The 121,896-nt window shown below is 45.8% G+C and overlaps 1 protein-coding gene across 6 annotated transcripts; it reads right to left on the reverse strand.

Moving 5' to 3' along the window:
- Positions 1 to 10,296: 10,296 nt before the first annotated feature.
- Positions 10,297 to 119,691, reverse strand: SLC36A4 (solute carrier family 36 member 4). Of its 6 annotated transcripts, none has more exons than XR_014218754.1 (12): positions 119,593 to 119,691; positions 105,537 to 105,654; positions 104,441 to 104,531; positions 102,817 to 102,905; positions 102,365 to 102,460; positions 101,101 to 101,185; positions 92,267 to 92,491; positions 89,724 to 89,822; positions 81,463 to 81,629; positions 76,506 to 76,675; positions 50,492 to 50,661; positions 22,357 to 22,452 (listed from the first exon to the last, which is right to left on the reverse strand). XR_014218754.1 is itself a non-coding variant. In XM_082219401.1 (11 exons), exons 1-11 carry the CDS (start codon positions 119,618 to 119,620, stop codon positions 10,347 to 10,349), a joined length of 1,245 nt encoding a protein of 414 aa, XP_082075527.1. In that variant the 5' UTR covers positions 119,621 to 119,691; the 3' UTR covers positions 10,297 to 10,346. The 6 variants fall into 6 exon arrangements, 4 of the variants coding, with proteins under 4 accessions (XP_082075527.1, XP_082075525.1, XP_082075526.1 ...); XR_014218755.1 differs by lacking the exon at positions 22,357 to 22,452 and adding an exon at positions 49,581 to 49,747; XM_082219401.1 differs by lacking the exons at positions 22,357 to 22,452; positions 50,492 to 50,661 and adding an exon at positions 10,297 to 10,423.
- Positions 119,692 to 121,896: the final 2,205 nt, after the last annotated feature.

Below are 121,896 nucleotides of genomic sequence, written 5' to 3' on the forward strand. Positions count from 1 at the left end.
CCAGAGAATATTGAGAAGCAAAGCAGCTAGTAAGCCTGATCTTTATTGATCTGTTGCAACAGGGTGCTCCCCTCACACGCAGAAAAGGAGGTGGAACCCAGAACCAAGGTGTGCCTGCCCTTATATAGACATTTTAAATTTCCTGCCCTGGAGCTCAAGACCACCCCTCCATACATCATACATACATCACAGAAGGGGTGTAACCTAAGACCATCCTCCAGAGACATCATACCTACATCACAGAAAAGGCAATCTACAGCAGAAATCTGAGTGCGTTTTTTATCTCATCTGACAGGTTACCTGTTAATGCTCACTTGATTGGATACCCTGGGGAGCCTGGCCAGTCTTTTGCAATGATAAATACTTAATTCCTGGGCCAGGTCACAGGCTCACCCTATTCAAACACAGACATACCCTTAAGACAGGATTTGTGAAGGAAAAGACAATGGGGAGGCTTTTCCATTTTCCTTTGACCTTGCAGAGAAAACATTTGGTCAGTTTGGGAATCAAAAAGGGTTTCAGGTCGGTCTTCCTGTGCTGATCTATGTGCGTGCTTGGTTGGTACATTTATGAACATTTAATATATATCTAAGACTTTAAATTTTTTATCACAATACTAAGGCTTGCAGTCCTATATCCACATACCTGGCAGACAGCCTCACTGAACTCAGTGGGACTTACTGCCAAGTAGGCATACACAGGGTTGCACTATAAGCCACTTGACCTTAACTCCCATTGAAATTAATGGGATAACCTAATCATGCCTTGGTTTCCATGGGCACTCAATTCAAGCAGCCTATTCTGAAGCCCAAGCTGAAGGCTGTGTCATGGAGGATGGAGCAAGCTTGTTTTCTCCTGCTCTGGAGGGTAGGACTCAAACCAGTGGCTTCAAGTTACAAGGAAGGAGATTCTGACTGAACACCAGGAAGATCTTTCTGACAGTCAGAGCTGTTTGACAGTGGAACAGTCTCCCACTGGAGGTTGTGGGCTTTCCTTCCTTGGAGGTACCCTTTAAGCAGAGGTTGGGTGGCCATCTGCCATGGATGCTTGAGCTGAGATTCCTGCATCGCAATGACCTCTGGGGTTTCCTTTCAACTCTAGGATTCTAAGCCAACAAATCATATAGTAGAACCTACTGTAGGCATTCTCAGTGCAGACTTCTTTTTTTGCTGATGGAGTATACACATCACTACAGGAATGTTATTTAAATGTCTATTACCTCCTTGTGGAAAAGTAGCATACAATGGTACCTCAGTTTATGCACTTTTTTAATATATATATAAAAAAAATTATTAGTTTTTTAACATATCATTTTCAACAATAATTAAACATACTTTTCCATCTTATTCAATTTTTTTGACTTCCATCAGTCCTGCCTGAAAATTTTCCAATCTAATCTCTTAGTATGCATTTCTTATTTTCCCTATTACATTTCAAACTCATAGCCAATATCTCTATCTTTTTCTACTTTGTAACGCTTCGTATATTTCTCCTTATGAAATTTCTTGTAGTCCTACTAGTGTAATTTGTTGATTACAATTGCTTTTCAAATAATTCATATACTTCTTCCAATCTTCTGTAAATCTCTGGTTTACGAACTTAATCTGTTCCGGAAGTCCATTCTTAAACCGAAACCATTCCCAAACTGAGGCATGTTTTCCCTAATGAGGGGTCCCGCCGCCAGTGCCCTTCCACTGTTCGACTTCCGTTCTTAGTCTGAGGTAAAGTTCGCAAACCGGAGTTCGTAAACTGAATAGTTCATAAACAGGGCTGTTCTTAAACCGAGGTACCACTGTATAAGTAAACACAACCAATCAATCAATCATCAGGCTGAGGTGGGGGGGTTTTCTCCCGTGACTTTTACATTAGGGATGGGGAAATTACAGCCCTTCAAATGTTGCTGAGCATGGCCATTCCTAACTACTGGTCATGCTGACTGGGGATGATGGAAGCTGGGAGCCCGACAACAACTGGAGGTTGTTGTTTAGTTGTTTAGTCGTGTCCAACTCTTTGTGACCCCATGGACCAGAGCACGCCAGGCACTCCTGTCTTCCACTGCCTCCCGCAGTTTGGCCAAACTCATGCTGGTAGCTTCGCGAACACTATCCAGCCATCTCGTCCTCTGTTGTCCCCTTCTCCTTGTGCCCTCCATCTTTCCCAACATCAGGGTCTTTTCCAGGGAGTCTTCTCTTCTCATGAGGTGGCCAAAGTATTGGAGCTTCAGCTTCAGGATCTGTCCTTCCAGTGAACAACTGGAGGTTATTGGTCCTTCAATCTTGTTTCGAGCTGTGCGCCAATTAGTTGGGTGCCCTGCCGCAAGTTCCTTATTCAGCTTCTTCTTGCAGCTCACTTCTCTTCCCCCACAGCTCCTTGAGGATGAAAACCATCTTGAAAAAACGCAGGCGACTTAAAATGCCTTGAAGCAACCCAGAGGAGAGACTTCAAGAAAAACAGGCATCCTCTGGATATGTGGGTTTCTAACTGCCTTGTCTCATTTGCAGCAAATATCAATTCCTCCAGGAAGGCCCTTCAGATAAGTATTTGCATAAGTAGCTTGATAAAACATTTTCAGTCAATACAAATTTGCCTGGAGGGGAGGGGAAGGGGGGGAGGAGAGAACCAGCTACTCAGTCCCTTTAATCCTTCTCGAAGAACTTTTCAGAGCTGCTAGTAAGAGAACCACTAAAAGCAACAATGGCAAAAATCCACCCAGCCCCAATGCTTTTGTGAATCACACCGCTCCAAGAACAATGAGAATGCATCGCTACATATGGCTGGCGTTTGTATAAAAATTTAATAATAGTGTCATTAGCTTCACTTAGAGGGAAAACCAATCTCATTTAACATCGAACCATGGCACTGCAAAAATATTTTGCGTTTCCAACAGTTCATAGCGCCTTTGAAGAGTAACCTGGGTTTCAAAAATTAAACCAATCATGGGCTGCTCTCAGAACACACTGTCTGGAACCTCCCCAACGCCACATCCCAAAAAGAGACTTTCTTTTTTGTGACAAACAAGCCAATGGGGGGGGGGAGGGAGACTGCTGTCATTTGTTTCCCCGTTTTTTGCCTCGTCTCACTAAGCAAGTATTGAAAGTCGATCATCACCGACAACGTCGGTGAAATTGAGCAGAAGAGGACAGAAGCCTTTGCACTACAATCTGAAACACTCCCATCTCAGAAACTAGTTTGGATTTATAGATAGTTTTTGTACCAGAGGTCTGTTTTGAAAGCAAGATCGAAAGGGGAAAAGCAGGGCATGGTGTCCAGTTAGTTTCCGTACCGCCCCTCAAGGTATTTTCAAACACAGATCCCTTTGGGAAAGCCTGCGAGCGCTCCAACTGGAGTACAGCCTTTACCAAAGGTGTCATGGACTGTGAAGACGCTCGAAGTCAGGACAAAAAGGGAAAACATGCCAAAAGGAAGGCACACTTGGCAAACCCTCACCATGATCAACTCCCACCTGGAAACCTCTGCCCCCACTGTAGAAGGACGTTTGGATCCAGAATTGGCCTCCATAGTCACTTACAGACTCCCTGTTAAGACTATGGAAGACAATTTTACTCAGCTACGAGTGATCGCCAAAGAAGCAGCAGCAGCAGCAGCAGCGCTGGAGTCAAAGGCATCTCTCCCAGCCAGCCTTCAGCCAGCCTGCCCAAGATGGATCTGTCCTTGTTCTCCTATCTCAAGCCTCCTATAAAGAAGGCCCTAAACTCTTCCTGTGACAACACACCTTTTACCCTGGCAGCCTTCCACATGTCCACCTCAGAACAGCAAGAAAGGACAGTTCTCTTGCATTGCCAATGCCCCTCGCTGGCCCTGTATTGTTTCTTAAGGGTTCCACCCCACAAAACCTATAGCAATGACTCCTGCTTCCCCACCAGTTTACCCCATAATCTGATATACAGTGGTACCTCAGGTTACATACACTTTAGGTTACATACGCTTCAGGTTACAGACTCTGCTAACCCAGAAATAGTACCTCGGGTTAAGAACTTTGCTTCAGGATGAGAACAGAAATCGCGTGGCGGCAGCGTGGCGGCAGCGGGAGGCCCCATTAGCTAAAGTGGTGCTTCAGGTTAAGAACAGTTTCAGGTTAAGAATGGACCTCCGGAACAAATTAAGTACGTAACCAGAGGTACCACTGTAGTTTCCTGATCAAGGCTAGCTGTCATGAAACTCAGGTCCCCCTCTTCACCTTAATATATATATATATATATCTGTAGCCATGGCCCCCGGGGCGGAGGGAAATAAGAAATAACAAGACAACTCTGATCAGTGTTGTAGGTAACTTTTCCAATTCAGATAACGCAAAGAGGAATGAGATTATATTCCCCACAGTACAATGTCACTGAGGGGTTCTGACATGGGCCATTCCTTTCTTTCCCCTGTTCAGTCATGTTGCGTATCTTTTACCGATCTAAAATTTCATTTGAAACTTTTGGATTAATTCAGCCCAGAATTAATCATTACAGACTGCTGGGAGAAAACACACAAAAAACGTATTCTGTAACCAAGACTGCAGCTTTCCTTGCCAGCATGGTGTCATCTAAGAAGCTTCGCGACAAGAGAAAATTGTGGGATGTTGGAGAGAATGCCTGCTTTGGAATAGATTTAGGACAACGCCGTGTAATTCAGAATATATTCCGAGGTTTAGCTGTTTGCAGATCACCCCTCCAGGAGCTCAAAAAAGCACCAGAAGGGAGATACGGAAATGCTGAGCTGAAATACTTGTGGAGCAGGATTAAGAATCCCCTTTTAAAATTATTTATCACGAGGCACTATTGCAACTCTTTGGGCAGAAATGGATTTATAAATAAATAAATAAAACATGGAATGCTCACAGGTAAACAAAAAGCCAGGTGGGAACTTTCCATTTCTTCAAAACTTGGTAAGGGAACAAAACAGATCTCGCAGCAGTTTTAATGTGTGTCTAGGGCAGTGTTTCCCAACCACTGTTCCGCGGCACACTAGTGTGCCGCGAGATGTTGCCTGGTGTGCCGCGGGAAAAATTAAAAAATTTGAAAGTTTTTTTTTTAAAGTCAAATTTTCGATTGGGGCGCCGTCACTAGATGACCCCTGGGGTTCCCTCCCTCCCTCCCGCTCTGCGCCTCCCTCCTCCTCCTCCGGGGAGGCCCTTCCTGGCTCTCGGCCAAGGCTTGGCGGCTGCCACTCACTCACTCGCTCGGCCACCCGTCCCTCCATCCCTGCACCCGGCCTCTCCCCCTCTGTCCCCGGCGCGGGGGCTGCCGGGATCCGTAGTCCCCTCGCCCTTGGGCTCCGCGCCCGCGCGGGGTGCGCGAACCACGTTTCCCAGCGTGGCCTGGCGGGCCGGGCGTTTTGTTTGAAGCGCTCTTCTCCCGGCCATGGAATGAGCGCGGCGGCGGCGGCCGGGCGGGCAGGGGCTCTTCCGCGCAGACCCCGCACAGCCTGCCTGCGCCCCCACGGAGATCGGGCGGCAGGATGGAGCCTGGGGATCCCCGCGGAGGCGGAGTGGCGGAGGCTGCCCCCCAGGTAGGGCTGCGTCGGGGGGGGTGTTCTTTTTGCAATGCTGCATCCGTGCCGGAGGGGACGCATCGGACCACGGGGAGACCCCTTGGCGGGCGTGCAAGGCAATGCATGCGTGCAGGCGTTGCATGGAGTGCAGTGCAATGCAATGGCAACGTGGCGCACTGCATGCATGCGTGCAACTTCCACCGGCGCTCCGGACTTGGCAGGTGAGGGGGGTCCCCAGTGGGCGGCAGAGAGAGCCGGGAGGGCGAAGGGGAGGCGGGGGGGAGCAGCGCTGCTCCCCGAGCCGAGCCCGGGGGGAAACTTCGGCGTCGTTGCGCCGGGTGTTGGAAGCGGAGGCTGGCGGGGGCCCCTCACCTGCAAAACCTGGTCGCCTCTCATATATTTCGTGCATTGCATTCATCGCCCGCTTTCTCCTCCAAGGAGCTCCCGGGGGCGCGTGTGGTTCTCCCCGTGTTATCCTCGCAAAAACAGCCCTGCGAGGTGGGTCAGGCGAGTGGCCCAAGGGAGCACCCAGGGATTGTCCTGGCCAGGTGGGGTGATTTGAACCCTGCTCTCTGCCCGGTCTTCGTCCTCATTTAGCCCCCACATGTGCATGACTGTGCATGACTGAGGTTTTCCCCCCTCGTCTTGGCTATGGTGTGAGTCTGTGCTGTTAATTAATGGGGTTCTGCCTTCGGAGAAGATGAGCCAGCCCTCAAGGAGGTGATTATGTAATTTGCTAGCAATTCATGTCCCTCCCGGCATGACGCTGCGCACTGACGTCACGGGGCTGTAATGGTGGTGTGCCTCGAGATTTTTTTCATGAAACAAGTGTGCCTTTGCCCAAAAAAGGTTGGGAAACACTGGTCTAGGGGAGGGAGGCAGCTTAAAGTGTTTACAGACCAATATTTTTCGCGGCTGCAAAAGATGTATTCGTGGTTCCTTTCCCAACCGTGACTTGGAGGCTGCCAGACACGGCTGAGATTGTGTCATTTGCCAGCAGAGAAAATTGCCCCTTCTCCTTTGGCTTCATGGGCCAAATCACACCTTCTGAAATAGGAGCATTAATACAAACAATGATGGGGAAGGGATGTAGCTTGGAGGGCAGAGCATGTGGTTTAGGTGCAGAAGGTCACAGGTTCAATCCCCCACATCTCCAGGTGAGGCTGGAAAAGACTCCTAGCCCCATAGCCTGGAAAGCTGCTACAGGTGGGCAGGAAGCTGATGCACCTCAGGTCCAGCTGGCAGGCCCTCCGCAGGCATCTGATGGGCCACTGTGAGAACAGGGTGTTGGGCTAGATAGGCAGCAGACCTTGATCCCAGCAGGATGTAACAGTGCCACTTGGTCTCCATATTAAGCCAAGACCTTTCGGTTGCAGGAGATAAGGCTATTGATCAGAAGCTGCTAGTCACAATGGCTATTACTATATTTTTCGCTCTATTAGATGCACCAGACCATAAGACGCACCTAGTTTTTAGAGGAGGAAAACAAGAAATAAGAAAGCAACGCAAAGCTTTGCGGGGCTACCCCTGAAGCCAGGAGAGCAAGTGGGGTCGGTGTGCACCAATCCCTCTTGGCTTCAGCAAAAGTAGGCCTACTGGCTTTCCCCCCACCTCCCGCAAGAGCCGTGCGCTCTTTAAAAGGAGTGTGGCTCTTGGGGGCTTTTCTGGGAGGTGGGGGAAGGCACAGAGACCCCGCTGCCCTGAGAAGGCTTCCCGTGGCTAAGCCAGAAGCTACAAAAGCTAGAGGGAGCACTGTGCAGCACTGCCTCTAGCTATTCTGGCTTTTGGATAGCCCCGCAAAGCCTCCGCAGGGCACAGGGATGAAGGCTCCCCAGCTAAGCCAGAAGCTAGAACAGCCAGCAGGATCACAGCACTGCGATCCCCCTCGCTGTCCTGGCTTCTTGCTTGGCTGCACGAAGCCTCTCCCGGGCAAGGGGAGCCTTCATCCTCTGCCCGGGAGAGGCTGCACGCGGCCAAGGCTCCCCCCCCCCCGTGAGCTGTGCTCCCTTTAAAGAGCACGCAAAGTATGTGTGCAGCTCTTGGGGGCTTTTCCCGAGGAGGGAAAAGGGCAGCTCTTCTCCCTCCTTGGTGAAAAGCCCCAAAGAGCCACACACACGCTCCACGCGGCTCTTTAAAGGGAGCACTGAGCAGAGCCTCCCACCTGCATTCGCTCCATAAGACGCACACACGCTTCCCCTTACTTTTTAGGAGGGGAAAAGTGTGTCTTATACAGCGAAAAATACGGTAAGTACTTCCAGGAGAAGAGGCAGCATGGTTCTGAATGCCAGTTCCTTGGGAACAGCAGCAAGGCAAGGCTATTCCCTTCATGCCCCACTTGCTGTGGTCTAATCCACTGAGCCTCTTGGGCTTGCCGATCAGAAGTCTGGTGGTTCAAATCCCCACGACGGGGTGAGCTCCCGTTGCTGTGTCCCAGCCAACCTAGTTTGAAAGCACACCAGTGCAAGTAGATAAATAGGTACTGCTATGGCGGGAAGATAAACAGTGTTTCCATGCAGCTCTGGCTTCCGTCACGGTGTTCTGTTGCGCCGGAAGCAGTTTAGTCATGCTGGCCACGTGACCTGGAAAGCTGTATGTGGACAAACACGGGCTCCCTTGGTCTGAAAGCGAGATGAGTGCCGCACCCCATAGTCACCTTTGACTGGACTTAACAGTCCAGGGGTCCTTTACCCTTTACCTTACCATACCACTCTCAGCACCATTCCTCCATGAACCGTTCCTCCATGTGGGGCTGGGACTGGTGAAGCCACCACTCTGACTGCAGTGTAATTCGAGTGGGGAGAAGGAGTTAGACTGGGCCCAGTGGAAGACACCTGGAATGGACAGATAATGGTGATTTCAAGGTCTGTGCTTGCCGCCATCACCACCACCATCCTGACCATGATGGGCAAAGCAGATGGAGTCTGTGTTGGGAAATAACTGAGGTCAGTCCTGAAGTCTCATGTGTTTGAGGAACTACAAAAGAAAAAAATGGCTGACTGCCTGAATTCAAAAAGCACACAGGGCTTGGCTCACTCTTTAGCCAGAACAGCCCTCAGCAGAATTTAAACACAAATCTATGCAGCATTTGCAAAGCGTGGGAAATATAGGTTGCTAGACCTTTAAATGTCCCAGTATTAAGTGCTTACAGTTCTCTACCCCTCTCAGAGTGAATAGACCACAAACCCGAGTGAGTTTAAATGCTTTGCTTACAGTAATCACAGGTCTCACTCATGCATCGTTCAGCACTACAGCAGAAACAGCACAGGTAAAAGCTTCTTTAGTATAAAGTACAAAAGTATCTTCAAGCATGGAGTATGGACCTGGGAGCTCCAGCCACATGAGTGGTCAGTTACATAGTTCAAAACAGAGAGGGAGGGAGGGAGAGGAACGGTAAACAAACAATACTTTCTTCCCAGCTGTGCCTTCTCTAGGAATTTACAGCTCTGTAGTCCTTAACCCTTTCATTTGCTAACTAGCATAGATATGCATTGTTAGGTTTGACTGCAAAAGCTCCCACATTCTGGAAAACTGTTGCCCCACTAACACAGCCACCTGCAGGGAGGGCCTGTTGCTGACTTCTGCTGGGTTTTTGCTGCTTCTGCTGGAGCAGGGCGAGTTCCCTGCCACTGGCCAGTATCCAACAGTTGGGGGAAAGGATAAGTGAGTGGTAAAACACAACCAGGTTCTTCTTTGCTGCTGTTCACAGGGGGAATGGGAGAGATGGGAAGCGGGGCTCCCTCCAGCAGCTCTGCTGTGACAGACCAGCTCTATCAGGGTTCCTCTCCCTCAGCTGTCACCTGGGGCAGATGTTCCCTAAGGCTGCCTTAGTAGGAGAGATGGGAAGCAGAGCTCACATTGTACTTCATTATGAAGCTCCCTCCCAATGGGAGCCCATCTGACACCAACATCATGAACAAGCAAGAGACCACCACTCTTGTGTCCTGAGAGCAAAAGGTCAGATTCAGGAAGGCCTTTCCTTACATCTAGCAAAAAAATCCCTGACTATGTGCCAGAAGTCTCCTTCTGAGCTCATACAAAACAAAAAACAAATGCCGCCCTCAGGAACATAATGAATGCATTTCTAGAGCTTAAAACTGCAAAATAAATCAAAATTTGAAAAATCTCATCTCCAGGTAATAAGTGTACCCTTTGCAAAACGATTAGTTTAAGCTCCTAATAATTTAAATATTTATGCCTGCAAGGGAAGATGGAAGATGAAGATAGGGTAATTTCTGACACGATGTTTATTCTTCACTAATATAAAAACCAGGAAGAAAAAAAGCAAACCACTTACAACTAACAGGCAATAGACTTACTTGTTTTCATCCACTAATTCCTTGTTGCCCTGAAGCTCTTGAGATCCATTTTGCATTTAGTTGATAATGCACGCCTTACATAAATGGGCAACAAGCGACGTGAGGTAATCTTGTGTGGAAACCTGCCCCCCTCCCCCCCCCCCATTTCTCAAACGTTTTCTTCCCCGTGAAAGAGGCTCCTGTTTTTCTGCCTCCTTAGCAAGGTGTCTTATAATGTCTTTATAACACGGGTGGGAAGCTTCAGGTCTGGGGGCCAATTGCATCTCTGTCTGGCCCTTGGGACACTCTAGAGCAGCCTTTTCTCAACCTGCGGGTCCCCAGATGTTGTTGAACTACAACTCCCATCACCCCTAGCTAGCAAGGCCAGAGCTCAGGGATGATAGGAGTTGTAGTCCAACAACATCTGGGGACTCACAGGTTGAGAACCGCTGCTCTAGAGGCTACATCTCCTTCCTCTCTCCTCAGGTTCCACTCCTCACCAGTCGTCCTGCGTCTCTGTGTGTCCTGTTGCCTGGCTGGAGTGAGTCCTCAAACTCAGATGATGACTCCTTCTCGCCTAGATGGAGGATGGAGATGGGTGTGTGAGCGTGGGTGGAAACTCCTCTTCTGTGCTGCAGAGGACGACAGCAGAATGTTCCGGAAACAATCCAGTTAACTCAGGAGCAAAGTGACAACAATTGGGGGAGCCATACCAGCATCCAATTCTTTCCTGCTCTTTTCACGCGGGAATTGTGAGGTAATAGAAGCTTTGGAAAGGTTTGGGGAGCAGCAATGTTGTTCAGCGACGTCCGATGTTGTGCCGCACCTCACAACACCGGTGTGGACAAAATGTGGCATGGCATGGCAGTGCATCGGTCAAATAGCCAGTATTTTCTAATGCAACAAGTTGTTGCAGTGCAAAAGAAATGTTAGGAAATGGGACAGAAGCTAACGAAATTCTCTGCATGTCTGAACTAAGTCTCTTCTCCTACAGAAAGCAAGGAGAGGGTTGCCATGGACCGAGTGAGGGAAAGGGGCCATGTACCAGTTGTCCAGTTTATAGTTTGATAACCTAAAACAAGTTTGTTTCTCTCCCCACTCCAATAAAAAATATGACAAAATGGATGGAACGTAACAGTGTGGTTGGAGGAGGCTGGCATCAAAACATCTCTCTTGCAAAAAGGAACAAAGAACCTTTGGAAGGGAAAAGACAAGACCATGTCACTGGGGAAACCAAGAGGCTCCAGAGGCGTTAGTAATAGCAGCAGCTTGTTCTATCTGCATGTTTCTGCTGTGCTCACACAGTGTTACTTCCCCAGAGCAGCCAATAACCACCAGGGAGTATCAGAAGCCAGGCAGCACTATGTCCTGAGGATTCCTTCCCTCCTGTGTACACAATTTCCAGAGAAAGGCAGCTTTTTGGCAGTTGTTATTTGCCATGTTGTTTCAGTGTCAGAAGCTGCTCGTCTCTACCTCAGAACAGTGAGGAGTGTTGTCTTAAGGTGAAAAAACAGGGATGCTATTAGTGGGCCCGAACCACTTCCCTCTGACAGTTTCCTCCACCCGGGTGACCTCCTTTAGCTCAAGACAACAAGCAGATACACACCACACATTGAAAGCACACCAAACAGGTATGTAAAGGACATGGCTTCAAAGAATTCTGGGAGTTGTAGTCCCCCCTCCTCACAGAGCAGCAATTTCCAGCATCTTTCACAAACCAGAGTTCCATAGCTGGGGAAGGCTGGCCTGACTTAAGCTGTAACTTTTGCATGTTGTACAGCGGACGCTCGGGTTGCAAACGTGATCCGTGCGGGAGGCACATTCGCAACCCACAGTGCCGCTTCTGCGCATGCGCAAGCACCGAAACCCGGAAGTAACCCGTTCCGGTACTTCCAGGTTCAGCGCAGTGCACAACCCGGAAATATGCAACCTGAAGTGTCTGTAACCCGAGGTATGATTGTATTCATTTAATTCTTCTAGAGCCCCTCAGGTATTATTTTAAGAGCAAAAGAGTTGCCATTGTGTGTGTGTGTGTGTGTGTGTGTGTGTGTGTGTGTGTGTGTGTTTTAAAGGCATTTTATAATAGAGTTTTGACATCGGAGTGGATGTGGTTGAGATTACAGAATGTTTGCTGCTCACTTTCCAGCAATATTTACCATCTGGCAAGGCGATTATGGACAGGATGGAAGAGAAATTGTGCAAGGGCTATAGACAGAACAGACCACTATTTGAAGGCTCTGAATGGATTCAGGTTACCAGAAAGGACATTCCGACTAAACATCAGGAAGAACTTTCTGGTGGCAAAAGCTGTTCTGACAGTGGAGCAGACTCTCTCAGATGGTGAGAGGCTTTGAAGCAGAGGCTGGGTGTCCATCTGTCATGGATGCTTTAGTTGAGATTCCTGCATTGCAGGCGGTTGGACTAGATGACCCAACTCGGCTCTGGATCCATTCCAGTCCGGCTTCCGTGCTGGTCATGGGACCGAGACGGCTCTGGTCGCCCTAACAGATGATCTTCGTAGACAGCTGGATCGAGGCGGGTCGGGGCTGCTGATTCTTCTAGATCTGTCAGCAGCCTTTGACATGGTCGATCACGAACTCCTGGACCACCGCCTTGCCGACGTGGGGATCCAGGGCACAGTCCTTCAATGGCTGCGCTCGTTTCTCTCTGGTCGGGGACAGAGGGTGGCGCTTGGGGGGGAACTGTCATCCCGCCACTCCTTGGTGTGTGGAGTGCCTCAGGGTGCGATTCTCTCCCCGATGCTTTTTAACATCTTCATGCGCCCCCTCGCCCAGCTTGTCCGGAGTTTTGGGCTGGGCTGCCATCAGTATGCCGATGACACCCAACTCTATCTGTTGATGGATGGCCATCCTGACTCGGCCCCAGACACACTGACCAGATGTCTGGAAGCTGCGGCTGGATGGTTACGTGGGAGCCGGTTGAAGTTAAATCCTTCGAAGACAGAGGTCCTCTGGCTGGGACGGGACGATATGGGATTGAGGGGGCAACTCCCATCTCTTGCGGGGGTGCAATTAGCGCCAGCACCGTCCGTTAAGAGTCTGGGTGTAATCTTCGATACCTCCCTCTCCATGGAGGCGCAGATTGCAGCTATAACAAAGGCGGCATTTTTTCATCTCTGCAAAGCTAAGCAGTTGGCTCCTTACCTCTCTCGCCCTGACCTAGCCACTGTGATCCACGCGACGGTCACCTCCAGACTGGATTATTGTAACTCACTCTACGTGGGGCTGCCCTTGAGACTGACCCAGAAACTCCAGCGGGTGCAGAATGCCGCAGCGAGACTCCTTACGGGGTCTTCGCTGTGGGATCACATTCATCCGGTGCTATACCAGCTGCACTGGCTCCCAGTGGAGTACAGGATCAGGTTTAAGGTGCTGGTTTTAACCTTCAAAGCCCTACACGGCCTAGGACCCTCGTATCTACGGGACCGCCTCTCCTGGTATACCCCACAGAGGAACTTACGGTCCTCAAATAAAAACATCTTGAAGGTCCCAGGCCACAGAGAGGTTAGGCTGGCCTCAACTAGAGCCAGGGCTTTTTCGGCCGCGGCTCCAACCTGGTGGAACGCTCTGTCACAAGAGACAAGGGCCCTGCAGGATTTGACATCTTTCCGCAGGGCCTGTAAGACAGAGCTGTTCCACCAGGCCTTTGGTTAGGGCACAGCCTGACTCCCTCCTTTGGCAATCTTTACAATACTTTAGTTTATGGTTGCCATCAATTTTGATTTTAATTAATTCTTATGATGTTTTTATAATGTTGCACTATTTTAGTGTTGTTAGCCGCCCTGAGCCTGGCTTCGGCTGGGGAGGGCGGGATATAAATAAAATTTATTATTATTATTATTATTAACTCTACAATTCTATGGTTCTAAGGTGTCTGCAAATGGCAACTTTTTTTGCCTCAAAATATTGGTCGTCAAATGACGGGCCAGTCCTACAGCTGAAAAGCTACCCTAAAATATACTTGTTGCTTACTTTGAAGGCCTATACTGTCTTCCAATCAAATGACTCCAAAGGCAGCTTACAACCAATAGGTAATCTCTCTCTCTCTCTCATTCACTCACAAATAGTCCTTAGTCCTCTGAATGACGGAGGAACCCAGAACATGTCACCCTTTGGGTCTGGAGCTGTGTGTCCTTTCAGGCAGGGAAGAAGGAAGCGAACTCCCAGCGGCTGCTTCTCTTCTTCGGCCAATGGATGTTGCCTTACCACAATAGTCTTCCTGGGGAGACAGGGGTGCAACCGCACAGGAAGCTAACTTCACACAGTGAGTCAGACCACTGGCCGTTCTGTTGGGAAAAAGCACCAAGGCAAAAGCCAGCTCCAGATGGCTGGAATGCAAAACAGGATGTTGTGGTTTGCAGATGTACTGTTGGGGAAAAGGTGGAGCCTATTCTCTGTACTGAGCACCGGATGTTAGCTCAGAGTGTCATGTGACCTGTGCTGGAAGTACAGGGGAGGAGTTGTGTGTCTCTTCTGATGGAGTCTGAAGGGAACGGTCGCATTTCTATGTACTGCTGAGTGACAGGAATAAAACATGTAAAAAGGACTCCTGTCTGTCTCATTTCCCCTCCCTGGGAAAATGCAGGGAGGGAGAGAGAAGCAGAGAAGCAGAGGGTGTGTTCTTTCTCACGACTAATGAGAAGAATCGCCGGGTTTGTTTACCTAGCCTGCCGGGGTCGCAGACGGAAGGTAAACACAGTATCTCGCTCAATTGCCTCGGGGGAGGCCAGGTACCTCTGACATACTAACATACGGTAGCAGAGGATGGTTGTGATTCATCGGACATCTGCATGAGAGGCTGGTGGATTGTCCTCCTCTGCTCCAAGGGAGAAAGCAAGCGTCTGAGAGAAGCCAGAGGCTCAACAGACGGCTGGTGGAAAGAGGAAGTGTTTTCCAAGCAACGGAGATCAAGGTATGCTGCTGCATTTCGGGCTAAAAGTGTGAACGCAGGTTGATAAATTCCCTGGTTCACGGGAGCTGCGTTTTGGAAAAACAAAAGCTCCGGAAGGAAAGGCCTGCAGCTCAGAGGCTGAAGCCTGCATTCCACAAATTCCTGTGGTTAAGATAAGAAGTCCTGAATGCACTCTTGCTAAGTAACGAGCGTGGAAAGTTACTGGCTACGCAGATGGATTGTGAGGCTGGGAAAGCGAAACAAAGCCATGGAATGTTTTGGCTACAAGTTTACGTGCTCTTGGAGGGACTTTCCATAGCAGCCAGAGTTTAGCTGCCAGGTGCAAAGAGCGTAAACAACTTGCAGTTTGCTTGCCTGAGAAAGGAAAAAAAAAACAACTGTTGGATTTTACAGCTTGTTTGAGAGTGTGAGCTAGAGGCTTGGCTTCAAGATGGATGCCAAGAAGGGAGCTCTTCCTTACCCACCTCCCTTAACCAATGACAATTATTCATCTTGGTCTGTTAAGATGAAGGCCCTGCTGCAGAATCAGAGGCTTTTTGATGTAATTGAAAACCCCATCCCTGCAGCACCAACCGGAGGTTGGGAGTCACGGAACGTGAGGGCCAGGACTGCAATAATTCTGTGTGTCTCACATCAGCAGCTTGTGCATATCCAGCATTTAGAAAATGCGAAAGAAGTTTGGGACACGCTGCGTACAACGCATCAGAGAGATGCTGGTTCTTCAGCATTGCTGTATTTTGAGAAGTTAACCAATCTGAGATTTGCGCCTGATGGAGATGTTCAAGTGCACCTGACAGAAATGAAGTTTCTGCGTCAACAGATGGTGGAACGCAATTTCCATCTACAGGAGGAAGTGTTTTGCTTCATGATGATAAACAGCCTTAATCGCACCTACAAGGTTGTTGCCAGTCAGCTTGGTTCCCTACCGGCCGCGCAGCTAACCACGGAAAGGGTGTGTGCCGTGGTCCTGAATCAACACGACAGACTTGCTGCACTGGAAGTGAAGGACAGGGGGAGGGTAGAACAGAGTTCTAATTCCCCCACTGCTGAATCTACTAGGGAGCATGGAGTAGCATTGAGTGCTGTCCGATGCTACAATTGTGGACAGACTGGGCATCTACAGCGAAACTGTAAGAAGCCGCGACAGTCAAGAGGAGCAAAGAGCAGCTCTACAAAGCCTGAGGCGTCAGGCAAAAGCCGTACCAAGTGCCAGGTGAAACCTGCAAAGGCTATGGTGGCGAAAGGAACCACACCAGATGTTGGGAGCGCCTTCATAATCGACACTGGATGTACAAAACATTTATGCCCGCACAGACAACTGTTTTCGACGTTGAAGAAGCAGAGCTTCACTGTGAAACAGGCCAACGGTCAAGAGTTGGAAGCAACTGGAATTGGGACTGTGTATCTTGAGAGTCTGAACTTGACTATAAGTAATGTTTACTTGGTTCCGGAACTGAGATTTAATCTGCTGAGCGTGTCGCAGATTGCAAAGAAAGGACTGAAACTATCCTATGATGCTAAAAGCTGCAAGATCTACAAAGATGGAGAACTGTTTCTTACTGCCAGAGAGAAAGATGGACTGTATTTGTTGACTTTTGATCAAAGTGATTACATGAAATGTAATTCTTCTGATTCTAACGTAATCTCTCTTGCAGGTGTGACCAAGAGCGCCCGGAAGGTGCCGAAGGTCGACAGAGCGTTTCAGCGGGTGTATGCTGATGTGATTGGTCCTCTAGAACCATCTAGGGGCAGTGCAAAATATTACCTTTTGTGTGTTGATTGTTTCACTAATTATTCTTGGGTTTATTTGATGGAGAAACCGCAAGAAACTTTAGAAAAGTTTCAGGAGTTTTGTGACAAGGTTAAAAATATGCATGATGCTAACATTGATTGTCTTTTCACAGATGAGAAGCAAATTTTTCTGTTACAGAAGTTTCAGAAGTTCCTGGATGGAAAAGGGATAGACCACAAAGTTGCTGTTTCGACCGAAGCGTGGAACAGGGGGGTCTGTGTTAGGGTGAACAAAGAATTGCAAAAGGGGATGAATGCGCAATTGCTGAGTTCACATTTGCCACATGAATATTGGGCCGAATCGCTAGCGTTCTATCTTCATGTGTGGTTGAGAAAAGTCTCAACAGAGTTGGGATGTTCTCCTTTTGAGAAGCTGTTCAACAGAAAACCTTCTGTTGCCTATTTTAAGGTTTCCGGTCTCATGTGAGAACAGAAGCTCCAGGTGGAGTAAAGAATGCCAGAGGCATTTTTGTGGGATATGAAAAGGGTCTCTACAGAGTAATTTTGTCTGAATCTGGTCAGGTGATTCTCACAAAGTTCCTAGAGAGTGCTCCGGAACAAGAGCGGGTTGTAGAACACGCATTTACCACAGGAAACAATTCAGATGATGATGATGGTGGTGATTTTTCTGATGTCACAGATTTCAGTGGTACTGATGATGACAGTGATAGCTCAGAGAGTTCAGTTGTAACAGTCATTGCAGGAGATCTCACACAATGGATAGACCTTCACAGGTGAAGGAAGAACCACTGATTGCTACTGGTTCTCAACAAAGTCCAGAGGTTGAACCAGTGAGCACAGAGGATCAGAACCTCATACGCAGGTCTGAGAGAGTCACAAAGGGTGTACCACCAAAGAGGTACTCAAAAGAGTTTGCTAACTTAGCTGTTGCATGTGTTGCTATTGTTAACAACTCAAAGCAGGTTAAAGCAGTGTCCAAGTCAGAGACAAAGACACAACAGAGAGTAGCAAGCCAAGGTAATGCAGAAGCACTCATTCCTTGGAAACCAAACAACCAGAGAGGTACACTGGTGAAACCAGTGGTGGGGAGTTCCAAGGGTGGAACTGAAACAACAGGGGACTGTTATATGTATAACAACTGTTTGTTCTCTTCTCTGGATGTTTTGCCTATTGATGCTTTTGGGGGAGGATGTCAGGAAAAAGCAGCAAGGCAAAAGCCAGCTCCAGATGGCTGGAATGCAAAACAGGATGTTGTGGTTTGCAGATGTACTGTTGGGGAAAAGGTGGAGCCTATTCTCTGTACTGAGCACCGGATGTTAGCTCAGAGTGTCATATGACCTGTACTGGAAGTACAGGGGAGGAGTTGTGTCTCTTCTGATGGAGTCTGAAGGGTGCAGACACGTTCCTATGTACTGCTGAGTGACAGGAATAAAACATGTAAAAAGGACTCCTGTCTGTCTCATTTCCCCTCCCTGGGAAAATGCAGGGAGGGAGAGAGAAGCAGAGGGTGTGTTCTTTCTCACGACTAATGAGAAGAATCGCCGGGTTTGTTTACCTAGCCTGCCGGGGTCGCAGACGGAAGGTAAACACAGTATCTCGCTCAATTGCCTCGGGGGAGGCCAGGTACCTCTGACTGTGAGCCAAGATACTAACACGTTCTACATCAAAATGATGTCCACTCTTGATGGCCAACAGTTCTCCCAAGATTTCAGAAAAGGGATTTCCCAGTCCTGTAGTTGGGAGATGGTGGGGACTGAGCCTACGACCATCAGCCCAAGCCTCTGCCATCAGCCAGACTGCCTCTCCCAGTAGACCTTTGTCCCTTGACTGGCGGTGGAGGCCAGAGCATGCATCCCTTCCCCATTGCACCCTGAAGGTCCATCATGAAAGAAAAGGAAAGCAGATAATTGTGTTTCCATTTTTATTTGATACAGGCAAAGTAGGGCTACTGAACACATAAACTCACAGCCCTCTGGCCCAACATCTGTGAATAAGCTACATTAAAACTGCTCAGAATATAGCCCACTTAAATATAAATTCCCATACGGCATATAAACATAATTCAATTGTATTCAATGCTTTGTGAACATAAAAAAACACACACCATTTATCTTACTTACGGATGATTATTTCTGTTCCCATCTTTAAATACATGTCAGAGTCAAGTTCTACAGTCATTCATTAGTGCCATCTGCCTTCATCTAAGCATCTCAACTCGTTTGCAACATCTTTTTTAAAAAATTACTACGTCGCTATCTTATTTTAAAAAGATTTTTGCTACATTTAAAGATCTTTGGCAAGTATTCCCCGGAACTTTTATTTTGTACATGCCAGCTGCTCTGGTTTCAATGTCTTTAGACCAGCTGAAGCCCAAGACACAACACTAGAATACAAGAGTAGTGCCATCGACACAAGAGGCAATACACCTGTGCAAAATCTGCTGTGAATCAGCAAACACCAGAAGTAGCCAGGTCCTACACAGTAGGAAAATACACTGAAAAATACACAGTGCGAACGCTTTAAATATTCACACATACAGAACGAACTCCCAGGCGCCGCGCGGTTTCCAGTTAAGCCGCATCTGTCGGCATGTTCAAATACGCTAGGCGGAAATTAAGGAGTCCTTCACACTCAGGTGGTGCCCAGGAAAGCAAGCCTGACCAGCTGGCCAAGTGAGGGGAACAACCAGATGAGAAAGCATTTAAGCTTTGCTGGTAGAGCGGAGAGTCTGCCACACGCTTTTGCCAAGGTTGTCGGCATGGAATCCTTGCAAGAGACAGGAACTAAATGCTCCCGATGCCCTGGATTTTGGAAGAGGGAGTCTATTTTACAGCGGCAGGTGCTGGGGATTGCTCAGAGCTTGAGGATTCTGCCCCCAGCCCTGTTTGCAAAAGGCACTTGTGGACTTACCAAACATGACTTTGGACGGAACGGCCTCTCAGCCTCGCCATCCAGGTTGTGTGGGCCAAAGACTCCTGCCAGCCAAGCATTAAGGGTTCAGTTCTTTCAGTGCATTTGGAGCAGGCTTTGCGCAGTCGTCTCCAAGTGGGATTTATGGGGCAGGGAACAGATAAGCCAAGTGGATCTGGCAGCTTTATATCCCCTGAAGGCACACAGAGGATTGCCAGAACCACGGGAGCAGGGGAGAGAGAGAGAGAAATTAAACTTCGCTAGAGTTCTCAATCTGTTTTTAAAGTCTCTGCACAGCAGGGGTAGCCAACAGATGTTACATCCCACCCCACATCTCCCCTGGCCATTGGCCACTCAGGCTGGGCCTGATGGGAGTTATAGTCCGACAATATCAAGAATGCACCGTGTGAACAGATGCAGAGTAGTCAAACCGAGGGCTGAAGTGAAGGAAATGGCAGCCAAGGTTCTGAACATTAATCTGCTGTGTTCGGGGTGGAAAAGAGAAAAGGTCGGATTTCGGGATCAAAGCAGGGGGGAGCGTGGATCTCTCCCCATATGCAGCTTAGCTGCCAGCAGCAGCCCTAGACGCAGAGCACCTGAGAGCAAAGTGATGCTTTTGCTCATGGCGGACATTCTACCAGCTCCGTAGGCTTTTTTCCGGGACTGCCGATCTAGGATTAAAGAAGCACACAGATCTAGTGGCAACATGCATTTTCACCAACTCAGTCCAAAGCGGTTGCTTTGCAAAGCAGGGTTTTTGAACCATCATGCGTGGTGACGTGTAGCCTCCAGGTATCTTTTGCAAACAGCCCGGGGGAAGAGGCAGGGAAGAAGAGTCGAAAGCGTTGATGCTTTATGTTTTTATCATGCAGTGCAGGGTTTCTCAAAATTGGGTCTCCAGGTGTTTTCAGACTACCCTGACCACTGGTCCCTGCTAGCTAGGGATGATGGGAGTTGTAGTCAAAAAAACAGCTAGAGACCCAAGTTTGGGAAACTCTGGTGTAGTGGTATCCATGGAAAGAACAACATTAGTGCTGCTGTTAACTGTTGCATAGGCTTTTTTCATTAAAAGAGTGCAGGACACGACTACAGTTTTAAATGCAATTCAACACACACACACACACACACACAGAGAGAGAGAGAGAGAGAGAGAGGCAGAGATCCTGGACAGGAGTTGAAGCAGAATGACTTCAGAAGCCCCACTCTGTGGCATGTAGTGTTAGCACTCAATTCATACACACAGAATTCACACTCTCCCCCAGTTTTAGGAGGGGAAAGGATCGCATGAATCAGGCCTACATTCAGGTGGGAGAAGGTGGCACAGATCCTGGGGGCCAGGATAAGAGCCCTAGCTGGATTTAGGTGTGATCTGGCTTTTTATGAAGTAAGGGGTTCCATCTCAGCTGCTGATGAAGAGAAGTTAAAGGGGCCTGTAATACAGAACACACACACCCCCAACGTCATTTGAACAGGGCAAAAATCTAGCCTGTGTCCTCCTGGGCAAGCTTCACTGAAATTAAAAGGGATCTGCACACCGTCATTTCCATGGGAGCTTACACAAAAGGAACTTCCTAAAGTATGGAGAAGAACACCATACTGGCTGCACTCTTTAAGAAGATTACAACAAAGGAGAGATATTAGGAAGAACGAGTGCAGCCCCAAGTTAAGAGCCCTTTGACACCTGAAGTCCAAGTAGTTTCAACATGGTTCAAAACTCTAGACTCCTTTCAATTACGCCCAAGGCATTTACATACAATCAAAATTTGATTCCTAAAAGCAGAAGTGGGTGGGAACCTCATGAACTCCACGCAGCATGTTACGTTACTGTTGTTTTTTGCTTAAAGTAGAATCCTGGAGAAATATCTCCTTCGCAATGTACACCGCTCAAGTACAAAATAGAGGAATTGCTCTATAGTGTTAGGAATAAAATAGCAAAATATACAGGAGCTTGCAAGTTTGTAGAGTCAAAATCAAGTTACGGCGGAGAGAGAGAGAGAAAACCATTTAAAACAAGCTTGCATGGGTACTCATAATCGTGGTTCTGCTCCACAAAAAATAACTAAGCAGACATTGCACGTGCAAAATCTCATCGCAGCAGAGGTTATTTTTGTTGTTTTGCGTAAACAGGTTTTAATATCCTCATCGCTGCAATCGAAGACACAATTTTGACACATTTGGTCTCTCTTTGCCCCGTGCTATGGAACCTGTTCATTTAGTTACACTTCATTTCATGGGCAGTGACCCGCAAGGGGAAGGAAACTGCAGCAAAGGAGCCAGCTCAAAACCTGGCCCCTGGTGGAGCAGGATCTACTGAGTGGTGCCTGTGGCTAAGCCCCATAACCAACCTAACACAATTCACATTTTAAAAGCACATCTGTATTCTCTCAACTGCTGTGGGGCTTGCGACGGAGGAGATCTTAGACAGGCAGATTGTGGCCAAACAAGACATGAACAGGAAAGTCGTTGGTTTGCATCGGCCAAACATGGTGTCAGAATAGTGTTTTGCTCTCTGGTCCCATTTGCAAATAAATATGTGGAAAGCCATAATGCTTTGAAACAGTACTCTTCACGAGGTCATATGGGAAAGGAAGGAATGCAAAGACCTTGGGCCCGAACAACTTGAATGTTGGAACAGGAGTGGCTTTAGGTTCTCAGAAATGCACCCGACAGGCTCCTACCTCTAAACCTTCCCATTCAGAATTTTTGGTTCTCAAAGAAGTCCAGAACAAGGAGCTCTGGAAAGTTCATACTTTTCCAAGGTTAACCGGCGTTCCGGCCAAGTGCGAAACATTGAAAGAGCCCGGAGACGGCTCTGTAGTGTTGAGAGACAAGAAAGAAGCTGGATAAACTATCTCTTTCATGGCCACGTACGTTCCGGTTACGAAGCCAATCACGCCCATGGAGGCAATGCAGACGTCTTTCAAAAGCATCCACAGACTTTGCTTCTCCTTGTAAAACGTGAGGATTTCGACCACCGGTGGCAGGATCAAGGCTAGTGTGCTGCTGCTGATGGCTCCGACGAGAGAGATGACGATGTCCAGGCGAGGGACTGAAACAGCCAGAATGCCTAAGAAGAGAGGAATGGGAGAGAGAGGCATGTTATTTTCAACTTTAAGGTATCTGGCGCAAGGAAGGAAGAATGAGGAAATCCCGACGAAAGAGAAATTGACGAACTACGCAGAAATGGCTAAATTGACATACAAGCTGAGAGATAAGGACAACTGTGACTTTAAAGAAAAATGGGAACTTTTCACATATTACTTAAAAAGACAACAACATGAATTGGACTCCTTGGCAGGTTTTGAATAAGCATACACAAATCTATTGATTGTTAATGTAGTAGATAGATAATATAAGGAGTTATACAATTTTACAGTGTGCAGAGAACAATATGAGTTGAGAAATCAGAGAGAGGAGCTGAGGGGGGAGGGTTTGATGGGAAATGGGGGGGGAATGATGAATATGAGATGTTTTGATATGTTATTATGTTGAAATTGTTAATATTTTTTGAATAAAATAAAATAAGGTATCTACATGAAACAGAAGTGAACAAGTTGAAGCTCTCAGAGCTGAAGGATTCTGGGGGGTCTGAGAAAGCAGAGCTAATTCACTGCCAATAGCCTTAGGATGGATGAACCTGTCAATTTTGCTTTCTTTCTGTTTCTTGTTTTCTCATTGTAGGGTTCCATTGACCATATTTCCACATCAGTTTGCAAAATAAAAATAAAAATCCTCACGAGAATTCGCCAACACTTCTGCAACGGATTTTGCCTGCTGCATGCATCTTTTCTACTAAATCTTCTCTAGCAAAATGCACATTGTATCTTGGTTACATCAATGCATGTATTTTTGTGCATATTCTTGGGCTGCGGAACTGCACCGCAAAATTTAGAGAACCACGAATTCTGAAGGACACCTAAAGTTTTGGTTCTCCTCGCATTGTTTCCAGCAGTATGAATTAGGTCAACTTTGCATTAAAATGCCAACTAAATTTAATTACTTCGTCATCCCTACCACCGGACGGCCAGCAGACAGCTGCTTTCCACAGAAGGATACAGGTCAAATGGGACCATTCCACAGAAATGTGCGAGACTTGATGTTAGAAGGAAAAGTCTCCTGACTCGGTTGTTGTGGGGAAACAGATCTGGGCATTATCGGCGTATTGTAAGTGCCTCCGCTATGGAGGTGAGAGGAGATCACAGAAATGTTTATTTCTCTCTGCTTTGTGGAAGAGACAGACAAACAGACTAAATGGCCTTTTGGTGGTTCGATGGAGGGTGGAATTATGTTGCTTCAGTTCAAAAGAAACACCAGTCCAAGTGTGTTAAGCCTGAAGCCGTATTTAAGTCTACAAATTATACCCCACAGGAATGTGGTAAACACACCAATATATTATGTACTTAAATTTTAGATAAATTCCACTTTATCCCAGATGTTTGATGTGCGGAGTGTAGAGATGCAAAACCAAGACAGAATCCCACCAACAATAGCAAATCCAGGGCATTCCATGTATCCCAGGTGCACAACATTTAAAATCCCAGCTATATCATCCCCACCTCTGGGTAACAAATTTGACAAGCAATATTTGATAAACTGTTCCCAAGTCTCTTACCCTTCTCTGCTGGGAGGGGAAAAAAAGATTATCAGCATCAGCATTTTTTGTACTCTCATAATTCAGATGTCTGTATAGCATGAAAATTATACAAATTGCCCCAGCAGGTGAACATCAGTTATAAAGTAATCTCAGCCTCTTTTAATTGGGCGTGAAATCCAGGTTGTTCTATAAAATGAGAAAATTCATCACAAAGTGCACTTTGCTAGCACATTTTTAATTCCGTTATCCCTTCACGGAGTTTAGGGGCAATGTGCAGGGATCTCTCCAGCAACTCATTTCTCATGACAACCCTATGGGGTATAGCAGCAACTGGAGCAAGGTCACCTAGCAAGCTTAAATGGGGGGTGGGGGTTGAAACTGAACCCAGACCTTCCCTGTTCCAGACCTTCAGATACACCGGTTCGCACCTTTCGGTGCAATGTGACTTGCAAAGCAAACCGATTTTTGTGCAGCAGAATCAGTGCAGCTGGTTTGTAATCTGCAGCAACGGGTGCAAGCTCTGCATAATGACCCATCTGTCGGAATCTCCGTTCGACCGAGCTGATAAAACTCATCTTCTAGAATCGCCCTTCGTGATTAACGACCTGAGCCTCTGATAAGGCTCCAGGAACATTCCCCATTCAGCAGAGTTTCCAGCACAGGGAAGAGACAAGAAGCTATGAGCTGCATGCTAGGTTTTATTACTAAGCTACGCATACAGAAAGAAATGCATCCTCTCTCTGTGAGAGCAGAGAGCAACTGAAACAAAGGAAAAGGAAACCAGTACGTCACATCCGTCTCCAGTCTCCCGCGAGACTTCCAACAGCCTGTAATGTCTCTGGAATGTAAACAGAGTCTTGTGACTCCAAAACACTGCACAGTGGCAAACAGAAACTAACACCATCTGCAGCCAATATTACTATGCAGAAGCCTTGAGACTCAATACATATATTTGGGGAGGGAGAAGGGAAAGAATGGACGCCAGTCAAACAGAGGGCAAGCACTAGGAATTTATGAATTTATTAGTGAAACCGTTATACACAGCGTCTTCCGAGCCCAATAGCCCCTCCAGGGCAACTTAACAATTATAACTGTTGCAATAAATTTAATTAAATCTGAGAGCACCAAACAATTTTTACAAACTACGGAGTTGTCTTTTTCGCCACAACAGACTAACAGTGCTAGAATCCCCTCTAAAAATTTATCAAGAGAACACACTGCAGTTTTCCTAAATACACCATCAGAATCAGAAGGCTGTTGCCAAATAATTTCCTGGGTTCATCTGAATAAATGTGGCCTCCCTGCTCAGGACCTGCTCAATCTCACAGGTCCCTTAGTTTTATCAGGAGCAAAGGCAGCAATGATGGGAAAAATCTGGCGGCCTTTGGACTTCTAAACCCTTCTTAAGGAGATGTCTCAGGTTCTAGACCTGGCAGTGCTATGTTCTAGATCTGTGTTTCTCAACTTTGGGTCCCCAGCTGTTGTTGGACTACAACTCCCATCATCCCTAGCTAGCAGGACCAGTGGTCGGAGACGATGGGAGTTGTAGTCCAACAGTATATGGGGACCCAAGGTTGGGAAACGCTGCTCTAGATAGCTTTCCCTCAGACATCTCTCTCTCCCTGACCTCAGACTCAAGACACACTTGAAAACACAGGGGGTTTGGAAACACAGGGGCAGTAAGGCTTCACTTCTGTGGGAAAAACAGGAGCAGCCATCAAGCAAGCGCTGAACCAGCATTATTACAAGCCACTTTTAAAAAGGAAGGACTTAATTAACTGCAGAAGTAATTACATAAACAAGTTTAATATAATTAATGAGAGTAGGGACCTGCTAATCCCAGTAGGACTGCAGAATGAGGCCAGAGATGACTCCTCTGCCGTTACACTGCTAACTGGAAATGGCGCGTTCCTGTTTCACAATTCGGAGACGCCATGTTTGCGGGCAACAGGACCAGAAATCTGCAACAGGGAGCCCTCCCATCTGCCATAGATATTTTCTTCTGTGGTCTCTGCCCAGCTGGAAAGAGGTGCACCATTAACTGCCCTCAGACCCTCTGGACTAAGAGCTTGACTTCCCGAACTGGCTGCCTTTTCAGAGTGCTGGCAGCAGCTGTGAGAAACCTATTTCTCTCATTTCTCTCATGCCCTGACCTCAATTGGGGCCTGGGGCAAGCCCAGTGGAAGCCCAGTGGATATGGGAGGGGGGGAGACATAACAACTTTACCCACCCTAGATCTCTCCAGGCATTGGACTGCAACTCCCAGAAGCCCCAGTCGGAACAGTCAACAGTCAAGGATGATGGGAGTTGGAGTCCAACAATGTTGGGAGGGTACCACACTGGGGAAGACTGAAATCAAGCGGTCCTGTCCCCATTAACTGCCCTTCCCCTCCTCAGCAGTAGCATTTCCCAGCCTTCTCTGCTTGCTCAGAGACAATATCGCTGCTCTTCTCAGTCAGCTGCCTGAGGCGGTGCAGTTTCAGTCTGTTGTGTGAAGGCAAGTGTGTGAAATTTGGGCGACGAGAGCCACCTTGAGTCTGGCCTGGCCTGGCGCCACCTTGAGACCAGACTTTTCTGCTGCCAAGAGCTGCCAAGCGTTATGGCTGACACATGATTCAGGAGTGTCACCCTGATCAGGGCGCACAGGAAAGATCAAGCAAAGAATAGAAGCAGTAAGACGATAGCGTTAGGAGGGCAGCCACCCTTAATAAGATTTGCATTAAGGCTCTCTTGCTGGCAACACTATTTTAAAGGGCCTCTGTGACAGTCTGTTTCTGCACAACAGATGTCATCCAAGACTAAAATTCTGTTAAGATGTCATCTGTATGAATAGGTGTTCTGCAGCTAAGGCACAGAGCATCTGTGAAGAGAACTGAAGGACAGGACAAAATTATGTTGAATCTTCTCACCCACCCTTGCCTCCTGCCAACATCAGATGCTGCTCCAATGCAGAGCGCAATTACTTTGCCTCACTAGTATTCACAAAATGAAGGCCAGAATTAATGCAACGACTCCAGCAAACATGAAAGACATGTCCGAGAGCTCACCGTCCCCTTTCTTCCATCATATCCTAAGACCAAACCAGCATACGCATTTTAAGTAAGTTCCCATTCTTTAGAGACTCCTGCTTTGACCATGGCAAATGTTAAGACCTCGTCTCTTAACCATGGTTAAGAGATTGGGGGTTGGTCATGCGACAGAATAGACTATGACTCCCATCCTCAGCCCCTTCCATTTTATCTGCACATTCCTCCCTCACTTTCCTCGATGGTTTCAACCAGGGTTCAGCATTACACCTGCACGGAACTAACCATGGTTAAGCCCTCACTAGGTCCCATGACCCACATCAGGGTATGGCGGTCCTATCATTTGTGAACTGGTCTGATCACCTCCTCTGGCAAGCCATGGCACTTTGAGAATCTAGGAAGGTTCAAAGCACTTTGAGAATCTAGGAAGGTTCAGAATTTCTGTATCAACCTCTCTCTCATCACCTCCCTTCTCTCTCAACAGATGCCCAAGTGACAATGCAACCTTTGTGATGAGCCAGTGGAAAGGCTAAGTTAAGAAAGAGTCACATGGCTAAGCTCATCCAGTGTACTTCATAGCTGAGCAGGGATTTGGGTATCAGTTTTCCACATCCAAACCTGAGCTACCAATTTGGCTCTCCAACATTTTGTTGTTTAGTTGTGTCCGATTCTTCGTGACCCCATGGACCAGAGCATGCCAGGCACTCCTGTCTTCCACTGCCTCCTGCAGTTTGGTCAAACTCATGCTGGTCGCTTCGAGAAGACTGTGCAACCATCTCATCCTCTGTTGTCCCCTTCTCCTTGTGCCCCCCATCTTTCCCAACATCAGGGCCTTTTCCAGGGAGTCTTCTCTTCTCAGGAGGTGGCCAAAGTATTGGAGCCTTATCAGTTTTCCACACCCAAACGTGAGCTACCAATTTGGCTCTCCAACATAACACACTGGATATAAATGAAATAAACGCCACACTTTGGAGGAGAAATTGGTTTACAAACACTTCAGAATCCCTGCTTAAAAGAAAGCAAGGTTTTTAAAATGAACCAGGGACTTGTTAGCCTCAAGGATGCAGTAAGAATATGGCTAGGTTTGCTAATCGCTCCCATCTTCTGAACACCCCTGTTCTGTGTTTTTGTGCCTTCACTTGCAGAGATCCCTTTAGTGAAGAGGAGTCCCCCCACACTTCTTGAAATTCCCAGATGTTATTTAAACAGCCGAAGGCAGAGGCAATCTGGCCTGCAGTTCCACTTGCTCATAAAGCATGATTGCAAATGAACGAAGCAAGAAGAAACTCTGCAATTCGGGTTTTAACAAGTTCACGATCTGGTGGTTGGATAAAGAAACACAGCTGCAATATGGAGCAGTAGCAACTTAAACAAAGATTTTCTGAGAACGCATTGAATCAATACAGAATTTAGGATAGTGTGGGGATTTTGTGTCGTGTTTTCATTTTGTTATTTGTTTTTTAACTGACAATACACATGGAGAGGGGACGTGGGTGGCGCTGTGGGTTAAACCACAGAGCCTAGGACTTGCTGATCAGAAGGTCAGCGGTTCGAATCCCCGTGACAGGGTGAGCTCCCGTCGCTCGGTCCCTTCTCCTGCCAACCTAGCAGTTCGAAAGCACGTCAAAGTGCAAGTAGATAAATAGGTACCGCTCCGGCGGGATGGTAAACGGCGTTTTCGTGCGCTGCTCTGGTTCGCCAGAAGCAGCTTGGTCATGCTGGCCACATGACCCGGAAGCTGTACGCCAACTCCCTCGGCCAATAAAGCGAGATGAGCGCCGCAACCCCAGAGTCGGCCACGACTGGACCTAGTGGTTAGGGGTCCCTTTACCTTTCCTTTACACACGGAGACAGATACACACATCTGAAACCGGTTAGTTCATTTATTTATAATAAAATTTAACTCCCATTTTTCCTGCAACAAGGTCAAGGTGGCCTGCATTGCTCTCCCCATCTCCATATCATCCTCACAGCAAACTCAAGAGGTGGGTCAGTTTGAAAGTGGGTGACTGGGTTAGGGTCATCCAGTGAGCTTAGCTTCATGGCTGAATGGAGATGAGTGGAGATTGGAACCCTGTTCTTCCAGGGTTCTGATCCAACACTATTACACCGCATGGGGGTGGGGCTGCATTTTTTTCTTAAAGTGAGCAATCTGGCACAGAGGGGAACAGATGGCCTGACAGGCACCTTGGCATACCTAGAGAGTTTATCCACGCAGCCTGACTGTACAGTCTTAATTCATGTACCGTTCAGAATCTTCAGTGTTTATTTTTGTCTTCATACTCATGCTCAATTTAAAACAGGGGACGCGGCACCATTCATGTACCGTGTTCATACAGACAATCTGAGTGAGAAACGACTCATTCAGGCTTGGAAATAGCTGCTTGCCTGCTCAGCAAGAAATAATTGCATCCAAGGTAACATATAGCATCTTAAAAAACAGAGACACCACCTTGCCGACAAAGGCCCGTATAGTTAAAGCTATGGTTTTCCCAGTAATGATGTATGGAAGTGAGAGCTGGACCATAAAGAAGGCTGATCGCCGAAGAATTGATGCTTTTGAATTATGGTGCTGGAGGAGACTCTTGAGAGTCCTATGGACTGCAAGAAGATCAAACCTCTCCATTCTGAAGGAAATCAGCCCTGAGTGCTCACTGGAAGGACAGATCCTGAAGCTGAGGCTCCAATACTTTGGCCACCTCATGAGAAGAGAAGACTCCCTGGAAAAGACCCTGATGTTGGGAAAGATGGAGGGCACAAGGAGAAGGGGACAGCAGAGGACAAGATGGTTGGACAGTGTTCTTGAAGCTACCAGCATGAGTTTGACCAAACTGCGGGAGGCAGTAGAAGACAGGAGTGCCTGGCGTGCTCTGGTCCGTGGGGTCACAAAGAGTCGGACACGACTAAACGACTAAACAACAACAACATATAGCCAGGGAAATAAGCATCCATTGTAAGGCTGGTGCCCTGCCTCCTCACTTTCAGGTTGTCAATGTGTCATCAACGAGAAACATAGGAATGTGTAAGCAGGTGGGCTAGTCAGTTTGGTGGGTTTGCAAAACTAATTAGCTTCTGTTCTCTCTCAGACCTGTGATGAATAATTTGAGGAGTGGAGTTCTGAGAGATTAGCTACATGAGGCAAGCCCTGTTTTTATATTCAAGTTAAAAACAAACAAAAAGCAACTGTCTTTTCTGGGTTTTGTTCCCAGAAATAAGACCTTTCCCCAACATTATCATCAAGTGATAAAGGGAAGGCACAGTTCGCCATAACAGTACCTCTAAGACTTCTTTCCTAGTGTTCACAAATGTGCTCTTTTACGTTGACAAAGCAAGCAAAAGGGTCAAGCAAAGGAAAATGATTTAAAAACGCAGTACTTATCTTCCCAGTTATGTGGAAGTCGTCGCCAAGAGCGTGCAAGGCTCATAACCAATTGCTTTAGATACAACCCATTCCCCATGCATCACCAAAACATTAACTTTTCCTTTTTATTTATTTGCATCTGTCCTCAAAAGATTCAGGGCAAATACCGTATTTTTCGCCCCATAAGACGCACCGGCCCATAAGACGCACCTAGATTTTAGGGGGGGAAATAAAGAAAAAAAAATTATTTCCCCCCCAGGTGCGCTGCGCTACACCAGGAGCTTGGGGCGTGCGGAGCTCAGCGCGCCCCAAGCTTCTGCGTGCAGGCAAGGTCTCCGCTTGCGTGGGAGAGCCGGGCGCCTCTCCCAGGGCTAGCGGACCCCTGCGCTAATCCAGAAGCTTGGGGCAAGCTGAGGTCAGCGCGCCCCAAGCTTCTAGGTGCGCGCAAGCAGTCCGCTGCCGCCCCAAGCCTCGCGCACCCGGCGGGACCTCCTGCCGGGTGCGCGAGGCTTGCAGACACTCGCACGAAGCAGGGGGAGCCCTCCAGAGGGCTCCCCGTGCTTCGGGCGACAGGCTGCCGCCCCAAGCCTCGCGCACCCGGTGGGACCTCCTGCCGGGCGCGCGAGGCTTGCAGGCATTCGCCCCATAAGACGCACCCCGATTTCCCCTTCATTTTTGGAGGGGAAAAAGTGCGTCTTATGGGGCGAAAAATACGGTAACATACCGTATTTTTTGCTCTATAAGACACACTTTTCCCATCCTAAAAAGTAAGGGGAAATGTTTTTTTTCTTATTTTCCTCTTCCAAAACCTAGGTGCATCTTATGGTCTGGTGCATCTTATAGAGCGAAAAATACGGTAATTCATGTAGAAACTTTTGTGGCAGTTTTCAGTGGTTCCCAGTCTGCTTCCAGGCCCGGTTCAAAGTCTTGTGCCTACCTTAAAGCCCTGCAGGCTTGGGACCCAGGTGTCACTAGGCAGGCTCTCTCCCTAAACCCACCAATGAATTGTGAACACAATACATGAACTCTTAAAATCCTGACGAGGCTTCCCAATAGCCAAGGGATGAGCCTAGCCCCACGTACAGCAATGGAATACACAAAAAAGATTGTTATTATTTATTAAATGTGTATACCTCCCTATACCCATGGGTCTCAGGGTGGTTCACAACGTAAAATCACAATATAAAAAGACAAAATACATATTAAAAAATAAAAACAAGAACAACCTAATAATCCCCTCCTCCCCAACACATTTTAAAAGGGCACTGGATGTCAAAATCAAAAATAGATGCCCGCTTAATATATACCGGTCACAGAACAGCTTTTCCTGGGGCCAAATTTGCATGTAATGGCTGGGATGTAATTGGGCACCAAGGGAAGGCACAGGGAAGTCTGTTGTTGCCTTGGCGAAGTTCCAACCTCACCTGGAAGCTTTTATTGTTCTTCCAGGTCAAGGGGAGCCAATGGCTGGCCCGGGCAGGCAGAGACATTCCAGAACCTAGGGACACTTAAGCCCCTAGGAAACCATTCATTGTGTAGCCCCGGTAGCTCACCATGTTAGGTACTAGGCTATGAATCAGATGGTTGCTGGTTCTACTCCCGGGAGATCCTGACACTGAACTTCCGGATGGCAGGCTTTTGAAATTTGAATTTTCTTTTAAGAGCAGCATTCATATAGCTAGCTGTTCTTTCAGAAAGCCTTGAATGCAGAATTAACCTGAACTTCCATGGACATAGAAGTATGGGTGCAGCCTCTCCCAGGCAGGGGGTGAAGGCTCCCCTTGCCTGGGAGAGGCTGCAGGCGGCTATCCCATAAGCCAGGACAGCCAGCGGGATCGCTGCGCTGCGATCCCAATAGCTGTCCTGGCTTCTGGGATTCAGAATATTTTTTTTCTTGTTTTCCTCTTCCAAAACCTGGGTGCGTCTTATGGTCTGGTGCATCTTATAGAGCGAAAAATATGGTATTTCTTATCTGTTGCTTAAAGCAAATTACCACAATTCATTACAAAACGTTACCACTGGGCATTGAAACTAGAACCAAGGCTGGAATAAATAATCAAGCCAACTGTGGCCAAAATGAAAATCAAACACAACCTTAGCTAAATAAAATGGGAGCAGATTTCAAAAAGTTTCATTGACCTGATTTTTGTTACCCCAAAATGTGCAAAGTAACTAATAACAAAGGGTGTTTATCTCCTGATAAGACCAAACTCTCAAGAAAGGACAAATCAGAAGTCCCTTACCTTGCACATCGAACTACCTTGAACTACCTTGCACAGAACTACAGCGTTAAGTACAGAACTACTTTGCTGGATGATATCAGTGCTCAAGCATCTAGTCCAGCATTTAGTTTCCCAACAACCAAGCAGGGCATGCAGTCAACAGCTCTGCCTACACTACAATATCTACTCCTCTGAAGAAAAAGATTCCATTTAGACAGAAGAGGATGCGAGTTCTGCACAGGTGCAGCTGTTTACGTTGCAAAGGAAAGGCATTCTTCCCATCCTTCAAATGTACCGCCTTTACTTCAGGCAGAGCCCCAACACTGAAAATATGTCAGGGGCAGGAACTGGATCCAGCCGGGGGGACAATTCCTTATCTCCCCCATCTCTGTGGGAAAATCTGGCATATGGTCAATCGCTTGACATGACAATGGTCCATTTTTGCACTGAGTTTTACAACAGGAGAAAGCAAACATGTTCCATTCTCAGTGGCACGGCTTTTTAGATACAATGGTACCTCGGGTTACAGACACTTCAGGTTACGTATGCTTCAGGTTACAGACGCTTCAAGGTTACATATGCTTCAGGTTACAGACGCTTCAGGTTACAGACTCCGCTAACCCAGAAATAGTACCTCAGGTTAAGAACTTTGCTTCAGGATGAGAACAGAAATCGTGCGGCAGGAGGCCCCATTAGCTAAAGTGGTACCTCAGGTTAAGAACAGTTTCAGCTTAAGAAAGGACCTCCAGAACGAATTAGGTTCTTAACCTGAGGTACCTGAAGATGGCTATGAGATTTTCCTCTCCTCTTATCCAGGCCAAACATACCCAACTCCCTCAACTGTTCCTCATCAGGCTTGGTTTCCAGACCCATGATCACCTTGGTCACCCTCCTCTGCACACGTTCCAGCTCGCCAACATCCTTCATAAACTGTGGTGCCCAGAACTGGACACAGTATTCCAGGTGTGGTCTGAGCAAGGTGTCAGGTATAGAGCAGGTGTGTGTGGCTTGGTCAAAATGGCCTCATAGGCCGAGTTCTTGGTAAGCTAGTTGAGCATTATTAGGCCTGTGGGGCCAGAGCACAGCTGTCAACTTTTCCCTTTTCTTGCGAGGAATCCTATTCGGAATAAGGGAATTTCCCTTAAAAAAAGGAAAACGTTGACAGCTGTGGGCCAGAGGCTCCCCCACCCAGGAAGCCGAGTTTCATAACTTGTCTTCAGAACAACATTCAGCATCCAAGCCCAGGATGAAAAAAGGAGGAGGAGGAGGAGAAGCCACCCACGTAATCTATATTCTCTTTCAAGATTACAGCATCTTTGTTAGATGTCCTTCAAAGGGAGTAAATGAATTCAATCTGCTCAACTTTTAAATATTCAGTACTATACATTTATTCCATAAGTACTGTTCGTGTGGGGGCAGAGTGACGGTGAAAAACACCTCCAGCAGGAGTTATAATTACCATCATTTATCCCTTAGGCTTCTTACATTATCATTTCATAACCAAAAATTTTACATCTCTTCCTATTAGGGGTAATTAAAAAGAAGCCAATAACAGGAGAACAGGAGATTAATTTTTTTAAAAAAAGTCTTCTACCCAGTTCTCTCACTAGCAGAAGATTATTATAAGAGTAGCCAGAAAAGTGATGTTGATAGTTGTGGATAATTTATTTTCTCTAATTGCCACCTTAGGAGTAATGTGTATTTAATAAGATAAGAAGATTTTTTTTTAAGAGTTCCGAAACATGAAGGACTTCTCTGGGAGCCTCTGGCAAGAAACGCCCCCCCCAACTCATTAATACTCAATTAACCTTCAACTCTCTTCGCTGTCACTCGGAGGAGTCCATTAAAAAGTGGGGAACACAACTACGCCAGCATGCGGCCTCTTGGGGCATTCTGTCGGAAAACCAGCACGCCGTGATTTACGACGGATTGAAACACTGCTTCCTTACACCTGTTTGAGAACAAACAGGCAAATGGATATGTATTTGTTCTTAAGGGTCGGTGCCAGTTCCACGTGTGCCCCAAATTATGACGCAAATGGGTGAACTGGAGAAGGTTCTATATCCAATTATGGCATCCCACTTGCACAACAAACTCCAGAGGGTTGACGGATCCCTACAGAGCTGCAGGGCATTATGACAGGAGGAGTGGAAAAGGAAAATCCACTGGCCCAACACTGGATCTTGCCCACACAGTTCAAACCTAGGCATGTTTACTCAGAAAGAAGATCCTTGGCATTCAGATGGACATATTCTCAGGTAAGCGTGCCTGTGATTGCAGCAGATTTCTGCAGATCAGTTGAATAACACCCTAATCCAGAAAATACCAAATGGTGGCCCAGAGGTTAGAACCAGCCTCCAAAGGACACCCACCCCGCATCCCCCCCCACCCTTTAAACTCCCATCCACATACTGACCAGACCAAGACTAGAAACTGGGTTTCAGTTGCCTCATTTCATCAATGCAATGCGAGAATTCACGGAAACTACCAACGAAAGCAGAAGTTTATGGTTCCAAGGAGAGACATGAATTCAATACCAGTGTGCCCCATTTTCAGTCTCTGGATACAAACTTTGTGAAGCCAAAAGGGGAATCTCACGTGTACAAAAACAAGAGACTGGTACACCCACACAAAGAGCAAACCTTTAAAAGAATTTCTAACAGTTACCTTGCAGTTAAAAACATTTAAGCTTCAAATCCCTTCTTTAAAAGGAATTTTTCCCCCTTTTTCTTTTTTAAAGCACCACACAACATCAGAAGGCCCCGAAGAGGCAGGTTTTCAGATAAAATCTTTAATTAAAGTTTAATTTAAATCTAGTATTATATATTTACTTTTCCTGAATAATTAATCAATGAACAGACAGTTAAAGGTAATAGGATTTTGCGCTCTCTCTCACTTTTTTTGCTGATATAAACGACTCTGAAGTTCAATGTCAACATAAAAGGACATCTTAAAAGGAGACAATTACGCCAGTGTTTGGTTTCAGCATGGCCGTTTGAATACTGGGGAAGTATCGGCTAAAAAAAAAGGTCTCAAGAGTGGCTGGAGATTATCAGCTCTGGAAACCCTGCTATTACCAAAAAGAAAAAAAGAGTGGAGATGACTCATCAAGACAGAGAGTACCAGTCCCTCAATATGGCCTCACAGGTACTCAATGCATAGGGAAAAAGAAACAACAGGAAATCCATCCAGCTCCTAGGGTGTCACACCCACAACCAGTAGGCTGCATTCACCTTGGTGAGTCATAAAATTGTGCAGGGCTATGATAACTCAGGATCCAGGTAGATGTAGAGTGCTCTGTTGTTGTCAGCATCCATCTGTCTCAGGAGACAACGGAGGAGTGCACCTTTGGGGTGAAGTCAAACTGCCAGGAGGTTACAGCGCCTGCTGTGGCTGTAGAGACGGATATAGGAGAGACATGTAGGGTTGCAAGGATAATAAAATAAGACAGGGTTGGGGAACCTGTGACCCTCTAGGTCAGTGCTTCTCAACCTGTGGGTCCCCAGATGTTGCCGGACTACAACTCCCATCATTCCTTACCAGCATGACCAGTGGTCGGGGTGATGGGAGTTGTAGTCCAACAAATATCTGGGGACCCATAGGTTGAGAACCGCTGCGCTAGGTGTTGTGGGACTCCAACTCTCGTAAGCCCAGCTAATTCACTAAGAAGAAAAAGGCCGCTGGAGAGGACTTGTGGGAAAGCCAGCCTCTTGCAAAATAGCCTTTTCTAACTTTTTTTTAAAGGGAGAAAATGCATTATCTAAGAGGATTCGGATTTCAGATACTTTTGCAAGGATCTTAAGGACACATGCAATATTATTTCTAGCGCCCTCATGCATAGCTTGGGGATGTTGTGGTACAGAGGGAGACAACAGAAGATGAGAAGAATAGCAAATGTGACTTCAGGCATGTTAGGAGAAAGCAAAAGCAATAAAGCAAGCTGTTTCCACCACACCCCATTAAAAAGAAAACAAATGAACAGAGGTTCTGAAAATCAGTCTTAGCAGCCTGGTAACTAAAATTCTCACAGCTCTTACAAGGCTTATATGCAAGTACTGAACAAGTATCAGAGATATGCCTAGAGACAAATGTTGGTTAAAATATTTAATGTTTCTGCACCTAACTGAATCTTCTTAAAAATGCAGAAAGAATGAACTGTTTTCATTTAAGATGCAGCTGGTCAACAGTGTGCAAAAAACAACAACAACTCTTCAGAATATGAACTCTCCTTCCAGTGACTGAGTCATTAGCATGACTGAGTTGTACACAGATGCAGAATCAGCGCCTCCCTTCATCTACATGCGGCCGCTGGGAGAGATCATCAGGAGGTTTGGGCTGGGTGTTCATCAGTATGCAGATGATACCCAGCTCTACCTCTCTTTTAAATCAGAACCAGTGAAGGCGGTGAAGGTCCTCACACTCCTGTGTGAGTGTCTGGAGGCGGTTGGAGGATGGATGGCGGCTAACAGATTGAGGTTGAATCCTGACAAGACAGAAGTACTGTTTTGGGGGGACAGGAGGCGGGCAGGTGTGGAGGATTCCCTGGTCCTGAATGGGGTAACTGTGCCCCTGAACGACCAGGTGCGCAGCCTGGGAGTCATTTTGGACTCACAGCTGTCCATGGAGGCACAGGTCAAATCTGTGTCCAGGGCAGCTGTCTACCAGCTCCATCTGGTACGTAGGCTGAGACCCTATCTGCCTGCGGACTGTCTCGCCAGAGTGGTGCATGCTCTGGTTATCTCCCGCTTGGACTACTGCAATGCACTCTACGTGGGGCTACCTTTGAAGGTGACTCGGAAACTACAACTAATCCAGAATGCGGCAGCTAGACTGGTGACTGGGAGCGGCCGCCGAGACCATATAACACCGGTCTTGAAAGACCTGCATTGGCTCCCAGTATGTTTCCGAGCACAATTCAAAGTGTTGGTGCTGACCTTTAAAGCCCTAAACGGCCTCGGTCCAGTATACCTGAAGGAGCGTCTCCACCCCCATCATTCTGCCCGGACGCTGAGGTCCAGCGCCGAGGGCCTTCTGGCGGTTCCCTCATTGCGAGAAGCAAAGCTACAGGGAACCAGGCAGAGGGCCTTCTCGGTAGTGGCGCCCGCCCTGTGGAACACCCTTCCAGCAGATGTCAAGGCGATAAACAACTACCTGACATTCAGGAGACATCTTAAGGCAGCCCTGTTCAGGGAAGTTTTTAACGTGTGATATTTTATTGTATTTTTGGTTTTTATGGAAGCCGCCCAGAGTGGCTGGGGAGGCCCATCCAGATGGGCGGGGTATAAATAATAAATTATTATTATTATTATTATTATTATTATTATTATTATTATTATCATCATCATCATCATCATCATCATCTTATGTAGAGGGTAGTACTAAAAGGGCAGAAAGATTTAATTCTATATATTTAACCATCGAAGTGGGGAAGGGGAAGGAGGGGAACATCAACATGTGGAGGGGATCAGTATATCTATCTCTGTGTACAGTGGTACCTCAGGTTAAGTACTTAATTCGTTCCGGAGGTCCGTTCTTAACCTGAAACTGTTCTTAACCTGAAGCACCACTTTAGCTAATGGGGCCTCCTGCTGCTGCCACGCAACTGGAGCACGATTTCTGTTCTCATCCTGAAGCAAAGTTCTTAACCTGAAGCACTATTTCTGGGTTAGCGGAGTCTGTAACCTGAAGCGTATGTAACCCGAGGTACCACTGTATCTATGTTTGTGTGTGTATTACTTACCCTTATTACAATTCTGGGGAATTCTCTTGCATGCTTGTTATTTATGATCTGAAGCCTTGACTTTTACAAAATTAATTAGGACAATAAAACACACACACACACAACGCATCGTATGGTGGGAAAAATCTGTGGACAGGATTCACCTAATGAGAACCTGTGCAAGGACTTCCGCTCACACAAAGGGGCTTTCCCTTCCTTTCCTTACCCCCGGCAACGCCCCCTGAAGTGGGGGACAGTCAGGAGAACCCCCAAAATAGTTCACAGGGAGAGGAGAGAGGTGGGATCAAGATGTGATGCTTGCCCAGATGGACTGTTGCATCACTGTATTCTACCCTGTTAGATTTTGTCCAAACCCACAGACTGAGTCACGTGGCACTTGTAACACCTCAAGACAGTGAATCTGTAACAGGATCAAAATGTCTTCATCCAGCCACAGCCTAGCCTATCCTTGCCAGTTTTGATCAGCTCATTAAGAATCAGAACACTACAAAACTGAACAGCCTCCTATGTGTATAACAGAAAATGAAACTCTGGCATCACGTTCAAGGGATGGTCTTAATATTTAGGGTTTTGCTATTGTGCACTAGCTGACTGTACTCTTTGTTAGGATATTTCCGTTCCACCTTAAAAAGGGAGCAGGCTGTTGTGTGTCACAAGCCTGCATACTTCCTGCTCACAGGAAGTTTCTGTTTTGTATATAGCTTTTGTTTTCAGTCTGTTGCCTCGACACGAAGGCAGGCAGTCATGTTTTTCCTTTGTTCTGACCAACGTTGAATAAATCTGTAAAATATGCTCTGCTGGGTGAATCTTTCATTGTGGAAACTCTGCAAAAAGGGCCTGCACGAGTCCTGGAATGTGGACAGCTATTTCTGAGGCTCATGTTGCTAATTGACTGATACTCTTTCCACGGGAGACCGGGAGACGGCGTGGAGGCATGGTGGCATTTGTCTCCCTGGCAGTATCCAAACACTCTTCCCATGTAGCCTTTTGCAAACCCACCAACTCACGCCAATAAATTTTGGACTACAGTTCTCACAAAACTTTACTGAAACTTCACAGCTAAGCAACATGCCCCTCAGTGGCATGTGCCATGTTGAGCACCGATCAATAAGCTTCACCATCACTTCATCATTTCTAAGCCCACCCTTGAACGGACTTCAATAAACAAATAATGATTTCAAGCTTACCCGTGCAACAACTTTAGCTTTGCAAAGTAAGGGTGTCTTATGGAATCGCTTTGTGCTTATAATTCACTCCCACCGGTACTCAAGCATGTAGGTTTAACTACCGCAGAGTTGCTTCAGTGTTAATGCAGCACAGCACTGGGAAATACACTCAAATTAAAGCTAGCTGATAATCATAGAAATACAACATTGTGAACACTTTAAATGGAAGAACAGTTAATCTTATGGTTCTAAAAAGCAACTTGGTGTGTTTCTAGTACAATCAATTTACAGAGTTTCTAAGAACCCAATAACAAAAGAGGCAATAGTATTACTTTAGGTTGGGATAGCCAATGTGGAGTTCCTATGAGTGGTACTGGACCAGAATTTCCATTATCCCAACCACTGACCAGGCTGGCTGGGGCTAGAGAGTCCATCAGCATCGGGAGTGCATCATGTTGGCTGCCACTGTCCCACTGGATTGGTTGATTAGACCTCTGATCAACGCCTACTCAGCCTTGCATCTCATTGGAAAACCTTTGACACATCACCCTCTTCCAACCTGGCTAGGCCACAGCAAAAATGGTCTACGACAGGTCACTTAAGCGAGAAACTGTTTCTTGCTTTGGTCATGGCAAGGTATGTCTTACATTTATTGTCTTTCATGCCATCTTCATCACCTGAAGCACACCACCAACAAAATACAAAAGTAGGGGGGATGTTTTTTTTAAGCTTCTGTTCTACAAGACACAAAATACTGGTCTTGAACTTCACTTGGCAATTAACCCTAAAACCCTGCTAGCGATCCAGAGCAGCGTGGAGCTATAACAAGAACTTGATTCCTCCAGATTACGGCACGGCAATCCATTTTTAATGGCTTGCTATCGTTTATGCCCTGACTCAGAAAATTGCAATGGCATACGACACACATTACTCTGCACGGTGTATTATGTGGGGCATCGGGCTGTAGCTACACATGGCTCAGGACTGAGTAGCAACTAATGGACTGCTAAAACCAGGTTCCTAGAAGCGAGTCCAGATAGGAAGCACAGGTTCAGGACCTTGGAAAGCTCCCAGGCACGAAAGAGGCTTCCATGGTGATCTGAGCACCCAAAACATCTCCTCAGACCCCCAGTCTTCTGCTAGCAAGTTTTTTAAAAAACGATCATGGACTTGGCATACTGGCACTCCTGGGTAGTGTTCTCTAGATGCACCTTCTATCTTCTCTATTTATTTATTTTTAAAGATTTTTATTGAAGTTTCACAAATTATATAATAACAAGACAAAACATTAATACAAACAAACAAACAAAAAACAAAAACAAGTATAATTTCAACCCCTTATTTTCTTGTAACTTACTTCCCCGACTTCCTCGTACCTCCCCTTTCTCTATTCCAATTCCCAAATTTTAATTCAGCAGATCCTCTTCCTTATTATCCATTTAAATTGTTTAGCCTTTCTTTTCTTTTTACTTAATCATTACAGCTAGAAACCACATAATTTCTAAATCAACGTCATTCTAACATTCAATAATTTTACAATGTTTCCTAAGATAGTTCTTAAATTTCTTCCAGTCTTCTTCTGCTGTCTCTCTTCCCTGGTCTCGGATTCTGCCAGTCATCTCTGCCAGCCCCATGTAGTCTATCACCTTCATCTGCCATTCTTCCAAGGTGGGTAGTTCTTGTAACTTCCAATACTTTGCGATGAGTATTCTTGCTGCTGTTGTAGCATACATAAAGAATGTTCTGTCCTTCTTTGGCACCAGTTGGCCGACCATACCCAAGAGAAAAGCCTCTGGTTTCTTCAGGAAGGTATATTTAAATACCTTTTTCAGTTCATTATATATCATTTCCCAGAAAGCCTTAATCTTTGGACATGTCCACACCTTCTATCTTCTCTAACAGCAATGTAGAGCAAAGGGCCTTGCAGCTGCAAATTGTTGCTTTAGGAAGCTCAGCTCCCGAAAAGCAGGAAAGCTTATGGAATGGTGCTCTCCTAGAACCGCCTAACTTGGCAGGAGAGCTCCCTTACTACAGCGTCATAGAACTGCAGAGTTAGTAGGGGCCACAAGGGTCATCTAGCCCAACCCCCTGCAAGGCAGGAATATTTCACCCAACATGGGCTTCAAACCTACAACCCTGAAATTAAGGGGTCTCATGCTCTAGCCAGTTGAGCTATCTGTATGAATTCTTTTGCATCGGCAAAAGACAGACAATCTAGGAAACTGCCTCATATTACGGAAGACCATTTTCCCATCTAGCTTGGTATTTTCCTAGGCCAACTGGAGATGCCAAGGATTGAACCATCGAGAGCAGGTTCTCTACCCTGAGTACACCATTCTTCTGGCCCCCTCATTGTGGAAAGCAAGCACAATTCAACACTGAATGAGCTATTTTCAGTATGGGGAAAAACCATTGTCCACAAGAAACTTGAGAGTAAAGCACTCTCCCCCTGCGTGGAAGAGGACGAAAAGCTTCCAGCGCAAGCCAGTTCATATTTTGGGCTTCCCACTGTATTAGCTTACAACGGTTGTTGTATAAATAAAGGTAAAGGTAAAGGTACCCCTGCCCGAACGGGCCAGTCTTGACAGACTCTGGGGTTTGTGCGCCCATCTCACATCTATTGGCCGGGGGCCAGCGCTGTCCGAAGACACTTCCGGGTCATGTGGCCAGCGTGACAAAGCTGCATCTGGCGAGCCAGCGCAGCACACGGAACACCGTTTACCTTCCCGCTGGTAAGCGGTACCTATTTATCTACTTGCCCCCGGGGGTGCTTTCGAACTGCTAGGTGGGCAGGCGCTGGGACTTGTATAAATAGCTTACTACAAAAATAGATTATCTGAAGCAGTAAATGTAACAAAATCCATAAGGTCTCTGCAGCTTTCTTGGATAACCTTGTTTGTTGAAGCTAGACTTTAATAAGCTGTTGTGGTTATTTTCGAACACCCCTCCTGTCCTCTGTGTAACCTCACATCTCTTTGGATTCCCTTGCCAGTCCATTCAGCTGTGTACACACTCATGCTGGACAAGGGGAAAGCTACATGACCCTCCTGCCCTCCACAAAGAGGAGAGGGGAGTATTTAAAGAACTGAACTGCTGACCCCCATTTCCTGAATTATTTAAAGGCAAAATTAACTTTGTACCCACACTTAGGTGAAGTGTGTAGCTCTGCAATCACGGGTCTTAAGAGGCACACAACACTCTTAAACCCTCTGGCACACCGACTGCGCAGCATTCTAGATAACACAACACTACCATCTCAGCAAAGGGATGTGGGTGGCGCTGTGGGTTAAACCACAGAGCCTAGGACTTGCCGATCAAAAGGTCGGCGGTTCGAATCCCTGTGACAGGGTGAGCTCCCATTGCTCGGTCCCTGCTCCTGCCAACCTAGCAGTTCGAAAGCACGTCAAAGTGCAAGTAGATAAATAGGTACTGCTCCGGCGGGAAGGTAAACGGCATTTCCGTGCGCTGCTCTGGTTTGCCAGAAGCGGCTTAGTCATGCTGGCCACATGACCCGGAAGCTGTACGCCGGCTCCCTCAGCCAATAAAGTGAGATGAGTGCCGCAACCCCAGAGTCGTCCGCGACTGGACCTAATGGTCAGGGGTCCCTTTACCTTTACCTTACCATCTCAGCAGATACATCAAATAATAATCAACGTGCTGCCAGATGGTCAGTACCTTTATAATGGTCATCAGAACTATCTCATGTTAAAATACAGAGCACAAATTATTATCAGCTGTTGTTATTAATCATTAGATTTGTATACTGCCCTTCATCTGAAGGCTCACATCATAAAAATACAAAATGAGAACGCAAACTACATAATGAAGCAAAAACAAACCATTAACACCGCTCCCACAGACACAATTAAAAGGGCATGGATGGTTTAATCAGCCAAAGGCCTGGTTATAGAGAAACATTTCTGCCAGGTGCCTAAAGAAATGTAGTGAAAGTGTCAGGCATGCCGCCCTGGAGAGAGAATTCCACAAGCGGGGAGCCACCACAGAAAAGGCCCTTTCTCGTGTTGCTATCTCACGTGGCGGAGGCCCAGAAAGAAAGGCCTCAGATGGTGATCACAGGGACCGGGTCAGTGAATACAGGGAGAGGTGGTCCTTAAAGTATTGCAGTCTGGAGTCATTTAAGGCTTTGTAGGTCAAAACTAGCACCTTTAATTGGGTCCAGAAACTAATCATGCACAAACCATAACATTTCTCTAATTTAGTTAATAATCGATGTGCTACTACCTAGGACCCCCCCCCCCAATAGCTGTGTGCCAGTGGACGTGGGCTATGTAAAGTAAAGCTACAAAGGCAACAGAGTGCCTGGGATCGGCCGACAGTGGCCTTTTCACTGAAATTTTTCTCTCCAGCAAAAACAGAAGGTGGGGGTAATCTCTTGGTTGGTCAGCAAGGAAAACTGGAAAATACAGCTACAAAGAGAGAAGGGTGGGGGAGAGAACGGTGTTTACAAATTAACTTTTATTCAGAGCAGACCTACTGAAATTAATGCACTGAAGTTAGCCATGGCAATTAAATTAATCGAGTCTAGTCTGAGTAAACGTTAGCTGAATACAACGCCAGCCTTCATGCCACGACAGAATCTGAGTTGAGCAATATATGGGCCTTCTGGTCTAAACCTGAAAAAGGGACCCCCATGAACTGCCAGAAGACCCCTATTCAGCCTTATCCTCAACCCTCCAGACAAAGAGACCCGACGCTGTCCTGTTTCCTGGGCATCTCTGTCTGTTTATGGCCACCCTTCCCAAGCTGGTGCTCCTCCAGATGTTCTGGATGCCCATTTCCGCTGTCTACGACCACTAGCTGTGCTGGATGGGGATCGTGGAACTTTGGGTTCAAAACATCTGGCGCAAAATGGGCTGGGGAAGGCGGATTTAAGGCATGGTTAATTCCAAGGCAAGACACAAATGAGGAAGCTTTCTTCTATGTTTAACCCCATCATTATTATGTAAGTGAAATAGTTTCAAGCTGGCCTGTATATCTTATTACAGAGCACTGCGCTAAGCTTATTTTAATGCTTCGAGGCATTTTTAATGTAATTTTTGGGAATATTGTTAACGTAATATTACACGGTTGCTCGTAGTTTTTAAATTAGCAGTTGCAAGTTGACCTAGACCCTTGAATGTGAGCAGGGTAGAAATGATCCGGAATGAAGAAAGATAACTCTACCTTCATTTTATTACGCCTCAAGGACATAGGCAGAGGCATTTTCAGTTCTTTTTGAGAGACTTCTAAACAGTTAATTTCCTAATTTCTAATCATTTAAATCCCTGTGTTAAATATTTAAATATCCATAAGCACATTTTATCATTCCCCCAAGCCCACCCCTAATTGATTCTCTAGGCAATAAACCTATCCCCACAGGATTTCATGCTAACAAATTATTTTTCTAGATCCTTTAGAATCCTCTGAACTTTGTGTCCAGCTTGTTAACATCGCTTTTGGGTTGTTGTTGTTTAGTCGTGTCCGACTCTTCGTGACCCCATGGACCAGAGCACGCCAGGCACTCCTGTCTTCCACTGTCTCCCGCAGTTTGGTCAAACTCATGCTGGTAGCTTCGAGAACACTGTCCAACCATCTCGTCCTCTGTCGTCCCCTTCTCCTTGTGCCCTCCATCTTTCCCATCAGGGTCTTTTCCAGGGAGTCTTCTCATGAGGTGGCCAAAGTATTGAAGCCTCAGCTTCAGGATCTGTCCTTCCAGTGAGCACTCAGGGCTGATTTCCTTCAGAATGGAGAGGTTTGATCTTCTTGCAGTCCATGGGACTCTCAAGAGTCTCATCCAGCACCAGAATTTTGGGTAGCAATGTCCAAAAATGAGAGCCAGTGTGGTGTAGTGGTTAGCGTGTTGGCCCAGGATGTGAGAATCCAGGGTTCAAATTCCCACTCTAGAATGAAGCTCACTGAGTGAACTTGGCCCAGTCACTGCTTCTCAGCCTAACCAACCTCCTCATCCTGTTCCTTCACAAGCAATCTGAGGTCTTGCCTATCTTTGCTCCGCCCTCTTCATACCTCTCCTGGTCCTGGGAGACCGGGGTGGTGGCGGCGCTTGTTGCAGCAGGAAGGGGAGGCAGCCTGGCTTCCTCACCAGCTCAACTCAGCTCTGCCTCTTGCCTCCCTCTCCTGTCAAGCCTCTTCTTTTGCCTCTGGTTCTGGACTGTTCTCTGCCACAGCCTCTTCCTGCTCACTAAGGCCTGTTACTGCTTCAGCAGGAGTAAGCTAGGCTACAGTCCTTTCCTTGGCACCTAGTTTTCCATGGGCAAGGAACAGCAGTTCGATCATGCCATCTCTCCCTTGCCATCAGAAGTGGAACGGTTCAGGAAAGATTTTACCATGTGATCCCTCGCTCACGTAGTTCAGGTCTTCGACGCAGGAAGTTCTGCTAACTTTCTTGCTCGAGATTCTTTGCCGCAGTTCAGCTGAGGTTCCCAGCGCAAGTGTATAAGCGAACAGAATCAAGACAAGGTTTAATTTCCTCCTGCGGCAATATGCAATTAAAAAAAAGGAGCAAGGAGGGAGTGTCTGAGGGGGAGTTGCAGAGGCAGCGATATGAAGCTTCCCGACAGGTTGTCAAAGAGTCCGTGGCTCTAGAAGATTGTATCATCTCCTGTGTTTCTGCTGAGATTTAAGTTTCTCTCTCTTCAGTATTTCCCCATATTCTTTAAAAATTAAAAAATAACCCCCCCCATTGCACCAACTTCCCTACCCCCCCCCCCCGGGGCATGGCCATTAAGAGGAGACTGGAAGTTATTGGCTTCCATTTTTGTTTATCCACAGTTTAGTGTTAGGTCCAAACTCCTAAACTGTGGTTCATCTGAACAATGGCTTCCTGAAGCAAGCCAGTTCAGCTAAGTAGTTGCACATAGCTTGCTCACATCAACTTGCAGAGAAAGCCAAAAGTGTGAAGTTGCATAAATGCAGAGGCTGCAAAAATGAGAAAGGCACCAATCTGGGTATTTGGCAGCAACATTTCACCCCCACTGGAAGATGTGAAGCACCGACTAAAAGACAAGCAAGTCACAGTACATTTGCAAGAATTTTCCCAGATACATTAGAAAGCCTAAGTTGATTATGTCTCAAGAGCATTGCCCGGAATTGCAGATTATGAGACGTATTCAAAAGCGGTGACGAATACTTAGAGGTGCACCTTCTCTCCCCCTCTCCCCTGAAACATTTAAGAGCTTCAGCTATGCAACGAAAGCATTTCTTAACTCTCTGGAGAGCAGTATTTATATAGCTCTAAGTGTTTCAAACTGAAACTGAAAATTGAAACAAACAGGAGCTGATCACTCATTTAGAGTTTCACCTAAGATGTGAACAAAAGCAAAAGCTGACAGGATCTTTTGTTTGGTGCTGCAAAACAGCAAGTAAGTTTTTTTCCCCATTATTTTTTTTTAAGTGGAACCTGTAAGAAAATGCTGCAGTGCAGAGTGTGTTCCCGTTCAGGGTTGCTGCCAGCCAGCCAGACCCTTTTCCTGCAGATGCTGGCAGGCACGGAATTAACTCTTGTCAAAAGTACACTTACAAGTTAGGAAGAGGCATGCCCATTAAGTTCCACATCTCTCAGCTACTCTTGGGTGTGCACCCAATGAGGCTGTTGCTGCAACAGAGAGGCTCCGCCCCTAACCTTAGCTTAGGTATCTTTCCCACCTGAGCTGCACGCAAGCAGGTGAAGACTATGTCTGCGTGTAACCTTCTGCTCCTCTCGCTTTCATCCTCTACTGGTCCTGGGAGACAGTGGAGCAGGAGAGGTGAGGGCAGCAGGAGGAGGCATAGAAGCCCTAGATTCTACACTAACCTGGCCTCTGCCTCCCTCCTCCCTCACCTGTTCTTCACTCCCCAATCCTGCACCTTCTCCTGCCTCTGGCTCTCATCTCCCAGTTGTTACAAGTTCCCCCAATTCCCCGATCCCTTCTTCCAAGTCAGCCTCCAACCCCCATTTCTCCCAGTGCCCAGAATCCAGCCACCCCTGCCCAGCATCCGGCCAGTCCCTGATAATGCCCCATTCGGTTCTTCATCTCTCCCCTCTCTGCTGATGATGCCATGCTGCTCACTAGCCTTTCTTAAGGATGCCACAGTAGGAAAAATCAGCAGCGTGATCAGAAATAAAACTCTCCGAATGCCATTAACACTAATCTATGGCAAGACTGCACTGGGAATAACTGTGTAGAGTTCCGGTTACCTCACCTCTGGAAGAATACTGCAGAGTTGGGAAAGGTTCAAGAAAGGGCAACCAAAACAATCAAAGGAATGGAGCAATTCCCCTATGGGGAACAGTTGCAGCTTTGGGGACGTTTTACTTTAGAGCAGTGTCTCCCAAACTTAGGTCTTCAGCTGTTTTCGGACTACCATCACCCCTGACTTGCTAGCTAGGGATGATGGGAATTGTAGTCCAACAACAGCTGGAAACCAAAGTTTGGGAAGCACTGGTTTAGAGGGAAGGCAAGGTGGCGTGTTAGAAGTTCATGACCCTCAGGGTCCCTTTCAACTCAACTCTATTAACAGTGAACAAACTGTACCAAGGGACACGGGTGGCGCTGTGGGTTAAACCACAGAGCCTAGGACTTCCTGATCAGAAGGTTGGCGGTTCAAATCCCCATGACGGGGTGAGCTCCTGTTGCTCGGTCCCTGCTCCTGCCAACCTAGCAGTTCGAAAGCATGAAATGCAAGTAGATAAATAGGTACCGCTCCAGCGGGAAGGTAAACGGCGTTTCCGTGCGCTGCTCTGGTTCGCCAAAAGCGGCTCAGTCATGCTGGCCACATGACCTGGAAGCTGTACGCTGGCTCCCTCAGCCAATAAAGCGAGATGAGCGCCGCAACCCCAGAGTCAGCCATGACTGGACCTAATGGTCAGGGGTCCCTTTACCTTTTAACTGTACCAAACTAGTTGGTATATGGTGCGTGCACACACACACACACACACACACAGCCTTTACTTCCATTATTGGACCGCCACATGCATCTGAAATCAGTTTCAATATTGCAGTTACAATGCTGAGAGAGGTGGGGAGCTTTTTCCATATTACAACTCAGCGGTGGTCTATAAATGTACACGCGGGGACTCTTTTCGGGGGCCGCACTGGAAAAGACCCAAAACGTCGCCACTTTGCCAACCTGAGAACAATCTCCTGACACAAAAGCCAAGCTTGCAGCAGAATTGAGATGTTACTCCTGCATTGGAGAAACCAACAACCCCACCCACCCTCATGAACAGACAACAGAGAAACTACAGCCTACTCGCCTCCCGAGCTTAATTGATGCTACTGGGCATCTCTATATCTGGAAACCGCTCCGTATATTTTAGTTAAGTATAGAGGACCAGCCTCAATTGCTCAACAAGCCATAATCAGCCTGTTGAGGAGTTTCCAGTTGTGCCTGGGCTTTTCTTCCTCTTTTTTGGAATACTGCATTTCCACGCAACAGCTGCATGGTAGAAACAATATAGAGAATGCTGTGAATAAACAACGTTTTTTTTTGAAAAAGGAAAAGGAAAGAAGCTGTTTCAAGGGTTGGCAGAGCAGCTCTGCATTAAATGATAAATGTAGCTTTTTGGAAACCCAAGGTGCTGCACAAACAGAACGTCTCGTTATGGCACCAGCCGAGCTGCTAAGTTATTGCTCAGAAAACACCAAGGCCTCTTAGCAAGAGAGGCAGAAGGGCCACAGCTCAGTGACAAGAGCAGGTGCTTTTGAAGGGACAAAATCCCAGGCCAAATCCCTGGTATTTCCAGTTAAAACCTTCCAGGCAGAAGGCGATGGGAAAGACTCTCTGCCTAGACCTTGGGGGGGACACACACAACACTCAGTTGCATCGCTCAGTGCAGAGGACATGCTCCACATGCAGAAGAGTCCCAGATCAGATCCAGCGCACATCATCGTAGGTGAGAGATGGTGAGAAATGGTGAGAAAGGTATTTCTCTACTGCAGACTATCAATGTTAGAAACTCAGATATATAAGCCGGGCGCCAAATGGCTCCTTAAACCAAGGTTACAGTGGCCAAAATAGAATGTCTTCTTGCCATTTGGGGGCAAGTCTTATTTTTCAAATGATGGGCTGAGTGTGATTGATCCAGCGATGACAACCTTCAGCTAGGATAAGAGCTTTGAGAACTTAAGAAGAATCACTTGATCCAGAGACAGTCCACATTTGGATTAGCCTCTTCCTATCTCTTTCTCTTAATGGCGACTGTTCCTGCTCAGACTGTGCAGAAAAAACGTTTTGGTGCCAAAAATTCATTCCAACTGTGAAGATAAAATATAGAATTCTACAGGACGGGGTATTAGTGTGTGAAAACAGTCCAGATCCAATGATCCCCAGATGGTGTAATGTCAGGCGCCATCCTGGCACCCAGGCATCTTCACTTGGTCGCAAGTGGTCGAAAGGCAGGAGCAAAATGCGCCTGGCACCTGGCTAATTTCGAACACCAGCTGCAGACCTTGGACAGTTTCTGCCAGTCAGAGAAGATGACACTGGGCAAGACTCAGTACAAGGCAGCTTTATATGCAGCTACCAAGCCCTAGCTCACCTGCTTTCCCCACTGAGAGCCAGTGTGGTGTAGTGGTTAAGAGCGGTGGACTCATAATCTGGGGAACCGGGTTCGCGTCTCCGCTCCTCCACATGCAGCTGCTGGGTGACCTTGGGCCAGTCACACTTCTCTGAAGTCTTTCAGCCCCACTCACCTCACAGAGTGTTTGTTGTGGGGGAGGAAGGGAAAGGAGAATGTTAGCCACTTTGAGACTCCTTCGGGCTAAGGAACTCCCCATTCTTATTACTGCCCCTAGAGAGGATGACAGACGTCGGAACTAAATCTGCTTAGAGGACTCCAAGGCCCCATACCAAGCAAAACTGAACTATCAACACCTGGCAATAAAACACTCTGGACGCCTGGGGTTTTGGTGAAATAACTGATGGTGTCTGTGTGTGTTTAAAGCCACTGAAATGCTGCAATGAGATCAAACTCACACCAAATTAGAACTGATTCTTACCCATACTGATGAGTCCTCAAGAGCTTTAAACGTGACACATTCGAAGAGCCGGTTTGCAGTCCTCCTTTGAGGAAGTTTCGATTTGTATGCCGCCAGCCGTGCCAAATAATAAATTAGCTTGGAGAGTTTCTATACAGTGAGGTGGCTACATCCCCTTTCCTCCACATCGCCTGTTGACAACATTAAAATTTTAACTAAGAGAGTAATTATACAGTCTGGGCCTCAAGGAAAAGCCAATCCAACCATAACTGGTAAGGCACAAACAACTCATTTTAATGTGCACCCAACGAAGATTCAGCTTCCGGGCATTAATAATAAAAGGCACCCCATACATGATGCTTCACTGTAAGCTTTTTCTCACATGCAGAAAATTAAGCATGAAAATGCTTAACTCCTTTGCAACGCGAGTTTGCAAACTAATGCATATTTTAAAAATCTGAAATGCAGATAGCCAAGCACGTGATGCACAGATGGTCCATTTGAAATCCGGGTTAAGAGTCATGGCCTGGTTCACATGGCAAGCTAAGCCAAATTCACACTAAGTTTTGTGTGAATGTGCAAGCAGACAGGCAGGCTCCAGGACAGGAGAACATGGCTGCTTGGCTCCTCTGTGCTTATTTTGGGCTCATGATTCACTGGTTCAGCTTACCCCAAACCTTGGACAAACCTTGGTTACAGCTTGTGGTTAATCTGGAGAATGCTAAACCATGGCTCCATACTAAGCCAAACCATAGATTAATACAGTACAGCAGTTACGTACACTCCATCCGCTCTGCTGAGAGACACCAGTTTTGTTTGTCTCCAGTGTGGTGTAGTGGTTAAGAGCGGTAGACTCATAATCTGGTGAACCGGGTTTGTGTCTCCGCTCCACCACATGCAGCTGCTGGGTGACCTTGGGCTAGTCACACTTCTCTGAAGTCTCTCAGCCTCACTCACCTCACAGAGTGTTTGTTGTGAGGGAGGAAGGAAAGGAGAATGTTAGCCGCTTTGAGAATCCTTCGGGTAGTGATAAAGCGGGATATCAAATCCAAACTCTTCTTCTTCTTCTCCTCTCCCTACCCAATTTCCATTCTAGCTTGCCATTATGTTTAACTTTGAAGAAATGGGTGTCTGAGCTTAACTCATTTTCTTCTTTCCTCCTCATCCCCTTTTTCCTTCTGTATTGTGGCTTTTAGCCTACGGGCAAGGGCTGTCATGTTATGTGCTGATCTTCAGCCACGTTTTCAGCTGAGGAACGCTTTAAAACCAACAAGATGTCTCGCCAGTTCTTGAGACTCTGCGAGGTTTCGTATAAACTTCAAGAAAGACCTCGTGGCTCCTCTCGCACGTCTGGTAGTAAGGACCAATGGTCAACTGACAAGTGCATTTGAAGACCCCTTACTAAGACTTCAGTGAATTTAACTGAACTGTTGGTCACTCAGCTTTCCAAATACGCTTCACACCCTGCTGAAAAAATCTTCTTTTTTAAGTGTTAAAAGTTCCACTGCAACTTTTCCGCATCAGCTATTAGGCGCACCCCTATCAGAAATGCCCAAATCACAACCAGCCAAATCGCAAGTTGAATACATTTTTTAAAAGAATCAAAATATGGTTTTGGAGGCTGTTGAAAGCATTCTGAGAGAAGTGCAGGAAGAAGGAAGACGAGGGAACAGCTGAAAGAGCTGCCAAGAGAATAGGTGCAACCCTTAAGGTATCTTCAAGCTTTGGCCTAATACAGTGGTGCCTCGCAAGACGAAATTAATCCGTTCCGCGAGTCTCTTCGTCTAGCGGTTTTTTCGTCTTGCGAAGCAACCCTATTAGCGGCTTAGCGGATTAGTGCTATTAGCGGTTTAGCGGCTATTAAAGGCTTAGCGGCTATTAAAGGCTTAGCGGATTAGCGGCTAAAAGGCTATTAGCGGCTTAGCGGCTTAGAAAAAGGGGGGAAGCGAAAAAAAAATAGGAACACTCGCAAGACGTTTTCGTCTTGCAAAGCAAGCCCATAGGGAAAATCGTCTTGCGAAGCAGCTCAAAAACGGAAAACCCTTTCGTCTAGCGGGTTTTCCGTCTTGCGAGGCATTCGTCTTGCGGGGCACCACTGTACATTATCTTCTTTAAACAGCTTCTACGCAGGTCAACTTCTCTCTCCTGCAAGGCTAATATAAACACGGGAGGAGGGATCCAAATCCAAATTAAGTCCTGGGATAAGCCGCCCGAAGCAGTGTGCTCGCAATCGCTAACGCTCCCAAAAGACAAAAGCATTATTCCTACACGTGCATCTATTGCATGAAATGTTAGAGGGAGCGTATCGTAAAGTCGCGCTAGCTAGCTTTTCTGCGGCAGCCAGCATTCCATGAGAAAGGCACTTAATAAATTGAAGAGAAAAACCAAGCTGGGAGTGGAGGCATCTCGGCTCTTGTGTGTTTAATTGACAACTTTTAAAAAACACTCATGGCACCTTAGGCTGCCATCCTAACCACTGGCCTGTAGCAGGAGGTCTAGGTGGAGTGGCATTGCCACTGTAGCATCCACCACCCTGCCAATTGTGCTGGCCAGAGACTGCCTCTCCTGGTACGCCCCGCAGAGGACCTTAAGGTCCATGAATAATCATAGTTTAGAGGTCCCAGGCCCTAAGGAAGTCAGATTATTCGCCACCAGGGCCAGGGCCTTTTCAGTGATGGCTCCAACCTGGTGGAATGCTCTGTCCCATGAGACCAGGGCCCTGCATGATTTAACCTCCTTCCACAGGGCCTGTAAGACAGAGGTATTCCACCTGGCTTTCAATCTGAACTTGGCCTGATCTTTTATTCCCCTTCCTTCCCTCCTTTCCCCCTTTTTATGAAGATTACCCGCTCTGGGATTCCACAGTTAATTCTCCCTTGGTCTCCTCGCTGGCCAAATAGGACTAATTTAGCCAACTAGCCCTGGTGATCATCTAATGTTTATTGAATGGATTTTCCCCCTAAATTGATTTTTGAATTCTGAATTTATTGTTATTCACGTTTTAAGCTGTATTTTATGCTGTTTTTTGTTGCATCAATTAAGTGTTTTAAATTTGTTGTTAGCCACCCTGAGCCTCGTTTTCTGAACCGGGAAGGGCGGGGTATAAATAAAAATTTGAATTTGAATTTGAATAAGCTGGAAGGGACCCCAAGGGTCATCCAGTCCAACCCATGCAATGCAGGAATCTCAGCTAAAGCATCCATGATAGGTGGCCATCCAACCTCTGCTTAAAAACCTCCAAGGAAGGAGAGTCCACCACCTCTCTTGGGAATCTGTTCCACCGCTGAACAGCTCTTACTGTCAGAAAGTCCCCCCCCCCCGAATGCTTAGTCGGAATTTCCTTTCTTGTAAGATGAAGTGGGGCGGGTGTCTATAGGAAAATGCCCCTTTGCTGAGCCAGCTCCAAGGCTGGTGCAATAAAGAAGCCCAGATTGTCTGGCTCAGGACCCAGAGGATTGTGTGTCAGCACAGCTGCGCCCCCAAAATCTCTGCCAGTGGTAGTTTCCACTCACCTGCTGCTTTGGGCAGGTGCACTGGGCTGCTCACAAGCAGCGGTGGATCTCCAATGACAGCAAAAGCCAGCAGAACCAGTCCGGGCACCTCCTGTCAGTTTAATTTCTTGGTGCAGAAAGTATTGACCTGATGTGCAGAGATCTTTCCTACTCTAATTAAATTCAAGAGGGTTCTGGAAGCTCCTCTGCGTGAAAGAAGCAAGCTGAAGGCTCATGATGTTTGGGTTATTCCTTCAGAGAAGCTGAGTGCAGCTGGTTTAAACTGGTTCTTTCAGTCAAGGTCATGCTGACAATACAGTGGTACCTCAGGTTAAGTACTTAATTCGTTCCAGAGGTTCGTTCTTAACCTGAAACTGTTCTTAACCTGAGGTACCACTTTAGCTAATGGGGCCTCCTGCTGCCGCTGCGCTGCCGGAGCACGATTTCTGTTCTCATCCTGAAGCAGAGTTCTTAACCCGAGGTACTATTTCTGGGTTAGCAGAGTCTGTAACTTGAAGCGTATGTAACCCAAGGTACCACTGTAATAGTAAGTCCAGAAGGAGCATGGGTTTCATTTTCTCTTTCTGTCTCTTTTCATTCTGGTATGGTGTTCTGTACATAGTCTGCTTAGTGTTAAGGTTTAGACTTATTTACAGTGGTACCTTGGTTTATGAACATAATCCGTTCCAGAAGTCCGTTCTTAAACCAAAGCATTCTAAAACCAAGGCGTGCTTTCCCATAGCAGCGGGAGACTCAATTTACAAATGGAACACACTCAACAGGAAGTGGAACATGTTCTGCTTCCAGGGCAAAGTTCACAAACCAAAACACCTACTTCCGGGTTTGCAGCATTCTTAATCCAAATTGTTCATAAACTAAGCTGTTCTTAAGCCAAAGTACCACTGCATCGTAAGTTTGAGCTAAGTCTGCTGCAACTGGATTTCTTATGGACAGTGCCAACCCTGAATGTATTGGATTTGTGACCATTATGCTCATTTGCCGTCAGCAGCAGTAAAGCTCTACTGGATGAAATACAATTGCCTCTGGTCTGTTTTTGGGGAATCCTGCAACGTGTTTAAGTTGTTACTAATTATTATTATTACTATTATTTATTTGTTTGTTTGTTTATACCCCGCCCATCTGGCTGAGTCTCCCCAGCCACTCTGGGCGGCTCCCAATCAAGTGTTAAAAACAATACAGCATTAAATATTAAAAACTTCCCTAAACAGGGCTGCCTTCAGATGTCTTTTAAAGATAGGATAGCTGCTTATTTCCTTCACATCTGAAGGGAGGGTGTTCCACAGGGCGGGCACCACCACCGAGAAGGCCCTCTGCCTGGTTCCCTGTAACCTCACTTCTCGCAATGAGGGAACTGCCAGAAGGCCCTTGGCGCTGGATCTAAGATTCCGGGGCTGAACAATGGGGGTAGAGACGCTCCTCCAGGTATACAGAACCGAGGCCGTTTAGGGCTTTAAAGGTCAGCACCAACACTTTGAATTGTTACTCTGCTAACTATACATCAGAGTTCTGCTCTGGATCAATAATGAATAGAATTTCAATGACAGTTTCACCCCATCCAAATCCCCTCCAGCACAGTGAGTCTGAATCATAAATTGCTCTGCCCATTAATGACTAAAGGCTGTAGACCAGTAACTCAAAAGTCACAGTTTGGTTCTCTGCACAGTACCTATATGCCACCCCAGGTTTAAACTCAAGAGACTAGAGGTTTATAGGAGGTGCAACAGCTGAGACAACTAGATTTGTTGGCAGATCCCTATAGGGTACAGAAGACCCTTCTCCGTAGAATCTTGCATAGATTCCAGTTGAGGTTTGAATCAAGACTCCTTAAAAAAAAAACACCAACCCCCCTTTTCCCAAGGATAACCTGCCAAAAGAAGCAGAAAGAAAGTGTACAATAGGGGAAAATGAGTGTGGAGTTTGGCATTGCTGAACTGCCATTAAAGCATAGGAATTTGCGCTGGAGAAAACAAAACCATGCAATTACGTTGTAAATTTCTGCTATTTCACACAGCGGAATGTCTGGCGAGAGACGGCATTAGAAAGCAGGCTCAAGAGATAAATACTGTGTAATCAAATGGTGGTTAAGTTGAATGTCGAATAATTAAAACTGCCCTTAATACAGCTGAGAGTCACCATGACTTCTTCGTCCTCAGCGGCGCGGAACATAATCTACAATTCTGAGAGATTTATAGCACCAAGCAAGAAAAGCAAACCAGGAAACGAGAAGTCCAAAGGGCTTTGGAGCCATGGATTTTCAAACTGAGTACAGTGGTGCCTCACAAGACGAAAAGAATCCGTTCTATGATTCTCTTCGTCTAGCGGTTTTTTCGTCTTGCGAAGCAAGCCCATTGACAGATTAGCGGATTAGCGCTATTAGTGCTATTAGTGGCTTTTAGCGGCTTATCTGCTGATCGGATCAGCTGATAAGCGGCTTAGCGGCTTAGAAAAAGGGGGGGAAAGGGGGGAAAGCCAGCAGGAACTCGCAAGACATTGTCGTCTTGCAAAGCAAGCCCATAGGAGATTCGTTTTGCAAAGCACCTCCAAAACGGAAAACTCTTTCGTCTAGCGAGTTTTCCGTCTTGCGAGGCATTCGTCTTGCGGGGCACCACTGTATTGGAGGACTCTGGTGGTCTTCAGGCACTTAGCCTCTTACTCTTCTAATTGTGGAAATTTATGGCTTAGTGGCAGATAAGATTATCCTGGATTTGGTCCAATATGACCTTTCACCAGCCAGCTAAAAGAGCCAAGAAACTCCTGGTTCTATGCATGGCACACTCTTGTGCAAAAGGACACTTTTTCAGACCACAAATCGATCACCCTTGAAATATTCAGGGTGGAGGAAAGGTAGAATGGATTCTTTCTTGTAGATACACGGCTGCCGGATTTGCCATAGATCAACAACAGTTTGACTTAAAAGAAGGGGTCATCTGCCATGGCAGACCTTGTGCTAATTATTACTTCCTCTCTCGTCTCACTTTCATGCTTGATCCGATTTGATTTAATATCTGCATGCCGCTTTCCCAACAACCAACGTGAGACCAAATCATGCTCCAGGGCAATTACTGCAGGAGTATGCCACCAGACGAGTCAATATGGAAGTCTTATTAGATACTGGAAAGATCAAGAACCCCTGCTTAGGTTAGGGGGTTTGTTCTGGGTTCATAGAATCGTGGAGTCGGATGGGACCATTAGGGTCATCTAGTCCAACCCCCCACCCCACAAGGCAGGAATCTTTTGCCCCATGTGGGACTCGAACCCACAACGCTGAGATTAAGAGCCTCATGCTCTACCGACTGAGCTATCCCAGCGCCAGTGAGTTCCTGGTGAAGAGCACAATTCAAAGTGTTGGTGTTGACCTTTAAAGCTCTAAACGGCCTCGGCCCAGTATACCTGAAGGAGCGTCTCCACCCCCATTGTTCAGTCCAGACACTGAGATCCAGCGCCGAGGGCCTTCTGGCGGTTTCCTCATTGCGAGAAGTAAGGTTACAGGGAACCAGGCAGAGGGCCTTCTTGGTAGTGGCGCCCGCCCTGTGGAACGCCCTCCCATCAGATGTCAAAGAAATAAGCAACTACCTGACATTCAGAAGACATCTGAAGGCAGCCCTGTTCGGAGAAGTTTTTAATGTGTGACATTTTAATGTATTTTTGGTCTTTGTTGGAAGCCGCCCAGAGTGGCTGGGGAAATATTATTATTTGTCACATTACACATGCCATTTCCACGAACCACTCTCCAGCAAAGTAGTTTGCTTTCTTCTGTGTGCAGAAGGATGAGAGAGGTATGCTAAAACACTATACAGTGGTACCTCGGGTTAAGTACTTAATTCGTTTCAGAGGTCCATTCTTAACCTGAAACTGTTCTTAACCTGAGGTGCCACTTTAGCTGATGGGGCCTCCCGTTGCTGCCGTGCCGCCAGAGCACAATTTCTGTTCTCATCCTGAAGCAAAGTTCTTAACCCGAGGTAATATTTCTGGGTTAGCGGAGTCTGTAACCTGAAGCGTATGTAACCTGAAGTGTATGTAACCCGAGGTACCACTATACCAGAGATAGGGAAGCCCATGCCAAATGTGCCCTCCAGGCAATCTATCAGGCTCTCGGGACTCTCTGCAGGCCAAACCCCTCACAGTGGCTTGCTCTAGGTCCTTCTTGAGTGCTTCTGCCTGGGTTGAATGGCCCTTGCACTATTATAATGCTTCGTGCTTACCTGGATAGAGAAAAGAACGTGTGAATTGGCTGGGAAGTGGCCTACGATACAAAGGTAAGAGTCATCCGCTTATGGCTCTGGACCCAGTGCGCAAGTCTTGTGTGGTATTGTGCATCTTTTCTGTCTCTCCTGAGCCTTCTGCCAATCCCGCTGGACCAGGAGTTCCAGCACAAATGGAAGAAGGAAACTCTCCAGCCAAAACAACCCTAATTTCACATGCCTCTTATAAAATCCAGTGTGCTACCACCTGACAAAAGCAGTGCTATGAAACTAGGAGATCCACGGGCAGTTTAAAGTCCAGTGTGAGTGGGGGGAAACTGTTTGGGGGCTGTGTGTGTCATGTGTGAATAAAAGCTGGCTTTTACCACCCTCTGAAGACTCACGTGGGCAACTCTCTTCAGCTGCAAGCCTTGGTTATTTTGCATATGCAAAGTATAAGAGCAAGCAATACTCAAGTTGACGAGGTTTTTATCTGCATAAGCACGGAGGACTAATCCACAGCCTTCTTGCATGCTAACCTAAGATAACCACCAATCCGAAGAAGAATTTGGCAGGGAGTCAGAAGAAACTAGAGTGCGGGAGAGAGGGAATAGAAGTATCTAAAGCAGGAAGAGATTAGAAAAATCAGATGGGGAAGGAGGGACACTGTCCAAACCTCACAGGTGCCTTTCTAATCCAGCCAACTTCCAGAAGATTCTAGCTGGCTCAATACATTAAATCCATGAGACTGGACAAAAGACTGCCTTGTATCAAAATTGAAGGCCCTCGTTGCCAACTATGGGCGTTTTTCAGAACTCAACACCACTTATTCAGTGAGAGATTCACTAGCAACATGGGAAGCTGCCTCATTCCAAGTCAAACCACTGGTCTATCTACCTCAAGTATTGTTTTCTGTAAGGGACGCGGGTGACGCTGTGGGTTAAACCACAGAGCCTAGGACTTGCTGATCAGAAGGTCGGCGGTTCGAATCCCCACGATGGGGTGAGCTCCCGTTGCTCGGTCCCTGCTCCTGCCAACCTAGCAGTTCGAAAGCACGTCAAAGTGCAAGTAGATAAATAGGTACCGCTCCAGCGGGAAGGTAAACGGCGTTTCCGTGCTCTGCTCTGGTTCACCAGAAGCGGCTTAGTCATGCTGGCCACATGACCCGGAAGCTGTCTGCGGACAAATGCTGGCTCCCTCGGCCCATAGAGCAAGATGAGAGCCGCAACCCCAGAGTCGGTCACGACTGGACCTAATGGTCAGGGGTACCTTTACCTTTACCTATAGTTTTCCGCAAGCAGCTCCCTTAGGGTTTCAAGTCAAGTCCACTCAACTCAGTCTTACCTGGAGAGGCCAGGGACTGAACCTGGCACCTTCTGAATGCAAGTGCCACCACTGAGCTATGACACGCCAAGCTGCAAATAAGCGCACTTGTCTGAAGTTATGCTTGAAAATGCTCCTCTCTCTATCGCCACATAAATCCGGGGGTGTTTGCTCAGACTCAAGTTTGGCCAAGTTCCACAGCAATCATTCCCAAGCAAGGCTGCACGGAACTGTAGCTTTTTGGATTTTTGTTCTGCAGTATCCCTTACGTGAGGTATTATAATGCAAAGCCATCTAACCTAAAAACCTCTAGAAGCTTTCCTCTAGTTGCAAACAGTTAGGTGTGGGAGGCTCCAGTTCTGAACGGTAACATAGCAGTAGAGAGTTAAAACCTTCTTTCCCTATCTCACAGACTAGATTTGTCTGGGGCTGGGGCTCGGTATACTATAATAATAAATAGTAGTAGTAGTAGTAGTAGTAGTAATAAGAAGAAGAAGTTATATAATAATAAGTTATATATTACGATATATATTATTCTATTTTTATTATTTTAGTTATTAATTATTAATTATTATGTTATTTATTGTTATTTATTATTATTCAAAGTGTTGGTGCTGACCTTTAAAGCCCTAAACGGCCTCGGTCCAGTATATCTGAAGGAGCTTCTCCATCCCATCATTCAGCCCAGACACTGAGGTCCAGCTCTGAGAGTCGTCTGGTGGTTCCCTCATTGTGAGAAGCCAATTTACAGTGAACCAGGCAGAGGGCCTTCTCGGTAGTGGCACCTGCCCTGTGGAACGGATTCCCATCAGATGTCAAGGAAATAAACAACTACCTGACTTTTAGAAGACATCTGAAGGCAGCCCTGTTTAGGGAAGTTTTTAATGTTTGTGTTTTATCATGTTTTTAATATTCTGTTGGGAGCCACCCAGAGTAGCTGGGGAAACCCAGCCAGATGGGCGGTGTATAAATTAACAACAACAACACATAGACTCCACCAAACTATTTGAGAAAGTCTACATCTAGTTTGGTCTCAAAACAAATCTTTCACAAATTCTCTACCCACACTGTTCTGAAAGGTCTTTACACCCTTTCTGCTCAACATTCTTTTCTTTAGGTCATTCATCTGTAAACTAAATGAATTCTATTCCTGTTACAGATACCAGCATAAAACGAGCCGTCAAAAAATGAGCAGTTCCATTGACAGTTCCTAGTTGCCTCCCACTGTTGCACAGATGAATTAAGTTCTCTCAAGGACTTCAAACTGAAGCCTCAATGCCTATTTACCGGTACATCCATATCCCAAGCCTTTTAATAAATGAAACCTCAAGTTTGCCACTCCAGCAGTAAAAATAAAATAAAAAGTCTGCCACAGTTCATAGTAAGGTTTATAGGTTTAAGTACAGTGGTACCTTGGGTTAAGAACTTAATTCGTTCTGGTGGTCCGTTCTTAACCTGAAACTGTTCTTAACCTGAGGTACCACTTTAGCTAATGGGGCCTCCCGCTGCCGCCGCTGCATGATTTCTGTTCTCATTCTGAAGTAAAGTTCTTAACCCGAGGTACTATTTCTGGGTTAGCGGAGTCTGTAACCTGAAGTGTCTGTAACCTGAAGCGTCTGTAACCTGAGGTACCACTGTACAAGGGATGCCCAGACATCCATTTATATATGAAAAAACTTACTGATTAAAAGTAAATAGAATATCTGGTGCTTCCAGATATTGCATTACAACTCTGTGTTGCATGGGGCTGATGTGAGTTCTTGTCCAAAATAAGTTGGAGGGCACCATGTTGGGGAATGAAGTCCTAATTTCCCATAGTTTCTACCCTTCCACAAATGACAGGCACAAAGTGATTTCCGCATCAGTGTACATTCCCTGCCTTTAGTTTGCCTGAGACCATATTATACAGGATTTTAATAACCTCCCCTCCTCACATCCCTAACCAGCATTAACTGCTGGTTGCGCAGTTTGCTAATTAAAATACATGAACAGAACAAATAAAAATTCATGGTAAAAATTCTGCCAAGGCAAAAGTAGCACTGAACAGCTTTCAAAACTTGATAAACCTGCACATTCGTGCTGCTTCCAAGGGATGCAAACTACTTTAGAATTCCCCTTTCCTCAGGCAACAATTCTTAAATAAAATTTCCTTATACGGGCTCATTTCAATAAAAAAAAAAATCCCACGCCAATTTCTTTTAAATATGATTAGCAAAGTTTACATTTATGGGGAGAAAGTTACTACCCCCTCCCAACTTCCCAATAAGCAAAGCATGCATTTTTTTTTTTTTTGCCCGCATCTTGAAGTTTCAAGTGCTGAGCTATGTTGAATATATTTAGATTTTTAAAGAGAAAGAGAATTAAAGAACTTGGGCTGCACATTTAATATTAATTAAGGAAATAAAGGAGGTGGAGGGGGGAGAAGAGAGAGCAAGAATGCATGTGTAGCGGAGTTGATTTGATGTAAACAAATGTAAAGGGATGCAAATTTGGGGCACAAGAATTCATAATTTCACATATTCGCTCAGGGGTCTGAACCGGGACCATCTGACCGGGAAAGAGAGACCGGGGTGGGGGCAGGTCATAGTGCACAGTTTGATGAAAATGTTGACCCAGTGTGCAACGGCTATGCAAAAGGCAAAACCCATGCTATGGATCATTAGGAAATGGAATTAACAGAAAACTGCCCGTATTGTATTAAAAGTAAAGGGACCCCTGACCATTAGGTCCAGTCGGGACAGACTCTGGGGTTGCAGCGCTCATCTCGCTTTATTGGCCGAGGGAGCCAGCGTACAGCTTCTGGGTCATGTGGCCAGCATGACTAAGCCGCTTCTGGAGAACCAGAGCAGCGCACAGAAACGCCGTTTACCTTCCCGCCGGAGTGGTACCTATTTATCTACTTGCACTTTGACGTGGTTTCGAACTGCTAGGTTGGCAGAAGCAGGGACCGAGCAACAGGAGCTCACCCCGTCATGGGGATTCGAACCGCCGACCTTCTGATCGGCAAGTCCTAGGCTCTGTGGTTTAACCCACAGCGCCACCCGCACCCCACATTGCCATTATGCAAATCTATGGCGAGACCAGACTTGCAATACTGTGCACCATTCTGGGTATTAAAAAGGATACTGTGGACTTGGAAAAGGTGCAGGAAAGCCAGTCAGTATTTGGGGTGTCTTAGCTTAGAGAAAAGGCGTGTTAAGTGCAGCCATGATCAAGATGTTTAAAATTATGCAAGGTGTGGGGGGAAAGGGAAGACGTGAAGGCTTTTCTCCCTGTCTCATAATACGTACAAGAACTCGGGAACAAACAATAAAGCTGAATGTCAGAAGATTAAGGACAAAAGTTTCTAGACGCAGCACATCGTTCAAACACAGAATTTCTTCCAATTGCATGCAGTGATGGCCACTAACGTAGATGGCTTTAAAAGAGGGTTATTTATTTATTTCATAAAATGTATATACCGCTGGATTGTAAAAAAACAAACAAACCTCAAAAAAAAGGTTTACAAAGAGACAAAACCACAAAATTCAAAACCGTACAGTCGTACCTTGGAAGTTGAATGGAAATCCGTTCCGGAAGTCCGTTCGACTTCAAAAACGTTTGAAAACCAAATCGCGACTTCTGATTGGCTGCAGGAAACTCCTGCAGCCGCTCGGAAGCCACGGAAACCCTGTTGGATTGTTCAGGTTCCAAAAGAACGTTCGCAAACCAGAACCATCACTTCCGGGTTTGTGGCGTTTGGGAGCCAAAACAGACAAGTTTCAGGGTGTTCGTGATCCAAGGTATGACTGTACTTTAAAACATGCAAAAGTTACGATACTGTAACAGATTAGAATGACACAAATTCACAATGGCTACCACCAGTTGCTGGGAGCCAGAAATATGGGGGGCGGGGCAGGGGAGCACTCAGTACCTATTTATGGGTTTCAGACTGGTCACTGCCAGAAGACGACGCTGGACTCAAATGTGCTTTTGGCACACCCCATTTATTTTTGAAACATTTAATCCACCAAGGTAGCTTTCAGAAAAGAAATTTTTAAAACAAACCAAAAAAATGCAAGTTGGAAAATAGCGCCGGCTCATGTTGCTGATGGTTAAAAATTAATACATTGATAAATACAACCTTAAAAGCCCAAAATGCTCTAGCCTTTAGCTTGGAAAAAGGAGGGTATTCCAAGATTCCAAGACTTCTGAAGTTTGTAGTTCTCTCATGTACATAAAAACACAAACACACTGCTGCTGATTATTTGTGGTTCTACGACAACACCTGAGACCTACATAGTAGTCATCTTCTGAATCAGGCATAGATGTCTGACGACAAGCAATTGGTCTGTCAAGCTTTATCTGTCAAGTAATTTCCAACTCCCCAGTTCATTGTCTGCTATCATCATCATGCTTACGAATCCGTTATTTCCTTGAAGTTTCTTCCCTTCCCTTTTTTTGAATTAAAAATAAGGCCTATTTCAAACAACGGAAAATAATTTCTGAGCTCACTGCAATCATCGCACATTTTCTCAGCTTAGCAAGAGCACAGCTTACCAAAGATGCAAAGACGATCAAAGTGTAAATTCAATATTCATTTTCATTCATACACAAAATCTAAATTACGTTTATTAGAGCCTTGCCAATTATTTTATCATTAGCATTCTGCCAGAGATTGGTTGGGAGGAATGATTTGATGAATTCGAAAACGCCATTGTTACATTTCCACGACTCCACTAAGGGATAATGGCACTTCCAGTTTCCAAATGGCTTTTAATCACTGTCACTTTGCAGCAAAGTTCCTCAGAGTAAACATCCTTACATCTAGGAATGTGTGTCATGTGACATGCAAAGAAGGGCAAACAACAGCGATATGATCTCCCTGAGCTAAGCAAACAGACACATTCCTTATTCTGATTAAATTCATGGGTGGAAAAAACTTGAAAAGTCCATGTGGTCAGTAAGGATGCAAAACCTACCGTTAGGAATCTGACCAGTCAAAAGGGATTTGGTCAACTAACCTGTCAAACAATGGGGAGGTATTTCTATAGAATTAAAGTTTGTTACAATAAATATATACTTTAATGATCAACTGGTTGGACAAAAGCAATTGGTTTCCTTGATGTGGCTTGCATAATCGTTCCTGGCTTCATAAACCATGGATTGTGAAGCCAAGATCAGGAATAAAACACTCCTCCTTCAGCCTTCTTTATGGTCCAGCTTTCTTTATGGTCCAGCTTTCACTTCCATCCATCACTACTGGGAAAACCATAGCTTTTACTATACGAACCAGAGAACACTGGCTTAATACTGGCCAACGAACCAGAAAAACAAATGTGGATGGGATCACAGATGATAGAAGAGGGGTGAAAGAAAAGTGCTGAGCCCCAGAACTCATGCTCAGCTTTGTAAACCATGTGCGTAAGTGTTCAGAAACACAGTTCCCTAAGAGGCACATTAAGAAACACCCTCGGTAGCTCCAGAACTGTGTGCCACCAAGCCCAATTCGAGATATTAGCAGTGGTTTGCACCACCCTAAAATGTCCCAGGATCCAAATATCCTCCATTACCAAATAGGCAGGAAACAGTGGGTTTCTTTTAGAAGGCAGTTCATAACTGAACTGACTTTTTCTTTTGCAAATTTTCCTTTAATCGAATCTTTACCTAATTTACAAGCTGCACAGGGTTTGTTTTTTCCTTCTTCTTCGTCATCAATAGATTTGAGTTTCAAGACTGATATTCTGCCAGCAAACCCAAGTACCCTGATTTGGCCTTTTTTTTCTGCTGCTGGTGAACTTATTGCCTTCCACAGAGGGTAAAAATTGCTATGATATCTGCAGAGGGAACAGAATGTTCTGTTTCTCTCTTAGCTGACTGGAAAATAAAAGTGTTGTAAGCGGGGGGGGGGGACAGATAGCAGCCTTATTAGTCTATGGTCCAGGCATCTAAAAATGGGGTGTTTGTCCCCATTTGGGGTGAACAAATGCAGTCACCTATTGTTGTTGCTTTTGATAGCCTATGACCCTAATAAAATTATCAGCCTCTCTGGTCATCGGTAAGGAATAGGTTTTCACTGAAAAAGCACCTTAATTACGGAGGAAATAGCCAAAAAGTGCAATATCCAGTTTGGGGCTATAGGTTTCACACCTGTTGCCCAAGAGGGCTCCAAACTGACAGAAAACAACCATAATGTATTGAAATAATTTTTGGGAGCATTACTGGGGGGAAACAGAGGACCTGGAAAAACCTGTAATTAATGCAAGTTAAAAAAAGCTGTGTCTTTTTCTTTTTTTAAGAGTTCACTTACACATAAAATTGTTCAGAGAAACTGAATGGTGCTCTAAGAAGCTAAAATGTTCCAAATTTAGCCTGCTAATCTGCCCTAATCTGTGATCAATCATTTCTCTACTGCCGTGATATTCCTGGTGCAAAACAATAGTCTCCTCTCGTCATCTGTCAAGCCAGTTCCACAACGTGAGACCAACTGAGTGCAGGACACATGTGGCCTCATCTCCAATAATTGGAGTTTTCTTTACCCATAAGTAGGTTGTTTAAAGCAAGAGACTGGCAAGCAACAGAATACATAATCGGGATGCAACTCCAGAGAGTTAAATCCTGGGGACAGTGTAGGAGATTGAGCTTTGGTCAACCGACATGTTAACTGAACCCTGATAAATTATCAGCGGGCCTGTGAATTAAGGGCTAAGTTATTTAGCTGGGAGGAAAAGCTGTTTTGATTCTACACAGTGTGGATGTTAATACGGAACGAAGGAGAGTATTTACGACGGTGATGAACATCCTTTGTGGTTAACCTGAAAATCAGCACACTTCCTTCAGTATCATAAAGAGGGATTGATAATCCAGAAATGCATATTAAAGCAATTGACTAATTAGGTGGGGGAGCTAAGGATTCTCCTTGACAGCTCCAGCATTTCCCAAGGGCGTTGGAAAAGAATATGAAGGAAGCCGTAAGAGTATCAAAAGAAATCCAGCTGGAGAGAGACCTGTTGGAATGTAATGTAAAAGTGCTGGGCAATAGATATTGGTCATAAAGTAAACATGGTCGCATGGGAACGATGGTGGATTATGGATATAAAAATGACAGCATGTTATGGTCTAAGAGAGAATTATATAAAAATGATATATTGATGGTATCTAACACGGAGTAAATTGGCGAAAGTGTATAAATCTAAATCAAATAAGTGTTGAAAATGTAAAGAGAAAGAAGGTTCTTTTTATCCTATGTGGTGGTCTTGTAGTAAGGTTAAAGCTTACTGGGAAATGAAAAGGATGTTTAAAATAACTTTTGTAAAATAAAAAAAAGATAAAAAACCCAGAAGCTTTTCTTTTGGGAATTACAGGGACAGAACTACCTAAACTGTATAGAAACTTATTCATGTATGCGACTACAGTGGCAAGAATGTAACTTGCCCCCAAATGGAAATAAACTGATGTCTCAGTAAAAGAAGAATGGATATAAAAACTTATAAGAAATCAAGACAACAAACGTTTTATGCAAGAATAGAAATGGTTTATTGAATATTTACAGATAAACTGTAAACAGATAAGAACATTGACAGGATTATTGTAAAAACCTGCAGTTTTATAAGAGTATATATTTAAAGCAGATGAATAAATGAGCAAATTAAGTTAATTTGGATATGCAGAAGGTATTAAAAATAAATTTAAGGAACTGCAGAAAGAGGGGGAAGGAAGTCAAGTTTTGAAATGTTAAAATGATTGTAAAATTAGTGAAATGTACAAATCTGAAAAGCATAAATAATTTTTATTTTTTAAAAAAATCCAGTCTATTCAGAATGCCTTGCTAAATTCACGTTTCGGAATTCCTCACTGCTTTAAAGTAAAGCTACACAATTATATACTAGGTTTTAATTTCAGCCAGTATTCAGATCTGTAACAGCTTTCTACAATAAAGGCCAAGTTTAATAAATAATAATAGTGATAGTAATAAGTGGCAGAACTGAAATAGAGTATGTCAACGAAATGTCCAGAGTAGAATTCTCAGTGGATTCATTTAACCAGCAAAGCTTTTAAATATGACAGCAAGTCCCCTGGGTTTCCTTGAAATCCAACATCTCTTTTCAGAGTTTAAACACTGCAGTTTATACATTCAGGTAGATTCCGACTTACTTTCACAGATATTTTCTCCTTCGAATAAAGCTGTGGTGTTACAGGCAGCTCTTAAAGGTAAAGGTAAAGGGACCCCTGACCATTAGGTCCAGTCGTGACCGACTCTGGGGTTGTGGCGCTCATCTTGCTTTATTGGCCGAGGGAGCTGGCGTACAGCTTCCGGGTCATGTGGCCAGCATGACTAAGCCACTTCTGGCAAATCAGAGCAGCGCACGGAAATGCCATTTACCTTCCCGCCGGAGTGGTACCTATTTATCTGCTTGCACTTTGATGTGCTTTCGAACTGCTAGGTGGGCAGGAGCAGGGACCGAGCAACGGGAGCTCACGCCGTCGCGGGGATTCGAACTGCTGACCTTCTGATCGGCAAGTCCTAGACTCTGTGGTTTAACCCACAGTGCCACCCACGTCCCATTGAGGCAGCTCTTACTATATACTAAAAGGCTCCAAGGCAGTGATTCCTAAACTACGATCTGGGACGCACGACACAACAGATAGGAGAATTGCTAGACTGCGCCTTGAAAAAACCATGCTGCCATGCGAGATAATACCCACTTAAGAGATTTTATTACAATCAAGTGGTAATATACATTTTGTTAAACGGGAAGGAAACAAAATGCAGGGATGTTTTCTGATCAACGGCGCAGTCGCCCCTCGCCAATGTCATGGGCGGTAACACCATGCTGAGGGACGAAGCAAGGGGACTGTCAACAGAATTGCAACATGGCAGCCTGAATTATAGTTAACAGACTGAAGGGAATGCCAAAAGCATCACCACTGTGCAAAAAAAAAAAAAACCCCAACGGTGTCAGGGTTCAGGATAAAACTAAACGAGGCAAATGAAAAGAAGGGCATGCAATGCTAACCAAGTTATCCTACAGCCGCAAAATGCATGCAATGTTTGAGAATGTGTGTGTGTGTGTGTGTGCATTCACACACATATGGAGCATAAGGCTGAAGCGGTGCCTTCAGTTTTTATGTAGTAATAATAAATTTAATTTATTTATTTTATTTTTATTATTTTTATTATTATTATTATTAATAATAATAATACCCCGCCCATCTGGCTGGGTTTCCCCAGCCACTCTGGGTGGCTTCCAACACAATAATGCATCAAACATTAAAAGCTTCCCTAAACAGGGCTGTAGAAAGAAACTCTGTACATTAGGAGTTTGGGGGAGACAAGTCTAAGGAAATAGAATTGTTTTTGCAAGATTGTGAAACTTAAGACTTAGGGGTTGATAGCAACCTCAGGCACTAGAATAGGAAACCCAATGTATTTGTTATTGCCACTTGTCGTATTTGATAGTTTTTACCCAAACACACAGAGCCTAGGACTTGCCGATCAGAAGGTCAGCGGTTTGAATCCCGACGACAGTAAGCTCCCGTTGTTCGGTCCCTGCTCCTTCCAACCTAGCAGTTCAAAAGCACATCAAAGTGCAAGTAGATAAATAGGTACCACTCTGGCGGGAAGGTAAACGGCGTTTCCGTGCACTGCTCTGGTTTGCCAGATGACCCAGAAGCTGTACACCGGCTCCCTCGGCCAATAAAGTAAGATGAGCACCACAACCCCAGAGTCGGCGACGACTGGACCTAATGGTCAGGGGTCCCTTTACCTTTACCTTAACACAGAAGTTTTCTCATTCATTCAACTTGTGCTGTATACATTGGTGCCCCGCAAGACGAATGCCTCGCAAGACGGAAAACCCGCTAGATGAAAGGGTTTTCCGTTTTGGAGGTGCTTCGCAAAACGAATTTCCTTTGGGCTTGCTTCGCAAGACGAAAATGTCTTGCGAGTTCCTGCGGGGTTTTTTTCCTTCCCTCCCACCTTTTTCCCAAGCCGCTAAGCCGCTTAACAGCTGATCCGCTAAGCCGCTTAACAGCTGATCCGCTAAGCCACTTAACAGCTGATCCGCTAAGCCGCTAAGCCGCTTATCAGCTGATCCGCTAAGCCGCCAAGCCGCTTATCAGCTGATCCGCTAAGCCCGCTAAGCCGCTAATAGCGCTAAGCCGCTAAGCCGCTAAGCCGCTAATGGGCTTGCTTCGCAAGACGAATAAACCGCAAGACGAAGACACTCGCAGAACGGATTCTTTTCGTCTTGCGAGGCACCACTGTACCCTCTTTTTAAAAAAGAAAGCAAGCCAGCCAAGTCCAGCTGCCACATTTCCCCTGCACAAGAGTCATACAGGGGCTGTGTTCACACGCCACAGTAAACCGCAGGTCACATCAAACCCTAGTTTATGGTTTACCTTGAGCGAGTCAAACAAATGACAACCGGTAAAGCCAAGAATCAAAGTTTGCTGCCGCTCACACTTAGGGAATGACTTCTGCGTTCAAAGTAAAGCATTAACTACGGTTTACTGTGATGTGCAAAACTGAGCCATCACTTTTATCTACAACCAGACAGACTCAGCAAGCGGGTATGAAGAAACCGGTCACAGTGCCTGCCCTTTATTAGAGGAAAACCAGGATTGTTCTAGCGGTATCACACACACAACCACAGCACTATGTTATCTAATAAGACATATTGTAAAAGGTGAATAATTCATAAGCAAGGAGCAGCAATCTATAAAACGGAGAAAAAGAGTATGTTTATCTTAAGAATAGGGCCCTGTATTACTCAGAGTTCTTTTAAGTTATAATTCGATTGATGACTTTGATTTTTCTTCTGTCCCTTGAGTCCTTTGGGGGGGAAGGGAGTACATTGCTGCTCAATCATTCAACGTTCTAGCCAAGGCAACACATTAATAAAGAAAACAACTGTATATATGCTTTCCAGGAATATCCCAACTGTTTTCAGATGAAATTGAAGGAGTGCTGTTTTCCTAAATTATTTTGCATCAGACAACAGGTAACGATGTACCTCTCCATCCAGAGTTTTGGCGAGGGGTGAAGCGTATGGCGATACTTTAATTCCTCTTCTGTTGCATGATTTATCTGTGATTGTTACTATATTGATTTGCCCAATCGTGCATGGAGTTTGGCCTTACCATTAGCCGGAAAAACACCAACAACATGGGTCAGGAGATGTTGCCAGCACTCCACACATCAGCACTGGTGACCACAAGCTGGTGGTAGATGATTTTGTCTACCTGGGTTCCACCATAACAAGTAACCTCTCCATCGATGCTGAGCTGGAGAAACGTGTTGGGCAAGGCAACTATGGCAATGGCTCGCCTCTCCAAAAGGGAATGCAACGCTAACGTCCAATACCAAGAGGAAGGTCTACCAGGCTTGCACGTTGAGCATGCTGCTTTAAGGTAGTAAGATATGGGCAACTTACTCCCATCAGAAGCGTCAACTCAACACATTCCACATGTGCTGTGTCAGGAAGATTTTGAGCATCACATGGCAAGACACGAGTCCGAAACAAAGAGGTGCTCTCCCCCAAGCCCACATTCCCTGCACGTTCACACTCCTGTCTCAGCAACCTCTACACTGGCTTGGTCATGTCCACAGAATGGAAGATGGCAGGATCCCCAAAGACGTGCTCTACAGGGAGCTGGCTTCAGGCACCAGGCCCATTGTCAGGAGCTTGCTGGCTGCCGGCTTGAGAAAACAGCACACAAGAGGTAATTAATAGAAGATTTATTGCACACAAGCAATTAGCCTCCGACCGCTCTCTGCGAGCATCCATCACAATCAAGTTGACCCCTCTGAAGAATCCTTCCGGCTACTGCAGAATATCTTGAACCTCCTACGTCTTCTGCCTTGGACTTTTCCCATTTGTCTAGTCCTAGGACTGATGGGTTCAGCTACCTCCTCTTCCGGTGAGGAAATGCTCTACCTCCCTGGTGTTGTGAGTGACTGTGATTCCTCAAAGAGCCGGCTCTCATCCAGCCCGCCTCTCCTGAGCTGCTAAGCCTCATTCCTGCCAGCTTCAGAGGGAGGACGAGGCATCAGCCCACTGGTTCCAGCTGTCTGAGAAATCTGCAAGTCTCTCTGTTTTCCTTCTGCCTGCCTGCCTGCATGCCTTCTATCTCAGGCTGTCCTTCCTGGTTTTGGGCTGTTGTGTTCATGACAGTAGACCAACTCTATGTTACAAGGATTTCTGCAAACATGACATGAAGAGTATTAACATCAACCCTGCCGTGTGGGAATCTCTTGCAGATGACTGGGAATCCCTGGAGACATGCGGTCAGGTCAGCAGTGACCAGAGGAGAAATGACCATTGGGAGCAGCGCCTTGGTGCATCTGCAGCAGCACAAGTGGATGCCTTCATCTTCCCCAGCTGCAACAAAGCATGTCTCTCCCACATCAGTCTCTACAGCAACAGCAGGAGCTGTAACTCTCCAATGGTTTGACTTTACCCCAAAGGCACATTCTTCCATTCTCCCACAAGACAGATGGATGCCAGCCAGCCAGTTACTAAAGGGATGTTGTTTAATTTTTTCTTGTTAATTGTCATCGTTAGGTCTGTTTTGTGCCACCCTCATAACCTTGGGTGAAGCGTGCATCACAACTACCTCCAAATAAATAAATCGCAAGATTGTAAAGTTGGCAGGGACCCTGAGAGTCCTCTAGTCCAACCCCCTGCAAAGCAGGAATCCCAATTACAGCATCCCTGACAGACGGCCACCCGGCCTCTGCTTAAAAATCTCCAAGGAAGGAGAGTCCACAGCAAAGGAGAATCCACTACAGTTCAAATAAAAACCGGAAAATAAAACAATCCACAATTCAACCGATAAGATCAAAATATTAGTATAAAAACACAGAACAATTGCAAAAATAATTTTACACCTGCTTGCTGAACATGCACAAAATTCTACCAGAATACTTTTCAGATAGTTCTCCGCCCTGCCCCCCCCCCCGGCTCGGAGCATACTTGCAACATTCATAAGAACCGCACAGAGAATTACCGAACTCAGTACTCTCAAGACGCATTAAATAAAGAGATGGTGGGAGTACAATTAGTTAAGTTTTGCATACTTTATGTGAATGATTCATGGTAGTGGTGGGGATTTTTATGGGGGGAAGGGAGTCTCGAACATTTCCCCACATCTCCCTTTCTGAAACAATAAATCTCTCGGTTTACTTATCACATTTACATCCTGCCTGTCTTCTACAACGTCAAGACAAAGTAGCAGACAGAGTTCCTATCCAAACACTGATGAGATTAAGGCTGCATTCACATAGATGTTTATTCAGTTTCCCCAACATTTCTCTAACTCTTAATTTCCGCATAATATTTGCAGTTTCACGCGACATGAGAATCACTCCCAGAAATCCAGCAGAATATTGGAGAAGTGTAGTGTGGATTTCTGTGTTAATTGCTTCTGGGGGGTGGGACACATCTGCAGCCCCCTTAACCCAGAAAATGAGAAGAGTAAAGTGACAGAATTTGGGGTGGTATCCCAGCATACAGTTCTTTCCTGCTGTTTTCGTGAATGTCTCATGGAGAAATATTACATGCGCAGAAAGGGGGGGGCGGACACAGCAATGTTGTTCAATGACGTTTGTTGTTCTGCTACACTATGCCCATTGGTGTGAATGAAATTCAGTGCGACATACTAGTCAAAAAGTCACAGTTTCATAACACAAACAGGCATTGCTTTGTGAAAAGAGCATTGGAAAACAGGACATACGTGTACCCTGGACTTTTTTGCATGCACATCAGATAGATGCTCTACCACCAAGCTGTAGCCTTTCCATGTGAACCGATCATAAACAAAATTTACGCCGATTGCATCAGCAAATAATATTAAATGGTGGAGTGGGCAAGCAAGGTCTGTAAGCATTACGACGATGAGAAAGAAGAACATAATACTGAGAAATCATGGCTGGAGGAGCAAATAAATAAGGTGCTTCCAGGCATCTGCTTACTTGCACAAAGTATTAAGACTAGGTTTTTTTCCTTTAATAATTATGCTAAAAAGTGGGGGTCGTCTTATACATGCATAGTGCATAGGGTGGACATTTGACTGGTTGCTGCCTTGGCTGTCAGCGGCTACTGGGCGTGTTATTGGTATGTCTGATTTAGGTTTTACAGACTACCCTTAATTCCTCTCCTTGTGCTGCTAAAATGATGGTTACCAGAAGCTGTGCCACCTTCGTGAAAAACCAACTTTCAGAAGAGACTGCCCAACTGCCTCTGCAGTTTAGGATCTTTATGGCAAGAAATCTCTGAAGCACTTGCCTGGAAGTCAGTCAAACCTGCTACACAGATAAAGGCTTCAGGGTTCAAATGCAGGGTTCAAATCAAATCACCGTGAAATGCATCTGGAGCAAACTGTTAAGATATTTGGGGGGCAGGCACAAAGAGAGAGAGAGAGAGCACGCGACGGAGGCAGACAGAAGGGGAGAGGATAGAAAATAAATTCTTGGCACCCTCTGGTGTTCTACTCATGCAAAATGCGTGCAGCACACATGTTCACTGACAGCCATGTAGATATTTCAACAGGGAGCTTATCCCAGCAAACACATTGAAGATTAGGCACCATAATTTCTCCTAGTTTGCCTTGTTGCTTCCGCTCACCTCCCTTGTTCCTTTGTTGAATAATAATATTAAATTGCTCGGTGCACCCGCTAATGAAATGTGCTACACATGTATTTGGCAGCATCCAACTCACTCATTCCATCAGCGCAAGGATTACTGCCAGCACAGCAAAAAAAACCCCTCCACATTCCACATAATCTATTCTAAGGGATACCCCAATGCTCTGGAACAGATCTGAGGAGGGTGGGGGCACAAACAGGGAGCGAGGGAGGAGAGTTCTACTGCACAAGAAGTAATCCTTTTGCTGATGGAACAAGTTAGCTGGATACTGCTCAGTTACTTTGGCCATAAGTTCTGCAGTTCGCAATTCAGTTTAGACTGCTCAGTGTCATCTCTGCCCTTTCCTATGCTGTAAGATCACTGCCTGAGTCCCCATCCCAAGTACCAAATGAGGAATGGTGGCTGGCTAAGTGTTCGGGCCTTTTCGGTGGTGGCCCCTCAGTTATGGAATGTCTTCTCCAGAGAAGACCACCTGGCTCTGACTGGTGCATTTCTGGCACCAGATACAGAGCTTTTTACTGTGCTATGGGTCCAACATTATTTTAGCTTTACAATGGGTTTAGCTTCTGTGCTGTCCCTTGTTTATTTTAATTTCCTCTTGCTCTAACGAACCCAGTTTGTTTGATCTTATAGCTGCAGGGTTTCCTTCGTTCCAGCTGCATTTTATGCACTTACGGTTTATAATGTTGCTGTTCACCCTCACCCACAACCCAGAGAACTGCCAGCAATGGGCAGCTGATAAATTAAATGAGTAATAAATAAAATTTGGCTCCCTTCCCATTTACAACAGTGTGAAGGCCTTGGGCAGAATGTATGGATTATGCATTAACTGCCCTTGATCTTCCTTCGTTCCTTTTGGAAAGAAAAAAAAGGGCAGCGCAAGGTGAGGCTCGTACGTCACGCACGCCTGAACTTTGGTTGCATCACTGGTGGTTTGGAGAGGCTGTTGACGCATCTGGGTGTATCTGACGGCCTACGCAGCAGGTAAAAGCTTCCCTCCTCCCATGCCGAATCCAATCACGTCTCCCTAGAAAATCATCTTGACACAAATGCACACAGCATAATCGAGTTAAGCTGCGCATAAACCAGAACAGTTTGAATGCAAAGTGGAAAGATACTTGACCGGCACCTCTTCTTCAAAGGGCTTCATGACTGTGCCAATTGCCCAGCTGCAAGAACAGAAGTCATGATCGAGCCTTTATCTTATTTAACACGGCACCATCAGATGAGCAACAAGGGGAACAGCAGAAGAGCCGTTGTAGAATTCCTACGAATTATCACATCTCTCTCTCTCTCTCTCTCTCTCTCTCTCTCTCTCTCGTTTGAGCTGAGCATCTTAGTTTTATCAATCCTGATGGGCCTTCTTGGATGGGGAAAGCTTAGCCACAGCAGATCCACACACTGGAATCTTCCAGACTGAACCAGTGAAATGAACTCTACACAAGGCTCTCCTTGAAGAGCTCCACATGAGCTGGTGATCTGTTTAAATTTTTTTAAATGTGGTTTTTATTGTGCATCTACCTATATATAATTATTGCAAATTATGGGGTACTGGTGTTTCGTTATACGTATATAAAAAATGAAAACTGAATCCAGGTCACATGGATATAGTACACACATCCACAAAGCTGCAAGGTTGGTTTAAAACTGAATTAGCTTTAAGCTCAGAGCAGGACGACATTATAACGGCACGCTGCAAACATTGCATGGAAACATCTCAATGGCCAAAAGATAACAGCAAATCACATGAATTCAGATACGTTCCTTGATGTGTCTGTGTTCATAGGATATATGTGGGCATTTGGCTACTTTATGGAGGGGGGCTTAAAGTTGAGTCAAATATCAGTAAATGCAATTTAAATCCTAAATTCACCAGGCGCCAATGAACCCTTTCCTCACTGCCTAAGATACTTACTGCTTGTCAAGGGAAACCCAAAAAGGTACCGTATTTTTCACTCTATAGGATGCACGTTTTCCCCTCCAAAAATGAATGGAGTGAATGCAGGGGGGAGGCAGGCAGGAAAAGCCCCCCCCCCAAAGCCACACACAAGCTCCGTGCAGCTCTTGAGGGCTTTTCCTCAGGAGGGAGAATGGACTGATGGGGCCAGTCAGTCCCTTCTCCCTCCTCGTAGAAAAGCCCACAGGAGCCGCACGCTCCTTAAAGGGTGCGCGGCTCCTGTGGGCTTTTGCGGGAGGTGGGGGCATTGCCATAGCCGTGCGCAGCCCCTCCCTGCCAGAGAGGTTACACGGGGCTAAAGAAGCCATAGCCCCGTTCAGCCTCTCCCAGCTAGAGAGGTTGCGTGCAGCTATGGCAGAAGTTGGAAGTTAGGTCCAACACATCTGGAAGACACAAAGTTGGGGAGGACTGCCTTGCACAAAGCCTCGTACTTACAGGTTGAGCAGACCAAGAGAACCCTGACCGCCATCTCGCAGAACAGCTTCAGCTTCTGCTGCACTCGGGAAGCAACGGCCGGAATGAGGATCTCAGCCGGGACGTAGAACTGAATCGAATAGGTAATGAAAATCCCAAAAGAGTAGAGAATCTTGACCGTATGGTACAACCTGTTGGAGGAGGAGAGAAAGCCACACGTTTGAACAAAACTCACGCTGGTCAGAAGGATACGATGAACAAGTCTGCTTCGAGGGAAAGGCGCAATTTCACAAAGAGTAGTCTAAGCACCTGCCCAAGCATTTACTTGAAGGATCACCTCACTACAAATCTGCCCATTTGACCGCTAAGAACTGTGCAACTGGCACTTTTACAAATGCCACATAATACTCATTTGCACTCGGAAGAAATCAATCTTTTAGTGTTTTAATGTGTTGGGAGACGCTGAGAGTGGGTGGGGCAACCCAGTCAGATGGGCGACATATAAATTATTTTTATTTTTACGCTTTGAAACTCCCTGCCCATTGGTATTAGGAAGGTTCCTGCCTTCAAGGTATTGTTTTCACCGGCTGCTAAGACCTTTTTTGGTCTAGCAAGCGTACCCAGGCATGTACGGTGGTACCTCAAATTACAGGTGCTTCAGGTTACAGACGCTTCAGTTTACAGCCTCCGCTAACCCAGATATAGTGCCTCAGGTTAAGAACTTTGCTTCAGGATGAGAACAGAAATCACACGGTGGCGGCGTGGCGGCAGCGGGAGGCCCCATTAGCTAAAGTGGTACCTCAGGTTAAGAACAGTTTCAGGTTAAGAATGGACCTCCAGAACGAATTAAGAGAGCATGCTCTGGTCCATGGGGTTAGGAAGAGTCGGACATGACTAAACGACTAAACAACAACAACAACAGGCTCCTATGATGTAAGTCATGGGCCCTGCCTGCTAGCCTGCTCCCTAAAATATCACTGGTTTGCTTGTTTCTATATATAGGGTGCCTCCATTCTGCATGGACTGGTTGCATGGAAACATGTGCAAATGGCTTTATTAGGTCCATAAATTACCATATAGCATATATTCAACACAAAAACAGCGACCATTTGTTGTTGACAAAGGACAGCTGGACACATAAAGGGCCCCATTACCTTCAGTAGCTTAGGGCCTCATCAAACCTAAATCTGGCCATGGGTACAGCACAGATCTAGGCAGATTGTTGCAACAGGGCAAACAAAAATCAGATGGACTAGACAAGCATGGCACACGTATAGATAGCTCTAGGGAAAACCAGTCCATCCATGAGGTGCGATGAAGCAGCTGCCTCAGGCGGCAGAAATTCAAGGGGCAGCACCCATCCGCCACAGAAGCAACCCAGGTAAGGAAAGTGGTAGTGGAAGAGCAGCACGGTATTTCATTGGCCAGCTTTGCCCCCTCATGGCAGTGTGGGACCGGTGGCAAAGCTCTGGGGAACACGTGGCCTCTTGCCGCGCCCTCGCAAAGCCTCACTGCCAGGAGGTGAGACTCTGAGAGGGCTTTTCCTCAAGGAGAGCGTCATGCGGCGGCAGGCCATTTCGCCTCAGGTGGCAAAACGTCTTGGGCCACCCCTGCCATAGGGCAAAGGTAGATCCAAGGTCGTTTGCAAGGGGACAGAGGACAGAATGCAGAAGGAGAAGAAAGCTCGTTAGGATTCTTAACCTGAAAAAGAAATAACTTCACAAAGACTTCTAAGCTGATGACGGTACAAGCTGACTTCGAGCAAAACTCTCCATTCTAACAGAGTAAGCATATTTCCGGCACTAAAAAGCATTCAGGAGAAAAATGTCTCCATATTCGGAAACTATTTTAAGAAGTATTAAATTAAAATTGACTGCTGATTTATTAGCTGCTTCCAAGCAAGCTTTAAAAAAAAACAAAAAAACAAAGGAGATTTTGTTTGTGACTGTTAATCTCTTCATTCCAGCTGGATTCGGTTCTACTTGCCAGTGTGTTTGTGTGTGTGTGTGTGTTTCACATTTGAAACAGCTAATAGTAACAGTAATCTTAAAATTCTGTACCTTAACTAACATAAGCAAGCAATGAATCTCTGAAAGATGTACGTATGTAAACTAAAAACAAGAATACATTGATAGAATACAATAGAGGTGGTATTCAACTGAGTTATAACTCAAAGTAGACCCAATGAAATTAATGAATGTGAATGACACACAAAAAAGCATCCTGACATGCAGATAACACAAATCAGGAACTCAGTAATCTTACTGTCATACCCACTCATTCAACGACCATATTCTCCTTGCAACCAGCCACTCAATTCTCACTTCAACAGAACACTTAGCAACCAATAACCACATACAAAACTGAAACATAAATAGTGCTAGACCCAATCATTTCTTCCCCAACTCTCACCTGGAGAAATGCAAACACACTGGGTGGCATTCAGCTAACTCAGAGTAGTCCCGCTGAAATTAATCTAATGCTAGGCCGATTAACTCCTGGCTAAGTTTACAGCTGTTATATCAGCATCAAATACTGGAGAATATGGGACACAAAGAGTTAGGTTTGCAGAGAACAGCCTTCCAACAAAAAGAACTACTCCTCTGTGAAAAGGCATCTTATCAGCCACTGATGCACAAAGAAGAATTATTTGGACATATCCCACCCATCCCCCACAAAAAAAGTTTCTTCAGAATACCTTTCCTGAGGACTTGAGACCGATTGGGACATATTTGAAAAAGACTTAGCAGTCAAAATAGAGCTATAGGCAGTTGTTCAGGAGTATTATTGTCCTCCATTCATGTGTGTTCTCTGAAGTACATTACAAGTATATTTTCATATTTGTAGGTCTCACTGCTAATCCGTTTTTTATACATAGGGACCCTCTCTGTATTCTGCCTTAGGACCAGCTGTAGCCTCCTTGAGTGTTTCCAAGCTTAGCTTCCTGGAGCGAAACATGTCTCCAACCTTGGTTCAGAAAATGAAATAAACGTCTGTTTGCTATCTGAATTTCCATTATTTGTGGAGGCAGGTGGACCATACAGGTTGCCCTCAACCCTGACACAACTTATGCAGCTATGCTAGACTCAAAGCCACAGCCAGAAATTACCAATTCAAGTAGCCCCATGGGTTAAGCAACCTGACGGGACCTAGTACTTTCACATCTGGCCTTTCTTCCATCATGGAACTTAAGGTGCATGCAGAAAACATTCTTGTTCAGGCAATCCTATCCAGACACATAGACTGTTGGCACATGTTTTAAATCAGGTTTGCAGCTTTTCAATTATTTTAATTATTCTTCTGGATCTTTTTTATTTTTTATTTTTTAAAAATGACAAAAACTTTGAGTGATGAAAAACTAGGTGAAGCATTAGGACAAACAAGGTTTGAGCATCACTGTAGCATTAGTTTCCAGCTTCTCTTCTTTATACTAGAAGTGCAATAGATTGAATATTCAGAACATTAGTCAATTAAACTTCACTCCCAGACCCAGAAAACTGCATAGTTAAAGAGTAGTACAAATACATTTCTGCAAAACCCCTGAAGATCAAATCTATTTTTTGCTGTGATTTTGGTACAAATGTGATCACCAGCACTGATCTTCTGGATCTTTTAAATACTGTAGTTGTTTTTCACTAGCAATTTTATTCTTTTTGGAAAACCGCTTTGAGTTTTCGTTACAACCGTACAAATTTTGCGGAATGAGTAAAAATAAGTAAGTACGTGGGGTTCCTAGCTGGTCACCCACCCAGACGCCGACCAGGCCTTGACCTGCTTAGCTTCAGGACGTTGGGCTGCCTCATATGCCTTCGGACTATGGCCTGGGATGGCAGCAAAGGAAAAGCGAGTCTCTGCCCTTTGCTGGCAAAGAGAGAACAATACTTGCCTCTGCACCTACCTACCTACCTTCCTTCCTTCCTTCCTTCCTTCCTTCCTTCCTTCCCTTTCATTCTACAGCAGGACTGGGTAGAAGGTGGATTGGGATCAAATGGCAGATCCCTGAGCCATATGGGCAAGGGTTTCCAACTCCCAGCAGCTTCAATTTTTCCCAACAAGCTGACTTTCCCTACCTGGATTAGGACGCTGAAATGGAGAAAGCTAAGCAGGAGAGGACTTCTGCATGAAAGAACTGTGAGCTCAGCTCCGTTCTGGCACTGAACACCTTCTGTTTTGTCATTCTAAGGGCAGCTGGCTCTGATGGGTAAAGGAAAAGGTAAAGGGAGCTCTGACCATTAGGTCCAGTCGTGGCCCACTCTGGGGTTGCGGCGCTCATCTCGCTTTATTTGCCGAGGGAGCTGGTGTACAGCTTCCAGGTCGTGTGGCCAGCATGACTAAGCCGCTTCTGGCGAACCAGAGCAACACACAGAAATGCCATTTACCTTCCCACCGGAGCGGTACCTATTTATCTACTTGCACTTTGATGTGTGTTCGAACTGCTAGGTTGGCAGGAGCAGGGACTGAGCAACGGGAGCTCACCTCGTCGCGGGGATTCAAACCGCCGACCTTCTGATCAGCGAGTCCTAGGCTCTGTGGTTTAACCCACAGTGCCACCCGCGTACCCAGGCTCTGATGGGTAGACGCTAGGATTCCAGCAGGGAGGAGAAACAAGTTGTTTCTGGTAAGACCGCAGTCTGTTCCCTTGCCCTCCAAAACTAATCTCTTTTATAGAGCCACAGCCACTTCCTGAATCACATAAAAACTATGATTCAGCAGGCAGACCCTTCAACAAGCTCTTCCCTCCGGTAATTACAGGTCCTAGTTATGCCATAACACAGTTGTCTACACTGATCAAGTCCCGTGGTTGAAAACTTGACCTTGTCCTTATATTCCCCTGCCACTGCTCACCTTCCTACTCATCATCTTCCCAATGCACTTTTTACACAGTGATGGGTACCATTCAGATTAGCATTCAGGAGCGGAAGGCGAATTAAGATCCCCGAAGGACACTGGAGTTCTGCAAAGTTATGTCTCCGCTTACCATGCATGCGGCAGGTTCAGAGTGATGCTGCCTTTGATTTCGTCCCCAAAGCACATATACCCCAGGGTGGCCAAGGAGACGTACAAGGTCATCACAATCGCCATGCCAATGTTGAGGGCCAAGGGGAAGCGGTCGACTTCTTTCATCCTATTCTGGAGGGGGAGGACCTGAGAAAGAGAAAGCGGGAGAGAGAAGAAAGGTAGGCGAGAATGAATCATCAAAGAAGAGCTATTTTGTTCACCCATTGTTGCAAACTAAGGTAGGCGCCAAATGGCTCCTTAAACCAATCACCCAAACATAATGTCCAGTTGCCATTTTGGGGCCAGGCAGCTTGGGAGTTTTGAATACGACTTTTTGGTTCCCGAAATTCATTCCGATTTGAGCAGATAAAACGTAAGGGATAGAATTCTACAGGATGCGTTGCAAGTGCAAGGAAACAGCCAAGACCCAAGGATGCACCTCCAGATGGTGGAGACGTCAGGGAACAGCCATCCTGGCACCCGTGGCATCTTAACTTGGGTCACAAGTGGCTGGTGCAAAATTGTATTCAACACTGTGCAAATAATAATAATAATAATAATAATAATAATAATAATAATAATAATAGACTTCCACTGTTTGCCTCATGCATTTTTAATAAACCATTCGTCAAATCCTCTGTTCTTTTAAAAAACATTATATTTGTCTTTTAAAAAACATTTCATTTGTCTTTTACAAAACATTTTATTTAAGGTAGATAAGGACAAGATAAAATTATACAATCGAATATAAATATAGATGGGAAACGGCTATGTAAAGTGAATTCTTACCTACTTAAAAAAAAAATTACTTATGATCTTTTTCTTTTATTTCTTTATTTTTTATTTGTTCCCCCCCCCCGATATCTTTGATATCTTACTTTCTGATATCTTTCTTTTCATTTACTCCTTTATTGTGAATAGCAGTTTATAGAGGTATAAATACCTGTAAATTTTATAGAGGTATAAATACCTGTAAATATGAAAAGAGACAAAGTATTCTCTATTTTTTCCCTTGGTTATATGTATTTTCTTTTTCTTTTATATTTTCTTTTGTTACAAATATGTATGTATTTAATTAATAAAATAAAATAATAATAACATATTATTTATACCCCACCCCCATCTGGCTGGCTTTCCCCAGCCATTCTGGGTGGCTTCCAACAAAATATTAAACTACAATAGTCCGTCTCCTGTAGCGTTTCTTGCTCATGCAACAAGCTCTCCGAAGAACATAAGGAAAGCCTGCTGCATCAGGCTAGTGAACCATCTCATCCACCATCCTGCAAACTCATTGGTCAATCAGATACCTATTGGAAAGCCCAAAAGCAGAGTCTGAGCAACGGAACTTCCCCTTCCTCGCCTCTCCCCAAGAGCCCATCTGCTTGTGGGGGCAACCTTCTGTAGCCTATTTTGAGGGTGCAAAGAAGCGGTAGATGATAGGGGGGCAAAAGTGGAACAGCTCTGATGCACGCAACATATTGTGGTGACACCCCTTTCCATCCACCCCACCCTCAATATTAAATTTAAATTTACCTAGTAGCAGCCATTCAGACATACTACCTGAACTTTTCCAATTCCAATGTAAGCACTAGAACTTTCAAGAGCTTTACAATCACTTACCAGCACTGTTGAAAAAGGTCACTGTGTTTATTTTGCATGTGTTCTAGCTCTAACTGTATTGAACCAGTCTGCAGCTTTTGCATTTTATTTGCACTGGTTTATTTGCACTGGTTATAATCCAACCCATCCATTTTCAGGTACACTGCGGGTTGCACTTCACACACCTGTTGAAGCAGATTCCAGCCCACGAAGCCTTATGCCAAAATTAAAGCCCTTTTTAAGGTGCCACAAGGCTCTTCGCAGTGAGGAACAGCAAAGCCTGAGCTACAGCATTTACAAAAATGGGAGGTTTTGCCTTAAGATATGCAATCACTGCGCTGACAAGGGAGTGAAAGGATTCTTCTTTTTAACAGATAATCTTCCAAAACCAATTTTGTTGTTTGCATTCAATTTCATTATGCGGCTGGCCTCGCACCCAGTGCACTGACAGCAAGGAGGGGTCCCCCCCCCCATTCTTCTCTTGCATTTCAGTTCCAGGCATATGAATAAGACGACTTTTCACAAAAACCATTAAAATGAGATTATCCAGTTGAAGTCCAAAGAGAAGCAGGCGATGCATAAGGAATGCATTCTAAGGTAGCCTGAGAAAAATGAGCCATGCACCCGAGGCAGGAATAAAATTAACCAGCTTAAGTTACAGTTACTCTTGGTGCTTGCTGGAAGGGTAAACCTTACCTAGATATAACCTCTTAAAAACATAGCAAATATTCATCTTATCTTTGATCAGTTCCCGAGCCAGACTGCACGAGTATTTCACATGGCATCTGTACCGCAGAGGCACGGGGCAGAGAGCCCACTGGGCTCTACTTGGAGGACAAACCATTTAAACCATCTCCCAGGCATCTTTGAGCACTTCTGTAGTGGTTTTCAAACAGCTGGGAAACAGTTAAAAGGCAATTGTGATTTAAGTGTGTCAGTCCACAGCTGGGGAGCCTGTTCCTCGAGGCTTGAAGATCATACTATGTGGAAAACAAGAAGGGACCCAACAGTGGTGAGTGAGAAACCAAAACAGGTATTTTTGGTTTTGCATGAAGTCTTTCTCTCCTTCACACATAACTGGACCTCCTCTTCATTTAAAATGCTGGGCTCAATTGATTTAACCCTCTGCACAGACCTAGTTCACACGTAACTCCAAACCATGGTTTAGTTAAAGAAACCTCAAGTGATCAAACAAGCTCTGGTTTGCTTCTCCAAAGTTTAGCTTGTTTTTGTTACGATATTCCGTTCCACCTTAAAAGATATGTGGAGTTGTTGTATGTCACGTGTCTGTTTACATTCCAGCACAGCTTGCTGGGAACTTCCGTTCTGTGTAGAGCTTTTGCTTTTATGCTTCTTGCTTTGGACATGAAGGAGAGCAGACATGTTTTCTTTGTCCTGATGCTGAATAAAATGCCTGCAAATACGCTTTACACAGCCTCTATCTGCCCTTCTGTTGCAAAGAGTTTACTCTGCTGGCTTATGTGCTCAGCTTCTGAAGGTTTCTGAAGCTCGAGTCGCAGTTACATGCTGATCCAAGGACCGGAGATATCCCGGCTGCTGGCCGGTGGGCTGGAGCCAGCTGGGGGCCTGCCAATTGCCCCTGTTCCCTTGGACGCATCCCAACAATTTTTTCCCGCAGTTCTTGCCTTACGACTTTATCATCCAGAAGTCATCAGGGGGAACAAACCAAAGGTTAAGGGGGGCTTAGTTCATTTGCAGTGTCAAACTAAAGTTGGCCTGTAAACCAACAAACCATTGTTTTAATCTGTTGAAAGTGAAGAAACCATAGTTAAGCTGCCAGGCAGACGGGACACATAATACTAAACAATGGTTTGGCTAACTAGTTCAATGAACTATGGTTTAGCGTTATGTGTGAACCAGGCCACTCGGTGAATCTCACCACCATATCTCTCTCTCTCTCTCTCTCTCTCTCTCTCTCTCTCTCTCGTTCTCATGGCTTATCAGACTCATGGCATACCACCAGACTCAAAAGACCAACAACATATTGGTGGACATCAGGTAACATGAGATTAGTTGTCAGTGGAAAGCCTCCTACCCTGATCTTAGGGCACCAATAAATGTAGATTGTAGAGGAAAGAGCGTCGTTTGCAGGGATAAAATATAAAGCTGTCCAAAAAGGGGGGGAACTCTGACAAGTGGCCGCTCACTTTTAACTCTAAGCATTAATAAGGCTGTTTGCATCATCTGTCAAGATCCAAGTCAGTGGCATTTTGAAGATGATAATCCTGTTCTTTAAAAGACAGGGAAGGAAGAAGAAAAAAGTAATCTAGCAGCCACTCAACAAATCCAGAGCTTGCTTGCTTTCTACAAAATAACATGTTCTCTCTGAAAAGCAGAGATATCCCCATTTTTTTAAAAAAATGAAACTTTGAGAGGTATACAATTCAAAGAAGGTTCACATCTAAAAGAAATTAAATGTTTTCCTTTTGCTTAGCTCATCATTATCTATAACACCTCGCGGGGAGCGGGGGCAGGGAACTGCAAACATTCACTTTTAAACAGAATGCAAAGATCAACCGAGTTCCTTTCAGCAGGAAAAGGCTGCCTTTAGGAATGTTAAAAGCGTATCTCAGCATGAGTTCAGAAAATAGGAACAAGGTATTCCTACGTAGTGCTTTACAAAGATAATCTGCCAGACTTCACCTGTGCAGAACAAACACCGTGCAAATTTCGCAGGCAGGCTAGCGCTTTCTGGAAACCTAACCCATATGAATATCTAGGAATAGCTCTTTGCTGGGAATCATTTACGGTGAAAGTTAGCTATTAACATGCTTTGCGGAGGGGTGGTCTTCATAAGGCCACCTGAACTTATTTAATCCAGCTCAAAGATGTGGAGTTAGAAAACAGCAAAAATTGAAGATCAATCCTCACTTGGTACTTTTCTACTTATAAAAAGGTAAAGGTACCCCTGCCCGAACGGCCAGTCTTGACAGACTCTGGGGTTTGTGCACCCATCTCACTCAAGAGGCCGGGGGCCAGCGCTGTCCGGAGACACTTCCGGGTCACGTGGCTAGCGTGACAAAGCTGCATCTGGCGAGCCAGCACAGCACACGGAACGCCGTTTACCTTCCCGCTGGTAAGCGGTACCTATTTATCTACTTGCACCCGGGGGTGCTTTCGAACTGCTAGGTTGGCAGGCGCTGGGACCGAGCAGCGGGAGCGCACCCCGCCGCGGGGATTCGAACCGCCGACCTTTCGATCGGCAAGCCCTAGGCGCTGAGGCTTTTTACCCACAGCGCCACCCGCGTACCATTCTACTTATAGAGGGCATTAAAAATATACCACTTGCCGTGATCTGCAGATTGAGGTAGTATTCTTCAAGGGCAGCAGTACCACTTGACTGTTGATCAGGCAATGATCTGACTTTTAGAAGATATCTGAGGGCAGCCCTGTTTAGGGAAGTTTTTAATGTTTGATGTTTCATCGTGTTTTTAATATTCTGTTGGGAGCTGCCCAGAGTGGCTGGGGAAACCCAGCCAGATGGGAGGGGTATAAATTATTATTATTATTATTATTATTATTATTATTATTATTATTATTATTATTATTATTACTACTACTACTACTACTACTACTACTATTAGTTAGCTGTAAAAATATTAAGCAAGATACTGTCAGGTATCTGGAACAGCCCCAAATAAAAGGGTGCAAATATAAGAATTATTTCCAAGTACGGCTGGAATATATCGCATTAAAATCTTTTGTTTCCCTAGTTTCCCGTCCCACCCTTCCTCCTTCCCCTCTTATAATTTGCATGCAAAGAATTAAAGAAGGCTGACAAGACTGCAACACTGCTGTCAGCTCCTACTGTCAATACTCCCTCAAGTCATTGTCATGACATTTACAAGGTTAAGGGCAACAGGTAACCTCCGCCCGTCACTCTACGGTGACAGCACACACCCCCAAGCCCCCCTATACACAATTCAAAATACGAAGATTTAAGAAAGCCAATTTAAGCCTAAAGCCATGTCCTAAGGCTGCAGCCAAGTCCTGTAAACAGAAGCAGTCGGTTGAAAGGCACAGATTCAACATTTAAGCTCTGGCACCTCTTATTCCAACAGTGAAGTTTTGCTAAGCAATGTGGCCTGGCAGAAACAAGAGAGGGGAGAGAGCAGGTGAGTCAGCTTCCAAGGCCCACAGAGACGGAAGAGGTCCAAGCAAGCAGTTCCCTCAGTGGTTTCACAACCAACCACCCTTCCCAGGCTCCCCGAGGGAAATAGGAGTCTCACACAGCAAGCTACAGTCCATAGGATTATTTCGGGGAAGCCATGAGAGTTAAAGTGCTAAAATACTGCTTTACATGTGTAGTGAAGATGGGGACCAAGCAAAGAGCATCAATTTAAAGTCCTGTCCTATCACCGGGCTCCAAAACAGATCTCGCAAGCTTCTGAACGGTCTCAAGGTGTTAAGCATAAGTAGACCTCTCTGTATTTTGCATCTGAAGGGGGCATAGGATTGCACCCTGGCTAAACAAAAACTTATTGGAGGTCCTGGGCCACACGGAGATTAGGCTGGCCTCAACCAGAGCCAGGGCTTTTTCGGCCATGGCCCCGATCTGGTGGAACGCTCTGCCACAAGAGACTAGGGCCCTGCGGGACTTGACATCTTTCCGCAGGGCCTGCAAGACAGAGCTGTTCCACCAGGCTTTTGGCCAAGGCACAGTCTGAGCCCCTCCTTTGGTAATCCACACAGAACTCTAGCCCAATGATTGCCATTAATTTGATTTTGAATTGATTTTAAAATGAATTGATTTTAGAATGCTGCGTTACTTTTCTTGTTGTTAGCCACTCTGAGCCCGGCTTCGGCTGGGGAGGGCAGGATATAAATAAAATTTTATTTATTTATTATTATTATTAATATCCAAATTCTGCTCCCCAAGTAAGGTATGCCAAGTGACCACGTCTAAGCAATTTCTCTTATTCGCTACGGAGCACTTTCTGCTATTTTGCTTCATTTATTTTGATATGCTCTCTACCTTCTACTCTGGGCTGCTTGCCTTGCCATATAGGATCGTCTATCATTTTCTGCCAACTTTCCAGTTCAGAAAGATCAAAACTTCGCATTCATCTCTAGTCTTTGGCCCCAAATCTTTCCAATGTTTTGACTAAAGTGTCACCTTCCTGCCTCGCTCCCAGCAGAGTCTGAGCCCACCTGAGCTCAGCTGCTCTGGAGACCTTACAGTAGCACCTAGCTCCAGCCTGCTATCAGGGAGTCCAGGGGGAGGAACAGCAAAGCCCTCTCCCTCATTCCAGGAGAAATCTGCAGCCTGCGGTGGAAGCTACGGTACAGCATCTGCTTCCACCGAGAGAAGGGGAGGCTGGCACAATCTGTTTCCCGCCAGCTTCTTCCACTGCCCACACATTTTGAAGCATGCTATTCTCAGCCCTAAACACTAAAAAAAAGTGTCATTTTTAGGTTCTTAGGAACCTGGATTCTGAACTCGGTGCCACACTCAGCGCTTCTAAGTCATCACAGCATGCACACAGCACGTGATCTGGGCTCGAGGGGCAAACGACGAGTTAATAACCTTTGACAAAGTTGGTAAGTTCACAAAGGTAAGAAAAGGAGGAGGCTAGGCAAGGAAGGTTGGCGTCCATCTTGCACCCTTAGCATAGCAAGTTGTTGTATACCAGCTCAGGCCATTGGTGCATCTTGTTCATAATCATCTATCTGATTTGACTGAGAGTTGTTCTACCTGGCCTTTGGCTTGGAATCAATTTGATTCCCTCCCCCTTTTTCTTTTTTCCTTTCTCCTTCTGTATTGGAACTCCTATTTGGGGACTTCCCTGGCTTTTTTCTGGCCCATGTAGGACCAGTCTGGATAGTTAGCCTTGGTGAAGACTTGACGTTTTTATCCCCAAAAAAGTTTTTGATTGAGTTTTCACTGAAATGAGGCTGCATTTTAATGTTGTATTTTAATCTTGTTTTAAAGCTGTATTTCAATCTTTAATCTTGTTTTTTAAGCTGTATTTCAATCAATTGTTTTTATATTTGGTGTTAGCCCAGTCTTGGCTGGGGAGGGCGGGGTATAAATATATTATTATTATTATTATTATTATTATTATTATTATTATTATTATTATTTCCAGCTGCCATCAGTTCTCCAGGGTTTCATGCAAGGTTTTCCTCCAGCCCTACCCAGAGATCTCAGGGATTGAACCAGGAAACTTTTTGCAGACAAGAGTGCATGCTCTACAACTCAGCTGAAGCCTTTCTCTTAGAATAAAAGCCTCTTGTGCCTTCATGGAAAAGCACTAGCAACAATTCTCGGTCCAGGCTGTCAGTGTTTTGCGGGGGTGATTCAAGCGCATACTGGAAATTTAGGTTTGCACAATCAATACAGATTAAAGCACCCTGCTGACCTGGCACAACACAACCACTGAAAAGGATCAGATTTATTTTATTTATTTTTTGCAATGGGGAAATGCACTGAAAATTGTGGGACGAATCTTCCCTATCAAAGGCACACACAAATTTGGGGGTCTCGTTTACCCTGAAGGTCTAGTTCTGGCCACTTGAGTAAAACAGAGGCCAATTCTATTTTTCCCAAGATGGTGAAGAGATGCGTTTCAACTGCTGTTGCCTTTAGGTAATAATCTTAAATTCTAAAACGGCACTTACCACTCCTATTCCTTCAAAAGCGAAGACAGCCGTGCCAAAGAAAAGAGGGTACCTCTTCCAGTCAGCCACTAGAGGCAGTTTTCGAGGAATGGATAAACCCTGGCAAGAAACATCATAACGAAAACAATATTGACTTTCTGTAGTCCGTTATGCCAACCCAATACATGTCTGTCCAGAGCATTCTGTACCATTGAAGTTTCTGCACAGACTTCAAGGACAGCCCCACATACAGAGCACTACAGCCATCTAACCTGGAAACGACTACGGTTGCAGTCCTAAGCGTGTCTTCTCAGAAGTAAAATCCCGCTGGATTCAATTGGGCTTACTCCCCAGGAAGCGCAGCTAGGATTGCAGCCTAAGGCATGAATAACTGAAGTTAGGCCCAATTTTGCCAGGAAACTAGATACAAGTAGGTAAAAGGCAAATCCGGACATCTTCTAGGTGCGTTAGTAGGTGGGAAACTATTGAGTTTTTGTGGAAGAGCTGGGCCATTTGAGTGCACTAGCGCAGCCCAATGGCAAAAAATCTCCACTGCTGGACGAAGGAAGCCTCTGAAGGAAGCTGCAAGGAACCGCGACTGGGGCGAGTGCTATTATGCTCAGGTTCTGCTCGCAAGTTTCCCATAAATATCTCATTGGCGAGAACAAGATGCATGGGTCACTGGTCTTATCCAGCAGCCAGGTTTTACTTATGTGGAGTCATTTTTGAATTTTATTGATATTGATGCTGCATTTTATGTTGTATTTTATGCTGTTTTTAAGTCGCACTTCAATCAATGTTTTATATTTGTTGTTAGCCGCACTGAGCCCAGTTTTTAAGCCGGGAAGGGTGGGGTATAAATAAAAAAATATTATTATTATTTAGTATACCAGAATTATACTCTACCTAGGGCTGGGTGAGTCCTGGTTTTCAACATCATGATATATCACCAGCTAAACATCGCGATGGGACGTGGGTGGCACTGTGGGTTAAACCACAGACCTAGGACTTGCTGATCAGAAGGTCGGCAGTATGAATCCCCATGACGGGGTGAGCTCCCATTGCTCGATCCCTGCTCCTGCCAACCTAGCAGTTTGAAAGCACGTCAAAGTGCAAGTAGATAAATAGGTACCGCTCCGGTGGGAAGATAAACGGTGTTTCTGTGCGCTGCTCTGGTTCACCAGAAAAGGCTTAGTCATGCTGGCCACATGACTTGGAAGTTGTACGCCGGCTCCCTCAGCCAATAAAGCGAGATGAGCGCCACAACCCCCGAGTCGGCCACAACTGGAGCTAACGGTCAGGGATCCCTTTACCTTTATCAATACATCACCCAGCCCTACTCCAGGTAGACTGGTAGCATCCATGCCAAATGTGTGGGTTTGGAACATGCCAGGTTTGTATTTTACCTGTTAAAAACGCCCAACTATAATTGGGGAGTGGGGCAGGGGGATTCCCGTGCAAGGCAAGAAGCACACAATCCTGTGGTTGAAATCTTGGGCCCCTTAAGACTCACTAATGGACAGGTCAGCGTTGCCCCTGCGCCGGACCCTTAAAAATGCACAAAGGAAAAGGTAATTGCCCTGTATTCCCTAAGTAATGGAGATGCGGTGGTGAATCACGATGACCTTTAAACAGATGAGTGAATCTGAACAAGTCAACTAAAAGGTCGTTGTCATTCAGCGGTGTTGGTTCTGGCTATCCACCGGATGCATCACTCAGAACTGTCAGCTTCTGTTGTTGTTTTCACTAATCTCCATCCACCCCCAAACCTACACACAACATGGGGCTGAAGGTTTCATTACACGTATGCAATGAAGGTGGGCTGGGAATTAAGCCAAGACCTTTTCGGTTGCAGGAGATAAGGCTATTGATCAGAAGCTGCTAGTCACAATGGCTACTGAGTGCTACCAGAATAAGAGGCAGCATGGTTCTGAATGCCAGTTCTTTGGGGACAGCAGCAAGACAAGGCTATGCCCTGCTTGCTGTGGTCTAATCCACTGAGCCTCTTGGGCTTGCCGATCAGAAGGTCGGCGGTTCAAATCCCCACGATGGGGTGAGCTCCCGCTGCTCTGTCCCAGCTCCTGCCAATTTAGCAGTTTGAAAGCACGCCAGTGCAAGTAGATAAATAGGTACCACTGCAGAGGGAAGGTAAATGGCATTTCCGTGCGCTCTGGCACTCGTCACGGTGTCCCGTTGTGCCAGAAGCGGTTCAGTCATGCTGACCACATGACCCAGAAAGCTATCTGTGGTCAAATGCCAGCTCCCTCGGCCTGAAACTGAGATGAGCGCTGCAACCCCATAGTCGCCTTTGACTGGACTTAACCGTCCAGGAGTCCTTTAACTTTTACCTTTTTACCTGCCATCTGGTTGGCCAGATGTGGGGAAAGGAATGGTGGACTGGATTAGCCTTTGCTGGCATCTTGCAGGGCTCTTCACACCGAGCTCTGTGTACGCTTCCAGCAGTGCTAAAATGGATTGTCACCCGCGAGCCAAAGCGCAGCCCCCCAAGTGTGACGCTGGGAGGAAGGAAAGAAAAATGAGTGCAGGAGCAGGTCCTTACTCACCTGGATAACATATTGATAAATGATTACAAGACTGATGGCCATGGCTATGTTTGCGAGGAGTGAGAGCACAGACAGACTCCGAAGATCACGGATGAAGACCAAGAGGACAGTAAAAGGGAGGAAACACAGCATATATATTCGCAGATCAGTAGTCGTTTTGTCTGAGGGGCCACTGACTCCTGTGGCGTTCACACCAGATTTATCTCCAAGAATCCCTTCGTGCACCTGCAAGAAACAATACAGGTTATTTTTAAATGACTGAAATTAGTCAATTAGTATAGTTTCACCTTGCCGACAAAGGTCCATATAGTTAAAGCTATGGTTTTCCCAGTAGCGATGTATGGAAGTGAGAGCTGGACCATAAAGAAGGCTGATCGCCGAAGAATTGATGCTTTTGAATTCTGGTGCTGGAGGAGACTCTTGAGAGTCCCATGGACTGCAAGAAGATCAAACCTCTCCATTCTGAAGGAAATCAGCCCTGAGTGCTCACTGGAAGGACAGATCCTGAAGCTGAGGCTCCAATACTTTGGCCACCTCATGAGAAGAGAAGACTCCCTGGAAAAGACCCTGATGTTGGGAAAGATGGAGGGCACAAGGAGAAGGGGACGACAGAGGACGAGATGGTTGGACAGTGTTCTCCAAGCTACCAGCATGAGTTTGACCAAACTGCGGGAGGCAGTGGAAGACAGGAGTGCCTGGCGTGCTCTGGTCCATGGGGTCACAAAGAGTCGGACACAACTAAACAACAACAACATAGTTTCAAAATGAGGGAAATGCCTTGTCTTCCCAGAAGAGGGCACCTTTATGTTCAGCTCTTAGACCAGGGGTCGTTTAACCGGCCCATGGACCCCCCCACCGCCCGCTCAGTTGGCTCCCATGCACCGTGCTAAACAAGTGCGGAGAACAGTGGGGACCACCTTCGGAGACACTGGCCGGCTTCCCATTGGCTGCAGGAAGTTTTTGCAGCCAATGGGAAGCTGCGCACACCTCCTCCGCTCCGGAAGAAGTGCCGGAAATAGTGTTTGAACATGCGCGTATGCGCACGGACTCCAGCCCACTGAGGCGTCTGCAGGACCGTGAACCGGCGCAAGCCACAAAAACTTTGCCGACCCCTTTCTTAGACCTCCTTTATGCCAATTAGCTATCAGGGTAAGCTAAAGGTGTTGGTTTTGGTGTATAAAGGCCTGCAGTTTGGGGCAAGGATACCTGAAATATCGTCTCACCTCTTAAATACCTGATCAATCTCTGACACGCTGCAGCCTTTGTGTTTTCTGCACAGTTGCCATACAACCCAAGAAATCTTGGTCAATCAAAGCAAGTTTTTGCCCGTGAAACCTGCACACATTTGATTCTGGACAATAAAAACAAGTTTCGAAGGAGGAAAGCGTGCAGCGTTTTGACACATGCATCCCAGACCAGACGGGACCTTAGGAGAGGCACTAGCTCCTCTGGATGAGTGCCTCTGAGACAGCCTTCCCCATCTTGGTGTGGTACATTTGTTTGGAATGAAACAGCAAGCATTGGCTGGTTCGGCTGATGAGAGCCGCCATCCAAAATATCAAGAGAGCCCCGGGATGAGAGAATGCTCTTCTAAGACATTAAAACTTTCCGGTAGCAGACACCAGGCATGTGTGTGTTAATAACGATTCACTGAAACGATGATTATCAGGGTGCAGAAACAGGAATGTTTTTGAAATATCAACCGTGTAAAAATAACATGCTGTCCGAAGAATAGGTGATGCCTTTCATTCATTAAAAAGCTTTTTATGATCAACAAATGTCAGCTAACAGTCAGCATTAAAAGGTTCAAGCCCCACATTGGGTGAAAGATGCCTGCATTGAACAGGGTTGGAACAAATAGCTTTTAATGTTTGATGTTTTATTATGCTTTTTATATTTGTTGGAAGCTGCCCAGAGTGGCTGGGGCAACCCAGCCAGATGAGTGGGGCACAAATAATAAAAAATGTTGTTGTTGCTGCTGCTGTTAAGCAAAATGGCTGCACTTCACTAACTTCAAGGATGCCATGTTACATGACGGGCAAAATATCCGATTTGCCAATTGCAGCACAGCTGGGACTGAAAACCAGGCAGCCTGAACAGAGACACGCACGCAGGAAGTTAACAAAACAACCATGAAAGAGCAACCGGCCTCCTCCTCATTCTCCCACATTTCGTCTGGGGCCGAGGAGCAGTTTACTGCTGATTGCGATAAGACGATTGGTAGACGTGTGACTCATCTTCTGCCTAACCTAGTCTCCTTCGCAATGTCAGACTCAATATCATCAGCATCTCCAACCACTCGGTCACCATCACTTTGAAGCAATGGCAATTTCCTCCAGTGCGTCACATCACAGAGTTAGTCATCTTGGGCCAGGCCATGGTAAACATTATCCTGCTCTCCCCACACATACACACAAAAAAAGAAGAAAAAGATACATGATCAGAAGTAACTTGGCAAAATAATACTTCCAACTTTGTTATTTCCTACATGCAAGATTTTCAACCCTGCTGGCCCCAACACCGTAAAACAGAGGGTTTCTTTTTTTTTTCAAATGCCCCGGGGAGGACCTTAAGGTCCACAAATAACAACACTTTGCGGGTCCCGGGCTTCAAGGAGTTAGATTGGTTTCAACTAGGGCTAGGGCCTTTTCAGCACTGGCCCCCGATATGGTGGAACGCTCTGTTACAAGAGACTAGGGCCCTGCAGGACTTGACATCTTTCCACATCTGTTCCGCCTGGCCTTTGGTTTGGACTCGGCCTGACCCTTATAGTTTCCCTCCCCTTGTGGTCTTGATTTATCAGCTACTTTAAAATGAGGCTGCATTTTAAATTGCATTTTAACCTGTATTTTAAATTGGTGGGGGGGTTTTCCTTCCCCCCCCCTTTCCCCCTATTATGTTTTTACTGCGATTTTATTGGTGTTAGCTGCCCTGAGCCCGGCTCTGGCTGGGGAAGGTGGGGTATAAATAAAATTTAGTATTTATTATTATTATTATTAAACGTTATACTTAAAAGCTTATATGCCATCTGTGCAGTTGTACTGCCTAAGGTAGCCAATGGCGGTAAGAGCAAAAGCCGCATGCAAAGAGCACGAGCAACCCAACAGGCAGGCAGCCCAAAGCCTGGCTCTTAAGTAGGGTTGTGGACAAGTTGCAGGAAAGGCTCTGAAGAAGAAGAGAAGAAGAGTTTGGATTTGATATCCTGCTTTATCACCACCCGAAGGAGTGGCTAGCATTCTCCTTTCCCTTCCTCCTCCACAACAAACACTCTGTGAGGTGAGTGAGGCTAAGAGACTTCAGAGAAGTGTGACTAGCCCAAGGTCACCCAGCAGCTGCATGTGGAGGAGCGGGGTAGCGAACCCGGTTCCCCAGATTACGAGTCCACTGCTCTTAACCACTACACCACACTGGCTCAACACCAGTGAAGGAGCTCAACACTCATGAAAGGTAGCAACATCCTTCCCAAGCAACCAATGGCAAAAAGGAGAACAGAGATGGCCTTCCAAAGCCGTTGGGGTAGCTTGCGGAGGCTTGGAGCAACATTCAGATGAATAATGGACTGCTATGAGTATGAATAGATGTGCAGCCTTCACTCTCGGGTAGCTCTGAAGTACAGCAGAATACTGCAGCACACTGCCTGAAGAACAGAAAGGAGACAGCGGCTTGGTAGCGAAAGAGACCTTGCCCAAGCAGGAGTTAAGTGCCTTCTGCTCGTGCAAAGTGGGGGACTCCGATTCCCCTCATCCCCCAACTGCAGCCCCTGGATCTGTGTTGTTAAGCACACCCTTGCAGAAAGCCCCTCGGACTTCCAGAGGGACCACTTTTCAGAGGGCTGCAGCGGGAAAGGGTGGGTCTAGAGAGCCCCACTGCGTAAGCGGAACTCTGTCTGTGGTTCTTATTCAAGTCAGTAATGACAGCAGCATCAAAAGCAAGACCACAAGTGGTATATCAAAGAGAGCTTGGAGCGAGCAAGACAGAGACAGAGAGGAGGCAAGGCACGGTGCTTTGCTTGACACAAATAATGCTGCAGAACATGGCGCATAGCCGAACTACGGAATTCACTCCTGCAAGGGGCAGTGACAGCTGCCAGCTTGGATGGCTTTGAAAGAGGATTAGACAAATTCGCAGAGGAAAAGGCTGTCAATCCACGGCTTCCAGCCACAATGGCTAGGTTCCCTCTCCACTGTTAAGAGGCAGCATGCCTCCAAACACCAGATTCGGGGATCTGCAGGTGTGGAGAGTGCTGTCATGCTCAGGCCCTGCCAATGGGCATCTGCCTGGCCACAGTGAGAACATTTTTTCCTATGTGCCCCAAGTGTTTCCACATCGGTAATGAATTTGGGAAAAGTTGAATGGAGGCAATCTTTGTTCCTGGGTAGGAATTACCGTACTTTTCCATATATAAGACTAGGGTGTTGTTGTTTTTACTAAAAATAATGTTAAAAAGGGGGTAGTCTTATACACAGGGGCAATCTCCCCCCCTCCATTTTCTTAATTTTGGGTCCCCCAAAATAGGGGGCGTCGTATGCACCGGGGCATGTTATACACAGAAAAATACGGTAATTTGGGGAAATAAAGTGACTTCATCTAGACCAGTGTTTCCAAATGTTGGGTCTTCAGCAGCTTTCGGACTACAACTCACATCATCCCTAGCTAGCTAGACCAGTGGTCAGGGATGATGGGAATTGTAGTCCGAAAACAGCTGGAGACCCAAGGTTGGGAAACACTGATCTAGACATAAGCTGGGAGGAAAGAAGAGGGAAGGGGGGAACTGAATTGATTTTGGAGCAGAACCTATTGGGAAATAAATAGAGGAGGAAATTAAGAGGAAGTGATCTGGGTCTTAGTACCCATCTCCAACTTCTGCAGTGAAGCAGACTGTATGCTGTCAGAGAATAGATTTATAATAATGTAATAATTATAATAATAATAATTTATTATTTGTACCCCGCCCATCTGGCTGGGTCTCCCCAGCCACTCTGGGCAGCTTCCAACAAAGATTAAAAATACATTAAAATGTCACACATTAAAAACTTCCCTGAACAGGGCTGCCTTCAGGTAGTTGTTTATCTCTTTGACAGCTGATGGGAGGGCATTCCACAGGGCGGGCGCCACTACCGAGAAGGCCCTCTGCCTGGTTCCCTGTAGCTTTGCTTCTCGCAGTGAGGGAACCGCCAGAAGGCCCTCGGCAGTGGACCTCAGCGTCCGGGCAGAAGGATGGGGGTGGAGACGCTCCTTCAGGTATACTGATTTATCTCTGGTATGTGTTTCTCTGGCCGTCTACTGAAGGCAAATGAGCATAATGGTCACAAATCCAATACTGGGGTGGGGTGACAACTGAACAACTTGCTTGGGGGCGATTTGCAGAGGTAGCTGTTTAGTTTGCCTTTGGCGAGAGTTGTTATTTCGAATTTCCACCTATACATACAAATCAGCATTCAGATTTTATGAAAATGAAGTCTTTAGGCCTGTGCCCAAAATACTGTAAGGACCTAGCAACACTCTTGACTGCTTGGGTGGGAACAACTGGTGAAAGGGCTCACTCTGTTCCTTCTTATTCTTTGCAAGTAATCAGCAACTGCTGCCGCTTACCTGCTCAACACAAAAGGAAAATGGGAAGGGAACAGCCAACACTTAAGCCAAGCTGAAGATGCTGTTCAGAAGAACAACACAGACAGTTTTCACCGGTGTTACATGTGGGCGTACGCAACCGCTCTTTTCAATAGCAGGTGTACGAAGCAGCCAGAGCTAAACTGTGCCCACAAATTTTAGTGCAGTTGCCACAGCAAGAAACAAAGGAGGCAAAATTGCAGGGCATTTTTATGAAGACAAGGGGCTGCATTCAGGCCTCGCCTTCGCCAGCCTCCTAACCATGGTTTGATAATCGGGAACAAGCCATGTGCTCAAGCGCTCTCCCCTGCTCTTCAAGTTCTCAGCAGGGCTGGGCGATATATCGCCCAAAACTGGTTTGTACGCCATATTGTGAATCGGTTGCATGATTTCTGACCTGGCAATAGACCACGAACCATGATATGTGTGTGTGTGTGTGTGTGTGTGTGTGTGTGGTATGCCAAAATCACAATGAGAGAAAAACTGTGAAGCCAGCCAGTGCCTCTACATAGCTGCATCCTTATTTTAGACATTGTAGTATATTGGTATATCACCATGTTTAGCTGGTGATATACTGAAATGTTGAAAACCAGGTATCACCCAGCCCTTGTTCTCCATTTAGTATAAGTTCCCTCTATTTATACCAGTCCCCTCCTTTTGTGTTGCATTTCAGATTATAAGCTCCTTGGGGCAGGGGCCTATCCTCTACTACTTTACAAAGGTCCATGTCCAATACAGTGGTACCTCGGGTTACATACGCTTCAGGTTACATACGCTTCAGGTTACAGACTCTGCTAACCCAGAAATAGTACCTCGGGTTAAGAACTTTACCTCAGGATGAGAACAGAAATTGTGCCAGTGTGGTGTAGTGGTTAAGAGCGGTAGTCACGTAATCTGGGAAACCGGGTTCGTGTCTCCGCTCCTCCACATGCAGCTGCTGGGTGACCTTGGGCCAGTCACACTTCTCTGAAGTCTCTCAGCCCCACTCAACTCACAGAGTGTTTGTTGTGGGGGAGGAAGGGAAAGGAGAATGTGAGCCGCTTTGAGACTCCTGAAGGGGAGTGAAAGGCGGGATATCAAATCCAAACTCTTCTTCTTCTTCTGCACCGGCGACAGCGGGAAGCCCCATTAGCTAAAGGGGTGCTTCAGGTTAAGAATAGTTTCAGGTTAAGAACAGACCTCCAGAATGAATTAAGTTCTTAACCTGAGGTACCACTGTAACTGTTTAATTATTATTTGCTGGTGTTTAGTTTTACTGTTTACTATTAGATTCTGATTGATTGTTTAATGCTGGTTTGTTTGATATAATTTGTTTACTGTAAAGTTATTGTGACTTTTTGCTATTCCTATTAACGTTGGATGTTTTATTATGTGTTTGTATGTGCTGGAAGCTGCCCAGAGTGGCCTGGGGCAACCCAGTCAATTGGGCGGGGTATAAATATTAATAATAATAATAATAATAATAATAATAATAATAATAATAATAATAATAATAATAATTTGCACTGTATAAAGGAAGAGGAGGAGCAGCAGCCTGGTTACTCAATCAGGCCCAAAAGTTCAGTATCCTGTGGCCAAGAAGGACTTGAGCACAGTATCGATTCCCAGAAACAGGTATTCAGAAGCAACACCCCTTCCATTACTCCCTAGGTTCCTCCTTCCGGTACATCAGAGAAAGCAGAAGGAAGAGAGCAATTCCTCAGACATTACAGGTTCACCGTGCATTTGCTTTGCAAACAGAAGAGTCTCTACCAGCAGGCAGAAGTTCACTGCAGAGAAAGAAGGCACACATGGTTTCGAATAGAGATACTGTGACACAAGGGATGTGGAACAGCAATTTATATTTTTTTTGCTATGGCTAGTTTACTGTGGTTGACAAGTGCACACTGCAAAAAAAAAAAAAGGTTTTCCCTTTAAGAAAAAGAATTGCATTTAATAGCCATTCTGATAGCTAGCCCTTTGGCTCCCCCTACAGAGTGAATATTCCATAGCAAATCTTCTGACATGAATATGAACTGGCCAATCTTATCCATGCTGACTGGCGGTGGCTCTCCAGAGTCACACACAGGAGTCTTTTCCCAGCCCTACTTGAGATACAAAAAGCTGAACTTGGGATGTTTGGCTTGCAAAGAACATCCCCTTTCACTAAGCTATGACTCTTTCCCACTGAGATGTGTTCTGGTCAGCAACCGAACAGCAGACAACATACAACCAACAACAAACTGCACTGGCCTAGGAGCGCTCCAGTTGGACAACAGCGTTTACCAAAGGTGTCATGGGCTTTGAAGGCACTCGAACTCAGGACGCAAGGGAGAAACGTGCTAGGAGGAAGGCACGCTTGGCAAATCCACACCATGATCAACTCCCACCCGGAAACCAATGTCCCCACTGTGGAAGGACGTGTGGGTCCACAGTCACTTACAGACTCATTGTTAAAACCTTGTTTATGGAAGACAATCTTACTTGGCTACGAGTGATCGCCAAAGAAGAGAAGAAGAGACAGCCAAACATCCCATGTACACTCACTCTGACTCAATTCAGTGGAACTTGAAACATGAACTGGATTGAAGTGGCGGCGACCTTTCTCAGGTGGGACTTTTCAGCAATGGTTCCTTGTTTGTGGAATGTTTTCCTAGCATGCTATACAGTGGTGCCCCGCAAGACGAATGCCTTGCAAGACAGAAAACTCGCTAGATGAAAGAGTTTTCCGTTTTGGAGGTGCTTCGCAAAACGAATTTCCTATAGGCTTGCTTCGCAAGACGAAAATGTCTTGCGAGTTCCTGCTGTTTTTTTCCCCTCCCCCCCTTTTTCTAAGCCGCTAAGCCGCTTATCAACTGATCCGATCAGCAGATAAGCCGCTAAAAGCCACTAAAAGCCACTAAAAGCCGCTAAAAGCCGCTAATCCTTCAATGGGCTTGCTTCGCAAGACGAAAAAACCACTAGACGAAGAGAATCACAGAATGGATTCTTTTCGTCTTGCGAGGCACCACTGTACCTTCATCAGGAGGAATTTGAAAACATTCCTGTCTACCCAGGGATTGGATGGCTGAAGAATACTTTTCCTAGCCACCCCAAGATCACTGGAGGGAATAACATTTTCAGCTGTAACAGCTTTCAAAATGTGTTTTGTTTTGTTTTCGAAATTCTGCATCCTTTCTTTAACCCTGGGCTCCTTCAGGAAGACAGGTGCAATATCAAATCCACGGATAAATTTATTTGCTTACTTGTTTCAAGTTTTCTGCCAAGAACACGATATAAACGCTGCAAAAGCCCAGCTGCGTAATCACAAGGAAGAAGTCCACAACGTATCTGTAGTGGTGCAATGAGAGAAAACTCAAGTTAACTAGTGTTTATCTGCAGGGAGGCAAAGATTTGGAGGTCACATTCAATGCACTGAGGAGTCGTATGCAATCAAATGAAGCTTTCCCTGCAAAACAGCAATTTGCTACCTTCCTTCTGGAGTGCCTACACTGACTCGGCAACGTACATAAAATCAAAATATAGTTGTGGGCAAATCTTCCCTTTTTTTCTTTCTCTTTTTAAGGAAGGGAAATGGAAACAGACTAGTTAGTCAGTGCAAGGACAGAGATATGTTTCTCTTAAAGCAGGCATGAAATCCAGGTTGACGTCGAGCTTTCCTAAACCTGTTAGTACTCCCTGAACCACAAGGATCAAAGTGCTTCATGAAGTCTCCAGGCAGATTTCACACCCGTGCAAGAGAGTCTGTTGACGGGTTGGTGTTGTGCACAGACAGCAGCAGCATTTGGTTTACAGGGCAAATCAGACAGGGACGACTCAGCAGAAGGCCTGGGAGCGAATAGTGGTGCAGCAGTGCTAAAGCAAAGCTATGTAGACCCTGGTGGCTGGAATAGATATCACTGAGTCTTCAAAAGGGAGAGTGGGAAGAATACAAGCATGGTGGGAGCAACAATTGGGTGATGTTTCCAATCTCTGATTCATAACTGGGAACATCTTTATCCATTTTAAGCATGTGAAATTTCAAGCATGAGTGTGACCAGCTTAGACCAGAAACACATGTAAAGGTAAAGGTAAAGGTAAAGGTACCCCTGACCATTTGGTCCAGTAGTGACTGACTCTGGGGTTGCGGCGCTCATCTTGCTTTATTGGCCGAGGGAGCCAGCATACAGCTTCCGGGTCATGTGGCCAGCATAACTAAGCCGCTTCTGGCGAACCAGAGCAGCGCACGGAAACGCCGTTTACCTTCCTGCCAGAGCGGGTTCGAGTTCCGAGTCAGACAAGAAGATTCCTGCATAGCAGGGGGTTGGACTAGATGACCCTCAGGGGTCCCTTCCAACTCCACAATTCTATGATTCTGTCCTACTTTTCAGGAAAGGACTGCCTCCCAAAGCAACTCATATTGGTATTGAGGGGCTCTACAATCAGACTTACGAACTAAAAAGGCAAAGGCAAGGAGAGTGGAGGGTGATAGAGGAGGGAGATCAGTTTCAAATTCTTGTAGAAGCTTACCTTCCCCAAGAAGCTCGTTTCTGCAATACGTTAAAAGGACCAAATTCCATCGCATAGCTAACTGTGTCGCTATACCCTAAGGTAGTTTTTTTCAATCTGGCATGAACGAGAAAAGAAAATACTGATTATTTCCCAACTACGGTTATTGAACAAGATGCAACTTTGCAGAAATGAGTTTTGCCTTGCTTAAAAAAAAAAAGCGCTCAGCCAGCAAACAAAGTCCAAATTGGCTAACATGCATTTCAAATTAAGCAGGCTAATTGAAGTGGGGCCATCGAGAGCGGCTAATGCCAAGAAATGCAGATAAAGCCAGCCCCAGCCATATGGCCACTGTGGCACACTCTGAAGTTAAATATAAGCCTCCTTCCAAGAAACCGAGAAATAAACTAAGGAAGGCATCTTGCAAAGGGGAGGGGAGGGGACTTCCCTTGAGCCGTTGACAATGCGCTTACCTTTGGGCTAGGTAATGGCTGCATCGCACCAAAATGTGCATGCAGTGGATGGATACAATCCCAATGAACAAAAGACTGAATGGCCCAAGCTGTGTGGAAGAGAGAAACAAAGGCACAGTAAGAAGAACCGCTTCCCAGGCCACACCCCTTCCAGCCACGCGCTCTCCCCAGGCCACGCGCTCTCCCCAGGCCACTGTGAGATTTTGATCAGCTCTGGCCCATCTGGAGCTGATATAGCAGAGTGTATTTCGCGGACAAAAGGACGAGGAGATATTGTGCTACATGCTAAAGTTTATTTACAAGCTATGCTGAGAGCATACAAACATCCATCCTGCCTCTGTGAGAGCAGAGAAGCAACTCCTCTCGACACAAAGAAAACCGAGAGAACACCGAAAAACAGGAAAACAGTGTACATCAAATCCAGTCTCCCATTCCCGTGGGAACCCAACAGTAACTCTGACTGTGGAATGTAAACAATTGTCTTGTGACAAGCATTTTGCTGCACAGTGAGGGAAATAGAAACCAACAGACACAGCCCTTCTAGCCACGCCCTCTCCCCAGGCCACACACCCCTTCTGGCCACGCCCTCTCCCCAGGCCACACCCTCTCCCAAGCCACCCCCCTTCCAGCCACACCCTCTCCCCAGGCCACACACCCCTTCTGGCCACACCCTCTCCCCAGGCCACACACCCCTTCTGGCCACGCCCTCTCCCCAGGCCACACCCTCTCCCAAGCCACCCCCCTTCCAGCCACACCCTCTCCCCAGGCCACACACCCCTTCTGGCCACACCCTCTCCCCAGGCCACACACCCCTTCTGGCCACACCCTCTCCCCAGGCCATCACCCCCAGGTCCCATACCTCACTGCCCCTGTTTTGTGCTTTTCACCTAGCTGAAATGTGTCTAATAATGCTTCTTGCTTTTCTGAATGGAGGATAGAGAGGGTGTGTGTGTGTGTGTGAGAGAGAGAGAGAGAGAGAGAGAGAGGGAGGGAGACTAGACTGTTGTACTAAGGTAAAACTTGCATTCATTGCTCTGCCCATTTTTACACATGCTGACCACCATCATGTGGCCCCTGAAAGCTTGCACAGAAGTGAATGTGGCCCTCGGACTTGAGAATGATTCCCCACCACTGTCCAAGTAAACTCAATTCCTCCGGTTGCCAATCCGGACGTTGCCAAAATAGCACCATCCACACATGGTCAGCAGGCTTGGGAGTGGCCCAAAGGTTTGCAGAATAAGTAGTAGTAGTATTTCAGGGGGAAACCCAAGGGGACAAAAAAAAAGGCAACGGCCACCAAACGCAGCTCAATGAAGTCTGAGCATACTTTGTAGTCGTGGAATGCTCCCTGGCTATTGGGAGGGGAACAGAATACGCTGGAAAATTGCCTCGAACCTTGATCAGAGTGACTCCACATTGCAGTGCTTTGGGCTGCGTGACTCCTAATCCGAGTAGACCCAAGGGAACCGTGCATGTTAATTTCAACGGGTGTGTTCCAAGTAGGACTAACATTAGATGGAACCCTTTTTTTGCAGGACCCATTTGGAGACTGCCAACCCACAGCTGTCAACAGGAAAATTTAAACTGGACGTTCCCCCCTCACCGGAACTGATGAGCCACTTACCAGAAGGCCTGCATTTTTCATTGCAAGCGGGAGGCCTAGAAGTCCAGTTCCAATGTTTCCTTTGAGGAGATGAGTGAGCGTCTGTACAAACCTAAAAATGAGAGAGAGACCAACATCTGTAAACTAGGACAATGTAAAACAACTAGAACACATGTGCCCCAGAGGATAGGTCTTCCCTACTGCTACAGGGAAGATGGGAGGGCACTAAGGAATTTAATTTAATGATTTCAACAATTAAATTGCAATTGAAAGCCAGTGTGGTATAGTGTCAGACTAGGTGCTGGGAGACCAGGGTTCAAATCCCCCCAACTCAACCATAACGCTCACTGGGTGACCTGGGGCCAGTCACACACCCTCATCCCAAACTACCTCACAGGATTGTTGTGAAGATTAAATGAGGAGGGAGAGAACTCCCCTGAGCTGGATATAAATGCAATAAATGTAAAAAGGTAAAGGGTAGAGGGACCCCCGACCATTAGGTCCAGTTGTGGCCGACTCTGGGGTTGCGGCGCTCATCTTGCTTTATTGGCCGAGGGAGCCGGCGTACAGCTTCCGAGTCATGTGGCCAGCATGACTAAGCCGCTTCTGGGGAACCAGAGCAGCACACGGAAACGGCGTTTACCTTCCCGCTGGAGCGGTACCTATTTATCTACTTGCACTTTGACGTGCTTTTGAACTGCTAGGTTGGCAGGAGCAGGGACCGGGCAACGGGAGCTCACCCCGTTGCGGGGATTCGAACCGCCGACCTTCTGATCAGTAAGTCCTAGGCTCTGTGGTTTAACCCACAGCGCCACCCGCATTCCAGCAATAAATGCATAGTATTTTATATACAGTGGTACCTCGGGTTACAGACGCTTCAGGTTACAGACTCCACTAACCCAGAAATAGTACCTCGGGTTAAGAACTTTGCTTCAGGATGAGAACAGAAATCGTGCTCCGGCAGCGCGGCAGCAGTAGGAGGCCCCATTAGCTAAAGTGGTGCTTCAGGTTAAGAACAGTTTCAGGTTAAGAACGGACCTCCGGAACGAATTAAGTACTTAACCCGAGGTATCACTGTACATATATGTGTTTTTTTTAGTAGAATTACGGTACTTACGAAATGCTGTCCTGGTTATCGAGCTGATACTTCTTCTCTGGCGGTAGCAATTCATTTTCATTCTCGTCTTCACTGTCCGAATTCTGCTCTGCTATTAAAGGCTTCATTACTTCCAGATCTATTAAAACATGAGGGGAAGAGGGAAGGACCCAATACGTTTCGAGGTCGTCAAGCCGTTCATCCTGCCAGAAATGTTCTTCAGGCAGCGCAGGAAGCAACAATGGCCACCAACTTGGATGGCTTTAAAAAAGGATTATGTACAGGTTTGTGGATTAGGTAAAGGTAAAGAACCCCTGGACAGTTAAGTCCAGTCAAAGGTGACTATGGGGTCGCGGCGCTCATCTCGCTTTCAGGCCCAGGGAGTCAGTGTTTGTCCACAGACCAGTTTCTGGGTCATGTGGCCAGCATGACTAAACCGCTTCTGATGCATGGAGGACTGTGACGAGTGCCAGAGCACACGGAAATGCCATTTACCTTCCCGCAGCAGTGGTACCTATTTATCTACTTGCACTGGCGTGCTTTCGAACTGCTAGGTTGGCAGGAGCTGGAACAGAGCAACGGGAACTCACCCCGTTGCAGGGATTCGAACCACCGACCTTCCAATTGGCAAGCCTAAGAGGCTCAGTGGTTTAGACCACAGCGCCACCTGCATCCCAGTTTGGATTATAAAACTGCCAATGGCTACTAGCCACAATGGCTTCAAGGTAGCTGACATTCCCAGGTCTGCCTGGAGATGCCTAGGATTGAACTTAGGAACTTCTGCATGCAAAACAGATGCTCTACCACTGAGTTGCAACCATTCTCATTATGTTAGGCACCTTCTCATGAAGCAGGGGGACAGCAGCTGACCTGGAACTAACTATGACATCATTTGGAACCAGGCAAAGCTTTCTGTTTACACTGGCTTATCATCATACAGCTAGTTGCATTTTTTCGTGCTATCCATACCTCTGAATTTTATAGGATTATTTTCAACTGGTGCTTTTCACTATTTGACAAGAAGAAGAAGAAGAAGAAGAAGAAGAAGAAGAAGAAGAAGAAGAAGAAGAGTAGTTTGGATTTGATATCCCGCCTTTCACTCCCTTTAAGGAGTCTCAAAGCGGCTAACATTCTCCTTTCCCTTCCTCCCCCACAACAAACACTCTGTGAGGTGAGTGAGGCTGAGAGACTTCAGAGAAGTGTGACTGGCCCAAGGTCACCCAGCAGCTGCATGTGGAGGAGCGGAGACACGAACCCAGTTCCCCAGATTACGAGACTACCGCTCTTAAGCACTACACCACACTGGCCATTTCTTTTTATTACGTCTGTTATAAGCCAAGGTCAACTTTTTTTTTCTGATGGGAAGCTTAAATAAAATGAGTGGTGCAGACTCTTGGGTTCCAAATGTTCTTCAACTACAACTTGCGTCAGCCCTGACCACTGGTCCTTCTATGGGACTTGCAGTCCACAACTCCTGGAGACCCAAGGTTGAGAAAGCCTAGTTTAGAAACAAGTTTCATACCTCATCTGCTCTTTGGATGAACTAGGCCATCGCCCTCATATTACAGGGAAGCCAACGTGGTTCCTTCCAGATTTTGCTGGACTACAAGTCCCATCAACCCTGTCCATGCAGCATGACAGTTGGGAGCTTATGGGAGATACAGACCAGGGCTTCCCAAACTTGGGTCTCCAGCTGTTTTTTGGACTACAACTCCCATTATCCCTGACCACTGGTCCTGCTAGCTAGAGATGATGGGAGTTGTAGTCCAACAAGAGCTGGAGTGTTTGGGGAACACTGATGTAAACCAACATCTTGGAGAACACCATGTTGCCTAACCTTGCCATATTAAATTTCACTGTGCAGGTTACATTAGCAACCGTATTTTTCGCTCTATAAGACGCACATTTTCCCCTCCAAAAATTAAGGCGAAATGTGTGTGCGTCTTATGGAGCGAATGCAGGCTCCTTGGCTTCAGCAATAGCAACGCGAAGCCTCCGAAGCACAGTGGGAGCGCTTCCACCGCGCTCCGGAGGCTTCGGGTTGCCTTCACTGAAGCCTGGAGAGCGAGAGGGGTCAGTGCGCACCGACCTCTCTCACTCTCCAGGCTTCAAAAGTAGCTGCCTGAAGCCTCCGGAGGCTTCGGGTTCCTTTCGCTGAAGGGTAGGTGCGTCTTCACCTAAGGCACAGCGCCCCTTCAGCTAAGCGGGAGGAGAAACGGAAGGGGCTCCGTTTCTCCTGCCGCTTCGCTGAAGGGGCGCTGGGCAGAGAGGGGGAGAAATTGTTTTTTTCTTGTTCTCCCCCTCTAAACCAAGGTGCGTCCTATGGTCCGGTGCGTCCTATAGAGCGAAAAATACAGTAGTTGGAAGACTGAAATAATATAGCATACAGAAGTTGCGATGACCCCATACCCTCTTCATGAAAAACACATTAGTTGAAGGTCATATTTCAGTGCTATCTTATCTATGCCTTAATTACAGACGAATTCCTGTTCAAAGATAGCTTTAAGTATTTCCTCATCAGTGCGTCACAATGGCACATTCTGCTTCGACATAACAACAGTAATAGTCAAACGCTTTGGAGTCTTGCTAAGCTGGAGATGCAAAAGCAGTTCAGTGCTTTTTCCCACAGCTACTAGATCTTGATTTTAAGGATTCTGGCGCCCTCAGGTGAGAAGGTGGAGCCAGGGAACAACCTGGTGACTCATGGGGTAGAGCTTGGGGAAATTTTAACACCTTTCCATGCCCCAATCTACTTCTACTGGTTAGCAACTCTGCTGGAAAACGAGGCCCAATGTCACATAATGCAAGAAAGGTATCCTCAGTCGCTGGATAGCAGCAAGAGGCAATAAGGTACTGCGTTATAAAGCTCTAAAATGACTCAGGGACCTAAATATCTTTGGGACTGCCTCTTCCAATACCAGCCGACTCAAATCTTAAAACGGGCTAGAGGCTCTGATTCTGGCCCCCACTTGGGTTTATAAGCAAGGGGCCTCTTCTCCATAGCGGGGGTCTCAGCTCCAGAATGACCCCCACCCCCTGAAGTGAGGTCCTCTAGGTGCTTGTTATTTATCCAGACTTTTCAAGAGTTTGGCAACAGAGGGGCTTGATCACTAAAAGCACTATCACTCCTTCCTTGGAGGTTTTTAAGCAGAGGTTGAATGGTCATCTCTCATGTATGGTTTAGCTGAGATTCCTGCATTGCAGGGGATTGGACTGCATAGACCAGGGGTGGGCAAGCTAAGGTCCGGGGGCCAGATGCGGCCCAATCGTCTTCTATATCTGGCCCGCGGATGGTCTGGGAATCAGTGTGTTTTTACATGAGTAGAATGTGTCGTTTTATTTAAAATGCATCTCTGGGTTATTTGTGGGGCCTGCCTGGTGTTTTTACATGAGTGGAATGTGTGCTTTTATTTAAAATGCATCCCTGGGTTATTTGTGGAGCATAGGAATTCGTTCATTCCCCCCCCCAAAAAAAATATATAGTCTGGCCCACCACATGGTCTGAGGGATGGTGGACCGGCCCACAGCTGAAAAAGGTTGCTGACCCCTGGGATAGATACTTGGGAAATAAACAACTATCTGACATTTTAAGGCAGCCCTGTTTAGGGATGTTTTTAACGGTGATGTTTTATCATAACAAAATAATTAAAAATCCTTCCAGTAACACCTGTTTCAGTGTCTCTGAAGAAGTGTGCATGCACACAAAAGCTCATACCAATAACAAACTTTGTTGGTCTCTAAGGTGCTACTGGAAGGCTTTTTTTTTATTTCATTGCGACTACGGCAGACCAACACGGCTACCTACCTGTAACTATGTTTTATCATGTTTTTAATATTCTATAGGGAGATGCCTAGAGTGGCTGGGGAAACCCAGCTAGATGGGTGGGATATAAATTAATATTATTATTATTATTCCAACTCTACAATTCCAAGTGAGCTTGCGTTATAATGCTCCTGTTTTGCTTCACATATGCTTTATTCATTGATGTGTTTTATTGCTTATTAGTGGTTGTGCATCACTCTGGCCCTCTTTGGAGGAAGGGCAATTCCTAAACAACATTCACCGCAGGGATGGTTTCCGCGATCAACTGTAGCCCTCGCATATCAGCTCAAGCACTCAGCACTCTGACAGGATGGTTTTGCTGGATTACATGGCATTTCTCCCAGTCGATCAAAAGTCGTGGCTACACAAGTCTTGCCCTCTCTACAGCCAGATATTTATCAGCCTTGCATTTATCAGATGTGAAATCTGCAGCCAGACCCAACTAATCCACCTGACTTCTCTCTCTCTTTCTCCACTGAGAAATCTACCATTGTTTGGTCCTGTAGCAGCTGGACTGTCAGGAAACAATGCATGAGCCACCAGTCAGCTAAACATTAAGCTAGACAACACATTGGTCTTTTCAGGCACCCACAAAGGGTTGCTGGAGTTCTAGAAGCTTCCGGAGGTGAACTTAGCCCCCTTCTGCCTCAGAAAATAGCACCCGGAGACATAGAATAACAGAGTTGGAAGGGACTCGGGGGTTATCTAGTCCAACCCACTTCAAATGCCGGAATCTCAGCTACTGCATCCACGACATATATAGCCATCCAACCTCTGCTTAAAACCCCAAGAAAAATCCAAAGCCCCACAGGCATCACATAAAGCTGGTTCATCAGGTTTTCAGCTCATTTACTCTTGCAGCATAATACTAGACTAGAAAGCAACATAAGGGAGTTTAGAAACAGGGAATAATCAAGGGTAGAGGGAACCATCTCCTGTTTGGGTCAAGGATGCAACTCAGAAGGCAGCTCTATGTGTTCATGAGTAGACAGACATCACTATGGCCACAATATTTAAACCAGGCTTATACAATTTTATCAGGAATGGTTGTTAAGGCTGCTGCAGCTGTGGCTTTCCGGGATCAGCAGCATTACTAAACTACAGTTCCCAGGATCCTCTGGGGGAAGCCATGACTATCAATAGGGCATATATGTGGATGCCATCTGTCCTGAATTATTTATTTTGCTCATGCCGCAGAAATATGATTCTGATCACTTTGGTTAGAAGATGCTGAGACCCTATCTGCCCACGGACTGCCTCGCCAGAGTGGTACATGCTCTGGTTATCTCCCGCTTGGACTACTGCAACGTGCTGTATGTGGGGCTCCCTTTGAAGGTGACCCAGAAACTACAACTAATTGTAGCTAGACTGGGAGCGGACGCCGAAACCACATAACACTGATCTTGAAAGACCTACATTGGCTCCCAGTATGTTTCTGAGTACAATTCAAAGTGTTGGTGCTGACCTTTAAAGCCCTAAATGGCCTTGGTCCAGTATATCTGAAGGAGCGTCTCCACCCCCATCGTTCTGCCCAGACGCTGAGGTCCAGCGCTGAGGGCCTTCTGGCGGTTCCCTCACTGCGAAAAGCCAAGTTACAGGGAACCAGGCAGAGGGCCTTCTCGGTAGTGGCACCCTCCCTGTGGAACGCCCTCCCACCAGATGTCAAAGAGAACAACAACTACCAGACTTTTAGAAGACATCTGAAGGCAGCCCTGTTTAGGGAAGTTTTTAGTGTTTGATGCATTACTGTATTTTAATATCTTGCTGGAAGCCGCCCAGAATGGCTGAGGAAGCCCAGCCAGATGGGCGGGGTATAAATAATAAATTATTATTATTATTATTATTATTATTATTATTATTATTATTATTATGCGACCTTTCTCCCTGTAGAACCGTAACTTAAAACATTCCTTTCCCGTTCTTCCAAAGCCACCTGCGAAATTTGGGGACATTATTCTCAGGTCACCTTTACTTCCAATTCTCCCTCGGCCAAAGTTGACTCTCATTTCCCTCAGCTGATGGGCGAAAAGTTCTTTCCCAGCTGACAAACATCCATTTCCCTAGCAAATGGCTAGTAATCCTTTCCAATTTCCTTTCCACAAGAGTGCAAAAAGGAGTCACACAATAGTAACGACTTTTTTTTTTTAAAGTTTCTTCATGTGAAATCAATATAAATGGTATCTCTATAATGCGATCCCAAATTATGGTTGCCCAATGTAACTGACTCACTTTATCCATTAAGATGGGTAAATCTTACAGCAATGACGCCAAACTTGGAACATTTCAGAGGAAACGTTTCAGGCACTGGATTTGATTTCAGGGAGTGGGAGCAAGAGAACAAGTAAAAGTAATCCATTTAGGTCCTTGATGGAAATGCAGGGGTAAAGAGGAGGGGCAAATGTGTTCAGGAACAAAGTCAACACTTCTGCGTCATTTAGCTTCCCCTCTCTTTTGTTCTTCAACTAATGGATTGAACCAGCGTACAATGGAACCTAATAATAATAATAATAATAATAATAATAATAATAATAATAATATCTTCATTGTCATTGCCCCCTTCGGGGACAACGAAATTACTTCGTGTTAAGTACCCCCCTCTTTACGAATGCTTCAGTTTATGAGCTCCACTAACCCGGAAGTACATGCCCCTTCTTGCGAACGTTGCCCCAGGATGCGAGCGGAAGTGGCACGCCAGTGGCGTGGCAGCAGCAGGAGGCGCCATTAGCGAAAGCACATCTCATATTAAGAACGGTTTTGGGTTACAAACGGAATTAAGTTCGTAACCAGAGGTACCCCTGTAGCTTCAAACCACATTTTTGCCCGGCAAGAGTTTCCAAAAGTCTTCACTCACCTACTTTTCTTTATGTTGGTCACCATCAGTTCCATGCTGTTTCTGTTCCTAATCTATAGCTTTGATTCTTTTATATATATATATATCACTTCATTAAAGGGTTACACCAGCACTAGGAACCAACCAATCCGATTTGGCTATGGGATGAAGGCATTAAGTGCCACTATCACTCTGAATAGGCTTCTTAATGAGGCCATATAACATGAGGTTTTGCTGCTTGGTGAGCATAACCAAGCCAAATCAGGGGGAGGGCATTACTCCTGCCCTCATTCTGAATTGGGGGGGGGGAGCCTATTTCAGAAGCAGGTCTTCCCATTCTGGTTTAGCCCTATTGTTATCCTCTTTGGTATAAAACGAAAAGGGGTAGGAGAAACACAGGAAGACAGGGAAGAAATCTAAAATGCTGCTGCTGAGCACTTATATTAGCATTTGGTGTGGAAGACTGGGGTAGAATGAACAGGAAAGAGAAAAAAGGAATGACCGTGGTACCTCAGGTTAAGAACTTAATTCGTTCTGGAGGTCCGTTCTTAACCAGAAACTGTTCTTAATCTGAGGTACCGCTTTAATTAATGGGGCCTCCCACTGCCGCCGCTGCACGATTTCTGTTCTCATCCTGAAGCAAAGTTCTTAACCTGTGGTACTATTTCTGGGTTAGCAGAGTCAGTAACCTGAAGCGTCTGTAACCCGAGGTACCACTGTAGAGGGGGGGCACAAAATAAGAGAAGCTAGATGAAACCTCCAGTTGGCAAGGGATAGCTCAGGCGGTAGAGCGTGTGCTTCTTAATCTCGGGGGTTGTGGGTTCGAGCCCCACCTTGGACAAAAAGATTCCTGCATTCCAGGGGGCTGGACTAGATGACCCTCGTGGTCCCTTCCAACTCTACAGTTCTATGATTCTAAGTTGAAACATTTGCCTAACCGTGCAAATTACCACAGGGTCAACGGACACAGGGACATGCAAGCCCCACCCCATCCCTTGTGCCCCCCTCCATCCCTGCCAGGGGTCTTCCACCTGTTTGCAAGAACATTGGGGTGGAGTTTAATGCACACCCTTGTCCCCAACCTTACCTGGAGAATCAGCATGTCCAGGTAAATGCCTGAACATGTTTATCCTTGCAGTCCGAGGATCCAGACCCACACCCAGAGATTTGACTTTATGTATCATTTACCCAAGTGCCCCGACTGGCTCAACAAGTGAGGCAGGGCAAGAAACAGACTCCTTTGCTGAATCAGGCATTTGCTCAAAAGCCAATACCAGAACGGTGCTTTCCAATATTTGCAAACAGTTGTAAAAGTGCATGCCTAGAGGAAATTGGACGGTGCTCGTGCAAACAGATTCTGAATGAAGCATCTACCAGTGCAGAGATCAACACTAAGCCACATGTTTGACAAAATAAGCATCGCAAAGATCCAGCTATTAAAATGAATAGTACAATGTTGTATGTTAGCTAATTTATAAAATGATGTATAAAATTTTTGCATTTTCCTTTGCAGAACAGACTGAGCTCAATTCAGCCTATCAGCAGTACTTGTGTGTCCCATTTCCTTTGATTTCAAACCATGTGTGCAAAGTTACAGGTAGGTAGCTGTGTTGGTCTGCCGTAGTCGAAACAAAATAAAAAAATTCCTTCCAGTAGCACCTTACAGACCAACAAAGTTTGTTCTTGGTTTGAGCTTTCGTGTGCATGCATTCTGAAGAAGTGTGCATGCACATGAAAGCTCATACCAATAACAAACTTACCGTATTTTTTGCTCTATAAGACTCACTTTTTCCCTTCTAAAAAGGGGAAATGTGTGTGCGTCTTATGGAGTGAATGCAGGCTGCGCAGCTATCACAGAAGCCAGAACAGCAAGAGGGATTGCTGCTTTCACTGCGCAGCGATCCCTCTTGCTGTTCTGGCTTCTGAGATTCAGAATATTTTTTTTCTTGTTTTCCTCCTCCAAAAACTAGGTTGCGTCTTGTGGTCTGGTGCGTCTTATAGAGCGAAAAATATGGTAGTTGGTCTCTAAGGTGCTACTGGAAGGAATTTTTTTATTTTGTTTCATGTGTGTAAAAGTAGCATTTCACTGCAGGACTTATGAGCACCAGTCAGCTGATTGGCGCTTTGAGCAAGCCCAATTTGGACAGCGATCAGCTGTATTATATCAGTATCAGGTGCTATTAAGTGTCAATCAGCTGCTTGGCACCCACAGCAAGCCTCATTTGTCAATGAACAATTGAGAGCAATCGAGAGTACACTTTTAAGGCTTCCAGATCCATCCTTTGCAGAAGTGTCTTTACCTGCCCTGCACCTGGTGTCACATATGATGCCAGCTATGGGACAGGTTTGAGAGAAAACAGCCTCCCAGTACGAGGCATAATTCGTCCAGCAGATAATTTTTAGTGCAAAGGTGGAAAGCAACCCGTGCAAGAAAAATAATGATCAAGCAAACACAGTCTCTTCCCATACTTACAGATGGGTGAAGAGAACCAAATCAAAACTTCATGTTAACTCTTCAGCCAGTGTTCTATAAACAGGAAAGACTAGATACCATGCCAAGTATACCAGTAATAAAATAAGCAGTCCCGGAAAAGATGATTAATATTAATGTACTAGCTCTGTACCGTCTGTATTAAAGAAAGACCCACATGTTAGTGTAACAGAATGCACTTTTTATGGCCTAAACCCAACCCACTGAATGACAAGGCAGGCATCCTTTGCTATCTCAGCGATACACAATGAAGTATTTGTCTCTCGATTTTGTAATCACATGCACGTTGCAGTATCTTGCAGGGTGGATTTGATTTAAATCATCCATTTAAATCACTAGTCAGTAAGTCTTGATTTAAATCATTTTTTTTACAGAAAGACTCATTCTTGCTGGTATAATCTTAATATTTACATCCAGATGAAGGTTTCAATTTTGGAACAATAAATTTTCAGAGTAGTTTTTACAGTTATATCAAAAATTACTGATTTGGTTATACTATTAGAAATTTGTTTCTAATAGACAATAATTATGAAATTATTGTTTATGTTTGGACAACTTTTCTGCTGTACTTTATTGGAAGGAGAAAAATAACCATTTCCTTAACAATTTAAACAATTTATTTAAGTAAAACAATAACATTATAGCATACGTATCCATGTTTGTTAACTGATGTGGTTAAAGGATTTAAAAAAACAAAACAACTTAGACTGAGTTTTAGCACACATTAAAAACTTAAAACAAATCCTTATTTCCTGATGAATAGCCTTTGGACTATAATGTAGCTTAAATAAAAAACCATCTTTGGAAAGATTTTTCCTCCAAAAGCATTTTATTTTAAAAATCCGATTTAAATTTTTAAAAATCCAAATTTTTTTAATCATTGTTTTTTATCCACCCTGGTATCTTGGCTAGTCAGAAGATGGGTAAATGCTTTGTCTGAAAGAGCAATTCATCATACATGAATTGGGATGGGGACTATGGGGATTATAACAGCAATCCATGTTGCTCAGGTCTACAGAGAACCAGATTAAATGGTATATTGAAAGATCAAGGAACAAGGCTTGTACTTAAACGCAGTCATGTGGCTAAGCCAAATATGTAAAGCCTTTCAGAAATGTGGAAGATTCGTATAAAGCTTCTGGGTGAACAAGTCAACCACAGCAGTGTTTCAGAAATGGAGAGAAGCAGTGCTATTTTTCTAGAAAAAGAGGCGCCGAAACTAACCATGAACTTCTCCCTTTTTCTCTTAGAAAGGCAATGGCGCCCAACTTAGAGGTGCCAGAGTTGAGCTCCAATGAGAATCATAGAATCATAGAGTTGGAAGAGACCACAAGGGCCATCGAGTCCAACCCCCTGCCAAGCAGGAAACACCATCAGAGCACTCCTGACATATGGTTGTCAAGCCTCTGCTTAAAGACCTCCAAAGAATGAGCTCCAGCTGCAGTGGAAAGCCCTGGATGGAAGCATGTTCAATTGCTGAATTAAGTAACTCAAGTGTTCTTTTGGAAGACTGATCATGTACCAGTTATGCTTAGCCCGTTCAGCTTGGTCATGTGAACACAAGTTAAGCCAGCAAAAGGGGTGGCATAAAACAGACCATATTTAAAATGGTCATTTTCTCTCTTCCAGGATTAGGTTAGCTCTAAGCTAGCTGTAGCCCCACTGCTGAACCCAGTTTGAATCTGATGTAATTTTAAGCCAGTTTGCTTCACGTCACCTTTCTGTGTATAGGATTGCTCCCTCAGATTGTGTTTTTAATTAATGCTACTTTAGTTAAGGGGACGCGGGTGGCGCTGTGGGCTAAAGCCTCAGCGCCTAGGGCTTGCCGATCGAAAGGTCGGCGGTTCGAATCCCCGCGGCGGGGTGCGCTCCCGCTGCTCGGTCCCAGCGCCTGCCAACCTAGCAGTTCGAAAGCACCCCCGGGGGCAAGTAGATAAATAGGTACCGCTTACCAGCGGGAAGGTAAACGGCGTTCCGTGTGCGGCTCTGGCTCGCCAGAGCAGCGTTGTCACGCTGGCCACGTGACCCGGAAGTGTCTTCGGACAGCGCTGGCCCCCGGCCAATAGATGTGAGATGGGCGCACAAACCCCAGAGTCTGTCAAGACTGGCCCGTTCGGGCAGGGGTACCTTTACCTTTACCTTACTTTAGTTAAGATCTGTGAAAAGGCTTACAGTGTCAAGGTGGAAAAGGATAATGCAAATATTTTGAATTCAGAATTCGATCCAGCACTTCTCTTCGTTGGAAGCCAGTTGGAACATACGGTACATAGAATTTCTTGCAAGCAAAACAAGCATAGGAGAAGCTTGCGTGTTAATAAATCAAGAGCAGTTGGGCTTATCTTCGGGGGGGGGGCCCTGCTTTGAGGGGTTTTACAATCAAGCTGTGGATAAATTTCATGAAATAAATAAATAAACAGTTTATTGCCTCAGCTGCTTGTGCAGTTTGTTTGATGGTTTTTTCCTTCCTTGCAGCCACAGTAAAAGCCAAGGGTAGATTTCCATTACCCAACTCCTTCTTGCACAATGCTGAGTGATGACGTCCAAGGAGGAATACAGTAGTCTTAATTGCATCTCAGTACTATTTCCAAAGTAAACCTTGTGGCTATTACATCCATCGTATCCTCCACAGGGCAGAAGTCCTAGCTATGGTGTTCACACACACACACACACACACACAACCCTTAACCCATTGAAAATTGGGTTGATTAAGGCAAGTTGCTCAGATGGCGAAAGAGGGGCAGGGTGTGTGTTAAGAGCTGGTGCAGCAACATCTCATATGAACACATTCACACATGGCAAGATCCATCAACACTCACTGTCTCCTTCCTTGCCCCACATTTAAGGTGATTCTGAGAGTTTACGGCATGCAGAATCAGAGTTGTAAGTGCCCTCAAAAGGTTATGTAGTCCAAGCGCTGACAATGCAAAAGAAGTATACACGCAAAGCAGAACCGTCACATCCAAATAAAAACATGCACATCCCTTTCAGGTGGCCCTGCTTATCCGGTTCAAATCACCACTCATGTATGACTTTGTCTGAATCCACCCACCCGCTGGATTGCCAAATACCCCAAATTAAAATTCAGAGAGACCACTTACACCCCCACCCCCATGCACTCATTGTGCAAAGGGGAAGAAATAAATATCCGCCGCAAATATGAAAAACTCAGCCACACAGTTCTTGGAGAGTGGGCCATTTGGAAACCTGCACACATTTTAAGTGGGGTCAGTAGTAACAAACTAGTTTAATGCGTTGGTTTCTTCAAGACAGGATTACTGCAATGCGCTGTTTGTGGGGCTTCTCTCGTGCTTGATCCAGAAGCTGCAGTTAGTGCAGAATGCTGCAGCACAATTGCCAACAGGAGTGATTCCTTGTCAACCTACATGCACCTACTCGACCACTTCAATTGGCAGAACCAGCACCACTACAGGTGCCACATCGCACCTGTTATTGCATTTGCAGTAACTCCAATCACTTACAGGTAGGTAGCAGTGTTGGTCTGCCATAGTCGAAACAAAATAAAAAAAAATCCTTCCAGCTTGGGGGGGGGGGTTGGATTCGATATCCCGTTTTATCACTACCCTAAGGAGTCTCAAGGGACACGGATGGCGCTGTGGGTTAAACCACAGAGCCTAGGACTTGCTGATCAGAAGGTTGGCGGTTCGAATCCCCGCAACGGGGTGAGCTCCCGTCGCTCGGTCCCTGCTCCTGCCAATCTAGCAGTTTGAAAGCACGTCAAAGTGCAAGTAGATAAATAGGTACCGTTCCAGCAGGAAGGTAAACGGCGTTTCCGTGCACTGCTCTGGTTTGCCAGAAGCGGCTTACGTCATGTTGGCCACTTGACCTGGAAGCTGTACACCGGCTCCCTCAGCCAATAAAGCGAGATGAGCGCCGTAACCCCAGTCATCCACAACTGGACCTAATGGTCAGAGGTCCCCTTTACCTTTAAGGAGTCTCAAAGCGGCTAACATTCTCCTTTCCCTTCCTTCCCCACAACAAACACTCTGTGAGGTGAGTGGGGCTGAGAGACTTCAGAGAAGTGTGACTGGCCCAAGGTCACCCAGCAGCTGCATGTGGAGGAGCAGGGAATCAAACCCGGTTCACCAGATTACGAGTCTACCGCTCTTAACCACTACACCACACTGGCTGTGTATCTGAAGAAGTGTGCATGCACACCAAAGCTCATACCAATAACAAACTTAGTTGGTCTCCAAGGTGTTACTTGAAGGAATCCAATCACTTAGTGCAGCAGCGCCTGCACTTCGGAACTTCCTGCCTATTGAGATCCAACAGGCACCTTCTCCGCACTGTTTTTTAGCGCTTGCTAGAAACATTCTTGTTCAGGCAAAGCTACCCAGGTGCTTGGAAAGCTGAGGTCCCTTTAATCTGATTTCAACCTTTTGCAGGTTTAAAAGAAGCTGCCTTTACAGTTATGTCTTTTGTAAACCGCCCTTGAGGGTTTTGCAAACCGCCTTGAGGGTTTGGTTTTGCTTTTCACAATAAATCTTATTAAATGAAATAAATACAATAAAAATACGGTTCCCCACCCCCACCCCTTTTTTTAAACACACTGCAATCCCCCTGCAAGAGTTAAAAGCAAAGGCGGATTTTGCTAACTCCAACCCACCGGCCTCCCCTCACCCTCCCGAAGCTGCAGCGCCAGCCCAGGCTAAGCTGGGGAAGGGGCTTGGTTCACACCTGCGTCCCCCACACCCCTCCAAAAAGGATGGTCTCTCCCGACTCCTCGGATAGAGCAAACGCGAACGGGGCAAACCATGACGGGCGGAGAGGGGTGACAGGGAAACAAAAAAAGGGGAGATAAAAATACCTTCCCCCCCCCTCCCCGTACTCTCAACACTTCTCCCATTTAACGATCAGAGTTACTCCCCCAACCTCCCATTCAATGCCACCCGGCAAACATAAAGATACGTACCTAATTCTTCTCTTGCCGCCGTCTCCATCTCTGCCCTCTCTATGGTTCGCTCCACGACTCCTTCCGCCAATGTGGAGCCCCAGCGCCGCAGCAGCGGCTGCGCATGCGTCTACAAAGCCGGTTCTGGTTCCCCCCTCCCGCTGGGCTCGCGGGCAGCGACTTACCATAGAGGCACATGGGGGCTAGAGAGGGCACAAGAGATACGGCCATCTCTCTGGGTAGTGGAGGGAGGAAAATTCCACAGCCAGCGAGGCTCTTTGAAGCAAACCCTAGAAGGGCCTTTTCTTTTTATTGGCTGTTGTGGCCCAAGAGAGCTGTTTTGTCTCTCACATGCAACGCCAAATCTCAGGGATAGTATGTGCTGCTTCCCTAGTGCCTGTTTCTCACATACATTTTATACGTATATACACACAAATACATTTGTATTGTGTAAGTGTGTGTGTAGGAAAATACATCTCCCATTCTTCGCAAGCAGCCAAAGCGACTTGGCAACTGAAACACATTTTTCAAAAAATTAAAAAGACAAGCAATGATTTATTAAATTTCTCTGACGCCCTTAATCCGAGGATCACAGGGCAGTTTGCAATGTAAACACACACAAACACACGACATAGTAACAAGCAAAACAATGACCCCTTTAATTAGTGTTAAATTTGTGAATGAGCCCAGGGGCTTGTTTGAGAATACACAAGAACCGAAATGTAAAATACTAGCAACAGTAATAGGCCCAAAACAGTTTTAAATAAATAACCCACTTAATTTGCGGGATTACCTTCAGAGAGAATTGCAGAAGAAGCCATATCAGTTGAAGAAAGCACAACAAAATGAAAACTATCAGCGCTGGGAAAAGCATCTCTGCAAAAGAGCTGCTACTTTACACTCACTCCTCTTTTAAAAAGAGTATGAAGACTCTCACCTTACTTATAGCTCAAAGTACTATGGGAAATCTCAACCCCACAAACAGGTAGACATCTTTCTCAGGGGAGGAGACTCACCCCACAAGTAATGAAACATGAAGGTGGCCAGGATGTCTTGTTAGAGGGAAATGAGAGAACAAGCCATTGTCTTAAAAAGGACTAGCATAGGTCCATCCAGATTTTAAACTACTGTATATGCATTTTAGAACAAACTCTTCTGAAACCTTGTATCTTACCAGGGGGGTGGGGCAGGGGAATTGGTGATTATTTTATATATATTTAGTACAGTGTTTGTCTAAGTTTGCTTAGGCTTATTGAGGTATATGTTTGTTGTTTAATTGTTTAATGCTAGCTATTGTATATGATTTGGCAATTGCCAAAGTCCAGTTAATTTTCAGTGCTTATCAGGCTGGGAGGTAACATTGGGCAAAAAAAATGAGAGGCACAAATACAAGATGGGTGACACCTGGCTTGAGAGCAGTACATGTGAAAAGGATCTAGGAGTCTTGGTTGACCACAAACTCGACATGAGCCAACAGTGTGACGCGGCAGCTAAAAAAGCCAATGCAATTCTGGGCTGCATCAATAGGAGTATAGCATCTAGATCAAGGGAAGTAATAGTGCCACTGTATTCTGCTCTGGTCAGACCACACCTGGAGTACTGTGTCCAGTTCTGGGCACCACAATTCAAGAAGGACACTGACAAACTGGAACGTGTCCAGAGGAGGGCAACCAAAATGGTCAAAGGCCTGGAAACGATGCCTTATGAGGAACGGCTAAGGGAGCTGGGCATGTTTAGCTTGGAGAAGAGGAGGTTAAGGGGTGATATGATAGCCATGTTCAAATATATAAAAGGATGTCACATAGAGGAGGGAGAAAGGTTGTTTTCTGCTGCTCCAGAGAAGCGGACACGGAGCAATGGATCCAAACTACAAGAAAGAAGATTCCACCTAAACATTAGGAAGAACTTCCTGACAGTAAGAGCTGTTTGACAGTGGAATTTGCTGCCAAGGAGTGTGGTGGAGTCTCCTACTTTGGAGGTCTTTAAGCAGAGGCTTGACAACCATATGTCAGGAGTGCTCTGATGGTGTTTCCTGCTTGGCAGGGGGTTGGACTCGATGGCCCTTGTGGTCTCTTCCAACTCTATGATTCTATGATTATTGCGCTTATACTACGGTCATATTTAGATAGATGATATAGATATAGATATAGATATAGATATAGATGCTTTTCGGAAATAAGTCCTCCATGTTAACTGAGGCCTACTCCCAGGTAAGTGCATAGGATTTGTACAACAGCCTGGCTTTTTTAAAACCTAAAAGGGGGAAAGAGGGGTACATGCACCATGCGCTTATTCAACCATGCAAACAAGCCTCATTAAGTTCAG

This window comes from Podarcis vaucheri, assembly GCF_965113315.1.
Source record: "Podarcis vaucheri genome assembly, chromosome: 4".
Classification (NCBI taxonomy): Eukaryota; Metazoa; Chordata; class Lepidosauria; order Squamata; family Lacertidae; genus Podarcis; species Podarcis vaucheri.

Coding starts and splice junctions, on each gene's coding strand:
- SLC36A4 (XM_082219399.1), bottom strand. CDS start 119,620: ATGGAGACGGCGGCAAGAGAAGAATTAG. Junction 102,906..104,440: donor TGAAAAATGCAGGCCTTCTG/GTAAGTGGCTCA, acceptor TCTTCCACACAG/CTTGGGCCATTCAGTCTTTT. Junction 22,453..76,505: donor TCTCTTGGTCTGCTCAACCT/GTAAGTACGAGG, acceptor CTCTCTTCTTAG/GCATTCTGGCTGTTTCAGTC.